The 131,997-nt window shown below is 40.9% G+C and overlaps 5 protein-coding genes across 9 annotated transcripts in view; all 5 read right to left on the bottom strand.

Annotated features, from left to right (window-relative positions):
• Positions 1-253, bottom strand: part of rpz (rapunzel) — an 8,021-nt gene extending 7,768 nt beyond the window's left edge. The window contains exon 1 of the mRNA XM_083906976.1: positions 158-253. Coding sequence (XP_083763102.1) covers positions 158-204 — 47 coding nt within the window. The 5' untranslated portion in view covers positions 205-253. The remainder of the gene's footprint in view (positions 1-157) is intronic.
• A 16,115-nt stretch (positions 254-16,368) lies between these two features.
• On the bottom strand, positions 16,369-29,169 carry LOC310941499 (uncharacterized protein; the record flags this gene model as incomplete). The annotated part of the gene is made up of 10 exons (XM_083906686.1): positions 16,369-17,151; positions 19,803-19,881; positions 21,316-21,400; positions 22,246-22,435; positions 22,519-22,652; positions 23,393-23,586; positions 24,817-24,925; positions 25,074-25,143; positions 29,005-29,057; positions 29,154-29,169. The coding sequence occupies 10 exons, from the start codon at positions 29,167-29,169 to the stop codon at positions 16,369-16,371; spliced, it is 1,713 nt and encodes a 570-aa protein (XP_083762812.1).
• Positions 29,170-54,492: 25,323 nt separating this feature from the next.
• Positions 54,493-69,390, bottom strand: nr2f5 (nuclear receptor subfamily 2, group F, member 5). Of its 5 annotated transcripts, none has more exons than XM_083907408.1 (4): positions 68,776-69,390; positions 57,654-57,934; positions 55,967-56,213; positions 54,493-55,146 (listed from the first exon to the last, which is right to left on the bottom strand). In XM_083907408.1, the coding sequence occupies exons 1-4, from the start codon at positions 69,194-69,196 to the stop codon at positions 54,827-54,829; spliced, it is 1,269 nt and encodes a 422-aa protein (XP_083763534.1). In that variant the 5' UTR covers positions 69,197-69,390; the 3' UTR covers positions 54,493-54,826. The 5 variants fall into 5 exon arrangements, with proteins under 5 accessions (XP_083763534.1, XP_083763535.1, XP_083763536.1 ...); XM_083907409.1 differs by having other exon boundaries at positions 68,797-69,390; XM_083907410.1 differs by having other exon boundaries at positions 68,809-69,390.
• A 39,366-nt stretch (positions 69,391-108,756) lies between these two features.
• On the bottom strand, positions 108,757-110,280 carry bola1 (bolA family member 1). The gene is made up of 2 exons (XM_083907387.1): positions 110,239-110,280; positions 108,757-109,619 (listed from the first exon to the last, which is right to left on the bottom strand). Exon 2 carries the CDS (start codon positions 109,591-109,593, stop codon positions 109,132-109,134), a length of 462 nt encoding a protein of 153 aa, XP_083763513.1. The 5' UTR covers positions 109,594-109,619; positions 110,239-110,280; the 3' UTR covers positions 108,757-109,131.
• A 3,608-nt stretch (positions 110,281-113,888) lies between these two features.
• Positions 113,889-124,937, bottom strand: sv2a (synaptic vesicle glycoprotein 2A; the record flags this gene model as incomplete). The annotated part of the gene is made up of 12 exons (XM_083907260.1): positions 113,889-114,072; positions 114,536-114,695; positions 115,466-115,672; positions 117,105-117,238; positions 117,326-117,490; positions 118,239-118,327; positions 118,473-118,580; positions 119,128-119,217; positions 119,824-119,957; positions 120,507-120,658; positions 121,344-121,524; positions 124,328-124,937. 12 exons carry the CDS (start codon positions 124,935-124,937, stop codon positions 113,889-113,891), a joined length of 2,214 nt encoding a protein of 737 aa, XP_083763386.1.
• Between the last annotated feature and the right edge of the window lie 7,060 nt (positions 124,938-131,997).

Here is a 131,997-nt window from a genome sequence, read left to right as displayed (position 1 = left end):
ACTGCGGCAGCTGCAGTGACGCGTCCTCCTCCTCATCTTCCTCCTCCTCCTCCTCATCTTCCTCCTCCTCCTCCTCCTCTGACCCGTGTTTACAGCACATATACATTATATACAGACACAAACACGCAGGGCGTTATCTTCTCTAACGTGTTCAGACCTGATCCTGCAGCAGGTCACAGACCCCAGATCAGATCTGTGGAACATCCGGCCTCAGGCAGCAGCACGAGAGCAGCAGCACGAGAGCAGCAGTGTCCACAGTCATGGAAACTGCTGAAGAAAAAGAGGAGAAAACGACAAAGCTTTTCTTTATCAGATCAACTGCTGCTGCTTTATTCTAGAAGGATGCACCTCCTCCTCCTCCTCCTCTTCCTCCTCCTGCTCCTATAATAATCCTCACTCCCTCTTTGCGCATGTGTCGCCACAGCAGCTGTCAAACAGCAGCTGTGCTCGTGCTCGTGCTCGTGCTCGTGTGAGTGTTTGTTGTCTCACATTTCACTCACAACAGTGTCACAGTGATGGATGTTCAGGCTCCATAAGATCCTGAACACACTGACCACACTTTGCCTTGTGCAACATCAGCTGTGCGTAATTTTCAGGCTGCGCGCGCGCACACACACACGCACACACACACACACACACACACACACACACACACACACACACACACACACACACACACACACACACACACACACACACACACACACACACACACACACACACACACACACAGCTGTCACAGGGTCTAAAGAATGATGTGTTGTGTTGACGGTTCCAAAGCCTCAGTCATTATAATGAACCCTGAGGCTGAAGTGAACACATAAAGACTCACAGGTTCAATTTGATCATGTTTCTTTCATTCAGACGATTATGACACTCTCTATATATACATATATATATATATATATATATGTTGTTATTATATTATATCTGCTTCTTACTGTTGTAACATCTCTAACTACAGACTGAAGAGAACATCTTTGTTTCTCACACACACACAGATAATTTTAAAACATGTTATTTGAATGTAATTGAGAATAATGATGTCAAAATAATCACAAATCATAAACTAACCATCACAACTGTCAAAATAATCTCTATTAGATATTTACTCAGTATTTCAGTTCAGGAACAAGACAACAATTCCCACTGCAACGTCTTCAGAAATCACCTTCCTTTGCATCATTATTGCTTGTTAATGTGATATATATATGTATATATATATATATGTGTGTGTATATATATATTCAGATGTGTATTTAGACATATTTTCTTGTTTTCTGTCTCTTTCCTCACAGATGATCCTCATCTCAAGACTTACTGCTGTGGTTCTGTGTCGTCTTCACTTCAGTAAACACTGAAACGAGAGAGAACAAAGAGAATCTTGGTCATGTGACACTGTCAACTCCTTCATCATCATCATCATCATCATCATCATTATGTGTTTGTATCTTAAATGCACTGAGAAAAACTGCATTATGTGTTTTATGTTATTGACTCTGAGCTGATTATGTGATTTTTATATTGCATTTTGTATATTGTAAGTAGATTCTTATGTATATTTTATTATTTTGACATATTGAGTATATGCTGTATATGCTTGAATAGATCAATGCTCCAGCTCATATGTGCACTCACTCTATGTGTTTCAGTCTAATTTCAGTGTAAAACTATTTTAAAATAAAGAAATTGAATTGAACAAACAAAACCCTTTTCTGGGAAAGATGATGAATATTTGATGACAATAAAGTGAAAATAAGCAAAGTAACACCAGTGTGTGAAAGTGTTTTTTATTATTTAACATGCTTTAAATACAAAACAACACCAGTAAATCTCTCTTTTATACCAAACCTTAACCTTTAAAGATCCATACGCTTATACCGTCATTCTGACCACTGGAGTTGATTGTAATGGGAAATGTCGTCCTCTAGGGGCGCTGCAACGTAGTACAAAAACATATCGACTAAGAAAATATTTATATATTAAATATTTATGGCAGAATAATTTTGTACAAAGGTCATGAAGAGACAGAGTGACTCTCAGGGAATATTCATCACAAAGATATTTAACGTAATAAATTAGATTCATACACATTTGGATCAAAACACTCAGACAAATCAACATCAGGACAAAACCATCAGCTACTGCAGTGAACTCAAGTATTTATGTGTGATTTTCTACCTCTTCATCCTCCATGAGGGTCACAGATGATGATGCTGATGCTGATGGACGGAGTCACACAGTTTTATTGGTTTCACTTCATCAAAGTCACCCTTTGCTGTAACTGATCTTCATGATGAGCAGAAAACAGGTTTAAACACAGTGTTTACACATAATATTTGCAGATGGTGATGTGGCTTTAAAACACGCCTCAGGCTCAAACTGGCAACAACACATTAAGTGTTTGAGCGTCCTCCAGTTTAAATACTCACTTTTAGATCCATGAATCACACAACATGTCAACTTTGTTGTACCTGCTCAATTCCACAATAACTGAAGAATAGATTTGTCGCTTTACTTTTCCATTACACACCGTTTTCTGAACGGAAATTTAATTTTGTGTCACGTAAACTGCTCTCACTCTCCTGCACCAAAGTCCAGAGAGAAAATCAGTGTTTTTAGTTTCAGGGAACGCAGGAGCTGCTGGTCTACTGCTGCCTATATAGATACACATATCTATATATATATATATAGTGTTGTACTTTATAAAACAAATCCAGAGCCTGGATTGAGACAGTTAATGTGTCATCACAGGGTCTCTGCAGGTTTCAACAAGTCACATTTAAGACTTTTTAAGACTTTTTTTTTAAGACCACAATGAACACAATTTAAGACCCATTACGTACCAAATACATACTGGCAAGTTTTAAGTTTTCTCCGCTGCTAAGCTAAGCTAAGCTGTAACACACTGCGGCGCGCAAACAGCACACTAGCTAGTGGTGCTGGATAAATTGTCCCCGGGCAGCACAGACGGACTACTTTAGTTCCGTGTTGTAGTTATTGTTGTTATCGCATCAAAAAGAGAAACATTTTCAAGACCTTTTATGAGATTTTAGGAGAATTTAAGACATTTAAAGGCCTTAAATTCAAATGATTGGATTTAAGACTTTTTAAGACCTCGCGGACACCCTGCATTAACTCATATAACCAACAACAACAACAACAACAAAAAGTCTTGTCTCCAAACATCACACACATCGATCATCTGCACATGATTCCTTCAGCGTTGCTTCGTGATCCTCCCTCAGATTCCTCTGACTCTGCACACGGCTCTGTGTTGTGGATCAGGTGTCTGAAGTGTGCAGCGTCGGTCTGATGGCGAGACATTTTCCTGGCGTAGTACCTCCTGGACGCCGCCCTCCACGCCTCCCTCTGCATTAGCTGAGACTCTTGTGGTAGATGAGATATCAGCGTCCTCCTCTTATCCACAAAAGAGAGAGACGGCGGATACTGCAGCGCCGGAATGTGAGAGAAGGTGGTGGAATGGGAGGGGTTGACCTGCTGCCGGGCGACTTTGCGGGCGTAGTAGCGCCTGGATGCTGCTCTCCACGCTGCCCTCTTCAGTCTCTGAGCCTCCTCTGGCAGCTCACACATCGGGACACTTTTCTTCTTGTTCCTGAGAAGATGAAGAGGTGACGAAAGAGAGTGAGCTGACTTTGTTCAAATAACAAAAAACATCTCAGAATGACTTGACATTTTACATCATAATAGTCAGCATCACCCTGAACAAGGATCTGTTGAAAATATTTGCAAATCTCTTAAGGAATAATTTTAATGAATATTTGAAAATCAGGAAATGATCCATTTTCTGAGAATATCTCCCCTTTAATGTTTAACATGCACTTTGAGCTGGCTTTAGTCTTAAAACAAAAAGTATCTATGACTTGAAATTGTGCACAGTAATAGTCAACATCGCCCTGAACAAGGATCTGTTGAAAATATTTGCAAATCTCTGAAGGAATAATTTTAATGAATTTTTCAGAATCATGAAATGATCCATTTGCCCTGATGCACTTTGACAGTGAGCTGAGTTTCTTCTCGAAAACAAAAAGCATCTCGGAATGACTTGAAATTGTGCACAGTAATAGTCAATGTTGCCCTGAACAAGGATCCGTTAAAAATATTTGCAAATCTCTTAAGGAATAATTTTCATGAATTTTTGAAAATCATGAAATTATCCATTTGCCCTGATGCACTTTGACAGTGAGCTGAGTTTCTTCTCAAAAACAAAAAGTATCTCGGAATGACTTGAAATTCACCATCATAATAGTCGGCATCGCCCTGAACAAGGATCCATTGAAAATATTCGCAAATCTCTTAAGGCCATTTAGGACACGATATGTTTACTTAAATAATTAAGTAGTCAAAGTAAATAAGAAGATCATGATCAGCAAACTGATAATTTGTCATACATTTGAAAATGGATTTTCCCCTTTTAACAAACAGGTGAGAACCGTGTATAACTGGCACTTCTCCAGTGTTTGTATCATATGTAATAACTCACCTTAAGTGTTGTCCCTCTGTGATTTGGTGTCCGTCTGGGTCGACTGGCAGTTTCCCTCTAAAGTCTCCGTTATCTACAGGGATCAGAAGGAAGTACAAATGCATTTTAACAGAGATGACACAGAGTCAATGACACACTGTTAGCACTGACTGTGCTAACGAAGCATGCCTCCTGCACTGAAAAACATGGCTGCCAGAGGAACAGAACAACAAGGACTAACAGATGTTTGGGACTTAACAAGAGGCTCAGTGACACCAATCTAAGTAAATTGACAATATGAGATTATATTCCCAAAGTTGTTTAACGTTTAAAACTTTAGTTTTGGGGCCATGCACAGCACAGTCAGCACTGACCATGTGTCAACACATACAATTGTTATTGTATACACTACTTAGAAGAAATGATGTATTACTTTTCCCAGTGAGGCTGTCTTCTTCCTGAAACAGGCTTCCTCCTGTGCTCTCCTGGTGCTCCCTGAAACTCTCCTCGCTCATTTCCCACTTGATGAGGACGGCGTCGATGTCACACGGTTCCTCTTTGACCACGAGGCTGCTGGGAGATGAAGGCAGGTGCTGCCTCGCTCGCTCCGACACGCCCGACGTCTCCGAGGACGACTGGGAGGCGGCGGCGGCCTGATCCAGACACATTCTGCTGGGGAACGACGGAGGAGCCGAGTCATGGCTGAGGGAAGAGACGTGAGAGGGTGGTCTCGCAAAAAGTCCTACTGTAGAGAAAGAAGACAAGAAGCAGCGTTTATCGTGGGTGGAAGTGACTCAGAATAAAGACCTGAACTGAACATGCACATATATATATATATACAGTCAGGTCCATAAATATTGGGACATGGACACAATTCTCTTCTTTTTGGCTCTATACACCACTACAATGGATTTGAAATGAAACAAACAAGATATCCTTTAACTGCACACCTTCAGCTTTAATTTGAGGGGATTTAAATCCAAATCAAGTGAACAGTGTAGGAAGGTGCCTCCCACTTTTATTTATTTATACATTAATCACCTTTGATTTCAGATAATACCTGCTTGATTTCTTTGGATTTTTAAATGTTAAATGAAGGATATTTATGTGTGTTAGAAACAACGAAATTATATTATAAAACAATAAACAAGGATCGGTTGAAAAATATTTGCAAACCTCTAAAGGAATTATTTTAGGAGAAATTCAGGAAATTATCAATTTCTTCAAAAAAAAAAATTACGTGAAATTTCCCACAGTAATAGTCAGCATCGCCCTGAACAAGGATCTGTTGAAAATATTTGCCAACCTGTTAAGGAATCATTTTTATTCATTATTTAAATTCAGGAAATGAGCCATTTGCCCTGATGCACTTTGACAGTGAACTGACTTTCTTCTCAAAAACAAAAAGTATCTCGGAATGACTTGAAATTCACCATCATAATAGTCAGCATCACCCTGAACAAGGATCTGTTGAAAATATTTGCAAACTTTTTAGGGAATAATTTTCATGAATTTTTGAAAATCAGGAAATGATCCATTTGCCCTGATGCACTTTGACAGTGAACTGACTTTCTTCAAAAAAACAAAAAGTATCTCAAAAAGACATAAAATTTACCATCATAATAGTCGGCATCGCCCTGAACAAGGATCTGTAGAAAATATTTGCATATCTCTTAAGGAATAATTTTAATGAATTTTTGAAAATCATGAAATTACCCATTTGCCCTGATGCACTTTGACAGTGAACTGAGTTTAATCTCAAAAACAAAAAGTATCTCAGAATGACTTGAAATTCACCATCATAATAGTCAGCATCGCCCTGAACAAGGATCTGTTGAAAATATTTGCAAATCTCTTAAGGAATAATTTTAATGAATTTTTGAAAATCAGGAAACGATCCATTTGTCCTGATGCACTTTGACAGTGAACTGACTTTCTTCAAAAAAACAAAAAGTATCTCAAAAAGACATGAAATTTACCATCATAATAGTCGGCATCACCCTGAACAAGGATCTGTAGAAAATATTTGCAAACCTCTTAAGGAATAATTTTAATGAATTTTTGAAAATCATGAAATGATGCATTTGCCCTGATGCACTTTGACAGTGAACTGAGTTTAGTCTCAAAAACAAAAAGTATCTCGTAATGACTTGAAATTTACCGTCATAATAGTCGGTATCGCCCTGAACAAGGATCCATTGAAAATATTTGCATATCTCTTAAGGAATAATTTTAATGCATTTTTGAAAATCATGAAATGATCCATTTACCCTGATACACTTTGAGCTGACTTTAGTCTTAAAATCAAAAAGTATCTCAGAATGACTTGAAATTCACCATCATAATAGTCGGTATCGCCCTGAACAAGGATCCATTGAACATATTTGCAAATCTCTTAAGGAATAATTTTCATGAATTTTTGAAAATCAGGAAATGATCCGTTTGCACTGATGCACTGTGACAGTTTCTCAGATGATATCTTACCTCATGCTACAATATAATATCCTTATTTCCCAATGTTTTCGCCACACTTAGAAACACAAAACACTTTGTTTTGTATCTGCAGACTTAAGAAAGAGTCATATTTTTAACTTACACGAAATGCTCATCTCACACTCCTGCTGCTCTGCTGCGGTCACCTCAGCGTCCATGCACCCGGGTTCGAACCCGCTCTGCTCCGCCGCCAGCAGGTGTTCGTCAGCCTGTAAAGAGCCCGGCTCCAGGCTGTGGTCGTCAGCGAACAGTTCGCAGGTGCATCCCTGTCTGCGGAGCATCTGCAGCTCCTGCTCGATCCGCTTCAGGCTGCTCTCCAGCCGCCGGATCTCTTTGTCCCGGTCCGCCACCGTCTGCTGGTGCTCCTGGATCCTGGCGCTGTTCACGCCGCACAGCACGTTCATGATCGAGTCGATCGCGAGTCGAATCGCGTTTTCCACCATCACGGTCTCCTCGTCGCGCAGGTTCAGGAGCGAAGTCCTGCTTTTGACCGCGTTCATCTTTGGACGGCGGTTTGTTTTGATGCGGAGAGGCTAACGGTCGAGCTAAGGATGCTAAGCAGCTAACGGAAGTCAGCCGCAGTCTGTGTCCTCGATATCCGTCAACTCAAGTCACTCAAAGCCTCATTTATTCTGTTTAACGTAACAAGAAAACACGACACGGATCGATATGTTCAGAACATGTTAAACTATCTAAACTATCGCTGCCTTTATTCACCGAGCTCACAAGTTTACTTCCTTCCGGCGTCGCTCTCTTCTTCTGCACTGACGTCGGTCAGTGGATGTGGAACTGGTGACAACAGCGCCATCAAGTGGTTCTAAAGGAGAAGTGCAGCACACTTCCCCTTAACATCGACTGTTTGTAAAATGATAAATAAATAATAATAATAATAATATATATATATATATATATATACATTTCATTTTTTACCTATTAAAGTAAAAACATTTTTTTATATACTTTATTTTTTTTTACATACATAAATAAATAAATGCTTTACATGTATTTATTTATTTATTCCTGTATTTATGTATGTATTGATATGTCAGGTCTCGTCCTCCATATTAAAGGTGCATTATGTAATAAATCTAAATCAACTGGCCATAAAATCCTCCAAATATGTCACAGAGACTCAGGAATAATGTTCATATAACATACTGAACAAAAACGGGGTTCAACGCTGGGGGGCGCACTTACTACATACATTCCTTCAAAGCAGAACAAGCAGCAATAGTTTATTTATTGAGATTGTAAACTGTCCCCATGTGGAGGTTAAAGCGGTAGAACATGGATGGATGATTTAATTATTAAAGGTAATAAAGAATGGCTCCTAATTTACAATTGTGCATATGGAATGTTGATTATGATGATGAAATTAATACTTTTTGATTATTAAATGATTAGAATTTTTGTGATTGGGATTTTTTGTGTACTATTTTAAAGCTGATATCAATCTTTTTAGAAAGTAAGTCACAGACATTTTGTCCAAACAATTTCACAAAAGCTTCTTACTTGGATAGTATTTATGATTTAATTTGTTATAAATATAAGTTTCTAAATAAGAGACCATGATTAGATCTGGCGATGGAAAGCAGACATTTTACTTTGTTAATGTCCTAAATAAGACCAAGAAAGAACAATTCAAATAATTTGGTTTAAAAGTGTTATTGTGGCTAAAGCTGCTTTTGCCAAACAGCAGATTCCCTCTGCCTTAGTTATTAAAACCCTGCTTTTTAGAGATTCAGAGCCATTGATTTAACTTCTCTCTAATATGATTTAGAAGTTATTCTCCTTAATATTCCTAAATACATCTTGTCATAGTCAGAGCCAATAATCAGGAGATGATCATAATCACTTGTGATTTAGTCTCTGTATTGACAGCTTCATATTCTCATGGTCACATGTGCTTCATCAGCTCGTCACATGCAGCTTTATCAAGATGAAGATGTCTGATAACGTTTCCCTCTCTGACCACTGACACATCCATCCTGTTTGTGCTGAGTCAGCAACAAAAACAATGTTGAACAAATTTTTATCTGCAAACATGAGATAGTGATTATGTCTCTGGTATATTTCTAGTATGGCTTGTTTTTATTGGGTATATGCTTTATTTATTGTTTATTAATAATAATAATAATAATAATAATAATAATAATAATGATGATGATAATGACCATGTCAACAAAAGTTACACAAATTATAATTATTATTTTTTACCATCATCACAGTTTTTATGCAGCTTTAACTCAATATTACAGAGTATATCTTCAGCTTTTCAGAAGAGCAGCATTTGCTTCCTTTGCAACTGTTAATATTAATGAAACTATACAGTAAGTGGGTGAATTGTTCCTGAAAATGGGGGGAGGGGGAATTTAAAGCTCATGCCAACTGAAACTGGTAATGTTTTACAGTAAATTAATAATAATAAATACATTTAAAAATGCTTCAGATTTCAGGACATCCTTCATTCAACTTATATTTACTCACAGGGAGACGTGTTAAATATAGTGTTAGTCAATAATTGTTTAAATTAAACGAGTGGAAACACAAGGGCATTAATAACCCGCAGATAAAGAAAGTGACGTAAAGAGCTCTGACTTCCTGTGACAAAACCATTAAACCTCAGTTCCATCTCATTCATTATCTCATACATCGACAGCAGCAGAGCAGCCACAAGGTAACGTCACACAGCATTTATCTGTTCTATAATGTTTTATTATCATTAAGTGTATTTGTATTTATATACGCACGTCTTCTTTTAGATAGATAAACCTGATAAATGTCCCATTGCAGTCAGAAATGATAAATATTGGCAGACGTTTAAGAAATCTGTTGAAAGCAGATGTTTTTCCTTGTGTCTCTCAGAGTGTGATCCTCAACAGAGACATGAAGTTTCCTCAGCTCCTGTTGATGTTCTGGAGCTTCAGCATCTTCACAGTGAGCGACTGCATCACAGGTACTGATGAGCTCAGACCTTTTTCATGGTCATCTGTGAAATTCTCTTTGTTTAGAATTTCACTGAGAACACAGTCATTATCTCCTTTAACTTGTGCCACAAACACCCACTGAGTCACTTCTTCCATTTCATGACATTCAACACTTCAAAAAGGGACATTAATATATGTTTTCTGATGTCTCTGGGACAGTACCCTGTAAGGTACACATTTCTACTGTACATCTAGTGGGTAGTTTTATATCTCAGTTTTTTATTTACCTCAATTAACCTCAATATACTTCAATTTACATTTCAAGAGTAACACATTTTTCAACAGTTTACAAATAGATACTGCACCAATCTGCCTGTTGACCTCCCACTCCACAACACCCTGATATACTTTAACTCACTCCCGACCCAGAGATAGCACACTCCACTCTTTCCTGGCTTAGGAGGACCATGGTCTCAGATTTGGATTTGTGCTGATTCTCATTCCAGGACCACATCATCTGCAAAAAGCAGAGATCCAATCCTGAACAGGACTCCATCAACACTCTGGCTACCTAGTTACAAAGCCCTGGCAGAGTCCAACTCTCACTGCAAACTAATCCCTAGTCAGTCCTAGGTCAGCAGCAACCCATCCCCTCTGTACACAGGGCTGATGGTTTCCCCCTCCAGAGGTTGACCAGAATCTCCTTCTTTAATCCATCCAGAGATTGTTTTTAATGGCCTCCCCAAACCAAACCAAACTTTCCTGTCCTGACCTCATGTCTGAGTTGTTGCCTCGGCCTGGTCAGCTGGAGCCAATCAGCTGCCTTCTTCAGCTTGACAGCATCGCATACACCGGAGTCCACCAACAGGTTCAGGGGTTACACAGCTGACCGGCCACATCTCCGGTCAGCTGCCTCAACAATGGAGGCACAAAACATGGCCCGTTCAGACTCAATGTCTACCACATATTGGTCAAATATCAGAGCTGCTTTAAAAAGCCAGACTCCTGGACCATGGACTCAGGTCACATCTACATGGAAACATCATGGAACGTAAACAAAACCAGTTTGTGATTGGTTCCCTTTTTTTAGGTGATTCTGTAGTTACACGCTACACCTTCATCATCGTGAAAAGTGAATAAAAAAACAATAAGACAGAATCATACAGGTGATTAAGGCCAATAACGTGAACACTGTCTCATATCCACTACAGCTGTTAAACTGATATCAGTGTAATAATCTTAACTCTATGTAGAGGTAAATGTTGACTTGTGATATTAAAACAATATTCTCTTCCTGACACAGTTGATGGATCTTCCTGTGTGAGTTCCTACTGGGACACAGTTTCCTGTGTGCTGAACATCACTTTTAATCCCACGGATCAAACCAACAGCCACAGCAGCTACAGCCTGAAGTTCACTGAGATCTGGTAACCGTGGTAACGTCTTTTGCACGATCACGTCAGCGAGTGAAAATGTTGTTTTCCTGACACCGATGCTAATGTTTGCGTCTGCGTTGTTTTCCTCATTCTTTTCATTCTCTGCAGGAACGAAATGAACGAGAGCGACCAGACGTTCACGTGTCCACTCACGCTCAACAGTCACAGTCACATCTGTGTCTGCAAAGTGACCGATGATGAGGAAATGGCCGCTTACAACAACTTCACCATACAAGTGTGTGATGACGCTGGCTGCCAGTGTCTAAGAGAGAGTTTCACACCATCACAGAACAGTAAGGATTTCATACTAATCTACGGTGGCTGACAAGGGCCAAACGCACTGCAAACCCCAAAACACCAGTAAGTAAGAAAACGGAAGTGCTCCAGGTCTGTGGGGGGCGCTGTCGTGCATTTTTTCTACCAACCTGTTGACTTGCAGTGTTGGGCCAAAATTGTTTTTTTTTTAAACTTTATTTAAACTTTTCCAGTACACATATACACATATACAAAACACCTCAAAGGGAATATAAAGTTGCATCTCGAGGGTAAGGATACGTCGATTGTAACCTTACCTTTATTGACTTGTTGTGATTGATTTGTTTTCACTGTTGTATTTATTCTCAACAAAGCCTTGTTGATTTTACTTATTTAACGAGATGCAATGTTATATTCCCTTTGAGGTATTTTGTATATGTGTATATGTGTACTGGAAAAGTTTAAATAAAGTTTTGGCCCAACACTGCGAGTCAGCAGGTCGGTCGAAGACCTGCACGACAGCGCCCCCCACAGACCCAGAGCACTTCCGTGTTGTTATTTTTCTGGTGTTTTGTTATTTGCCGGTGTTTTGTTATTTGCTGGTGTTTTGGGGTTTGCAGTGCGTTAGCCCCTGTAGGCCACCGTACTAATCCCTTCACCTAAAATGATCCATAAACATTTGTTTTTCCTCTGACTTCATCAGTATTGTGTGAACTCATTTTGGTTTTAATGTGATGGACATTGGTTTACATTTAAAACAACATTTCATATCTATAAAACAGTAACAATATCCATTAGGAGGTTATGATATTATCAAAGTACCTATTGATTTGTATGTTGTGTAGATTTTGATAAATGTTGAATGCTTGTGGTCAGTTCAGCTGACCGCTCCACATCAGGTTCAGGTCCATCAGACACCAGAGGTTTTCAACATCTCGTGGCAGAGTGGATATGAAGATCACATCTTCGCCGACATCCTCGTCTACGAGCTGCTGCTTCTCAGATCTCAGAGCAGCTGGAGCAAAGTAAGAACCACAGTCAACGACTGAAAACATCCGTCTGAGATCTGACACGTCATCATCTCCAAATGTTTCCACAGACGCTGAGCTTGACTGAGAAGTTTGGTTCCATTCCAAGATTAAAACTGGAAGCTATTTACTGCACTAAAGTGAGATCGAAAACCTCAGAATCGAGATATTATAAATATCATGGAACTTGGAGTGAATGGAGTCAACAGACGTGTTGGGAAAATGACATGAAAGAAGGTAAAATTACACTTTCATGGCACTATACATGATATATGTAGATACTGTATAGTACTGTATAGATACTGTAACTGATATCTGCAGGAACACATGCTTTTGTGCATTTTGCACCAATTCCTCATATGTCAAGCAGCCAGTGATGTAACTGTCATCTGTGTAGTAAAACTCACCGATTCTGAACTATTTCAATGAAGTTTTCTCAGAACAAGAACACATATTAGTCACTCTCACCAAATACCTGGGCCCCGTGTGTGTGGTTATTGGAGTTGTGCTGTTTGTGTTCTACAGCCCCACCACGAGGTAATGCACCTGAACATGTTCAATGCTACATCAATGCTACATCAATGCTACATCAATGCTACATGATCTGTTCTACATATTGATGAAAACATGTGTTTTTTTGTGACAGAATGAAGATAAAAACGTTGTCTCACACTCCATCACCAGCACCTTTCTTCCAACCACTGTATCAACAACATGACGGAAACCTCCAGGTAACTTTCACTTCTCACACTCATTTATTTCTCAAAGACCATATTTAAATACTTAGTCATTTTAAATTCCTCGAGGTACTTTTGTTTAGTTTCATTTAACTATATTTACATTTTGACAAACAGGATTATGAGGATTCAAATAAAGCACAACACAATCAGTAGAATCAGTAGACCAGATTATTTATATTTGTATATATATATATATATGTATATATATATATGTAGATATTTTTTTACCAGCATCCTGATCCTTTATTTTGAAAAATATGAACTCAAAGTTTCATCATCAATTTGAACTCACTGAAGACATCAGTGAATGGAAACTCTTTCATATTCACAGAGTAACATCTCATCTTTAAACCATACAGTTGCCTTACACTTATATTTATTTATTTATTTATTTATTTATTTATTATTTCAGGACAATGCACATTAATGAACATATACACAAGTGCATATAAATGCACCAGATTATAGCCCAGGGGCTAATCTCCATCTGTAGTCCATATTAGACAAATATATACATAATAAAACTAACTATACAAAACAGCAAGGAACAAAAAAAAGTATGTTATTGGTGATTGCACGTTTGGTTAGTTCTAAGCCACGCTTTAACGTGGCTCTTGAAAGTGGCCAGAGTGGGACATTCCCTTATAGTTGATGGTATTCCATAGTGCACCTTTAATAGATAGTACACTATGGCTGAAGGAGGTTTTCCTAAACCCTAACCCATATAAAAATGGCATTGCTTTATGAATCACAGCTGCTCTTCCTCACTATTGTCACAGGAATGGCTCGGCCCTCGAGCTACATTTGCACTAACATTCTCGCCTGATGAGATCTTGATAGCTGAGGCTTTGACTGTCGCACACAAACCCATCACGAAGGACGCAGAAGAGAACCAGGACCTGACGTTCAGTCAGAGTCAAAGCTCCTACGTTGGCGTTCCTGGAGCTTTCTTCTGTCCAGGTGAAGCTCCTTACACCCAGCTGCCCTGCTCTGTCTGGGGCTTTGCTGCTGAGGACGTTCAGGAGAAGTCGTCTCCACCTGACGATTTCTTAGACACAAGCCATGAAGACTCTGGCTGCAGCTGCAAGGATGTGACGCCGAGCCCAGAGAGCAGTTCACCAAACAGTCCCATGGATGAGCGTCCACCACCGTGTTTCTCTGCTGATTACTGTGTTCTCAACAAAACTGCAGCAGGTGTCGTTCCTGTTTTAGTGAAATGAAAACAGTTCTTCTGTGATTCCATGAACGGTGAAGCCCTGGGTCAGGCTTTCACTGAGAACAGATGTGACAACAACACAACAACACAACAGACAACAATGGAGAATATCCAACTCTATGTTTCCTGCTCAGTTTGAGCTTGTTTGTCTCTATAGCCTCAGCCTCAGCCTGATTGAGAGAGATTCTTATGGACATGTTCTGGTCATCGTCAGATCAATAAAGCTGCAGGAGAAGCTACAGTCATGTTTTGTGAAATGAAGACGATGAATCTCGTGCTGTTTGTACAGAAATCTTCTGCTTCATATCACAACAACATGTTCATTCAGCCTCTGTGAAGTAAAGCTCTTGTCTAAAGCACAAATGAAAAGCTTAATCTGAGGCTTTAGTGTGTGAGATGAAGTGACCCCTTATGTAACAATTGTAGCAAGAGCAGATTTGTTCATAATGTAGCGACTCATTTACATTATAGTTATAATAATGTTTAAACCTGATTTCACACATTATTATTCATGTCCTTTTGATTTAGTTTGATTCTTTTGATGCAAAATGAGCTTGAGATGTCAGATAAAAAAAGACATGTTTACATGATGAGGTTTAACATGTGTCACATGCTCTGACAGTATACAGTATATATACAGTATATATACAGTATATATATGTGTGAATACACATGTTTATTTGACATGGTTCATGATTAGTAAGTGAGTTTGTGGAAAACAGAGCCATGATCTACCTGAGAGACACTTCCCCCACCTCCACTTTGAGTAAGAACAATTCCACCCCCTCAGACACACACACACACACACACACACTGGAGATCTCACTGGATACCAAGAATAGGAGAGACTTCAATAAAAAAATAAGTTTGTACATAGATGTGTTTTTGACGAGAATTTCCCAGTAAAAGGGAAATTATTTCCTTTATTACATGTTTTTACCTGTTGTTTTACATGATTTGTTATTGCACTGTATTGTAAAATAAAAGCATTATTATTTTTTGCATAATGTGCATATGTAGACAGACAGTAGACGTAGTTTTGTGATGCAAAGCAAGGAACATGTTGTTATATGTTGTTAATTGTTAATTATCATTTTAATTCTTTACAATTCAACACACCACAAAGTGTTTTAACGAGTTATTATATTATTTTGTCTTATTTGTCTCCAAACGTGTGCACAGAGCAGCTGCAGACACATGAAACAGATAATGATCGTGGTGTTTGATAAAAACGTGCTCAAACCTGTTTTCTTTCTTCTTTTTTTTACTGACACTGTTACAATAAACGTCTCAACAAGACAACACAACGTTATCACACATCTTGATAAAGCTGCGCATGCAAAGTACAAGCTAATGAAGCTGTGAGACGATGAAGCTGACAACACTGATCTTCACATTCTCTTTTTTCTATTGATGCACAATGTACAAACTTAGACGTTAGAGCAAAGCAGAAAGATAAAAAAGACGAGAAATGTAAAACAGACTGGAAATAACTGATCTGATTAAGGAAAAAATAAATAAAGCATCGTCTCATCTCTACAAACACACTTTTAGGCAGAACAAAACAAAAGGAGTGTTTCCTTATTCCTTGGAGCAGGAAAAAATGATGATGATGATCAAAAAATTCATTTTGCTTAAACTAACTACCAAAACTGAAAAAAATGATCATGGACGTCTACTGACACAAATAAGCTCTATAAAAATACACTTAGCACTAAAAAAAGTCAAAGATTTACAGTACACAGAATAAAGTGCACAGCTTAACGTTCCACATTGTTAAGCACACATGTTCATGTTGACTGAGGTCCACACAGCTGAGTGTTCTCCTCAATAGTGTTACATATCATCCACTGCTTGACGTAGTTAGAGTTTGAGATGTTGTGCTCCTGAAATAAATCAGCATGTGTGTGATCTCCAGTGTCTGAGTCTGAGGCCGCGGGGCTGCCGCACTCCACGAAACCACTGTCGATGGTGTCCAGGTCCACATGAGGGTAACCGTCCTCCGACTGCCCGTTAGAGGCAAACGAGTCCAGAGAAAGTCTCTCCGGCTCGTGGAGCTGTGGATCAGCAGGTACGTGGTTTTCAGGTTCTGCAAACATCAAACTCTGCCTCTCCAGACCGACCTCTGTGGCGTCCTCTTCAAAGGAGACAAAGCTTTCTCCAGCTCGGTAACTCGTGAGGGAGCTCTGTGACATCACTTCCTCCTCCTCGTCCTCAAACTCCTCCCCAGACAGCGTGACCGTGTGGATGGACACATGTCCAACAGAGTGTCCAGTTCCCTGGGAGGCGTCTTCATCCTGGAACGGCTGCAGCCGCTGGCCGCTGTGAGGCTGGATCACACAGAGGAAAGGACCGCCCACTTTGGCCTCGCCCACTTTGGCCTCGCCCTCTTTGGCCTCGCCCTCTTTGGCCACGCCCTCTTTGGCCTCGCCCTCTTTGGCCCCGCCCTCGTCCTCTCTGGAGCTTTTCTTCTCGTCGCTCCACTGAAGGACGTCCTGGTGCTTTTCGCTCATCGTGTGAACACAAGACTTTGTGTAATAATCGTACTCACTGAACACAGGCTTCACCCATTCCTACAACAGAGCAAAAGGGAGACGTTAACCTTTAACACTGGCATATGAATGTTTAAAGGAATAGTGCAACATTTTGTTCATTGTTGCTCAAATGTCTTCTTGAGCGACCAAGTCTATGAGAGTGACAGCAGGGCAGTGTTTCCCTTTAACCCTGGACCTCAGGGAACACTGTTTCAGATCCTGCTCCAAAACACTGATTCAAACGGTCAGATCGTCATCAAGCTCTGCAGAAGCCTGGTTCATCTGAATCAGGTGTGATGGAGCAGAACATCTCAAACATGCAGGACAGTGTTCCCTGAGGACCAGGGTTGGGAAACGCTGCAGTGGGGTATTGATATTTCTGGTACTTTCTGTCGAGTGCATCCAGAGTCAGATCTAAACATTCAAAACATTCGAAGTGCAAGAGAGAGCTGGGATTATGGCGTCATTATTTTCTCAAAGTATCAGTTTATTGATTGTCCACACAAAGATAATGCAAGGCTGGTACGTTATTTTTTAATTATTTCCCAAAACACTGTTTGTGATAAAATGACGATATGATCAAAAGTTGGACCGCCCCTCATACTGTGGGCTATTCTATGGTCCAGTCCAAATTGTTTGCAATATAGCAATAATGCTAATGAAATGAATGTGTGCCTAATTCAATAACGTGAATCATAATAATGGGAGCATGGATGATGGATGGTAGCTTTATTTTTAAACCCTGGGAATAAACCTGTAAAGTGATGTTCTGCAGCCATCTTTATACCAACAGACAGATCAGTGAAGCTGAAGACACCACATCCTGAGTCAAATGTTAGATCATTTCCATCACTGAGTCATCTCTAATCTGCAATGGGAAGGAAGTCAAACAGAAGCCATGTGCGACTTCAGAGACTGATACCACAGACGAGCGACACCACGGATTTCTCTAAGAGTCTGAACTGGTTTGTAAAATAAAAATATAGACTGAGAGAAATCCTGAAATACTACACACTGCAGACGTGTTACTCACACTTTCACTCTTCAGATTCATCATGATGTCAGTGGATCCATCCAGCAACTACATTTACTGACAACATGTTTTGCCCACTTCACTGTCTTCACTTCAATCCTCTGTTTGGATCCATTATTGTGAACCTGACTTCACTGTTGTGGAGGCCAATCTGAGACTCAACACTGAATTTCCTGTTTGATGAATTTTAATTCTGCAATATTCACACAATCCTGGAGAGCAACGTGAATAAACTACTATATATCAATGACTCTTTGCCACTACTTCCTCTTGGCTTTGTGTTTTATTTGTTATTAATGTGTGATTAACATAGTGCAAGTGTTTGAGGATAATGTAAATATGTAGGTGCACATGAAAAAGCCTCAGTGGTGTCAGTGTGAAAATGTATTTTAGGGATGAATTACATTAACCACAAAATATTGGTATCCGTGTTGGATTTACAATTAAAAAGCATAGTATCCATTTCTACTGCAACATTATGCATGATATGTTGTTAATTTCATTAGAGAAGAGACTGAATGACCTCTGCACTTAAGTGCACACTCACTTATATGTTGTTAAATGAACTTTCTCTCTTTAAAACCTCAGTTTTTCATCTCTTCTCAACCACATGTTTGTTTTTACTGCTTCTTTACTTCAGTATAAACTCTGGTCCTCAGGGAACACTGGTCTGTTTTAGCTGCTCCATCACACCTGATTCACATCAACAGCTCGTTCTCAGGCTTCTGCAGAGCTTGATGATGATCTGATCGTCTGAATCAGGTGTGATGGAGCAGCTAAAATAGACCAGTGTTCCCTGAGGACCAGAGTTAAAGGGAAACTGCTTTACTTTATTCATAACTGTCATTTGTAAATCTGTAAATCACCTACTCACTCAAAGGACGCGTCTTATTTGTACTTCCCCTTACACTGTACTGCACTTTCAGATATTTGATCCAATGGCGCCCTCTGCTGAGCAATGTCTGTAACTGCAGTCCCTCAAAACTTATATTGATGAAGCTCCAGCTGAGAGTAACTGCAAAAACTGTCAAAAGCAAACATTTGTTCATGTCCACACATGAGAGTTGGGGCGTTCTCATACAGGAAAAATAGGTGGGACGGGTTCTTCTTTTTTAGTGTGTTTCTGTTGCAGTGTTACAGCGCCACCTACAGGCCTGTTATAACGTACTGTGGAGTTTAGAGGGGGTTTTCTAGAAGATGAAGCTAGTTCTTGTTAACTCAAACAAATGAGATTGTTTAAGTAAAGTACTGTTTCTGTATAAATGAGGCTTACGACGACAGTATAATCAGCTTTCTTTTGAGGGGCCCCTGAGCTCGAGGTCGACTTCCTGCCTTTTACGCCTCTGCAAACACCTGAAGTAAGATTTTACATAAGGGGAAATCAAATGGAGATGGAAAGATTAGACTTTGTAATTATCAATAGACTTATTTTTAGCCTCACACAATGACACAGAAACAGATGCACCCTGGGTATTTTCCACTGGGGCCAAACCACAGCATGGCAGACAAATGAAGCCCCTTCACACTGAGTCACACACACTGTGAATGAAAGGGGAGTTTCCCTCCAACCCTAACCCTAACCCCCAGGTGTGATGAAAGTCCCCACGAGAGCGACACCTGCTGGGCTAATTTAGAATTACAGTTTGTTTTCTCTCACCTTGAAGTTCCCGTTGTAGTCTTGGTAAAGCGGCTCGAAGAACACATTTGCTTTGGGGATGTACGCGACCACGTGTAACCTGAAACAAATGTATATTTGGATGAATATTTGTACGCATTCTGCAAACAACAAGAGCTGCGAAAGAAAAAGTTTAAGTGCAAGATGAAGTGGTACAAGATGTTATTAGTTGAGCCTTTTGGAGGGTTCCACCAAGAACCCTTTTGGAGGGTTCCACCAAGAACCCTTTATTCAGGAAAGGGCTTTTAAAGGGTTCTCTGGATCAAAATGGTTCTTACTGGAACCATTAGTGTCACCAAGAACCCTTGAAAAACCCTTTCTTCAGAAGCAAATGGTTCCAGGTAGAACCTCAGCCCTTGTAGAAGAACCCTTTTGGGGTTAGGGTTAGTACTCTGACTGACCCTGTGTGAAGATTCTAAGAGTTTATGTACAATCAGTCACTTTGCATCCATCCATCCATCCATTATCTACCGCTTCATCCTCCACCAGAGGGTCACGGGGGGTGCTGTGCCTATCTCAGCAGACATTGGGCGATAGGCAGGGTACACCCTGGACAGTTCGCCAGTCCATCACAGGGCCACATATAGACAAACAACCATTCACACACTCACACCTACGGTCAATTTAGAGTGACCAATTCACTTAATCCCCATATCACATGTTTTTGGACTGTGGGAGGAAGCCGGAGAACCCGGAGAAAACCCACGCACACACGGGGAGAACATGCAAACTCCTTGCAGAAAGGCCCTTGTTCCGAAGTTGTTCCAAACGGGGCTCGAACCCAGGAACCCGGGTCTTCTTGCTGCAAAGGCAAGAGTGCTAACCACTACACCAACCGTGGGCCCTCACTTTGCATCCGTCGATATCAAACCCTCGGCTCAAGCAACGCTAACCAAGCATCAGAACCATACTTTAAAAAAGCCTAAAGTATCAGTTACTCAATATAAATGAATACGTCCTGAATAAAGCATTCATTATCAAGCTTTAGAACTGCATTGATACAAGAAAGCATCTCATATGGTTGTTGGGCTTGTGTGTATGTTGTGTATGTTGTGTATGTTGTGTATGTTGTGTATCTTGTGTACATTCAGGTCTCTGTGATGCTCTGCATGACTTCCTATGTGCACTTCAGCCGCCTCAGTGCAGCGTGCACCTCGAGTGCTGCAGTGGTTAGTGAACATGTGGGAGGTGATGCCAGGAAAGTGCAGATCGAAGCTGTGAGAAGACGCTCGTCATTTACTGGAACACATGGTGATGGTGATGGTGATGGTGATGGTGACCTTACGCGTACATTTACTTTCAATTTAGACTCAGTTCATCTGACATTTTTATGGGACAAAACACAATTGGTGATATTGAGTTCATGTGTAAATGTTCTCCCTGTGTTTGTGGACTTTATCATTGAATGATTTGTTTTTGAAAGCAAGTACTTTACTACTACATTAGTGTACAAAGCCAAACAAAGCCCTGAAGTATGTACAGTATGTATACTCACTGATGTTTACAACAAAACGTCAAGACGAACAGGAAGAGGATGATGAACACTGTGATGAAGATGATCCACTCATATCTAATCATTCCTGTAAAAGACAGAGAGAAAACACATGATATAAACATAACACAAACATTCTTTCTGTCACTCATCACTTGTTGAATGAGGGTTTCATCCCAAAAACACAACTAAATATCTCCACGATCTTTGTCTTTGTCGTTTTGAAAAGGTTTTTGCGTAAACATGATATAATAAATGTCGTCATCCACACAAACACAAACCCTAAAAACAGCTCTAAACGCTGCAGTACCTGTGTCAGGCCTGTAGGTGCTACAGCAAAGGAGTAAATGATGCAAAGACGTCGTTTTGAGAGAGTGAGTTACCCTTGAAATATAATTAAAAATGTCCAGTTCATGATGATACGATAGAAATTCACCATCAACAAAATGCAAATGATTTTTATCTTCTATCAATTGTCAATGAGAACTATCTCACCTCTGAAAGTGGAAGTTACACCTGAACATTTACGTTTGTGTGAATTCTGTGATCTCCAGTTTGTGGAAGATCACTCTTTTTGAATCAGTTCAGTTAAAAATCCTGATATATTTTGGAAAAATGAAGGAGAGATTTTTTGCGCTGGCTGTTTGAAGTATTTTGTATCCTATATGACAAGCCATCTTTATTTGTAGTGTGTGTACTTATTTGTATTGGTTTAGTTGTGTTATGTTGGGTTTTGTGTTACGTCACATCATCACATGGTGATCTGGGAATAACTGAGAAATGATTGTAGTGTCTAATAAGACCATGAGGGGGCACCAGGGTGTTTGACACTGGAATAAACAAATCAATCAATCAATCAATCAATCAATCAATCAACACGAGTGAAAAGCCCCAACAAACTCAAAGGTGAAAGAGTGACTTGTGTAAATGTACCTTCACCCTGTAGAGCAGAAGAGCCAGTTCTCCACTCCACCGTCTCACTCCATTCACTCCACGGACCCTGATAGATGTTTTCAGGACACATTTTGGCCTGAACGTCCACAGTGTAGTTGATGTGTGTTTGGAGTTTGCTGTTGTGTACCTGGATGAACTTTGTCTCCATGAAGAGAGAATGAACTGGATCCTGGGTCAGGAAACAGTGGACGACTGAGTCAACAGTGAAATACGTGGTCACGTCCTTCATATCTTTGTTCTCACTCACGTTACCTTGAACAAGGCTTTGCTCTCTCTGACACGAAGTCTGTAGGTGACACAGTCGTTGTGGTTGTTTGTCGCCCAGCTGATGTTGTAGAAGTCGTCACTGAGCTTCACCTGGACGTTGAACGGAGGCTGAGGTTTCACTGCAAACGGGTAAAAGAGAGATATGAAAGAATGAAGAGTTTTAATACCGTTACAATATAAAATACTTCAATTATGTGCAATTAATCGGCAAATATTTCCACAGACTTACAGTCTGTAACTGAAAAAGGAACAGGCTGAAGCCGAGGCTTGTGTTTACTTATCCTGTACAAACCATAAAATAACCCAAAATATCAGTAACACAATGAAGAAGAAAAACTAAAATTTACTCAATTTACACAATTTCACTTCATCACCAAGTCCATTCCATAATTTAACTCCCAAAAATGAAACACATCTATGTTTAGATATGAAAGTGAAAATGCACGTTTGGTATAATGTATGGTATCATCTTCATAGCTTTATTCTCGATTTGAAGAGTGATTCTGGTGATGATGCTGAGGTTCTGCTGCTAAACAACCAGATGACAAAGGAAGGAACAACGATTAACTGAATCCAAACCTGAAGAAACTGTTCTCTGTGATGTCATGTATGGTCATAAGTGAACTACAGCTGTAGGAGATGCTTGCAAACACCTATAAATGTATATATTTTTTTGGGTTATGATAGGGTTTTGTAGGCTAACCCCTAAATTTGAACCCTAACCCTAAAAGTTCTTAGCTTGTACTGGTACTGATGAAAGTAAACTAACATTATGTTTTCTCCGTATGACACTGATGATACGTGGTCAGTGTGTGATCTTCCTATCTCGTCAGATCTTGTTAGCGTTAGCTCAACTTACCCACATCACTCAGAGCCCAGCTGGACGACTCACTGCTCATCATTGTTACTCCGTGGTTCTGGTGAGAGGCTGTAGCTCGACACATGGTCCCGATGGAGGCCACTTCATAGAGGTTCTCCATGTGCATGATGCACCAGGACTGAGGCAGAGTGACCTCACAGCTGCTGTTCACCTCCTCTTCATAATCTTCATTACTGAAACAAAGGAGTGACATCTCTTCACCAACCTTATATCTTATTATCGTCTGTTAATGACATAATTTAGCATATTTTTACAAATAACCAGGAAAATAAAATCTGACACAGCAGCAGTAATTTCCCAGAGAAATGATGTATTCTCACAAACCCATGCTGCAAAAACAGCACAACTAAAAATAAGACATATTTTCTTGAATTGATTTTAATTTTCTTGTTGCAAATTTAACTGGACTTGTTTTCTTAAACGAGTTAATTCTGCAGTTTAAGACTGAAACGTGCGTTAAACTGTAAACAAAGAGGCCAACGCTCAATAAAAGAGGCCAAACATTTAAGGAAATATATTAACTTAAATAGCATAAGTCTATATTTGCACACAGTCATCAGTAATATTGTGATTCAGTTCACTGACCAATTTTACTTTAAGTCTAAGTGGATAAAAATAACTTAAAATCAAACCAATTTCCTCACAAATGTAAAATAAAATTAGTCTTAAATCTGCCACGAGAAGATTTTTCTGAAAATGTGATTATTATTTTTTCCTTTCCAGGGTTATTTCTTTCCTTTTAGACATAATAATAATAATAATAATAATAAAAAATCCCAGATTTCCCAGAAATTAGGCTTTTGTTTGTTACTTTCTTTAAAATCTATGTTTGCAGTTTTATTACTGACGTCAACATATAACACGTTGTAGCATCAACTCAATCATAGGAAATGGAAATCAGTTAGAGTTAGTATTGTGCTGGATAATCAAAAATTAAAAATGATTCAGTCTTTATTTAAAGTAGGAAGTTACAGCTGATATTCTCAGATTCCATTGTTTTTTGTGTCGTACTGTGAACAGATCACAATCATTTCTAATATAATTCCATGTTGCATAGTTTAAAACATCTTACACAGTGATTACCTTAACAAGGTTAGTGAATATGTTGAGATTAGCTCAGCTCACCCTGTGACCCTCAGGATAAAGTGGTAGAAATAATAATCAGCTTGTTTTAGATGATTGCATTAGTTAAGCGTAATTAAAATAATGTAATCTGCAGCTTTAAGTTCAGCACCTTACAGTGTTTATGGGGCTTTAGTCTGTCATCATCATCAATCTAAAACATATACTGTAATTAGTACACCAATAACACAATGAAAATCAACATGAAGATGTACTAACAGTATTACAGTATTACATTAGTACATTAGTACATTAGCAGAGATGTAAAGAACACGTTGTACCTGCAGCTGACGTAGAGTCGGACAGGAAACGTCGGCACTGAGCCTGAACACGAACAGTTGAGTGAGACGTCATAGTCCGTGGAACAGGAGACGTTACAGAAAGATGTGACTGTAGAGGATTTAAAGACAATTGATGAAGTTAATCAAGGTTTATTTATGCAGATTTAATGGATCAGGTAACAAGGAAGTCATGAATAAATGAGCTTAAAGAAAGACAGAGTTCAGTGGAAAAGCAGTTTTCTGATGAGACGACTTACCACGAGGAATCCACAGAGTGAAGCTCCACAATAAAACTAAACACACATGTGTGAGCGTCATGACAGTGACCTGAAACACACACATATTCATGTGTTACAAATGGGTTTTTACATAAAAGGAAAGAGTTCAATACTCAACAATAAAAAGAACATTAACACCATTCTTTAAATACATCCATAAATAAAGCATACATTTTAATTAGTGAATTTAATTAGTCCACTCCTAATCTGTCTAACATTTAAAAATGTATATTCAACCTGTTTTTCTTTTACAAATATTTAAAATGTTTTAAAAAATAATGGTCTTACCTTGATTTAAAAAAATAAAAAAATAAAATAAAAATAATAATAATTGTGCCACTCTTTAAGTCACAGTCGATCTGAGTCACTGATGTGTGTGTGAGAGCGTTTAGAGGAACATGGTTCAGTCCGTGTCACAGTGAAGGCGTCACAGTCACTGTAGTGACTCAGGATGTGGTTTCAGAACCTGTGTGTGTGTGTGTGTGTCTGTGTGTGTGTGTGTGTGTGTGTGTGTGCGCACGTTTCCATCAAACGCACGTCAGCTGCTATGAATTAGAGAGTTAGAGAGAGTGAGACGAGAGGAAAATTAAATGATCATCTCCAAAATAATAGCAATAATAATAGTAAAAGATGGATGAACAGCACTTGTGTTGTATGACAATTTAAAAACAACAAATTAAAAAAATACAACACAAAGAACAAGAGCGCCACAGTTTTGCAGTTAAAATAACACAGTTGACACTGAACCTATTTTTCAGTCATTTCTTAACCTATAGAACACTGTCACTGACGCCGGGTTAGATAATAAATACACCCAATGAAAAGTACTTGTTATCAAAATACATCAAAACATGACAAATTTGAGTCGTGCTCTTTTATTTTAAACTGTGTCATATCTAACAAAATCAAAGAAAAGCATCATGAGGGGACAAATATAAAAATGCTCCAAAATGACTGGAAAAAACAAATAAATAATGAAGATGAAAACTTGGTTTGAATGAAAATCACATATATTTTTTTGGGTGAAAACCACCTGACAATGATATTCTAGGGTTTTTATTGATGTAAAATGATCACAACATGTTTTTAAACTGACTCAAACCTTGACTCCACTTTCATTCCTGAGATGATTGTAAATACTGACATAAAGAAGGTTTTTCTAAGATCTGCAGAAAAAGACCCTGATCACACTTTTATCAGGGCTTTTCTGGAAGTTCCAGCAGAAAATGTTCTGTTTGAAGATGAATGAGTCATCTGTGTGTGTGTGTGTGTGTGTGTGTGTGTGTGTGAAGCCCCTCTCTGCTCATATTTAATCATCTAATTAATTCAACTTCTTCAACATGTAGAAAAAACCAAACTGTTTCCAAAACAACAGACGTCTGACATTAAAAAAAGTCAAAATCCATTCAACATATGAACAATTTCACAGCAGTAAAACACAACAGTATAATGTAGTGAACATGAAAAACATGATGTAGGTAAAAGTTTGTGTGTGAACGTCACTGTGATGGTGTTTGTTAGTCAGAGCTAAAGGTCGAGCTGCACAAATGCAAATTAACTCAGCTTTGAAAGACATTTGATTCACTAACTAAAGCACAAACAGAATAATAATAATCATATATTCAGCGATGACAGTAAAATCACTATATGATTCCATATAAAATATAAAATGACATAAAGAGCCAACACATATTCTTCAGATGTCTGAATATTACTGACTGAAGTCATCGTCTCTGTGACTTTACTGGCAGACCTTGATCCAGTCATAGTGAGCGTCTGTGTTTCAAGGAACTGTGAACTTTTCTCTGTCTGACACACAAACACTGATTAGACTTCAGTGAATTTAACTTCAAATCAGTTTTGTTATTCACAGAATATGCATTAATTTAACTTTAACTTCTAACCGTGCAGCTAATGCTAACCTTTTCTTTGACACGACACAATTATGATCTTTATTTGTTCTGTGATGAAGTTCTGCAGAATCTCCACACAACAACACGTCTAGAAAATCTCACAATGTGACGGAATCATTTGAACTCATAATCAGGTCATTTCAGTAAAAACCTGGATGATTCCACTTCTTACACACGGTACAGTTTAGACTCAGCAGATTTAGAAACGCTCACTCATGCTTCCTCTCAGATATGATGAGGAATCGCTGCGTATGAAATACGCAGCGATTATTAAGAGACAGATCAGGGTTTATATGAGGAACTGAGTTGACACTGACTCCACTGAGTCTGAGATGCAGCTTCAACATGAACCGACTCACTGAAAACATGAAGGAAACAAAAGCCTCATGAAGTAAAGTCTGTGATTTCTCAGGCATTTTATTTCTCCCATTAAACAGCCAAGGTTTAGGGTCATGGTTCCAGTGTTAAAATGCAGCTCAACGGTGGGAAAAGGTAGAGAAAGTCATATCATAGACTTGAGTCTGACTCATATCAGGCACAAACTGCAGATCCTCCTTACATCAGTTACAGAGACGTTTAAGATGCTCCAGTTAAAACAGGCAGATGTTTTTTAATATGAGCCTAAAATCTGCAAAGAAAGAGCTGAGTCATGATTTAACAAAGTCATGACATAACAACATGGCCTAGCATAATGTAATGCTACATAATATAACGTGGCAATGCATAGCCTAACCCTAACCTAACCCAAACCTAACCCAAACCTAACCCTAACCTAACCCTGCATAGCATAACAAGAACATTAAAATGAATGTGGATATTATAACAATCTCTGAGCTACAATTAATTTGCACAAAAATCAACCAAATATTTAATTTGCCTTAAAATATTTGCCTTACAGCTACATATGATATAATAATATAAACAGCTTTAGGGTTTTTCCCCTGATAACAGTGAAGTGGAGGAATGTACTGGAATTTTTTGGGGGTTTAAACCAGGAGAATATGAGTATTAATGTGTGAGCTTTAACACCAAAGTGTGTTGATGTGATGAGCAGTAATGACTGTCACACACACACACACACACACACACACACACACACACACACACACACACACACACACACACACACACACACACACACACACACACACACACACACACACACACACACACACACACACACACACACACACACACTATGCATTATCTCTAACCTTAACTTTACCACAATGCTACACTTATATAAGATATATATATATATATATATATATATATATATATATATATACAAATACAAGTACTGGTACACACAGCCTTATGAACAGGAAACAGGCCTGAATATAAATACACATCACCAGAGTAACTTTAGGGGAACTCTATCTATCTATATATATTTGCTCTTCTTCTTCCTTCACTTTCCGCATCATCGACTGATTTAAAGTCGATTCTGAATCAAATGTCTATTTTTGGGCGAGTTTCTGTTTCTGCACAGAAGAAACAAATCAAAAGTGAAAGAACATCTGGACCAGCTGACGACAGCTTCAGTTCAGACACTCAACAACAAACATGATGTTTTCTGTTTGATGATTAAACCTGGATTTGAATTAAACTACAGAATTAGTTCACATTCACATTTTCACACTCGTATATTTTAATCACCTCACTTTTTTTGAGAAACAAACAACAACAGAAAACAGAAATTCAAATCTGAAATTGAAAACTTTTGATTGAGTTTACTTTTTATTCCAAACTGAGTCAGTGACTAACGTTTAAGAGTAAACATAAGAACACGTGTTAATTATCCTGTAGATCAGTGATGACTGAATCATCTCCTTCTGCAGATGCAGTTCTTCAATGTGATCTGATGTGTAAACACTGAAACACTCACAGTTTGAGGATATGGTCAAAGTAAAGAGAGAAAGACGCTCACACACAAGCTGATGATGGAGGAACTGAGTCCTTATAGAGGATGAAGTTAAAGGTAACACTTCACATACTTTGTAGAAGGTGATGGAGCTGACGTGGTCCAGTGGAACAGCTTCAAAGGTCACTGTTCGTGGGTAAGGAGAGGACACAACACTTCATATTAGATGTGAATCTTAAATTATGATCTTGTGAAATATTGTGGTTAATATCACACGTTTACACTCATGTGTCCTCATGTTATATCACTCAATAATAAAGGTTTATAAAATCAATTTACATCAATATAAAATCCGTCCATTTCAACCTCATTTTTAGAAACATGTACAACAGTTTCAGTGAGTTGCAGTAGCATATTTAGTCCACTGGAGGGCAGTATAAATAGCTTTGCTTCTGGTGCCGTAACTGAACTGTATTTGCACTTCCTGTTTTTTATTGTTTTATCCTCATAAAATAGTTGAATTGTGCAGTGACTACATACACACTACACTACATTTATTCACTTTACATGTGACTGTAAAGCTTTTTAGCCTTTAGTTAATCTACTCTAAACTAAAGGTTTATCATATCACAAAGATATTTATTTGTCCATTGTGGTCCACAGACCTTATATCTTCATCTTATATATGTATATACATATATATATGTATATACATATATATATATATATATATATATATACATATGTATATATATATATATACATATATATGTATATATGTATATATATCACTGTAATCTTACACACTGGTCGTCTTCTGGTCCTGGATTCTGATCAAAACAAACAAAGATGTAAACAGTAAGAACCTGTCATCACTCTACAGCAAAACTCTACAACATGTGTGTATGTGACCTTTGTGGGTGTTCCTGAGGGTATGAGTGTGTGTGTGTGTGTGTGTGTGTGTGTGTGTGTGTGTGTTGAGAGGGTTCCGTCCCTCTGGAGTTTTGCTTCCTCTCGTCGACTTGTTCAGTGAAGTGACCCGAACACTGAAGCAAAGTGCTGGATTAGTCTTCACCATGAGGACAGGGAGGTCACTGGTGTGTGTGTGTGTGTGTGTGTGTATGATCTTGTCTTTCTATGCTTGTGTGGACCACCACCTGAAAAAACACCTTTGTTGTGGGGACATTTTTCCATGTGAGGACATTGGGCCCAGTCCTGAACATGGTCCCCACAATGTGGTAAAGACATGTAAATGTGTGTGTGTGTGTGTGTGTATGACCTTGTCTTTCTATCGCTGTGTGGACCACTGCCTGGCAAAACACCTTTGTTGTGGGGACATTTTCACTTGTGGGGACATTATGCCTGATACAGAACATGATCTCGACAATGTGGTAAAGACACGTGTGTGTGTGTGTGTGTGTGTGTGTTGGGGTGTGTGTGTGTGTGTGATAGAGTTGGGGGAAGGTTGGACTGTGTGTTTTGCAGCTGTGTGTGTGCTTGTCTATGTCTGAGTGAATAAGGGAGAAAAGTGTGTGTGTGTGTGTGTGTGTGGTGATGGGGGGGGGGGGAGGTTGAAAAGTGTTGAAGCATAAAATCCTCTCTCTCTCTCTCTCTCTCTCTCTCTCTCTCTCTCTCTCTCTCTCTCTCTCTCTCTCTCTCTCTCTCTCTCTCTCTCTCTCTCTCTCTCTCTCTCTCTCTCTGTTGCAGGGCCAGACACAGCTACAGCAATTTGTGCGATTTCACAGCTCAGTGGATCCTTAAAAGTCTGACAGCATTGTGTGTGTGTGTGTGTGTGTGTGTGGGTGTGTGTGTGTGTGTGTGTGGGGAGGGGGGGGATGAGGGGGTTGAAGGAATGAGTGCAGAGATGGACGAGTGTAGAGTGTAACAGGGACAGTGCAGGTGTCACCTGAAACAATGAGGTGATACAATTACACAAACTTTATTTGTGTTAGTGTTGTTTGTTTTCTAAAAACAACAATTATGAATAAAGTGAAGCAGTTTCCCTTTAACTCTGGTCTTCAGTGAACACTGGTCTGTTTTAGCTGCTCTAACACACCTGATTCAGACGATCAGATCATCATCAAACTGCAGAAGCCTCATAACGAGCTGTTGATGTGAATCAGGTGTTAGAGCAGGAAAGTGTTCTGAAGACCAGAGTTAAAGGAAAACACTGAAGTTCAAGCCTTAGAAACTAAGATCTTTCTCTTAATCAATGCTTGTCATGTTCAGGTGTTGCAGAGAGAATTAAAGTTAATCCACATATTTAACATATTTAGTTCTATTCTTTTATTGTGTACATAAGTATAAGCATATATAGTATTTTACTTTGTCTTGCATTCTAAATGTAGTCAAAGTATTTAATTATCTTGTATTTAAACACAGACTTGATTATTCTCTAAAAATCTGTCTTTGAAAGTTCTTTCCACCTCATCAGATTTGAATCCACCCTTAAATTAAGCTCCATATTGGGTGGTCATTAGTTTGATGGGCACATGACTTACAACCTTCCCAAAGGGGTCGTGACCTTTGAGGACCACCGGCGACCTCAGACAAACCTCAACGCCGCCTCCATATAAAGTGTTTATTTCCTATTTTGTCATTCAAACTCTCACGTCTTTGTCTGCGTCTCTTGACCTCGTCTCGGTGATTTGAAAACACGGCGACGCAGCGGCGGGAAAGTCGTCTTCTTACCAAGGTCATTCAGGAACGTGACCACATGCTAACGCTGGGACAGACTGTTGTGAAACACCTGAAGACAGAAGAGAAACCTGCACTGCAGCAGATGATAGACCAGAGTGATTCAAAGTGTGTGTGTGAGTGCTCTCGTGACAACAGATTTCACCTGAGTGCTTTGTTTTGGTCGTGGGGTCAAGAGAGAGTCGTCGTAGGAGGGAGTTTTCCTCGGCTGAGGGGGATCAGGACATCTGCACAGGCTTTGAGGAGGTCAGGAACAGGACAGGAACCAGTCTTAATCCTCACTGTTTGGTCTGCAGGAGAGGATTTGGACCTCTGCTCTGTCCCACACACACACACACAGTAGCTAATTGAGCGTATACTTCCATGTAAAAAGCCCTGCATGCTTTCACAGCCTTTGAAGTCTGACCAGGAAATCCCTTTTTACTACAGCTGCTATCATCAGCTATAGCTGCTGTAGGATTATCCACATCCTCCAACATATATGTCGCTTTTTTATCACTTACTGTATAAACTGTGAGGATCAGATGAGCAGAAGAGTTCAAGTGAACGGAAACTCAGTGTGAAGGAACCAGAGGTTATTTAAGTCCTCACATTTACCCGAATTTAATAAAACACAGGACACAACGGTCAGACCTGGCATCCTGTGAGGTTTATCTGCTGCTGCTTTAACGTTTGATCAACTACGACTCACTGAATACTTCTGTACACATTAAAGATCACAGTAGATCCACAGTTTCCATGTTTTAAAGTCTCTTAAATCACTATCTCACTCTTTCTGATGCCCAATGTACAATTCTGCAGTTTGTCTACATGTCTAAATCCATGTGTGTTTGGCTGATTATATGTTTGTGTTAACAAGCAGCTGAACATGTGTACCTAATAATGTGACCTGGAAGAAAATCTAAATGAAATGACATTTAAATATGGTCTGTTTTGACCAAAGCTCCCTTTATACTACAGTTTTTGCCATTCACTCACACACACAGTGCATCTATCATATATATATTTCATGAGCCTAAAACACACCTGTGTTATATTCATGTTTTCTAATCAGCATCTTAATTGGCCACAGCTGTGAGCTGAGCTGGATCATCTCACTAACACAGATTTAGACACATTTGTGAACGATATTTGAGATGAAATGGTTCTATTGTGAATATAGAAAATGCCAACAACAAAACCTGTGTCCATTGCAGAGTCACTTGCGTGAATGGTGAAAAAGATGCTTTTTTTTTCCTGTCGTAATGGCGTGAATGACAAATGTCATGTAAACACAACAGTGATATATTGTCAGTATCAGCATTGAGACGCTCCGACTACATTCTGGTGTGTTGGTTATTTCAAGGACATCAGTTATTACAGACGTGACGTGAGGATGCAGAGGCTGCGGCCTTCAGCGTCCACGTCTTTGTCCCTCCATCAGTGCCCCTCCCCCACCTGTTTGACATTACCATACAGTGTGTGTGTGTGTGTGTGTCCTTGCCCTTCCTTCCTTGCCTCAGCAGTTATGTATAAACCAGCCTATTGGCTGATTGGTCAGACAAATCAAATTTGAAATGAAAACATGAAAACTTTCATCAATTTAATGAATACTGTTTAGAATCTGAGTCCTAGAAACTGTCTGTCAAGTTAATCATTAAGACGTGATATCACACATGTGTTAATGTACAATACAGTTTGATGAAGCTTGATTCTGCAGGAGGACGATGAGCAGCTTCATGTGCACACATCATTAAGACGAGTGCATGAGAACAACAGATGCCTCAAACGTGGATTGAAATTGTGTTCTAGCACAAACTCACAGGACACTGACGTTGGCACTGAGCTTAACGCTTCGTCTCTATCATTTCATTTTCATCCCCTTCCACACCTGTGACCTTGTGCACCACCAGCATTTGGAAAGTAATGATTTATCTGCCAAATAAATTTGTTGGCTCCGTTGGAATGTGTTTAAAGTGTGGGGTCATTCACTAGGTCAGAAATGGCAGCTCGTAAATTGTAGCTAAGCATGTCTTAAATAACAGAAGCGAGATGATAAAGGTTTGAGAAGAAAACAGTGAGATTAATTTGATCTTTTTTAAAACAAGGGGACAAATAAGCTCAGATATGAGGAAACAGAGAAACACATTTAAGATGGATCAAAAGAAGACACCTATAAGGCTCCGTCATGGGACACTTTACCTTGAGTTAGCTTCAGCGCTAAGAACGTATATCAGTCACTTTGACAGTGTGAGGTTAGAGGGCTCATTTAAGGAGTGAAGGCCAGTTTCCCTCAGTGATGTCACCTCACAGAGGCTTTAGTCGCAGCTCACCTGAGCAGAATCTACTTACCTGCCTCTGTTCAAACGTATAAGTCTTGTTGATGCTCGTCTGTTGTGACACTGAGTGTCAGTGGGTGGAACGATGAGTGACTGCCTCCTCCAAACACACCGTAAAGTTACAAAGGAGTGTTTGTCAAACTTTGTTTGTGGAGGAAGTGTTCGAATCCTGCAGAAGTTACACAAAAGTGGTGAATTCTTCTGTGACGAGTAAAGATCTGGATGTTAGTGACACGTCTGCATCGTAGCATGTCTGAGTTCAACATCTATTTATATCACGTGTCACAAAAACGGGACCGTATCTATGTTCCCCGGGTCCTATGTTCCCCGCTTTGTATGAGACCGGGGAACATAGGACCCTTTCTCTAAAAAAGGGTTCTATAGGACCTTCTCTCTGACCCTAACCCTAACCCTTTACCCTGGAGCTCCACACCCAGGCTTCCACAAAGTGGGGAACATAGGACTCTTTTTTTTTTAAAAAAGGTCCGATGCTCCCCGATAGGGGAACATAGGACCCGGGGATCATAGGTACTACCCCACAAAAACAACATGTCTTGTAATTGTTCCTCAGTGAGAGACGGCAACATTTCACTTCTCTGGATCATTTATTTATATATTTATTTTTCCAACAAAGCTTTGTTGTGAGATATTTGGAGGACGGACGACTGAAGAGTCCTGGGATTTACAAACCCGACGTAACACAAAGCAGCTTTGTCTCAACAACAGAGGAGCTGATCTGTGACACAGCATCACATGCTGCACCCGCGCATTACATTGCAAAGCTGCACAGTGTGAAAAAGACACAACTTTATATCGTTGTCATTTACTGAAACAACAGTGACTGAGCTAGCTTGAGTACGTGTAGCACCATATATATATTTTTATTTTCTAGTTGGCCGTGCTCTTATGCACTTGCTCCAAGAACTTTAGATCGTCTAAATGTGCAGCATTAACTAATTTAACTGCATCAGACTTGGTTTTATTCAGATAGTAAAATGCAAACAGAGCTGTTGTGACAGGTTACCATGTGTTACCCGGGATGTGTGTGCAGTACACACATTTCATTGTGTGTCAGCTGCAGAGCTGCTGCTGTGTTTTACATATTTGCATCCAGTGATCCTGCAAACGTTCAGATGTTGCAAATTAGCATCTGCTAAAAACACTGTGGTCCATGCAGTGGACGACTGTTAGCTGCACTGTCAAAGTTTTTGTCTGTCCCATAAAAAATATAAATAAATGAATTGTTCTGAGTTCGTCATGTGGAGGATGAAGTGGTAGAAGATGGATGGATGAAATTAATCCTTGTTACAACTAACATGCTAGCTGTGAAATCAGAACATACATGGGACGACATGACTTCAATAAGACCTGACACATAATCATCTCAAACACAGTGGCCTTTACTCCACACCTTGGTATTTCTCAAGATTCTCGTGTTCCTTCTTCTTGATGTAGCTTGAGATCTATTATCCTCCACTGATCTACTGATCCTGTGCAGCAACGATTAGCACCTCTGTGTTTGTCTTTCAGTCCAGTCTTCTTCTTCAATCATTAATCATTTACCTGTCCTGCCCAGTGTCTTGCAGGTATGCAGCATTAAAGATCTGGATGATTGATAGAAGTGGGCAGATTTACTCTGAAATGGAGGTGTTGTACTACTATTTTGTTCTTCCATGTTTGAGCTTGTGGCTCCTCCTCTCTGCTGAGTTTCAGCTGCCTGAAGCTTTCACTGAGCAGCTCATCACACAGGGTCATCCAACTGAGTAACATCCAAGAATATACCGTATGAAAAGGTATTTGTATGCTGCAAGTCTGTCAAGGCTCTGTCAAGCAATACTATCAGCCCTGACAGAGTTTTACAAGATAAATGATGTCTGAGGTTTGCCCACCTGCAGACATGACTGAGGTAGTTAATACTGGAGCCAAGGGTCAATCCACACAGCTCCAGATCAGACTACATCACCACAGGAGTAGATCTGTGCATGTGGCCGTTCCTCTGAGCAGATGTTGGAGCTCGACGTTAACAAAGGCTAATCGCTAATCAGGGTGGGGTCCTAATTAGCCTCTGCTGACATGAGCCCCAGTGAAAGGTTCACTCTGGCAAAACAAGCCGAGCAGACTGAAAAACAGCTGTAATCATAGAAAAATAATGAGGGAAATACACGGTTGCGGTTGTCCATTAATACGTAAATGCGCTCACATTTGCCATATGCTCATCGAACCCAGTGATATTCACTGAGGGACTAATAAACGGAGGGAAAAGCCAAAGGAAAGAAAACAAAGCTAATGCTCAGCATTGTTGTCTTTGGATGAAGTCATGTTTGCAGTGACTGCTGGTGGTTTGAACTACACACGACCTGTGGGTCAATCTCAGTGTTTGTTTGTGTTGGAATATGACTGACTTTGGTCTGATGATGCATTTGCCCTGTGGACGAAATCAAAAGCAGGAGAAAGAGACGACCAGATGGACGACGGAGATGGATCGGCTGCACTAACAGGCAGATGTTTATGGGCCATTATTTACAAGCTCTTTAATCTGGGCTATTTCCTCGCCCTTGGCAATGGATCGGTCCATGGGTCATGCTGCCTGAACCCCTTCACCAGTGGTCATCCATCTCCTGCTATGAAAGACGCACTGAGGAGGAGGAGAAGGAGGAGGAGGTTGTGAAGAATTAAGAGATTGCTCCTTTTTTGGTGATATTTGAATGTGTTTGCTTTACAGAAATGTGAAACCGTGTCACACTGAGCTTATTCTTTACAGAAAAACGTTATTTCAGACACCTGAAAGTAAAGACCCGTCAAAGACAGAGCTCACTGTAGGGTTTAATGAGCACTTAGCATCTTCTCTAACAATTAACAGACAGTGTTATTTAGTGTTTTAAAGTGTATTTTTCTTCAAATCCCAGACTGGAGTTGAGAAACATTGACCAGCAACAGAAACATGAAGCCTCGATCAACTCGATCTGATCAGAAAAGACGACGACGTTGTCAAATCACCAGAAGTATAGTTTGCTTTGTTCTAATCTGCAGAACAAAATAACCTCCCCCAAAAAACACACACAGACTTATAGTATTGAACATTTGATCAAGTATTTTTCTGGGTGTCAGTGTTGGAATTTGGAAAGGCGAGTATTGTGGGAACTCTCGTGCTGAGAGAAACGACACTGACACCAAGATATTAAGATATTACACAGTAATACATGTTTACCCTGATTTAACAGCTTCAGAGTTGTTGTAATGGTTAAATATCTTGTTGCAGGGAGATCAGGGTCCAGCTCCACGACTAAGAAAGTGATGCATGATGCAGAGAAAGAAAGTTTATCAGCACTCTTTCAGTTTCCTGTGCATACGTTCACTTCACAGATTATGATGCAGTGACCTCCAGGACAACACTGTGTCTTTCCTCTCTCTCCTGCACGCAGACTTTTGCCTAATTTTCCCATCTGCTCGATGGACATTAGCCCACTTGCTGTCCATATCGATTTGTGCTGAGGTTAAAAGCTTGCAAGACCTTGGCTTGGAAATGCGTTGCCTGGCAACTGCTCCGTCGGCCACCCCCTAAAACCCCGCCCTGCTTCAGTGCTCGGTCAGCCTAATGTGGGATCTGCGTGAATGGGGGTGAGGTCTGAGGTGATGGGGGTGGGGGGAGGTGGTATGACCCGGCCTGATAGCAAAAGCCCGGGCCTTGATTTCCAGCCCCATCTGTGATTAAAAGCTCCCCCTTCTGCCTGACACTGTGACCTTAGAGCCCAGACCTCTGTGCTCCAGGGTCACTTAACCTTGAACCCAATTACAAGATAAGGTTACTTAAGTGTGACCCTCGCTGTGCTCCTCACTCAGTTAATAGGACGAGGCCGTGGAAGAAAAGGGCCAGCGCAGCTGATACGCCTCTGGGTTAATTCGCCGGGTTGAAAAAGGTCGTGGGCGGCGGCCGTAAAGAACAGGACAGCGACTTCGATTTCTCATTCAAAGCGAGACTCAGCAATACGATATCAAGGTGGAAGCTAAAGAGCCGAGGCAGCAGAGCTCGTCCTGATAAGATGATTCCATCAGCGTGGCCTAGAGACGCCGCTGCAGCTCAGGACACGTTAATATGCAAAAAGCTGCATGTGCACAGAGCTGAGTGTCAGCATCTGTAATGACTCTGTTCACCTGTGCTCTTGTTAATGTGATGACTGTGCTGTTTGAAGACCCTGCATCAAAAATACATCAATACACATATATATAGTTTGGTATTTGTTGTCTATGCAGATATTTACACATACAAAGATAAATGAAATTGTTCAATTGATTAATTCATCAATTTTTTTTACATTTTTGGCTGATAGTTGCTGCTGTTGTGTTTTTGTCCTTGTTTTTGTCACAGCATGTGAATTTGAATTTGCCTTAAATCTGGTGTTTCAGCTCAGTTTAGATGATTTTATTTTAAGGCCTCACATAAAAAGGCTCTTAAATCACGTCCAAACCCCTCGTTTGTGTCAGATCAGCAGCTGAAACACGTCATTGTTTCCTGTGACGTGACACAGAGAGAACGTGGATTTCTGATTAAAATGTTACAGACGTACGATCGTCAGACTCGAGGCACGCGCTCGCCGTGTCCTCATCAAAATTCCAGTCATAAAAACCAAAACAAAGGCTTTCAAGTTCATTTATATAAAGTGGATAAAGGACCTTAAAAGAAAGGATTAGTCAGTTGAAGCTGACAAAACTTCACTCATGCACTGAAAAAGGACAATTCAAGGGAACAGAAGTATTGAGTGTCATGTTCTATTTGTCATTTCAGTGTGAAAAACCCTCTTATTTTAAAGTTGTCTTCTCTGTGATGAACCCTCACTGTTTCACCTGTGTCTTAATCGTCACAGCTGTTCCTTGTCTCCTTGATTCGTCCTCAGAGGATTTAAGCCACGCCCATTTCCTCGTCTGCTTTTCAAACTCTCTGCACAAACTTTTTGAGCTCTTCTCTTTGTCTTAGGCTGTTTTGTTTGGTCAGTTTTTTTGATTCTTGTGTTGTGTGCTCCTGTGCAGTTTCTGAACTCCAGTCGAGTGTGGAGCGATTATCCCGTTATATTTGAGGATCTTTGTTCCCGTTTGTCCTTGTTGTTGTTTTTTCATGTTAAATAAAGACTGTTACTGCATCTGGGTCCAGTCCTGTTACGTTACAGAGGGAACACAAACATATTGTGTATCAAGTTCATTCTAAAAATATATTTCTATTACTTTTCAGAGCCAGATCTCCTTTATCTCTGTATATATTTGCCTTTTGATGAACAAAAACACTTTTGTTTTTCCGATTCTCTGATGTCAAAATAATACGAGCTGTTGTTTTCCTCTTTTCGTGTCACCTGATTAGCCCACGACTCAGGTCACACAGAGGGGAAAAGATCAGCTGAGAGAAAGTGAGTGAAATAGAGCGATGTGTTAGAGAGAGAGAGAGTGTGATGGTGATGGTGGGGGTGGAGAGAGAGAGAGAGAGACACAGAGACAGAGAGAGAGAGAGAGTGAAGCTGCTCTAACCGTGGCTCGCTGACCGGCAGCTGAACCTCTCGCTCTGAACTGACGATGAACCCTAAACTTGAGGATCTCCGGTCACGGATCTCCCTGAGAGCAACACACACATAATGATGTTCACACGCACACACATGAACACTGACAACGTTACTCACAGCTATTCCCATCACCATCACTGTAGCACACACACACACACACACACACACACACACACACACACACACACACACATGCTCCACACTAATCCACTGGTGGGAAATTCACACACACCCAAATGCACAAAAACACCACACACACACACACACACACACACACACATTGATACTGTGAACATAAATGTTAACCTTTGCCTGTGTGTGTGTGTGTGTGTCGCCCCCCCCCCCCCCCCCCCCCCCTCTATCTGCAACATGCTAATCCACAGAGCTTTGCAATCATGCAGAAACAAGTAACATGTGGAGTGTGAAGGTGTGTGTACACACACACAGACACACACACACAGACACACACAGACATGTCAGAGGTTGCAGCAGCTCTCTAACCACCCCCGCTGTGGCACACTCACACACTCATGAGGGCACAGCAGAATGCACAGTGGGGTCATGGTCAGGTCACAATAACACATAATGATCCTGACTCTGAGTTGTGCTCACCTGACAGACACAGAGACAGACAGACAGACAGACAGACAGACAGGGTAGAGAGGAGGAGGAGGAGGAGGAGGAGGAGGAGGAGGAGGAGGAGGAGGAGGATGAAGAGCAGCAGCGTGACGATAGCTGAGGTTCGAGCAAACATCCAAACAACAGCACATGACTTTTCCTGCACTGAAAATTAATTTTGCTCACGATGATTTTCCAGCTGCAGGAGAAGATTTAGGATATGACTGAATCAAAATCTGATTTACATAATAGATTTGCCCTTCACAACCATTTAAGCCCAATTTATACTGCTGCGTAAAGTGCTCTACGTAGGTTACACAGACCCCTCAACGTCTCCGTAGAGTCTGTCAGAGTCTCTGCGTCTGTCCGTCAAAGGACAACGGAGACGACGAGGGCTGTGATTGGTCCTCAGGCAGAGATAACGCTGCTCTGTGTCGTCCACAGAGGGCGGAGCTGATCACCGCCGACAACGTCGCTGCCAAAACTATAAATATGTCATATCTTAATACACACACACACACATGTTTAGACTCTAAATGGATCATTTCTCACCTCAAATGATCTTAAAACAGCGTTCAGGGACACAGAAAATATTTATTTCAGGTGAGAAACAGCCACTGTTTTAATGTTATTCAGCTGCAACAACAACAACAGTCTTTCTCTCTCGGACGCCATTGCTCACAGAAGCACAACAACCTTGCGTAGCGACCCCTACTGATCGGGCGGGGAAATTGCAGTGCGTATCCGTCACCACGACGGAGAACTATGAAGGCTGGAGGCGTCTCCGTGGTTACGCAGTCTGAGAAGAATAACGTGGTCTTAACTCGCATTCATGCATCCACTGTTGTACATGCAGAGCCTTTTCTCATAGCCATTTTTATGCTGTCATCAGGACCACTTTGCGGTCGTGTGCCTTGCCCAGGGACACGTCGGCATGTAGACTAACGGAGCCGGAGATTAGACCCTCGACATTCCAGTGGAGGACGACCCTTTATACCACTGATCCACAGCTGCCCACAAATCAATTTAAAACTAATGCTGCAGCCAATCATTATGTGTTGGTCTTCAGCGTTAAACTTCTATATTATATATGTCTTAATTAAGGTACTGTTATACTTTAATGCAATACTAGCCCAGTATAGTGCAGCATTAAATAAATACATATATGACATGTATATTTCATGTTCCTGCACTAAAGAGCTGCTGTCGTGTTTCAAGCTGCTTTTGTCAAACAGGTTCCACACATTAAGCAAAAATCCTGGTTCTAGAAAGATAAAAAATGTTTCCTCTTAAAGGTCAACCTTCCTCGACTCTGAGTGATCTGAGCTGTACAGTTTTTCAGCCAGTTGGTGAAACAAAGACTTTCCTCTCATGATTTATTCACTGTACCACGAGTGGGAAATGTGTATTTGTTCAAATGGACCTTAAAAGGAAACACTAAGCTTCATTACTGTTACTGTTCTTTATTATTCTGAGAGCAGCTCTCTTTTTCAGCATCATCATAGCTCACAGTTCACATTCACACATCATCACTGCAGGGACCACGGCCTCTGACTGCAGCTTTTTCACAGCTGCAGGTCAAAGGCATCTCAGCGACAGCAGAGCTGTTACAACACACTTTACACCAACATCATCAGTGGTTATACATGGTTTCTTTAAGGGATTAAAGGCAAACTGACACTCACTGTCAATGAAATCACAATGTAAAACAGATGATCTCTGAAAAAATATCTTCTATTTTAAAATACCAGCCTTTTCCAACTGGAAGTTGAACTTTGAATCATGTCTGAATTATTCATTCTCCTCACACAACAATCCTCACATTTGCAGTTGCAGATCAATGTAAGTCAAGTTGAATACGTTTAAATGTGTTCTATGACTTCAGTGTTTGAAATCTTTCTTTTGTATTTCTTTTCTCCTCGACCACATCTCAAAGACATGATCTGGTCTCTTATTCAGTGCAGTCACAGGTCAACAAGGTCTCAACAGCAGAAACAGTGAAGTGACTAAATCAAACTGACCAGTGCTTCAAAAAAGACCTGACCTTTCTTTGACATCTTCACACATCACCTGCCTCTCACCTCAGGTCGTCCTGCTTCACTTAACTTTCACCGATTGTTTCTAAGCTAAAATTCCAGACTGTGAAACCACAAGAACCCGACGTTTTCACACCCCGACTCTTTCAGACTGTGGTGTTTCTACACGAGTGCTTTAGCTTCAGCGACTCTCCTCACGATGCCTCTCAGAAAAAGGACTCGTCTGTAAGTGTCGAAGATATCAGTTTTTAAACCTGTAGGAGTCACCATGACAGATCCACCTTCAGCAGGTCACAAATCTGCTTCTGTCTGTGGGAGTTGTGGATGATGACGTTCATCAGTTTCCAAGATGAAGAGTTAAATACTGGGAACTCTTTATAGAGACAATTACATTTAAAACTCAAAAATTAAAGACACAGTTTACATCACAGCTTTAACAATTAATCTGTCAATCCATTTGTTTCCCATTTAAGATTTTTAATCCCCAGAGCCCATCCCCCACCCTCCAGACCTGCACCAAATCAAAGGCTGTCATTTTGCACACTTGTTGATAAGGCAATACATGTAGATGGATCTAGCAGGAACAGGAAGAACAGATGTAACAACACTAATAAGAGGTTCATATATAGAGTTAAAAAGCTGTTACCTCAACGACCACAGAACCATGGAGCTCCACTACACTACAGTTTAGTTAAGGCCTCCTGTGAGTTTTATCACCTCTGTAAATGAAGTCATTTTTTATGGGGGTTTTTCCCTCTTCATTTGTGCACATGCATGATTCATAATCAGACGCAGATTTTTCATCAACCCACTTATTGTATAATGTGTAAAGTTAACATGGAGGCCTTCAAGCAAACATTGTTTAAATACAGCATGTTACAGTACACTGTAGTAAAAAGTATTTGTAAAAACAACAGACTGAGTTTGTTAGACATCCTGGTTTCATAGCAAAATATACTTCACACACAGAGCAGCAGCTATTTTATAGATTAGTTGAAGTTTCCTAACACACATGCACGTGTTGTGTTTCATTGAAGCCGATCAATACTTGTGTATAAGTTGTGGATTGGATGTGAAACCAGCAACCAAATCTGATGACAGTTTGGAAGTAATGAATACGTGTGTTGTTTGTGTGTTTAGTAATTAGTAATGCAAAATTAGAAATAAAATAGTTTGCACAACAATATGGGTTTTGCCATTATTGTGTAGTGTGCATAACCCATGTAGTGAACAATGGTGCACATACTGTATATGTGCACACACACACACACACACACACACACACACACACACACACACACACACAGACACATTAGCAACGACCAATTCCCTCAGCTGTGACCTTCCATGTCCGGGTCAGTGATTCCCACAAAATGGACAAAGAGAAACTTGTCGTGGAATCTCAGCTCCCAATTACTCCCCACTGAGCTGCCGGGAGAACAATGCTGCAGGTGAGAAGCAGAATCACAGTCGAGTGCTGTGGCGTCGCCTCAAGCAGCTGCCTGTGCTTTCACAGATGGACAGAACTTTGTATAAAGCAAGGTCTTTAAGTGCATGATGCCTCAGATCAAACATTAGCTCCTTCATCGCTCTACTGTCCAATAGACTCTCTCCATTCTTATACGAACACCAGAGCTTTCTCTCTCCAACGCTCAAAGCTCAGACGTGAGTAGAACGCTCTCCATTCTCCTTCACTCAGCTCTCAGCCCACATCAGGCATTGAGCCAAGTTTACATCAGAGGAGGAGGTTTAGTTCATCACTTCATCGGCCCTTGTTCTCGTAGAACTAGCAGGAAAATGATTGACTGAATGAGCAGTGAACGCTTTATAAGTTGACAATAACCCTATTTCCAGCTTAAGTTGTATCCTGTATAGGTGGCGGCTAGATGTTAGCATGTTGAGTGTCCATTCAGAGTCCATGAACTTTATAAAATATGCACCTCTTATACAGTAGGTGGCAGTCTCATTCTTATCAATCCAAAAAACAAGTATTGTCCTGGATTTGGCCGATGTTTTTCTTGCCCTTGTTTTCTTCTGCTTCTGTTTACTGACTTGTTATTATTAGGGTCAAAGCCTGAGGTCAGGAAGTGTGGAATTTCAGTCAGAATATGTTTACATGGATTTTATTTGGATTGACGTAATTGTTTGTCCACTTATAATCACAGTGGTTCAACTCCAGTTGTCGTTTTCTTAGGGGTTAGTTTTTGTTTCTAATATCATGAAACAAATCATATTTCTATAAAATGAAATAACATAGGGTCAGGTCTATTGTTTCTGGTCTGAAGACATGTTTTCGTACATTTACTATAGCAGCTACAGTTATATTCAGTTTAATTGATAAATCTAACCCTAATTTGATCATGTTGACTTTTGGAATGTACAGATGCTTGATTAAATGATGTGTGTGAGTCTCGGTGGATCCTGGGAGATAAAATGGTTTGTTTAGTGTGTTGCTGGTAGTTTCTTGAGAGTAAGAAAGGTCAGGTTTTCCCCAAGGTCTTGACGTAACTATTTGGAGCTGGTCCAGATCTGATCAGCCATGAGGTTGTGTTGTGTTATTTGTAAGTTCAGTAGGTGTAAATGGTCCTATTGTCATAGTAGTGAAGTCAAAATATTGATCCTGCTGCTCTGACATCATCACCATTTCCAACATATATACAGTCATTAATCAAGTAGAAAAACCTGAAGAGAAGAATCTTGTCAGCACTGATGCTGGAGCAGAGCTGTCTTAAGGAAACACAGTATTATAGAATGGTTAAGGTCAACAACAGAGCCTCGCATTGATTCCTCATATGTGATAAGGTCAAACATTATCACTGGACCTTTGCTCCTGGGTATTTTCCAGTCGTTCTTGCTTCTCATAATCTGTGGGAAACTTGTCTGCTTTTCACAGTTCAATGACCACTCATGTCATCGCTGTCGCAATTCCAATGCCCTCTCTGACCGCTCACTGCCATGTGCACATGATCTAATGTGATTTAGTCCCTTTGTTGCTCTCAGAGCTACTGGATGATTAGAGTCATATTTCATCAACGTAACGGTGAATCCTACAAAATATGCTTCTGATAGACGGACTGGAGGCTTTTTTAGAGCTGTGATGACGTATTAAGAAAGGAAACTCACTGCCTTTCATATTAAAACAACCACTGCAGGTCCTGCAGGTACTGTATGACATTTATAACAGAGCGGTCTGCAAACACAACAGTCGATTGATAAAACCCCAGAGGCCTTGTGGGGATGACTTAGTGGGTCAAATGTAGCCTGAAGATAGTGGGAAAGATGAACTAATGTGCGCCCACACACACACAAAGGCTAATCAGACAGCACTAAAAATAAACCGTCTGAAATATTTAACTTAGTGACCCAGAAAACAACCTCAGCGTAATCATGTTTGCACAAGCAGAGGACGCCACAGCCACAGAGCCATGATATCATTAGTCCTGATGTGTCGTGGCTGTTTCACTGTAGTGATCGCTGTCGTCATGGTAACATATCAAATGCAAATTATATATGTTGTTTTTCTTCTTTAGTGAAAATGATCCAGGTCAAGGTGTCATAAAACCAGGTCAGTTAGCATCACACGATCAAAGGGCATCACATGAACAGCATGGCTAACATTTGAGGCTGAGTATGACTCTGGAAAGAGTGGAGTCACCTTCCACTACCAAGAAGAGTGACTAACAGATAAATGAACATTCAGATGAGATATGCAGAGAGATGGAAAATGTGTCAACATGTGCTTGTTGTAATTGTGTAGAAGTGATGGTTATGTAGTACTGGTGTCTAATGACTGTGGGAGCTCTGTAGACTAAGCCCCTTAAAATGGAAACAACAGCTGAATTGAAAGACTTTGGTGATGTATATAATGTAGATGTTCATCAAAGATAGACATCGGTTCTCCGTCTTTATCAAACCCAGCAAGAACCTGCAAATTCCACACAGAAAGGACCTCAAATATTTATTTGACTGTCATAAAAAAGAGCTGCTAGAAAATGCTTAAAAACTGCTTCAGAACAACATGAACTGAAAGTGTCATAAAAGTTTCATTACGGAATTATTGCACACCTGTAAACATGACACTGGCCTTTATTATTGTGGCAGTGGTGCAAGAAGAAGAAGAAGAAGAAGAAGAAGAGTGATACGGGCCAAGAGTTCAGTTTGTGCACGACTGCAGAGTGAAATCTGTTCTTTAGTCTGAAGGTGCAGCATTTAAATGCCCTGTAGACTCTTCCAGACGATGTAAACACGTAGTGGAACAGATGGACGTTATCTCACAATCCTACAGACTCTGTAGTAACTCTGTACACGACCTCCATGAGAGAATAGGGTGAGTCCAATGATTTCTTTGTGCTGCTTTAACCTCCCACTGGAGAGCTGATCGGTCAGAGCTGAACACTTTTCATACCATGGCTGTGATGTAATGAGTACGAATGCTTTCTACTGAGTAGATATGTTGTCCCTGCTCAGCTTCCTGATGGAGTCAAACTCTAAACTAGTGTTTATGAGCACCTGAAGTCACTGATGATGAGGTTCCTCAGTACTTAATCCCTGGATACTTGTTCCACCTCCTCATTTACTATCCTGAGTGGAAGAAGCTCATCCCCTCGTTGTCTGAAGTCCACGATGTGATCCATGTCTTCTTGATGCCATCTGAGATAAGTCCCACTATTGTTGTATCATCTGCAAAAAGAAAGAGCAGATTGTGTCTCTGAACAACCCTCTTTAAAACCTCTGGTGGTAATAACAACCTCGATATGTATCCAGCCTTCAGAAGCCAAATACCTCAAATGTTTTGAAGCCTCTTGGATGAGAGGTCAAAGGTCGTCAAGCTTAAAAAGTCCAGTTTTCACTTTGACTTTTGATCCAGTCCATTGTTGACCTCATCATGTCAACAGATAATCACTTGATTAACTGGCAGTCGTTGCACTTTACAGATTAAACTGTACAACCCTATACAAAAGTGCCTGCTGACTATAAATACAATTTTTGAAAGTGTTATAAACCATCTTATAACGACTTCCTCACATTTACCCGGGCTTGGCCCCTTCATGGCTGTGGTCAATTCAGAATATCTACTTAACAATGGCCAATGGGGATTGAGTACCCGGCCCTTGACCTGGTGGGGATTTGAAGCAGCAACCCTCTGGTTACGAGCCCAATTCCCTTCCACTTGGCCATGGGCTGTCTGTCTTACAGTATTCCTAAAATGTGACAATTAAACTTGTCGAAGCCCCAGCCACACAAGTGAAGGAACAGCTAACTTTGAGACGGACAAAAAAACATGGTTTCAATGCCAGTGAATTATTAAACATTTGTTGTCTCCATTGAAACCTTGAAAAGCAAAACATGGCTGGAATAGTCATGAGAAAAGTTTAAGATGCCCTAAAAATCACATGAACTTGGAGCTGAAGTTGACTTGGTGACCCCCACACATGTCCTCCATGGTTTGGTCGGGATGACAAAGAGGACACGGTGATTGGCACGGCCCTCTGTCGTGGTTGTAGCTAAACAGCCATGTTCATATTCAGCAGTGATATTGGCCTTTGACCCCTGGTGCAGACACCATTACCATTTTAGAGTTGCACTGAATGTCCAGGCTGCTGCACAACACTATCAATATTAATGTTCTGTGACTGAGGCGGCTTTGGAAGAACTTTCTCCCACATCAATATTGATGGTGTTGCCATACATCGGAGTCGGGGCCCTCTTTAAGGATTTATGAGAGGAACACTGGGGGGGGGGGGGGGTGTTTGTGTGAGAAGGAGGCCAAAGCCATTTTTGGTCGGCACCTCAATGATGTACATTTTCCTGCCTTTCAGAGCAATTTGGTTGGGAGAGGGGTGAGTCCAGCCCCCGACTGATGAGATATGAGTGGAGAGAGCATGTGTGGAGACGGATCCAATTCCCCCGCAATGCTTTGCTGGACATGATAGTTATGGAAAAATGACCGTTTCATTTCAGGGGGATCTGGGAATGCTAAACGGGCGTCTGTTGATTCTGGAGAGGGGGTTATTGCTTTTGGGACATCTTCACAAACACTCCACTGTTGGACCACACATGCAGACACAGCACTAATTCATTATAATATTAGCTTTGGAGACGCATCGATCCATATATCAAGTGTCACAAGGGCGGACTCCCCCCCCCCCCCCCCCCCACCTTGTGTACTCGCATATAAATCATACAAAGAAAAAGAAGAGGAAATTAATGAAAATACAAAATGAACTTTGTCTTTGTCTCATTCTCGTAAAACACCAGCTGAAATCAGCTGCTGTTGTTGTGGCACATCAACTATTATAGGTTATAAAAACCAGTGAAGATAAACAATAATTTGAGTGTTTTGTAATGTAGGGACATCACTGCAGAAAATGTGAAAAAGACAAGTTGACTGAGATCTGGTTCTTCAAATTATTATTACTGTTGTTGTACTATTATTTAAATTGTAATGTAGACACAGTAGTTCTGATACTGTACCTGTGTTTCCTAAACAACAACAATAACCTAGAACAACACAGACTTTTATTTTGTCTTTCTCTCTGTCCAGATTTTTACCGTCTGCTTCTTACAGCTCAATAAACTTCCCTCTGGAAAGGGCGACCAGAACAAGTATGGCAGACAACTCGAGTGTCTTTAAGAGGTTTTATTCTAAACTCAACTTAATAGGTTGTAAACCGGGTTCTGATGATCAGTTACAGATGATGACAAACAAAAAAAGGATTAGCTCTATTCAAGAAGTGCCCTGGTCGTCAAAGCTTTGATGACAATTGCACTTTGATTCCTCACTGCACACTCTGAATAACTGCTAGAAAGTTCTACACCTTCCTTTTCGCTCTGTTATCCTTTGATTCATAAATCTTAAATGTTAAAAACTTACTCACGTTTCTAGTTTGATTAATGGTACGATTCCCACTCACCTTGAACCGTGCACCATGACTTGATTTATCTATTCATTCATTAGTGTTATCTGTCACATCTGGAGTTCTTGTTCCTCATTTCTTTTACTTCACTTTGAAAATGTGTTATTTCATGTTTTACTACATTTGACATGTGTGTAATATGTTCATGAATAAAGGATTGAATAACAACGCTGCAATTTCACATAACATGAGACTCTGTGGTCAGTGTTTAACATTTAGATCGAAGTGAGCAACACTTTGATTACATTGATCCTTAATAAGAACAGACTCAGTGTCAGTGAACGTCTCGTCTCAGGACGACTGAGAAATAACATCTTGCCGAACAGAAATCAGACAAAAGAAGAGTCAACCAAACATGTTCCTCCTTCCCATTTAATACCCCAATCCATTTTGATGCCGACCCATGAGCAGGACCTCTTTGGAGACAAAGAGTGACCTCAATTCAATGTGACATCCCGCCCATCGATCTGGGCGACTGTATCCCCCAGAGAGGGAAGTCTGACTCGCCCTCGTTCTGCCAACACTCACATTTAGCAACAAGATAAAACAGTGTTTTTAATAAACACGATCCCTCCACATATCTCGCCTCATCTGCCCGAGACAGAATTACCCGCCGTGACCTGCGTCGATGAGGCTTCGTCCTCCTGAGCCGTTCGTCTTCGCTCGAGTCCTTTTTACTAAATTGAAAGTGTGTCATAACAAATGAAGAAGGTGTCTGGTGTAGATGTAGGTGGTTTTGAACAGGCAGCTCTGTGACATGGAGCTGAGACAATTACTGTCAGAGAACACAGAGGGTGATGAATCTGCTCTGGACCTCTGTCTGAGACCTGATACAGAGCTACTGCCTTCAGATGAGTCAAATACACTCACTGTTTCTGTCCTACATGTGTGTGTGTGTGTGTGTTGGAGTGAAATGTTGTTGAGGTCAAATTTTCATTGACCTCCACCAAGGAGGTGTATGTTTTCGCCAGTTTGTCTGTTTGTCTAAAAAAACCTGAGCTAGATACAAATGTGTAATATGCTAATGACTAGTATGAGTTGGTTGAGTCATGATTCAAGCGACTCTTTAACGCGTGTCTTTAAATTAACCCATGAGTCACGAGTCACTAGCATCATTAACCCGGATCAGTTGAGTCGTACTACAATTTAATTTAAACAGCGCCACACACAAATTAGAAACTAGCGATTATTAGCGACTCGCGCTAACCAGTCGGTTATGTTGTCATGAGTGAATCTGTTTGCTAGCTAGCAGACGAGAGGTTATTAGGCTATTTCTCCACGAGTCAACAAATCCATAACAAAAGCTATACTTTGACTTCTGAAATAGCATGTTTAAAGGTTATAGGCCTAGGTTTGGTGTATAGATGTAGCATATACAAATAATGTTGGTCGAGTTGTTAAATAGCCCTTATAATAATATTAATAATAATAATAATAATAATAGTGGGTTAATGCTAGACAGACTTTTCTATTGTTAACAAAACAACAACAAAGGATGAATTATTATAATATACTAGGACTGAGTTTTCTTGGCAATTTAGCAAAACTGACTTAAGTGACTCAGAATAACCTGAATCCTTAAAAAGAATTGAGTTTGCCAGGTCTAATGACGAATGACCACACAAAGAAATAATCTTCCATTGCTGCACATGATGCTGAGTGTTGGGGGGGTTTGGTTTGTAAATGCATTCAGCTGCTGAGTCCAGTGTTTGCCGGTGTGCAAAATTGAAGTGCAAAAGTAATTCAGCTCCTGCCATTCAAAGGAGCTGTGTCAGTTTGATTTACCTGTACACATAAACACACACACACACACACACACACACAGCTTTGGGCCACATGTGTGTTCATATTCATATGGTGAAGGAGGAAAAATAAAAAGCTGCACCTCCTCCAAAATGGGGGTTGAGGGGTCAGGGTGTTTGGCCAGGAGTGACAGCTCTGAAATGAACGCATAAGTCAACGCGCTGCTCTTCATATACGAACACAGGCTGCAGTGGGAGGTGAGGGGGGGGGGGGGGTGTTAAGGTCATAAGGTCACCGTGTGTGTGTGTGTGTGTGTGTGTGTGTGTGTGTGTGTGTGTGTAAATGCACAGTCTTTTTCTCTCTCTTTGTCTCTGGTCTATCTCACTCTGAGCTATCAGCAGCTATATTTGCACACACACACAGTGTCACACACACACACACACACAGAAAGTGACACACCTTGAACTCAAAGGTCAAAGGTCGCGTGTGTTCCTGCTCAAGCGCCTTCTGTTTTACACAAACACACACACACACACGCCTGTATCAACAGTATCCCAGTTGAAGCAGGAGAAAACCCCAGGGACACATGTTTAAAACCATCCACAGTATTGATCTGTAAATGTGTGACTTTCTCTGAGTCAAAGTGTTCATATGAAAAGTGAAAAGCTGAAAGTTTGCAGTAGAATCATTTATCCTGAATTTATTCTACGGAAACTCAGGTGGATGTGTTTGCAGTAATGATGTGTGTCATTTGCTGTAATAATAATACTTTTTAAAAAGCCTGCTATTCTGGATTGATGAGCAGATAATAGTATTTGCTCAAGATCACAATAATAATCCAAATATACAGGGTCCTGTATTTGGTCCTGCAACCCACACTGAACTGCCATCTTACAGACAAACACTGTAGATCAGAGCTTCACATGTCCTAAAGTCCAAGGTAGATTATTTTATATGCTTAAAAAGGTTGGAGTTAGGAGTAGAGATGAGTCCATACGATACTCAGTATTGGTATCAGTCCAGTTCTGGTCAAATCACCAGATTGGATAAAGAAGGATAATCCAAAAACCTTTAATAGCTCATCAATGGTTGACTCACTGCAGGAAATAAAAACTACTGACATCATTTTAACTCAGTTAGGTTCTTCAATGATCTTCATGAAATTTGCATCCTTAGATTACTAATGGTTGTGATATCAGTATATTTATCAGATATGAAAATATAACACTGAACCATCCGTAGTGTTGAGAAGTCAATCACATGATATGCAGGTGTTTGTCATTTACCCAGAATCTCCATATAAACACATACAATGTGCAGTGATAGTGGAGACTGGTGTAAGTTGCTAGGAAACCATTAAAAATGAGTATATGACCAAATATTGGGAGGAAAAAATCAGTACATTTCTGCTTTGTGATTTAGTCGATCAAGTTTCATGGGAAATGTGAAAATAGACTGAAATACTTCATTGTACATTGGGTTTATAATAACATGAAAGTGCACCATTATAGCACTGTGGGCTCACAACATCAATATGGTAGCTCTGGAGTAAGTTTAGCCATTTCTGTAAGAGTATGTATCTTGACTACGTAAATCCCTTACAAAGTGCTGCTAACACAGACGATGCAGACCAGCTCAGGCTTTGACAGAAGTGACATTTACAACGTTAAACGTTGATCTAAATATTCTTGGAGACTAGAGATTATTTGAAGGTTGAAATCTGGCTTATTTTTTAGCAGAGGTTGTAAACAATAACACTGAAGCACTAGACTCTGAGATGTAATGATATGGTCGTAAATGAGAGCAGAACAACTCACTGTGAACAACAGGATTTTATTTCAGTTAATGAATAAACTCCATATTTTCAAACAATAGTTGAGGGAAAGGTTTGTGTGAATTGACTCATGGACAGACGGCTCTAAGGTCCCACTTTGACGTAATAACACAGTGTCATGTTGGAAATGTGATGCAGGTTCAAAACAATTGTTTTTATTTAACGGGAATAAAACAAAAAAATAAACGACTTCAAAAAGTCCTAATCTAGGTCACAGTCATTAGTCCAACTGGGATAATATTGTAACATAGACTGAGGTTTTCAGAGGTTAGTGGTACATTTCTATCTTCAGTATCAATGAACTCAAATGACACGAGTCAGAGAGAAAACATCAGGACGTGGAAAAGAACTTAGATGAAGTTTACAAAAAATGAAAGTGCTGATGATGTTAAAGGAAAAAAAAGCCTATTTTCACAGGATTTTCTTTACATTTTACGTTGATGCATCAATGACTTTGAGCACGCGATCACTCTTTTACATCATATGAGTTCATTTCCTCTCCTGACGGGACATAATACCTGTTATAACAGGTAACGAGCGATTATGGCACAGTCATAAGATACAGTAAATGCTCAGTGACAAAATGTTTGTTCTAAGGCAAGTACACCTACGTTTGTAAAAAACACCCTCGTCCCAAACGACTAACAATCGTGACAAAAAGAGTCGCGTCGCTGCTGCGATAACATCGTCACGGGCTTTTTGAATCTAGCAGTGCTGTGATTCTACAGGAGATAATAAGTGTGGCTTCAGATTACAACGCAAGTGCCTCTGCTTTTATTTCTGTATTTATGTTTTTACAAACTCCCCTGAAACAAAGTGTACAATCAACTGATAAACAAACCAAACATTTTCATCACCAACTCTACTGCAAAAAAAAATACAAATAAATCCAAACAAGATGCATTTTCAGCTTTGGCACGAGCTGCTGTTCAATGGAAATTCTGCTGGGGTTTGTGTACTGATATTAGCATCTGTGTGTGTGTGTGTGTGTGTGTGTGTGTGTGTGTTCTTGTACTTGCACCATACTGAGGACCAGTGAGGGTTTTTAACCAACAAAGTGAGGTCATTTTTATGAAGTGAGGACATTTTGACCGTTCCTCACTTTGTTTTTATTGAAATCATTTCCTTAGGTTGCTATAACATGCTATACTCAATTTGTAAAAAAAAAAATTACAATTTTGGACGAAATAGTATAGTATGACGTTTTTGTCAAATTTTGAACCAACAATTTGGGGTAAAAAAAAAAATCTAATTTTGGACGACAGTGTAGTATGACGTTTTTGTCAAATTTTCGACCAAAAATTATAGAAAAAAAATAATAATCAAAAAAGTTTTCCAGTCCTTTTTGCTCTGGGGCTCCACCTGCAGACATTTTATGGTACTGCAACCAGTAGTTCTTTGTAGATCTCATTCATGAAGTAGATATTTGTAATTGTGTTGATTTATAAAGTGGAAATGCTTGTCCTCACTTTGTCAGCAAGTACAAGAACGTGTGTGTGTGTGTGTGTGTGTGTGTGTGTGTGTGTGTGTGTGTGTGTCTGCTCACCCGTTGAACCTGAGCTTTTCCCATTGAAGCCTAATATTCTGCAGATGTCTATGAGTCAATGGTTTGCTGTACATACGTATGGATGGACACGGTCATAAGTATTTCTCTCTCCATATAAACAGTGCTAATACAAACACACAATAAAACACGTCCTCTGCAAAGGTCCAAGACATTTTGGCATTTGTCTTTTTTTTAATGGCTTCTGGGTTTTTCGTCGTCATAAATGAGTAAATACAGAGCGTCCTTGAGCTCCTCGCTGTAGAGTCTGACGAGCCGTCGCTCGGCGTTCACCACACTGTGATGCTCGTGTTCAGCCGCTGTAAACGTCAGCAGAGCAGTGACAGCGCAGCAAATTGTGTGTTTTTGTCCGTCTCTGTTTGCGTGGGTTTGAAGTGTGTCCCACAGAGCTGCTGGTGAAGTGTGCAAAGACCTGTCCGTCTGACGGCATCATGTCAAACGTGGACATGGACACCGTGGTGGTGACGCTCTGCAGTGGACCACCATGTTTGTGTAGAGGCTGCTCTATGTGACAGGGACAGGTCGTACTGTCAGGGTGTTGTTTTTGAGTGGAATGGTGAGGACGACGCTTCCTCTGGGAAAGCTGAGAATGAGGAGGAGATGGCTTTCAGACGAGTATCAGACGGAAGCTCGGTGTGACTTTTTCTCCTTTTTCGCGGCGGCGTCTTCTCCGCCTCGACGATCACGGCCCGTTCTCGTTGTAGTGGAGGGACAGGGGGCGCTCACGCTGCACCGTAGGCATGTAGGGCCAGTTGTAGCTGGAGCCCGACAGCAGCATGTCGCGCAGCAGCGTCTCGATGGGCGTCTTACCCACCAGGCGCACGAAAAACAGCTGCTCGATGACCGGAGAGGAGACGATTCTCAGGGACGGCAGGCGGAGCAGGAGGCGGCCGAATCGGTTGGGTTGACTGGGATACTGGTTTCTGACGTACTCCTCCAGGGCACACTGAGATTTCTCCTGAATGCTCTCCACGTGGGCGACGTCTGATAGGCCCATAGCATCTGGAGGTCGAGAAGAGAGATAAGGATTTATAGTTTTACAGTGTGTTCATGAAAAATATTGGACACTTTGTCCTCATGCAGGCCTTGAAGTAACATCCAGAGAAGTTCAGGGTCAAACAGTCTGACTTGTATGTCTGTATTGGTGTTAAAGTGGACCTAGACCTGAAGTTCTGTTTTTTAGTGTGTATCTGCGTCATTACCTTGTTTATGAAGCCCTGAAGGTTCTAAACAAACAGTTCAGCCACTGCTGAGAACGCTGTGTTTTATTGTAATCTCGGGCTCAGAGAGATCTCTGAAAAAACCCGGTCCGGTTACGTAAACAGCGGTTCTCCTGAACAGCAGATCCTCCTGCTCCGGGCACTAGTCCGGGTACATCCTGTTGCGTACATTGAACCACAGAAGAAGGCTGGGGAACAGCGTCAGAAAAGAGGATTTCTATGGGCTCGTTTACAGCAACTAGGAGGTTTTTGAGCATAAAAACAAGTGAATGTATGTAAGTATTGCCTGAGAATATGGTCTTTTAGAGAGTACAACTGTCTCCAAGTCAGACATCAGAGCTGGTCGTGAAGCCAGAGTATCTAATAATACATGAAGTAAAATGTAAACATGTTGAGCATTAGTGGGACACTCTAGTGTTGCTAGAATCAGCACCAACAGCTATAGACCCAGTTACTATAAGACCCTCATGTGGAGGATAAAGTGGTAGAAGATGAGTGATTCCCTCTGGACCAACGGTCAAACCTTCTGTAACAGAACAGTGTTTCTGTGACAGTGACGTCTGAGAACACTTGTTTAAATCCTGCGCCTGATTCACACTCACCGGATGTGAAGAGCACGATGGACTTGAGACAGGAATATTCAGCTGTGTCGACCTGCAGAGCCTTCAGCTTCTCCACCTGCTCCTGGAAGACGCGGATGTGGTCCATGAAAGCCACCACGCGTTCTGCCGACATGGGCGAGGCGTGCAGGCCGGCTGCCGCCAGCAGGGGCGCCACATGCAGCGGCATCGAGCACTGGGCTGCATTCAGGACAAAGAGCTCGCTCCAGGACATGCGCAGCAGCGCCACCTAGGAGAGACGAGATACGTTAGCAGGCTATCTCAAAACATAACAACTGGATTCAAAGGTCGAGGAGGCAGGATTGTCTTCAGTGACAGACATCGACATTGAGAGCTTTTTAATATAAGCAGAGGTTTTCTCTCTTTTATTGATCACAGTCACACTTGGTATGAACATGAACCAAAGGGTCATTTGATGAGATGAGTCTCGATGTACAAAGACAAAAGATGAACAGTGAACACGCAGTAATCCAAGTCAGATTAGAGATGATCAAACTCAGTTTATTTAAAACTACATTTACTACAGAAACCTCTTTCTTAACTATTTATTTATTCACTGAGAGAAGAAGGAAACACGAGTAAGTTAGTTAGTTAGTTATTGAGTTAGTTACTTTATTAACGCAGTAAAACACCTCAACATCGATTCTGAACACAATCCAACGTCCTTTGTCGGTTTCAAAGGTCATAAACGTTACAAAGTAAGTGAAGATGATTTTGTGCGTCATAAAACTCCTCCTGACAGAAAAGGAAATAAATATCTGTGCAGGACAATGATGACATCAGCACTTTTCAGTGAACACTCAGGACTTTGGTTCAGTTCATAAGTTTTAAAGTTTTAAAGTTTTAAAGAAAGTGATCGATCACAGGCTGGAAAATGAAATACTAATAATATGAAATACTTTATTCATCCCAGAGGGGAAATTGTTTAAATAAATATATATTGAAATAAAGTGCGATTCAACAGGCGACCTAACATGATCTAATCTATGTTACTTTACTCATAGTTAATTACCACAACATTAATGTATTTGCATTGTTTTGTCTACTCTGGATATATTATTTATATATTGATAATATGGTAGCATGATATATTTCTCATGTATGTATATTAGTATTTATAGGCCAAGCAATTTTTTTATGCCATGAATATGGATTTGATATAAATATACATGAACGGTTGTTTCTTCCTTTACTGAATAATAAGTGAACACATCACTGGCCTCAGAAAATACACAGAAATGTAATCTAACCTGTTTGTAAATGAGGGAATTTACTTATTTGCTCCTGAGTTAAATTAGATGACATCTCGACATGGAAACTAAACCAACAGCCAGCAACTGTTTACATTAACTTAGCATAGCAAACTGGAAATAATGGAGAAACTGCTCGCCAGTATCATCTGGTTTGTTATGACTTCAGAGGTCTAATGTCTGTGTTCTTACACTGAGTTTGTTGTAGATATAACCTCAGAAAACCTGTTAGCTGAGCTTCACAGTTTACTCCAGCTTCATTCTCATAATCAGTCCACGTTCTGTTCTTTCTTTACAGCATCAGCTTGTTATTATTGACTTAATCAGATTGAATCAAATCTAAGTATTATTTATAAGTTTGCACGTTCAGTTCTGCTTATTGTACTTGAACAATTCATATTCATATTTCATATTTTTACCTGATCCATAAGCTGCAGATCAGGAAAGAAGGGGATGTTCTTTGCCCACTCCACAGCACTGAACAACAGCCTGGCTGCCAGTTCACAGATGTTCTCGATGCCCATCAGGTTGTTTCCCTGCATGCACTGGGCTCCGTAGCGAGACGTGGGATAGGGCTCAGCGCGCAGCAGCAGGGAGATGAAGCCGGACAGGTAAGGTTGGCTGTTGTACGGGTCAGTGCCGTTGGTCAGGTACTGACCCGGGCTGGTCTGAGAGTTGGATGTGCGTCCTCGTTGTACAGCTGAAAACCACAAGAGGAACAAAGATGAGAATTCAATCATGTGAAAAGATCACGTTATTACTTGAAAAACAGCTTAGTTGTTTTTTGACATACATTTTTATTCTTTTTTAATTTTTTCATCAGCATCTGTAATGTCTTCCTGTCACATGTGCCTTTGCTTTGAGGCCACATTACACTTCTACAACTGCGTAACCACGGAGACGCCGCCAGCCTTCATAGCTCTCCGTCATTGTGACGGATACACACTGCAATTTCCCTCCCGATCAGTAGGGGTCGCTACGCAAAGTTGTTGTGCTTCTGGCTACAGTGAACAATGGCGTCCGAGAGAGAAAGACTGTTGTTGTTGTTGTTGTTGTTGCAGCTGAATAACATTGAAACACAGATACTTTTAATATTGATACTTGGATACTTTCTTATTGGACCGATGAGGGACTAACCCACTTCAGGTACTTCTGAATGTCGGCTGGCAAATTTGATGAACTTCTACGCCGTGTGCTAACTCATATTAATCACCAGGACACCCAGCGGATGCCTCTTGATGCCGCCCAGAGACTAACTGAAGACCAATCACAGTCCTTGCCGCCTTCGTTGTCCCTTGACGGACACTTACTCTCAGGAGTATAAGTTGGGCTTTAGTCCTCCTAAACCTGATTTACATCCAAATCTCCTCAGCGTACACAGAGACAGCTAAAAGCCTGCAGTAGAAACATAAAGATAAGGGTGTAAGAGGGCAAGAGAGTGTATGAAGGGCGACATCCTTCTGCCTCTTAAACATGTCAGCGCTCTTCTTTCAGTGGAGGGAAGAGGCTGAAAGTGTCCGTGCCGAGGTCACGACGAGCAGCAGCTGGTAAAGACATCACGCCTCTTCACACCTATGCGTATATGTACAGTATGTTATGCACCAGCAGACACTTAAATACATACGCTAAGGTTACGTCTCACTCCCTATCACCCCTACCCCCCCCCCCCCCCACCGACACAGCCCCTCCCCCCCCCCTCCCCAACAGCAAATGGCTTCAGCCCGAGGCAGAAAAAAGAGAGAGCACACAGAGGTCAAGCACTCACACACTCACACACATTTGCAGGCGTGTGTGGAGTGATGATGATGATGATGATGCTCAGAGGCCCATTTGGAAAACACCTGTTCAGTCATCCCCCCCCCCCCCACTGTCTGACTAATAACTCCATCTACTGTTACACAGAGAGAGAGAGAGAGAGAGAGAGAGAGAGAGAGAGAGAGAGAGAGAGAGAGAGAGGTGTCACACCTTTACAAAGAGCTGATGTTGTGGTGCAGAACAACAACACAACTGGAACACAACGCAACTCCTGTTGCTGTGGATCGCTTATTTATAAAGTCAAATAATTCATTAAAAATACACGGAAACTGTGATGATAAAAGGGTGAAGTGGTAAGAGATGGTGAGGAATCGGAGAGCGAGAGTGGATCAAAGAGTCAGGCATTAGAGCCGGAGTTCAGTTTCCTCCATGTTGCTTCTTTCACACTGAGGTTAGCAGGTATATCTCTGGGATTTTGAACCTGGGCTTAAAAAGATGTGATTGTGATGCCACAACCCTATAACCCTAACCCAACCCTACCCTGGTTTGGATTGTGCCGGTAACGGCTAACCCTACCCAGGGACTTCTGATTTTATGGTTATATACCCTAACCCATGTCACTTTGACACTAACCCTAACCCTCAGTCTAGTTGGAATGCCTAATCCTACCCTAGTTTGGATAATGGTTCTGACGGTTAACACTACCCTTGGATTTGTGGTCATTGGTTTATATACCTTACCCATGAATGCATAACCCTAAACCTACACTCAGTCTTTTAAATGACAGCTTTATTGGCCGGTGGTTTTTGAATTCGATTTTTGGACTTGGGGTTTAGAATTAGATTTTAGTTCCTAGGGTTGTTTGTTTCCTTTGTCTTCTTGGTTATTTCTTCTTTCTTGGAGGGGGGAGTAACGTTGTTTAACTCTCAAACCTAACCCACATGGATTGATGCTAACAAAAGCCACCAGCGTTTTCCTGACCAGGTTTATCTTTGAGTGTAGCCTGAGACTCCAGATCATGAGTATTGGTTTACAAGAAGAGACAGGTGGAGGCAGGAGGTGCAAAGAAAAGGGGGAGAGGAGGCGTTTGGAAAATGCTTTTAACTCTGCATCACCTGTCACCTCAGCACAGCAGCTGTGTCAATTGAATGCACCGTGGCACGTCTGCAGAAGCAGAGGTCAAATCACTCAGGAGCATTATAAAAATACCTTTAATTTTAGCTCTGTGTGGAGAAGAAGAAGAAGAAGGAAAAAAAAGACTTCTGCACAAAAGGTGTTGACCTCAGACGATTAGTTTTCTTTGTGAACTTGTGTCAACACGTGTTCTCAGAGAAGAATGTGGTCTCCTTAGGCAAACAGTCTGACATGGAGCTGAGGTATGAAGAGGTGTAGCCTGTCACAGTGAGGCCGGTCACTGATTCTCCAGCAGCTCCTGTCTGTCGTCAGATTAACCACACGTGTCTGTCTTTGCTGGATTATACTGACAAAAGGGAAATAATTCAGCTTTCTGAGGGTGAAAGTCGTCCAAGAGCGAAGAGCTGACGTTTCTGCAAAGATCAGCGTTGACTTCAGGTGTTTGGATGATTCATCAGACAACGTATTCATATCTAACTGTCACTTGATCCAAAACTATTACAAATCACTGTTGTGACAACATGGTTGTTAAAGGGATAAGTCAGGTTTATCGAAGCATTGACTTACAAACGTCATACTTTTAACCGTTAGAATAAGTTATGTTTGCACACAGCGCCATAGCCCTCGACCCATCAGAGGATTTGAACCAGCAACTCTCTGGTTACAAGTCCTTTCACTGAAGCTTATATAACTCCTCATTCTTCCACACCAAAGTCCATACAGAGAACTGAAGTGAATCCAATGGAAGGATTTTCTAACGTCTGTGAGCTGTGAAGCAGCAGTGGATCAATAACAAACTGTGGATTTCCCTCCATGGACTTTGTTGTGGGAGATAAATGGTTAACAAAGCAACACAAACTTCACTTTCCAGTTGGGGTTTGGGTTAAAACATACACCTAAAATAGAATAGACTTCAGCTGGTTCTACATTTTATTACATGAGCCTTTTCCAACGTTGTTGAAACCTTGTTTGCCTTGTTTTCAAAAAACCTGAACTATCACTTTAGGTCTGACTGAGTAAACACAAACGATGCTGCTTTAGCTTTAGAGTGAGTCGTCTTTCAACTACAAGTTCATGTAGAGTTAATCTACATGTCAGTGAGTCGTGTCCTCACTGAATATGAACAATGTCTGCTCACACACTTAGTGATGAGCCAATAAATACTCAGCATCAGTACGAGTCTGATACTGATCTAAATAACTGGATCAGATATTGGACAGATGAAAAACGTACATATTGCATTACATTTATACCTGTATCACATTCTTCACTAAGTAAAGACTCATAGTTGAAAAGTCTAAAGTGATCTATAACGTATAACTCCTGTAGAGTGAAGCAGCTTTGAGTGATCGTCAAGATTAAAAAGTGTTATTTAAATACAGACTATTTACCATGTGATGAATAATCAATGCTCGTCTTATAATAGTTTATCATTAATTAAATAATATTAGAAATAGATGATGATCGTAGCCCCTCCCCCTCGGTCATGATGAGTTTTCTGGGATTGGCTGCAGCATCAGCCCTGTGATCCTCATGTGGACGATACAGTGATAGACCATGAATAAATGAATAAATCTCAGAGCTCCTGCTAAAACACAGTCTCCCGACATCGTCCTTTGTCTCACTTTCATGTCACATATATTCGATGCTGAGGGACATTTGAAATGTGTCACAGATTCTTCCCCGAGCGTCTGAATGTAAGTCTGAGCTCTTCTGTGACCCAGAAGTGTCACAGTGTCCACGTTAAACATCCTCCACGAGGGTGAACCACCGGCACATTTCACATTTCACATTCCACATTCCACCACGTGGAAACCTGCTGCTGATTTGAGAATTCACAGCTATTAATCTGCTCTTATATTGATTAACGGATAATCCCACAGATGGTGGCACATGCACTTGATCCTCTTGACTTTTCAAAAGCCTCGTTCACTGTGGGTCACTCGTGGCTGAGAGGCTGAACACTTGAGTTTGTCTGAATCAGACACATTCGCTCACAGGGTTTTTACTTTACTCGCCCACAGCTGACGAGAGAGAGAGAGAGAGAGAGAGAGAGAGAGAGAGAGAGAGAGAGAGAGAGAGAGAGAGAGAGAGAGAGAGAGAGAGAAGGCTGATTATGGAAAGAGACTAATGCAGACGAGAGTAAAGACAGATCTGTTTGTAAGACGACAGACGAGGATAAAGCAGAAGAGACAGAGACGATGGCAGAGAAACAGACGCCTGAGGATAAAAACAAAAAGGAAACCAAGGTCAGAGAGAATGAAGGAGGATGATGATGATGATGATGATGAAGGGAGAATAAAGTCTGGTTTGGGTGTCGACCATAATCTGTTTCAAGCCTCTTCATTTGACCACTGTGGATAACAGCTTAATGTAATTGACTGAGCTTATCATTAGATATTGAGATGTGATTAAACAACCATTTTTATTATTATCTAATTCTATTATATATTATTTATAATTTTTATTATTATGATTCCAAACCAAAGGTAGTAAAAAAAATGCTATATATAGATATATACATATGTATATTTGAAAAATGTAGATGATATTGTAACCCAATTTATGGAATGGTTCACCACTTCTCATTAGGCATCATTTGCTTGTGTTTATTATAATAATTATTATCATTTGTAGCATTATTATTATTGATAATAATGTTATTAATAATAGTAATAATAGTAGAATTGTCATCAATATTAAATTGAATTGATATAAATATACATTTTATTTTTTATGTAAAGTACCTTGAGATAATGTACGGTATGTTATGGATTAGTGCTATAGAAATAAACTGTAATTTAATGTGATATTGTTTGTATAACTGACATTATGATCGTATCACAGTCATGTGACAGATGTTATTACTCTCCTGACTGACCTTAATAAAACTGCTCTACATCTGCTCAGCGTCTCCCTCTCTTTTGTTCTCTCGTTCAAATCAAAATCATTTTTAATATCGTTTCACTTCAGTTTCCCAGTTTTCCCCAAATCTCTTTTTCGACCCCCGGTGTGAAGTTAGGACATGAAACGAGGACACGAGAGCGAGAGGAAGAGCAGCAACACGGACGCTAACAAAGGCACCGAGAGACAGTTTCAGCTCAGACTTTTCAAAAAGCAACTTCAGCAAACGGCAGCTGGCAAAGAGCACGGTTCACTGGCTGCATGGCCTGGATTAGCCTGTGGGTCAGGCTGTTAGTGGAATTACAGCAGATAAATACAATTAAGGCCTATCAACATTTGGACTGAAAGGTCACTCTGCTGGGACAACACACACACACACACACACACACACACATTATACATTCAGATCAGTCCAAGGGTTGAGTTTAATACGGAGATTTTATAATTCTAAAGCTTCTGTCACAGAGACGGACCAATCATAACATTACCCTGAGTGAACCTATGTCTCTGTGTCGTACAGTGTTACTGTAGAGTGTGTGTGTGTGTGTGTGTGTGTGTGTGTGTGTCAGGTATTACTCATGCTGTGGGAACCTAAATCTGTTTACACACTCACATCATGGGGACACAAATCACATCCCCATCATGTATATGATTACATTTGAAGATGAAGACATGTTGTATGTAGGTTGTGGTTAGGTTGTGGTTAGGTTGTGGTTGGGCCAGTCGTTAGAGATGTTAGTGGAGGGTTAAGGTTCAAGTCGATCTCCATGAAATCAATATAAGTCAATGTCACAGAAACCAGACTCTCTCTTTCTGTTTGTGTTTGTTTCTCACACAGATGCTAAGCTAACCACACACACACTGACATAAATACTGAATACATGCTAAATCTACAGTTTATAATATTCTGCTGCTGCACTCTGTGATCCAGCCTCAGTGTGTGTGTGTGTGTGTGTGTGTGTGTGTGTGTGTGTGCGCGCGATGTGACACCGTGCCCGTAGTTTTATTTTGGCCCTGAACTTTGACCTTTGACCTGCAGGTCACTGGTCTGCAGCAGATAGGAGCAGAGATCAGCTAATGTGTAAACCAGGAGAGAGTCAGCGATAAAGAGAGAGAGAGACAAACACTGATAATATGTGGCTGAGAGAAGAATGGTTAGCTTAGCTTAGCTTAGCTTAGCTTAGCTCAAGATAAATAAAGCCGTCGTCCTGTTGACTTTCTGCTGTTTTTGGAATTAGCTTGATATGTAAATATGAGCAAATGTGAATGAGTTCATTGTTCTGTGGTGACACTGATTGACTGATGCTTCTCAAACTGTGGTGCGTGGACCTCTGATGGTACACTGATCAGAAACACTCTGTTTACTGTTTAAACCAGAGTTTACCAGGATTTTATTTACACCACAGTGTTTTAATGTTGGTCATAATGATGTCACTGAGAGAGCAAGATGTTTTCCTGGGTACTTTTCCACCATTACACTATTGTAGTAATAATACTATTATAATAATATGATTATTACTTTAGCTCTACTGAACAGAAGAGCAACAACAGAACACATCTGGTGTGACTGGAACAAAACTATTATATAGTAGGAGAACAAACACACACACATAGATGTGACACTTCCTGAATTAATTAGTTATCCAAATTCAGCCCATTCACTGTAAACTCACACTATCCTTATTTACATTTCCTCTATTTATTTAACGCACAACGACAGGAAGAGGTTTTCTGAGACTGTTGGTTTTAAAGGTTTCTACATTTCTACAGTTGAAAGACGACTCTTTCAGTCATTTACACAACAGTCAGTCACACAACAGTTGAAGCTTCATATGGGTTTTGCCAATGGAAACAATGGCAGATGCAAGAGGATCAAACTCTCAACCTTCTTATAATAAGACGACCGACTCTAACACCTGAACATTGTTGATTCCCAGACTCAGTTTTGACATAAACTATAAAGGCAAAGTTTGTTGCTGCATGTATATTGTGAATACTTGCTAAAAGGCCACAGATGTGCACATGATGTCCAGTGACTGAGGCAGAAATCTCCTGACAGTGACGACTGAACCCTGAGTCTGTGCTGTGACCATGTGTCATCACAACGACAAACAGGTCGAGCTGCTTCATGTGACGCACACAACAGTCCAGTCGTCACTGACAAAGACTGAAGGCACAGAAAAGAAGGTCACGACGTCTCACTGTGGTGATGAAGTCGCTCATAAAGTGAAGAATATCATGAAAAACCATGAAACAAAGCAGACTTGTGTGCCTGTGTGCGTGCGTGTGTGTGTGTGTGTAATATAACTGACTGATATCAGTGTGATGACGTCTTCACTGCAGCACGTTCATGTGTTTGATTTGAGCTAAATGACAGCAATGACAAAGTGTTTCACTGTTAAATAAGGAAGTGGTTTAGGGGTTAAACTCTGACCACATGTCAACATTGTTTTGGAAACAAACAAACAAAAAAATCATCTGAGCTTAAACTCAGAATTATCTTGTTAAAGGGAAAAATCTGAATGACTGTATTAAAATGTGAATTCTGATCTTAATGTCGATATAATAGAGGACACAATTCTGGATTTACGTTAGAATTCTGACTTTCTGTTTTAATGACAGAATTAGGACTAAACTCAGACTTATATTAACTTATATTAACTTAAATATGAACACGAGCTCCTGATCCTGTTGCACAGCATACGTATGGATTAGTCATTACACACGGACGCTCCGTCAGGCTTTAGTGAACCCAGACCTCTGTTTACTCACTGATGGTTTACACATTTGGACTTTGACTTGAGCCTGAGTCTGTGATTAATGTTTGAGTTTAGCTTGACCTACATTAGCCTGTGCTGTGAGTGTAATGTGGGTCAAAGGAGGCAGCAGCTCTCACAGTGTCGTCTGAACACAGCAACAACCGCTGATCCCTGTGCTTTAAATGACTCTTCACTATCACCACACACATGCTAACGCTGTGTGTGTGTGTGTCTGCACACAGCTGCTCATATGTGTGTGTGTGTGTTAAACTACAGTTAGCCACGTTAGCTCACTGTCACAGACTCTTCAACTGAAGCTTGGGTCACTTTTTAAATCAGACATTTTTCACGACAGCACTCAGGAGTTATTGATCCACTGCTGCATCATCACTCACTTCAAATGTCTTATTTAGTGACATCAGTGTTTGAGTCATTTGTTCTTAGTGACACAAACGTGTCCCTGCAAGATAAAAATCATTCTTTGGTGTTTGGAGAGTGAGCACTTTACAAACCTGAGTGTCCACATGTGTGTGTGTGTGTGTGTGTGTGTGTGTGTGTGTGTACCTCACAGCACCACACATGAAGAAATCCTGACTATATCAGTAACTACAGCACAGTGCAGCGAACACCAGAAACAGGCTGATTCTCATTCAAGCAGAACTTCTGAGCTTCTTCTCCTGCTGAGACAATGACTCAGGGGTTTTTAGAGGGTTTGATTCCCACTGAGTCAGCACAGAAATAAGAGTCTCCAGCTAAAAATGATATGATGTTATAGAGAAAGAGGCTGAAACATCTGTGAGGGAGCGGAGAAAGAAAGAGAAAACACAAAACACCTGATGCAGCTAAATGTTAACGTATCAGTGATTTTAAATTCTAACGTCCATGAGATCAGTCTGAATATTTGTAATCACAACAATGTTATTTCAATATGTAAAATTAGATTCAACTGGACATTTTAGTGTTTCAGTCACTTTATATCAGTGGAAAATGGAAATAAAAATCATTCATAAATAGATGCATCTTTTTTTTTCATTTGGATCATAACTGAGCGCTAACATTAAAGGCCTCATGTGAACCTGTTGAATATTAAAATGGAAAAATGACTTATGTATGAGCTGAGAGGGAAATGATCAGGGCTGTTTGCTTTGTACAAGGAAACAGCTGAGGATAAATGAAGCCTAGATGTGAGGATAAATGAAGCCTAGATGTGAGGATTTCAGTCATGACAAAATACGATCAAATACATTTTATTGCACACTTGAGCTCATGCTTTTGTAATAATAATAATAATAATAATAATAATGATAATAATAATAATGACAGTATTTTGAGCTGCTTCTCATTTATCCTCCATTCTATAATATTTGTGTGTCCTGTTGTTGTTGATGTGAACATTAACGTTTAGTCTGTGATTCACACAAAAATCTCCTAAATGCTGATGAATAGAATCCGATGACAAAGAGGATTTAAGTGCTGTTTAATCCCACTGACCTCGAATGCACCACAGAGATCAGTTTAAATTGAGCTGCATCACAATGACTGACTTTTTATGTTTGTAGAAATCAGCTAAATATACATTTAAAATATAATCTCTTCAAAGATTTTTTCTTTCTTGATCTTGAGTTAAATGAACATGTTATATTATATATATATATATATAATTTATACACAACATTAATAATAACATGACAGGAATAATTACTGAGGCTCAAACCTCATGAATACAGAGCAAAAGATTGAATAAAAATAGGTTTATTTTTATAATTCATGATTATTGTATATTTTTTTTCACATATTTTAAACTCTGAATGTCTTTTTTTGTTTGTTTTTTTCGGCACGAGGAGAGGTGTTGTGCTGTAAACACGCTGCGCGAGACATGAGGCACACACACACACACACACACACACACACACACACACACACACACACACACACACACACACACACACACACACACACACACACAGGGACCCAACCATCTCATCATGACCATCATCTCTGACTACATTTACGCACGGACTCCTCGAGGAGGCATTTGTCCTTCAACAACCTGCCAAAGTGTCCTTGAGCAAGGCAGCTCCGTGTGTCCTCTGAGAGGGGAAATATAAAACTGGTATATTCATGAATAACTTTGACTTTTAAGAGAAACTTAAGGACAAAATGCACCTTCTCACCCACACGACTGTCAATCACACGAGTGTGTTCTGGTATGTGTGACCTCTTTAGGACTTTTTCAGGATCAGTAATCCTCATGGAGACCAAAACCTGGTCCCAAACGAGGCCTCATTTATTTTCTGAGGAACTGGATGAATTCAGGTTAAATGTAAGGTCAGGCCTTAAGTGGTTCAGGTTAAGAGTAATGATGAAGCCATGGAGGTGTCTGTGCTGTGGAGCCGTGTGCGCAACGCTCATCACTGCGCTGCCACTGCTACTCTTTTGGCACGAAGTGACCCGTTGTTAATCCAACACAGCACAACAAAATGTAGCGGCATCCTCTTCTCGCAGCTCCGGGTGTCGACGAGCAAACAGCTTCATTAAAGCCCGCGGACAAAGGAGGGATTTGACAGGAAGCAGCAGCAGCAGCAGCAGCAACAGCAGCAGCAGAGGATAATGTTTCAGACTCGGTTAAAACAGTGTGAGAGGAGCAGTGAGCGCTCACAGGTGGTGGCTCAGTGTTTACACACAACAACAGACTGCGCTAAAACAGCAGGCTGCACTAACGTGGCGCGTATTTTACGCACAAACTCTCTCTCTCTTAAATTGTGACACGTGAGAGGAACGTTTGGTAAAATACTTCAAGTTTAACAAAAACGCGTTTAAATCCAAACATTAACAACACTTTCTTCACAGATGAAGGGAATTATTCGCCTTATTTGAAGTGATTTGTTCAAGAATTGAAGTAAAGCTGCGATGACATTAGTGTGGTGACTTAAAGGCGCGTTACGCTTAATCATCAACAACTTTACGCACAGAGTGGCTTTGTAAACACGTGCCAAAGAATAACACACACACACACACACACAGAGAACATGACCGGCCTTACCTTCCCTCCTCATGCCCACTTTGAGGCACTTCTTCAGCCTGCAGTACTGACACTGGTTCCGGTGGTGCTGGTCGATGGGACAGTCCCGGTTCCCCCGGCAGGTGTAGGTCAGGTTCCGTCTCACCGAGCGCTTGAAGAAGCTTTTGCATCCCTCGCAGGTGAACTGACCGTAGTGCTTCCCGCTGGACTTGTCCCCGCACACCATGCAGTCCACGTTGGGGATCTTGTCCCCAGAAAGTGCGTCGTTCCCCGGCGTGGAGCCGTTGGGTGTCCCCGGTGCCCCGCCAGGCTCCTGACCGCAAATCTGGAGCTGAGAGCCCGGATCTGCAGAAATGTTCTCTGGCCACTGGTTTACTACCATTGCCATGCTCTACACAAACACTGTGGATCTGTGTTTAAATCACAGACGGAGAAATGAGCGATAAGAGATCCGTCCTGACGTCTTTGGTGGAATTTCGTTTTTTATTCAAAAAGAGGAAGGGAGAAAGAGGCGCTCCCCACTTCCTCCACAGGTCAGATTATGTCTTTAAACACTTGGTCGATATTACTCTGGATTATCAGAGGAGCATGAAGGTGTCACCATGGCGCGCGCAGCAGAGCAGTTCCCGGTCCTCGTGCGTAAATCCATAAACACGTTGTTCTCCACTGAGTCGAGTCTTGGTGGGAAATTCAGTCCAAAAAAGTCAGTGATAAACAACGACAATACAAACAACACACCGGTGTGTGTGTGTGTGTGTGTGTGTGTGTGGACTCACTCACTCTGGACTCACTCTCTTTAACACGGACCACATTTCCTTTGGTTCCCGGTGAAGAAGGAGCCGCTCTGACCGTTTACAGCGTCGGTGTGAGTGTGAGTGTGAGTCCCGGTGTCAGAGTCACTTCATCCGAACATCGTCACTGCTGATCTGACTCTGGACGATCTGACTCCACTGTCCCGGGGTTTGTCTGCGCGTCAGAGCTGAGCTTTGGTGTGTGTGTGCGCGCGCGTGTGTGTGTGTGTGTGTTGGGGGGGTGTCACTAACAGGCTGATACCTCACACCGCTGAACCCCCCCCCCTCTACCCCCCCCCCCCCCTCCTCCGGTGCTCCATATAAGGTCACCACTGCCAAATTAGGTCATAGCCCGCGCCCTCCCCCCGCCCTCTGCGGGAGAGATGAGGGATGAAGGGCGGCTCCTGATTGGCTCTGAGAGTCTGGTCGACGACAATAATAATAATAATAATAAAAAAGAGTAAAGAGCTTTCTGATTGGACGGCAGCTCGATGAGGACGAGGATGATTGACAGGAGCTGTTGTTGTGACGCAAGTTTACTTCAGTGGGTAAAACAAATAGAATAAAATCACTGTGGAATAAACATTAAAAAATAAATTATATCTATCTATCATATATATACTGCAGGTAAACACACATCACACATGTATACTATGTGTATGTATATTATACATGTGTAATATGTGTATTATACATGTGTAATAAAATCAAACCATTTACTCCAGTTCTCATGGATTAAATTATTTATTCAGCTTTTTTACACAAAGGTAAAATTCTGGTTTTGAGTATAAATGTGGATCTTTGTCATAAAGAGGGAATTAATTTGGAGACTTTACTGTGAAATTTGCGTATAACAAAAAAAATAAAATAAATCATTATAATTATATATCTTATATGTGTGTGTGTATGTGTAAAACTAGGAGATGAGACAGAGAAAACAAAATTTAACATGAATAATGTAACTATTATAATAATAATAATACTATTATTATTATTATTATAATACTATATACAGCAACACAGACAGTAAATATCATGTATGATAAATACTTCATAAATGACTGAGCTGTTGGTTTTGTCCGTCCCTAACGTCAGTGTTTTGGTTTGTTCCACAGTCTTCTCTAAAGGACAAAGTTCACATTTGACGAACCGAACTTTTCCTGATCACTCTCAGCTCAGATGTCCACGTGCACACGTGTGTTTCCAGCACAAATGCAGCAGCAGTTTTTTTTAGAATGAGTTCAAACAAACATAAACAAGATCAACGAAAACAACAGAAGGTAAAAAACAGTCGTGTTTTTGCAGCCGTGGAAGTGTTTGTCTCTGTTGGTGCAGAGTTTACGCGCAGAAAACAGCGGGAAACTGAGCATTTAACCAGATATGAACTCTTCTTCATTTGTCACGTGGACGTCATTTAAATAAAAAATAAACAAAACTAATCCAGTGTGTGTGTGTGATGTGTTACAGAGTCAATGTAGATCATCAGCTTTATAATAAACTGTTTCAGGTAAATATCACTTTATTTTTAAATAAATAAAAGGAGATTTACGGGGTTTTACATAATATAATATACACGTAATACAAGCTGTATTCTCCAATTAAACACAAATACTATTACTACTACTACTAATAATAATAATAGTAATAATTGTATTGCTAAATGTCTGTATGTATATATTAACAAAATACATAAACAGCTAAATAAAGGAATGCAATTTTAGAACTAAAGTGTATATTTAAGGAAAGATCGCGATCTTTCAGGTCATTTACATAATCCCATATTCACTGTAAATTCCCAAACTCCCGCTTTTCCCTTAAAAACGTTTTAAAAAGAGCACAAAGAGCTCAGTAAACTGTGAGTGCAGCAGCGCCAGGGGCCTCGGGGGCCTCAGGGGCCTCAGGGGCCGCAGGGCCTCACATTTGGCCCCGTGCTCCGCTTAATTGCTGTCATATGTAACCTTACCTGTCTCTCAATTAGCCTCGTGACTCGCTATTAGGAGATTCCACGAGCTGGAAGGCCAAGTGACCACCTCAGGGTGTGTGTGTGTGTGTGTGTGTGTGTGTGTGTGTGTGTGTGTGTGTGTGTGTGTGTGTGTGTAATTATAGAGTAATTCTATACAGCCTGCACAGAGGGTTTCATTAAATGAGGATCAACCTGAGGATTAGTCATGTTAGTGATGTCCTCTCATCAGGAGACAGCGCTGACATCTACTGTATATAAAGTTTATAATGTGCTGTTAAACACTTACAACTGGATAGAATGTAACTTAATATATAGATATATATAGAATATAGATTGTGTCCCATATGTGAACTTGATGAACTTGTCTTTCTGCTCTATATGTATATGATTATAAGGCAAAACTTATTTTAATGTCTTTTTCTTCTTCTTCTTTTAATTATTCGCCAAACGACAGTCATGAAAAATTCAGAGCTTTTTATTCTGAGAAGAAAAACCTTTTTTAAACACATTTCTTATATTATATATTATATATATATATATATATATATATATATATATATATATATATATATATATATATATTTAAAGAAAAAAGGTTAGTCAGAAAAACCTGATTTGTCCTGATGAAGATATTGGTCCAGTTTTTGATTTCTTACATAAATTAATTATAGCAGATTATTTGATCAGGCCTGTGAAAGAAGTTATTATTAATCTATTATAATTATTATTATTTAGGCATTTCATTGTTCTAATATGATATTTGCACACAGTAAGTCTTTTACTATTTTATATTTCACTTTTACTGTTGTGTTAGAATTAAATTAAATTGTCCTAATATCAGAATTGTTGTTAAATTGACACTTTTGTGTTACTTTACAAATTGACTGTGTTCACAAAGTGAAAATAAAGATTTGAAGTGAACATCACATTTTAAACAAAGAACAACTTCCAGTTCATTTAAGTTCAGATCAGTTTTGTCCCTCGAGGCAAAGTTAAGTTAAGTTAAGTTAAGTTAAGTTAAGTTAAGTTAAGTTAAGTTAAGTTAAGTTAAGTTTGTACTGAAACAAGAATAAAGTCAAGTGAACACAATAAAGTAGAGAGTGACACACAAACACTGTGACGACACAACTGTTAGTAAAGTGTAATAAAAACATGTCAAAGATAAATTGATAGAGTTGATTGAACATAGAACAAAGTATAATATATATCTCTTAGTTTCTTCTCTTCATCCTGAACTGAACGATCACAAACTCACATAATTGATCTATTTTCTCCTGGAATTGAGTTAAGAGTGAATCATATTTATCATATTTATCTGACTCTTACTTTAAATACATATTTAAATTAGTCCTGTTTCCAAATGAACAATCTTATAATGAACATGCTGCTTTATTCATAGACACTTCATTTATACTGCGGTTTCCACCTTATTATTATTATTATTATAATATTATTACTTATTATATATATATTTATATTATAAATGTGATTTTGTCTCTTATTTATCACTAACCTAGACGATGGTGTTATGTTTTTTTACAACTGCTCTTTGTGCCTTGAATTTTCCCAAAGGGACAAATAAAGTTTTGAAATTGAAAACTGGAAAAATGGAAGATATTGGGCAGTTTTTTCCATTCGTCAGGTGAATGTGTATTTATAATACTTTCATAATACTTTTCCCTTCATCATCAGTGAAACACTGTTGTTTGAAGTCAACCCTCTCCCTCAATTAAGATGTGTTTTGTAGATTCCGCTCCCTGAAAAGCTTCAGAAAGGAAAAGAACATGAACTTGTCCTTTTGTTGTTTTAAAGAAAGTTTCAGTCTCCACTTCAGTTCAAATGTAAGATCATAACCTCGGCTGACGGAGGTCAAACGACACTCGTGAGCTTTGCTTCGTCTCTAACACCAGGATTACGTGGATGTTTGAGGTCAAACGGCTCCGTTAAAGTTTTCTCTCATCGATTATCAGCTGAACCGGAGTCGTCTCATTATGGTGGAGTTTCCCTGTTCAGTGTTAGACGCTCAGTGATGGATGGACGGACCAGCTGGTGCATGAGCCTCTGACACCAGAGTGTGTCAGTGTGTGTGTGTGGGGGACGGGGGGGGGGGGGCCCACATGACCACACCGCAGGGCCGAGGAAATGCAGAGGCCACCGGATTACTTGTTAATTTATGGAGGCTCTGACAACACAAGGGCCCACAATGCAATGCTCGGTACATATGATACCATCAGGTATGTAACGTGAGTGAGACACAGAAATAGACATTCAGTGCTAAGAATGACATGTTTGTTAGGAGGCTCTCGTGTCTCGTGTGACCCCTGAACATGAATGAGTGCTGTGAGGAAAACTGTGGTGAAAACACAAGAGGTTCATCACTGATGCTCACGAACGACCTGCTGATGGACGGACAAACAAGAAGAGGCTTGAATTGATTTAAGTCATTCAAATATGATCGTTTTAAATCGTTTGACATGTGAAACTGAGAAAGTGGGACGGGATCACAGTGACACTTTCTGAGGTCATTGCATGTTTTTCTGTACGTTGATTTCTAACTGTCAAACTCACAGTAAACTCACCAATCACTGTACAAACAATGCTAAGATGTTATAGCATGTTATCATGTGTTATGTTGCTAACATCTGTGTTTTTAATGAACTCAGGGCTGATGTCACTCACAGTTATGTTAACATAATTCTCACTTGAGTTATAATGTCAGTCAACCCTACACTCTTAGAAATAAGGGTTCCAAAAGGGTTCTTCTGCAAGGGCTGAGGTTCTACCTGGAACCATCTTAGTATCACTAATGGAACCATTTTGATCGAGAGAACCCTTTAAAGGGATTTTGGTGGAACCCTCCAAAAGGGTTCCAGGTGGAACCTTTATAAAAAGGTTCCACCTGGAACCAAAAAGGGTTCTCCTATGAGGACAAGCCGAAGAACCTTATGGTTCTACTTGGCACTTTTATGTCTAAGAGTGTAGACATGATGCTAAGCTGTTTGTGTACAAAATAAACATAGAATGTTGTTATCGACTGGTATTGCTAACAAAGGCTAACAAAGGCTAACAATGGCGAGATATGTTTGTGTACATGTTTTTTCTGTTGACTAGAACATGGCAAACTCAGCAGAGACTTTGGAAACAAGGGCACATGTTTCCCATATTATCTTCCTGAAATATAATATTGTAGTATATAAGTATATAAGTATATAAGTATATAAGTATATAAGTAAACAAAGTGATTTTTCTTTCTTTTAGTTTGAATTTTTTTTTTAAATGAAAACGTGAAAGATGCTTGAGAAAAATAAATGAACTTCAAAGTGAAATTATCCCCTGAAATGACTTTTAAAAAATACTGATAATGAACCTCAAGGTTTCTCCTCTTTAGAAAACACTTTGTAATTAAACTCTCATTACCCACACACACACACACACACACACACACACACACACACACACACACACACACACACACACACACACACACACACACACAGTGAGTTTTGAGAGTCAGCGTGGTTTCCTCCGGCCGATTGGGGTTGATTAAGAGGTTAACTGCGGAGAAGCAATGGCGTCTTTAAGGGAGATTTATCTGTTCCTGCTCTGACCCCTCGGGGGAAGCTTCCCTCACCCCCAGTGTCCCCAGGATTTATTTAGTTATTTGTTTATCTGTTGGACGAGGTCAGCCATTTTTCTGCACTCCGTCTCAGCCCTGTTTGTGTATCTCAAAGCCATTTGTCATCTCATTTCTTGTGGGATTACGGCGCTTGGTTCCATCCGCTGACGAAGCAAAGAGGACACCAGCGAAGGCCCCGCTGTGTCTCGTGACCTTTGACCTTTGGCAGCGATACACTCCCAAAATTGGTTATTTTCATTTAACACGTATTTTGCTATCTGTTCAACTTTGGCCTCTGTTTGGAGGAATTATGGTGTTTTCCTAATTGTGTCCTGACAGTTTTAATTCAGCTGTGCCGTGATTTACGGGCTTTTATTTCCTATTTGTGCATTATTTTGTCACGGTGCGTGTGCGTGCTGCACAAAAGGCAGTTCAGTAATAACTCATAATCCTGACAGATGAACCCACTTCATCATTTCACACAGGAAAATATAAGTCTAACCTTTCTGGATATTTCTTTTTGGAAAACATCATCAATACACATCACTAATTTATTACACAGGCCAAGCTCTTGTGTTTATTTACTTTGCATAGATTCATCTCAGTGTGTGAGCTCTTCAACATGGAGCTTGTAGCTTTTAAATGAGAACAAATGTTGAAAAGAGTTCACACACATGCTGTTTGAGAGTCGGGTCATGGGCAGAAAATCAATATTTTGTAAGATGCTTTATTATCTCAAATTTTGGAATGTGTTCACAATGTAAATGTAAATGTAAACCTTCATCATTCAGATGCAGCTCACTGACAATGTACAGATATGACAAATATTTATTTACTTTACTGCCATGAGGAAAATGCAGTGCTGCTCATCTATTATCTGTAAAAACAGATCTTAGGGAGGGAACATCTCAAACCACCATCCTTGTATTTTAATGTTTATAACCAATATGCTACTTTGGGTAAATGTTGATTGTTTTTGTACACAGTGTGGATGCTTTACCTGTTTCGTTACAGTGCCACCCACAGTCCTGGCATATGTACTGCAGCGTTTAGTCATTTTTCTGTGGATGAGACACCTTCCAGAAAACGTTGGTAACAACAACAACAAAGCAAAAGATCACATCGTTAAAGTTTGTGAAAGTGTGCTGCATGTCTGCTGCAAACATTCCAGCGCTGAACTGAAGTGATTGGTTTTAGGTCAAGACAGAGGGCGGCGACAACAAAAACATCGCGCTAGTAAAGCAACATGGCTACAGTCAGGTTAGAGTAGTGTCCATGAAATGTTCCAGAAGTGAATTCTACTGCTCAGAAAAGTCATTCAGTGCTGTGCTGCTGCTGTATGCACACAAATGCTCCCTCATGCAAACAACTTTAGGTGAATCCAGTATTCTGGTAAACACTGGAGTCCCAGTGAGATAAGACCTAGCATCTGCTACAGTGTTTAGGTTCCATCTCCTGAAATGAGGCTGTTTACAGAAAAAAAACATGTTTTAAATACGACAAAGAAGAATATGATAAAGTCATGTAGTGTTTCTGTGTGGATAAGGCCTGAGTTTCATGGCTTCATGTCACCTAGAGACAATTCACTGCTGCACATGATTGTTTTTTTACACCTATGTGAACAGAGGCAACAGCAGCTTTGTGCTGGTTAAGCAAGGTGGAATATGACTGAAGACAAAGTTTCAGATTAGAAGAGAGAAACCCTCCTCATCTCCACCCACCTCTGCATATGCTGCTGCTGTATACACACAAACGCTCCCTCAGTCAGGTCTGATAGTATAATATAGAAAACAAAGCCTGATGCAGAATAGAGATTATGTGACAAACATCAAGATTCACACCACTACTGACCTCTGAAGCTGAAGACACACTTCTTTAGATTGGTTTTTAATTCTGACTAGAGTAGTCCTTCTCTTAGGTGGACTTATTTTACCTGTTTTTAATTGTATGCACTTTCAGAAGGCCTCTAACACCCTGCAGCACTAGTAGCACTTTCTGTTTTTATGTATTATTTTATAGATTTTATGTAAAGCACTTTGGTAACGTCTGGCTATTGTAAAGTGCTATACCAATAAAACTTGATTGAAACTTGATCAAGATACTGCAGCTGTAAAATCTAAACAGTATCACTACGACCAGCTTCAGTGACATAAACTCCTCAAGTGATTGCGAGAACTCACTCTGACTCAAAATGTCACACTCAGCCGCACACACTCTCACACACTCTCACACACTCTCACACACTCTCACACCTCTTGTGTAAGGAAGGTTTTCAGGCCTTTTGCTGGGTGAGGGGGAGGCAGGGTGTGCCGGGCGGTGGGGGCTATACAGGGAATGCTATGTGGCTTGCATGACCTGACATGTCTCTGAAGCTGGAGGGGGTCTCGACCTTTGACCCCGGACTCCAAAACTAGGAAGATGAAAAAAGGGGACGAGGGTGGGAGGGTTTGGCCTCTAAACAAGGGCTTCTGTTTCCACCACTCCAGGAATGTCAGCTCCATAAAAAGATGCCGACAGGGAGAGAAAAAGAGACAGAGGAATAAAGGAAGAAGAGACAGAAAAGGTGATCTATCTATTTAGAAAGACAATACAATCATGACTAATTTACTTATGGCTCAGCACAGACATTCTGTCTTCATTGGTAATTCCAGTTTATAAGGCGTTCACTGTGTGACCGACGCACTTAACCAAGCATCACACTGTCCACGTACTGGGATTCTTCAGCCTTCCTTCTGCTCCACCTTCATAATGCAACATTTACTGGCCTTTTTTCTTTTTTTTACCCTCAAACTGCGGTCATGCGATCAGGCAGTAAATTAACCTCTGGACCTCGGCTGAAGGCTGAGCCCTCGTGACCGAGTCGCCGGTCGAGGCTGAGCTGCAGCAGAACAGTGTCGACGCTGCACTGTTCTGCTGCTTTGAGACAGGAGATAACTCTGTTCTTCACCGTGTGGAGTCGTGTCAATCTGGACACATGTCCAACACGTCCAACATGTCCAACATGTCCCAGTGAGCTGTGACAGATCTGCCATCTTTGATCTGCTCACTCAGGTTGTAATTTGAAGGCAGGTCAAAATGGAAATACACTGAGAAAAGATGCTATTGTGACTATTTGGCTCCAGACTGAGCTGAACAGTGTTCACATCTATGTAGATCAATGAATAAGGACGGATAGAAGTGTGCTTTTATGAGGAACTACTGCTCTGCACTGAGAAACTGCATTGGATGCTCACTGTAAACCTGGTTGCTACACTCTTAGAAATAAGGGTTCTAAAAGGGTTCTTCTACAAGGGTTGAGGTTCTAGCTGGAACAATTTGCTTCTGAAAAACCCTTTCCCGAAGAAATTTTCCAGTAAGAACCATTTTGATCCAGAGAAAAGGGTTCTTGGTGGAACCCTCCAAAAGGGTTCCAGGTGTTTTTAATGTGTTCTTACCAATAAACAGAATGTTCCACCTAGAAACTAAAGTGTCTTCCCCTGCACCAAAGTCCACAAAGTGTTCATTTGTGACTTGCTGTTTGAAATCACTTTGGATTTACATGAGCAAAAGAATCTCCTGTTTCCCACTGAGCTAAAGGAGTTTATTGTCCTCTATGGACTGTTGTTGTTTGGACAGTTGAGCAGTTTACAAAGTTCAGTTTCCAGTTGTAAAAAAGCTGTCAGGTGTGAGATAAAGCAGCAGATGTTTTCTTCACATTTTCTTAGCTGAGCCTTTTGTTAAGTGGCTAAAATCTCGTTTTTCTTGTTTCCTCACTGGCAGCCATGTTTTTCCATGAGAGTGAGTGTAAATGCACTGACAGTTGAGGTCACATGATGAACAGCATGTGTCTGCACGGTTGTTAAAGCTGGTCAGCAAACATCTTAATGGTGATTTTGATGAAAGGTCAGAGGAGCTGACTTGTTCTTACATATTCTATTTGTGGATCATGAATCCCTACTGACGAGCTAATCATGGGCTCGTGTGGGGGTTTCACGCTGGTCTTGGACCGATCACGACCTCTGATTGGATCAGAGCTAATCCTCCAGTGTGACGTCTCTCTGCTAGAATTTGCGCTGGCCTACTGTTCAATGATAATTACACGACCCAGGAGATCTTCAATACCAAAATAAGCAGCGCATGTGACCTGAGGTTATTCTTCACGCTGGTCGGTTGCTGTGCAGCAGCTCCAGTCAACACGCAGCACAATCTCCCCCAAAATCACCAAAGACTAAAGCTGTAAATATTGAAATGACCCTGTGTTGCTCAGGGGCATCACTTCACTTAGCTTCTCCACAGATGCCGGCACATCGGTCGACTCAGAGTCTGAACTGCTGAACGTGTGGAGGGGTGGAAAAAGGCCAAATTCCCCTCCCTGCAGTTAAAATCTCAGACGGTGGTCTTTAACGCATTCTCCCACTCCGGCTCCCTCCCTCCTGCACTTCCAATAAAAACCTCTGACCAACAGTTGACCTTTTGCGTAGCCCCTTCTCCTCGTCTCCTCTCCCCTCGTTCCTCCTCTCTCCTTCCCTCTGTCCATTCCTTCCTTCTCTCCGACACAGCGGTCCAATGAGAGGCAGCTGCAGGGAGAGAGGAGCCATTTTAGGTTGTGTAAAGAGGGGAGTCGGGGTCAAGGGGGGTCACAGTACTGGTAAAGTCATTGCAGGGGCTCCGATGCAGGGGCATCACTTCCCCCATCAAAGGCTGCGCGCTGACGTTCATACAACCCTGGCACCCCTTCTTCTCTAACTCCCTTCTCTAACTCCCTTCTCTAACTCCCTTCTTCTCTAACTCCCTTCTCTAACTCCCTCGCGGCCCCCTTTGGCCCTGCTGTTCTCTGGCTCTCAGGGGTCAAAACAGCCAAGGGTTAATAAAGTGATACCAGGTGTCGGCCAGAGAGAGGCTTTTTTTTTTTTTCCTTCTACCCTTCTTCTCCTTTTACTCCCACCAGCAGCAAAGTGTGGGCCCCTCATTTCACACCACTGAATCCTACAGGGACATGGAGCATGGAGAGTGTGGCTGCTCATGTCAAAGCAAAAACCTCTCAGGGAGTGGACAGGACATGACCACAGTGTGTGTGTGTGCATGTGTGCATGTGCAAGTGTCACCCATTTCCTGAATGTGTGTTCATTTGTTTGCAAAAAAACAAATCCAAGCACTGTCATTTCACAAGGTCAGTGGACACAGAAAAACACAGCGACGGCTGAAGGGCTGAGCAACGACGGCTTCTTCTCCTGACCGCTGAAGAGCTGTGAAGATCAAACCCACTGAAAGAGAGTCATTGTGGTCAGAGCCAATGACCTCCGACAAAGAGCAGAGAACAAACAGAAGGTCGCCGCCATCATTAGCAAATGAGCGCGGACACAGAAATGAAAAAAATTAACGAGAGATTTCTCACACTCGAGTGTGAAAACATGGGAATTTGAGCTTGTGTCGCACAAACACGACGCATGGACGCTCGCAAAAACGCCTCCTGATTAACGCTAATTAACATCAATGACAAGTGGAGGCCATTAGTCGGGCTAATCCCCGTTTACATTCTCCCCTCTTGCAGGAACCCTGCTGGCCGGTCACAGAAAGGACACATTATTAGAGCTGGACCTGATCCCAACAGATTCACATACAGACCATGAGTGGAGGCAAAGCCTCACATTTATGACTGACAGTGAGGCAAAACATGGCAGTCAAGGATCTGATACTTTAAATAACTAACACGCTTTTTCATTTTAATAAAGGACTTACCTAAGGCTACATTTAAAACAAAACAAACAAAAAAAAACCATTGTGTTTAAATAAGAAATAATATTCATCCAGTGTTTCAGAGCGTTTGAGATTCTCTCCTCTATAGTTTACTTTCAGAAAATGTTGTGACAACAATGTGAAATTGAAAATAACACAGCTGTTGTGTTGTGTTGTGTTGTGTTGTGTTGTGTTGTGTTGTGTTGTGTTGTGTTGTGTTGTGGCCAATAAGAACCAATCAGGAAGTGAATGTGTGTAACTGCATCAGAATTTTCAGTGCTCAGTTTGAGCTTGTTTCTATTAAAACATACAGTATAACCTGAGAGAAACCAGCATCAGTGTTTGGGTTTCCCTAAGATCCTGAGGTACAGTGAACACTTGGCCGCTCCATTGCTCTGGATTCTGGCTTCTTGAGTGAGGTGAATGAATTCCCGTATGGGTTTTGTGTACAATATTAGTTTTGTCTGACTTCACTGATTCTTTGACCCGCACCAAAAACCGCAGAACACCAGAGGCATAAATCTACAATCGCTCTATTGTAAAAATGAGAATATAAAGCAAAGCAAGCGTGAACAGTGTCATTTGTCCCATTAAAAACAGCTGACAATGAGCTTTTACTATGAAGTGGTCCTTTACTGCAGTTACACCACCTTCTTATACTTTCATGTAACATTAACATCCTGATCAACTCCATAACTCACTTCTTCTGATTCATTAGATCTTTCTCTGATTGATAAAATAAGATAGTCCTTTATTAGTCCAAAATAAAATATAGAAAATAGAATAACATATGCAATATATGCAGTGAGTAACCTGAATATACAGCACAAGCTTTTTATCTACAGTGTAAAGATTTCACCTTTATGAACAATGAACAGTGGTGTGTTGCTCAACACTTGCAGTGCCACTGGGTCAAGAGAACGTCCCAGGATTGAGCTGACTTTTCTTACCAGTCTGTCAGCAGACTACAAAAAAAAGATGGCTGATGCCACCACAGAGTTAGAGAAGATCCTGAGCATCACTCAGCATCATGGTCAGCTCAGTCCAGGTGCAAGATAGGGACTGTCTTCCTGCAGGAATCCAGGCAAATAATAATAATTAGTTGGTTATCAAGTGTTTGATTCATCTGTGTTGGAGCAGGGAAGCAACTAAAACATTCAGGGCCGTGGGTCATCAGGAGCAAGACTGAAAAACCCCGCTCTTTGTTTTCTGACATGAAAACCCTTCTTTTCTGCTCGAGCAGAGCCTTTATGTCAGTATTAATCCAGGTTTCTTTGTTTGTCCATCAGAGCCTCATCAGTCTAATCCAACCAACTTCTCACTGTGCAGATTACAGCCGGTTGCCTGGTTGTGAACCAGAGGTGTGTTGATCTCTGAGTCTGGGGAGAGGACACGGAGAATACTATTTTATGCCTGGCATAAAAACGGTGCAGTGTTTTGTTGTCTCTGGTGTGACGTCCTGTATGTGAATGTGTGCAGAATGGAGGAGGAAGAAGAGGCATCATTTTAAATCTCCAGAGATCAGGAGGAAACGCGGAGGATGATCAACACTGAGGCTAAACACGACAACGATCTGAACACAAACCGCAAAAGTGGTCGTTGCGTTCCCACGTTTAGACGAGTGTGTGAAATTTGATGTAGTATGCATGCCGGGTGGCTAGGTGGCGCTGTGAAGCACTGCCATACAACAACAGCAGGAGGGAAGATTTCCACTCTGGATGGCGGCTTCATTTTATTGCGTTTTTAAGCCCCAAAAACGCCGTCGCCGTCTAAACGAAAGCAGAGAGGGGAGTGTTCACAGTCATCATGATATGATGGGAGAATCCTCATGATATCATGTAAGGTCTCATGCTAACTTCTAACAGTGTTACAGCACAGTGACTTTATCCAGAAGGATGAAGAGTCTCTGTGAACGTCAGGATGCTGCAGTGCTGTTGTTCCCTCTCGTGTTAGGTCAGAGATGCTAACTCGTTCATCTTCTCTGGGACAGATCTCACATTCCCTGTGACTATGGATGGGAGAAGAGGTCTGTAGCTTCTCCTCTTCCTCCTCTTCCTCCTCCTCCTCCTCTTCACCACATCAGGTCGCTCAGCTGTGTAGTGCAGCACTGACAGCTGATCTCTACTGTAAACAACAGGATCCCCAGACACGACCGAAAATAGACTAAAACACAGAGGAAAAGCACAGTGTTCTTGATGTCCAAAAGGAAAAAGTTGGAAAAGTAAAAAAGACAAAGCTGCTGCAACACGCTGCCACTGGGGCGGCGCCATCTTCATGTCCACTTAATGTGTCCTGTGTATTGGATCAGTGAAGAAATTGTTTTTAGCCTTGGAAGGTAAATACAATAAATTCCAGCACATAAGCAGAGCTAACACAACAGAAGCACAGCTGTGGTCATCAGTCCAGGCTCCCCGGGAGCCACCGGAGTCTCACAGCACATGTTTGTTAATGATAAGTTACAAAGGCCACAATGGGATCTGCCAGTCGCTGAGGTCTGTACTTCTTTGCATGTGAAACCATTTAAAGTGACGGCACCTTGTGTTAAATGTTAAATGTTTAATCCCAGGATGTGTCTCTCTGGATTGATTGCAGTTGAGTTGACAGTTAAAACTCTTGTTAGTTATAAAAGAGACTTCTTCAATCAGTGACTTCTCTAAATGCTGTGTTGTTCTTTAGAAAGACAGCAATTTGAATCTTAATGGGAAAAAGTTACGTCTCAACCACTGAAGAGAGTTTGTCTTCAGCTCATGTGAAAACAAATGTAGGATCAAGCAGATTTTAACCAAGAATCATCAGATACAGTTCAGGTCTGCTTAAGGTTATGATATTTTAATAATATCTCATTGTTAAACAGCCTTTTTTTTACTTACATCTGAAGTGTGTGTGTGACAGTTCAGCCCTGTTGCCTTTGGTCTGAGGTGTGTGTGATTTTGAGAGTGTATACGTTGGCTCTCTGGTCTTGACACACCTCCCATTGTATGGGCAGCTTGTGGCATCTTGGCTGCTGCAGGGTTACTCTCGGTTTGGGTCCTTGCTCTCTCTGCAGGTGCTCAGGATTCTCTGGTGGTAGCGAGCCCCGGGTCGAGGGGGTGTGACCTCTCGGGCTGGTAGGGCCTCGTGCCTGGGTTCTGGAGGGGTTGGGAATCTGATGCTGATGCCTTTTGCTGCAGGAACCCGTTAGGTGGTCGGGGTTAGGGCCAGGGATCCTGGTTGGCCCTCAGGTCTGTTCTGCCCTCAGGTCTGTTCTGTCCTGCAGAGATCACTGGAGGTTCTGTTCTTCTGTGCTGCTTGGACCTCCTTCCCTGGATCGACGTGGTGTTGTTGTGGTGTCTCAGTCTCACTCGTCGGTGCACAAAGTGTCAGACTTACATTCACACATTTTAACCCTTTATTTATGTCCACATGAAGAAAATAGTACAGGGACACAAATATTAAAGATGCAGTACAATTCATACACAAGTTCATGGACCAGTGGCACCAGGTCTTCACATTAATTCAATACTCAGTTGTTAGGGGTTTAGGTAACAACGTCTCCCGATAACAGCAGAAGTGACACAGTACTTAGCTGTTTAGCTCTCTCTCTTTGGCCATCCCAAGTTGTTGTAGCCCTCTCACTACCAGCCTGTGTGTGTGTGTGTGTCCTAGGCTACTAAACATGAACACTACTAGTCTGCACCTACAGCCGAGCTCTGAGATGGTGTTTAGGAGTGGTTGGTATTTAAGTACCTTGGTGTAGAAAGCCTCCTCCGTGCTAGAGTCAAAGGTACAACCTACCTCCAAAATGTACATACTGACACACTGACATACATTCACACATATATACTTACACACTGACATACATTCACACATATATACTTACACACTGACATACATTCTCACTAACATGAACACACACCATAGCTATAGCTACAGATATAAATGACACACAAGTCAACTTTAGGCAGACGTTTGCTGCAGTTTCACATGAATAAAGGTTCATGATGGAGCTGGAAGGTGGATTTAGTTGATTGTGGCTGAATTTGTTTTTGATTAACATCATGTTTTATTAAATTATATTTACAAATAATGTACATATGTAGATGTTAGTATATTCATGTCTGCGTGTTTATATTTGCAGATAGTATGTACATGGGTATATGCTTATATGTATGAATGGATATGTAAATATGTATTGTTGATTGTTTTTTTGGTTGATATTGTTTGTTGTAAAAAAAAATAGTAATAATAATAATAATAGATGAATAAATAAAGCACTACATATATAAGTAGACACCAGTCTGATTGACAGCTGTTGTCGCCCATCGTGAGCCTGGTCACAGACAACATCTGTGGATTTCTTGTAAAAACCTCGTCATTAATCTCAATGTTTTAAAAGGAGAGTTCAGCTTTTTATTGGTGACATCACAACCTGTTGGTCACCAATAACAGCCATGTTGTCCAAAAACTGACCATCATCAAAATACTGCATTATCATTACTATGAAAGTAGAGTCATGTTTGTTTCTGGACTCCAAAATGGTTCTGAAGCATTTTTGGAATAGATATGTGAAAAGTTTAGATGAAGTGACTTTGAGGTCATGGAGTTTAGGAGTTTAAGAGTTTAGGAGTTTAAGAGTTTAAGAGTTTAGGAGTTTAGGAGTTTAAGAGTTTAGGAGTTTAGGAGTTTAAGAGTTTAGGAGTTTAAGAGTTTAGGAGTTTAAGAGTTTAGGAGTTTAGGAGTTTAGGAGTTTAAGAGTTTAAGAGTTTAAGAGTTTAGGAGTTTAAGAGTTTAGGAGTTTAGGAGTTTAAGAGTTTAGGAGTTTAAGAGTTTAGGAGTTTAGGAGTTTAAGAGTTTAAGAGTTTAAGAGTTTAGGAGTTACGGAGTTTAGGAGTTTAAGAGTTTAAGAGTTTAAGAGTTTAGGAGTTTAAGAGTTTAGGAGTTACGGAGTTTAGGAGTTTAAGAGTTTAAGAGTTTAGGAGTTTAAGAGTTTAAGAGTTTAAGAGTTTAGGAGTTTAAGAGTTTAGGAGTTTAAGAGTTTAAGAGTTTAAGAGTTTAGGAGTTTAAGAGTTTAAGAGTTTAAGAGTTTAAGAGTTTAAGAGTTTCGGAGTTTAGGAGTTTAAGAGTTTAGGAGTTTAAGAGTTTAGGAGTTTAAGAGTTTAAGAGTTTAGGAGTTTAGGAGTTTAAGAGTTTAAGAGTTTAAGAGTTTAGGAGTTTAGAAGTTTAAGAGTTTAAGAGTTTAAGAGTATAGGAGTTTAAGAGTTTAGGAGTTTAGGAGTTTAAGAGTTTAGGAGTTTAAGAGTTTAGGAGTTTAGGAGTTTAAGAGTTTAAGAGTTTAGGAGTTTAGGAGTTTAAGAGTTTAAGAGTTTAGGAGTTTAAGAGTTTAAGAGTTTAAGAGTTTAAGAGTTTAGGAGTTTAAGAGTTTAAGAGTTTAGGAGTTTAGGAGTTGAAGAGTTTAGGAGTTTAGGAGTTGAAGAGTTTAGGAGTTTAGGAGTTTAGGAGTTTAAGAGTTTAAGAGTTTAAGAGTTTAGGAGTTTAGGAGTTGAAGAGTTTAGGAGTTTAGGAGTTTAGGAGTTTAAGAGTTTAGGAGTTTAGGAGTTGAAGAGTTTAGGAGTTGAAGAGTTTAGGAGTTTAGGAGTTGAAGAGTTTAGGAGTTTAGGAGTTTAAGAGTTTAGGAGTTTAGGAGTTGAAGAGTTTAGGAGTTTAGGAGTTTAGGAGTTGAAGAGTTTAGGAGTTTAGGAGTTGAAGAGCTTCCTCATGAAGAACAAGTCTCCTCCAAAGCAGTAAACATCAAGAGAAAGTTCCAAACGCTCAGAGAAGATGTTTTTTTTTGCCCGAACAAGCTCACACATAAACACATACGTGCACGTGCAGGCAGAGCACGCACACGTGCACGCTCACTGCATTTATATATATGTACTCGTGCACACGCACACACACACACTCAGTCAGTCACTCGGGCACCTATCCCTCCAGGGCGATCCACAACCCTCCCCCACCCCTGAAACCCGATCTGTCGGCATGCAGCGCGGAATTCTCCAATCGCCCTGACTTTTGACCTCTGGCCTTTTTGGCAGTGCACAGAAGAGAAGATGAAGTGCCCGAGCCTCTCTCTTCCCCAACACAAAAAAATCCCCTGTTCTAGCAGCCCTCCCACATGAATGGGCACGCACACACACAAACACATTAGACACACACACACACACACACACACTGGACTGGACGCCCTGAGGCCAAACACTCTCCGGTTCCCGTGAGGCTCATGATTAAAATGATTATTAATGTGCAGGTAGTAATTATGTACGTGTGCATGTGTACGAGTACATATATATATATATATAAACACTCTATGTGAAAATACTTTGCAATATTCACACAGCAAAGACATCACAGAGCTGTTAAAGCTTTGAGGATCGGGGCAGGATAACATGATAACATGATAACAGGATAACATGATAACAGGATAACAGGATAACGGCCGGTACTTGTTATCATTCTCATCATCATTATCATCATTATTGTCACAATCATCTTCATTGTCCTCATGAACACAGAGAGAAACACCAAAAGAAAATCCCCTTTTTTACAGTAATGATGCTGCATCACTCCAGAGAACGCTCACTCTGCATTTGCGTCTTTATTTTATATATATATATTATTTTACTTTGTAAATTTCAGGCAGATTTCAAAGGCCACAAACAGAAAAGAGTTTTTCTGCATTTGGCCCTGAATCTGTTTCTGTGTATTTTTTATGTATAGTTATATGTTAATGTATATCAAAGTAAACCTGCTTCAAAGTCTTCATGTCATCATGTAAAAGGTTACATTTGGATTGTCAGTTTATTTCCTGTGTTGATCTGCCTTCACTAACTCTTGCAGATCTTGACGTCGACTCTGTAATCACCTGATTCCTCTCACCTGAGTGGCCCCGCCCACTTCCACACCTGGCCCTCATTATCCTCATCAGCTTCTCCTTCAAATACAACACATTCTCATTCAGCCTCTGTCATGTCGTCGTACCTCATGTTCTTCTGCTTTTGCTCTGCCTGATTTTCTTTATTAGAATGTTTTTTTGGGGTCCCTTCTAATATTTATGATTTAAGAAATCAAAATGTCTGGTTTACATACCAAAAACAATCGTTTTTGAGTGTCACAAAAGAGCAAAGACACATATTTACAAAGCTGAAAACCCTAAACCATAAACCATTCAGTGAATAGTGGAGGAGAGAGGAGCTATGACCAATATCACAACAATGCAAGGGTGGAATATTCAGCTTTTCAAGAAATAGCATTTCAGTGTTCCATGTAAAAAGCTGATAACTCAGATTCACAGAACATTGTTTCATAAGAGCTCACAAATGCAGCAAAACACAGAAAATGACTAACAGCCACGTCGGTGTGCAAAAGTCAGCCAGGAATCACAAAGGAACTCTAACCTTCAGCTTCAGTCTGTGTGGACTGAACGAGTCGCCTGCACATGAGATACGATCCACCAGTACCTGTGTACCTGTGTACCTGTGTACCTGTGTACCTGTGTACCTGTGTACCCGTGTACCTGTGTATCTGTGTACCTGTGTATCTGTGTATCTGTGTACAACTTAGCAGTCAATACATGCAGTTATAATATGACCATGGCAGAACATTCAGAGGAAGTGAAGGTTGTTTGTACAAAGTTCTTTTCTTCTTGGTCAAATTGCAATAACTGTGACTTCATAATAGTCACAACTGTAGTAACAGTCGGACAAAAACTGGAAAGACAAAGGAACTCAAACACTGAGACGTTTTCAGTTTGTCCTTGAAGGCATTAAGTGTTTGAATAAACCAAAACCACTGCACTGTTCACTCATTGTGAGGACTGGAAAGATCACTCCACTGATCACTTTCCCTCCTCAGGCACAACTGTTGGATTAAAGGTTTCTGTCAACATGAAGTGATGCTGTTCTTCAAAATGATGAGATTATTTTTAAAAGAATAGTGTTGGAAAATCAATGATAAATCCTTCTTAAGGTTTGTAATTATTCTCAAACATGGATGAATTGGTTCAAAACTGTTAAATCGAGTTTGTTTCCAGTTTCTGAAACAGAGATTTCATCTGCTGAGACGAGACAAAGTATGATCGATATCACAAAGAACACTTGAGTCTTTGACAGTAGAATTAGCAGGTAAATGTACGGTGGCCCTGAGGTGCAAAACACAAAAGAAAAGTTGTGCCAATTCAAAGTGTAATTAAAAAAAAGTGAAAGTGTTAATTAAACAAATTCCCAGTTTTAAGGCTTTGTTCTCAAACCTGAGCATTTAGCAAAGTGAGCTGTTGTATTTAATGATATAACAAAGTGTCTATGTGCCTTTAATGAAGGACAATATGCAGAGAGTTTCCAACTTCTGTCTTTTAAATCCCCAGAGTGTCACCTCTCTGCTCCACCATCTGACCGCTGCCATTTGTGCATTGTGTGTGTCCAGCATGACTGCTCTCGTCATTTTCCCCTTTGATTGGCCTTCACACAATGTGATCAGTGTTGCAGCTGTGTGAAAAGGCCTGTTGTGCAGTATCTGAGCAATGCCGATCGCCCCGATGCGTCCACAACTTTGCTTTTAGTTCCATTCAAGCACTGTGACAAACGGCAAACTGTCTGGTGAGCATGTGTCAAGCCACTTGATTTAGTGCTTTGTTTGACTGCACTGGGTCTTCTCTGAATGTCGCCTCCGTCGTCTATGGCCTCACTGTGTTGGTAAGAATTGCCATGGCCGTAAGCTTGAAATTCTAATGTACAGACAGACTGAAAGAATCGGCCCACTGTATGTGGGAGTCACTTGATGTACTTCCAATGCACAAAAGCTGACTTATTGCTTAATTTTCTGTTTTTTTGTTCATGGATAAAAACGATTAACCAAAGTATCAGAATCATGTCTCGGTAGAAGCAGCAGAAACTCTTAAAGAAAAGAACGTTTTTAAAAGTGGGAGCAGATCCAACTGGGTATGATTCAGAGAACCATGTGGTTTGAGTTATATTGTTAGCAGATGATGTGCTTCTAACTAGGTATAAGTCAGTGTGGTGGAGCCCTAAACTGTGGCCAATCCATTAGAACAAAGCTCTCTTGATCCCTTTCTTTAAATCCTCCACCGTAGCTGATTAAATGTCGCTGATTTTCATGGCTGTGCTGAGGCTCCGCCTCCTCATCACAGAACAGCCGTCACTCACAGAAAGAAGAGTTAAGTGCTGAGAGCTTAGAGCTGTGTGAAGGTATCCTGCTAGCACCTGAAAACCTCTGCAGATGTTTCCCCAGACTCTGTATAATCTATATAATCTATAATCTGTCTCTATGACTCTTTTGGCTCCACAGAGATGTCAGTGTCAATCTGTCGCTCGTTGGACGACGTCTTTGCTGCAGGTCGTGAAGCGTCATCGTGGTTTTTAAAAGGCCACCACTGTGTTTTCATGCAGACGACCAATACTCTACTTTTGTTTGTTCACTTATATAACTTTAGTTTTCTCTTCTTAGTTGACTTTTCCTTCTTCATTCTGTCTCTTTGTATGTGATTGTTAACATTAGAATTTTCACATAACAAAGATGGCGTCGAAAGCAGCTTAACGAGTGCGAAACAAATGAAGTATTTTCTTTGTTAATAGAGATATAAAAATGATCTTAGTTTAGGCCCATATTATGGATTACTGACGTCATTGTTGCCTAACATTTATTTTTATTTGACCATCTTTTGTCAATAGTCGGCCGGTGTGGTTTACTTTTCAATAAGTCGTGGTGTGTGGTAACTGTCAGCTGAATATTTGTATGAGTATCATCTTATAACTAACTGACAACCTAATAACTTGACTGACAAACGGATCAGAATAAATAATCCTGACGTAAATGTCTTCTTCTTCTTCTTCTTCTTTTTTGGAGTTGACAGACTGGACGCAGCTTTCCGCGTTATTCTGCCCCCTACAGTCTGAAGACGTATCTGCATTTAAGGGGTGTCCCATTTCTAAGTGACAAAATAACCCTCAACACTTGGTTTTGAGGCCAGTTAAGATTAAGGGTTAAGATAGGAATTGGAATTGGCCTTTGGTGTATTTCTGTAGCACCAACACAGTGTCACATATACTGTAGGCCTGGTACATGTACTTCAGTGTTTAGAGGTGTTTCTTTGGCCGGGTAACATGTGGGTGAAGACATTTCCTGAAACAATGCTGGGAAAACTTTTTCCGAACGTATCTCAACATGGATCTGAGTAAAATGTTTGCAGCTTTATCTGGACATTAGACAGCTTTTTCCGTCTAAGAAGTTAAGTTGGTGTCATGATGTAAACTGATGTCTCTGCACTAAACCTCACAGAGAAATTGTAAATTCACTGATGCCTCGATCAGTAAGTTCAGATGTTTGAAATCCTCTTTCATTCTTTCTTATCACATATTGTTTTGTAACTCTGTCACATTTCAAAAAGCCTCAACTATATCACTTAACTTTATAAAGATGTGCTAATGGAGATATTAAATGTCTGCATCAGCACAAAACCTATAGTGTTTCCCGTGATCTGATCTTCTTCACCTCCTCAAGTCTTCAGCCACTTTCAAAGGAAAATAACCTAATTACAGACAAGTCCAGTAAATTCCTTCCCCCACATCAGTCCACACAAAGCATAACCTATTCATCACTAAATTCCCAATACGTGACCTTTTTGGACAACAAACTGCCCTTCTTTCTTCTTCCTTCCCCTCCCCCTCTCCTCCGTATGGGTGTTAAAGTCTGTCTCTGCACCCCAGGGAATGCTGGGAAAGGAAGAACCTCCACATCTGTGGCCTGGAGAGAAGGATGGAGAGACCACGGGAAAACATTCCTTCATCCGTCCAGAGAAAGAAAGAAAGAAAGAAGCAGGTGACCAACACAAGTGAAACTCAAAGGAAAGAGCGAAGTTAGAGCTGTTATCAGTGAAACATGACAGAAAATGAAAGGGATTCTGTGAATGAGAGATGGATCTTGTCGTCTTATAAAGCCATCCATCACTCCTTCAATGGCCCAGTGGGAAGAGAGAGGAGGAGAAAGAGAGGAGCAGACACCCGGGGGGAGAGGAGGAGGAGGAGGAGGAGGAGGAGGAGGAGGAGGAGGAGGAGGAGGAGGAGGAGGAGGAGGAGGAGGAGGAGGGAGGCTGTGAAATGCTGTGGAGCTGTGATCTTTACCTCCCTCCCTCTGTCAAGTCAGCAGGGAAAGTGATTATTCCTCTTTTCTCCTCCTCTTTTCTCCTCCTCTTTTCTCCTCCTCCATTACACCCTCACACAGGCTGTAACAGTGACTCAGTGAGGATTTCATCACCTCTTCATACTCTTACACTGTTCGTACCTGAATAAATATCTTCATATTTATTCATATTCATGTTCAGGTCTGAGTGAGAAAACGTTGTATAAACAGCGATTAGCGATGAAACTCTATAACAGATCAGTGAAATCAAATATTAGTTAGAAAAAGAACAAAACTCATGAAAAACACGTGAAAAATAACTTTATTATTGATTATTGAGAACATGTTTTGATGATATTATTATTTTATTTAAAATGAAATCAATCATCAAGGACATTTTGGGGCACAAATATTATGACTATAGTAGTTCTACAAGTAGTAGTAGTAGTAATATGTAAGATTTTATTCAGATTTTCTTCAAAGTGTAAATTTCATAAAATAAAACAATGATCCTGTTTTATAACAACAAATCTGTTTTGATTTAGAGTTTTAATGTTTAATGTGTCATTGACACAAGACCTTACAGTTATTAACACTAACTTTTCAAAGAGCCTCACTTAACCACTGTTTCAAATGTTTTATTAAATAGCAAACAGACACTTCAAACATTTAATCCAAAATCCACATTATCTGTGGAAAGAAAAATAATCATAAAAAAGATCGTCAGCATAAAAGAACCAGGTTTTTCTACAGCTGAACTGCAGCGACTTTTAATTAACGAGGAATCATTTCACCAAATAAATTGACTGGAATTACAGAAACAAATTATATTAATATTTATCAAATCTATTCTATTATCATGTGTTAGATATTCTATCACTTTAGGACAAACACACGACATCTATCCAAAAATTAATAAACAACACAATAAAATAACTAATAGAAAAATCTCTGAAAGGTTAAAGAAAACAAAGAAAAGTTTGCATTTGAGTTAAATTGAAACGTGTGCAGACTATTATGGGTTGTGTTGATTTAGGAATAAGACGTAAACACACATTCACCCCAGGGAGCGACAAGTGTGAGATGTAGTTGACCTCAGTGTGTCCTCTCTCATTCTGCAACGCTCCCTCAACGTCCAGGTCACAACCTAGCGCTTTTATTGGCTCTAAAGTCATCACTGCTTTAGGATTGGATGAAAGGCGTCTAATGGAGTCGGTAATTGGTCCAGTTTATCACTTTATTAGGTTGCTCTGGCTGTGGGAACAGCTTTGGGTTTTTAAAGTAAAGTAAATATACATCATTAGCAACAAAAAACACATGAATGCAGACTTGGGTGAAAGAAAGAACAAGAACTACATTTTACATGTTTGTTGTCAAAAACCAAACTTCATATTTTATCATTCCATAATGCATTAACTCTGATTATTTACAATATAAGTCTTTACATTGAGTATTGAAATGATTAAAGGTGTGGCTTTAAACACAGTAAAATATCTCATTTAGATTAATTTACTATAAAATGTAAAGTGTATAAAAAGTATGTCAGATACTGTAAATTTACTGTGATGTCGTCATTTACTTGGAAATGAACTAGTTGTCAATAACTTATTAGCTTAGCTTATTTTACACTGAAAGATATGAAATAAAAACATTTATTTGAACTTTGATGCTTAAAAAAGTATTCAAGACAAGAGGCAAATTAACACGTGTTAAAAAAACAATCATTAAGTCAGTTTCATTGAAAACACATGAAATAATGATCTATTTCTAAAGTCTAAAAACATTAACCTAAAAAGAACTCCTTTTTCCTGACAATTCCATGCACTCATACTTTTTTTGAACTATTCCTAATCCTTAAAGAGAATCACTTGCAGATTAAATCACCAACTTAAGCTGTCATCTAGATATATTGCGTCCTATTTGTTGACAGGCCGTCAAAGGTTGCGTCCACGACGACCTCCACTAAAGTGGAAAAGCTTTTTTTTGTTGTCGTCTTTGGTCTTTTTCTCTTTTCTCTCTTCTTCCCCATTATCTGTGTGAGCCGTCCCTCTTTAAAACACTTTGGGACGAGTGAAAGGTCTCGACTCTGTGAGCTGAGCTCTGAGCCTTCACCATCATCATCATCATCAGCCACACACACACACACACACACACACACACACACAACTCTGCAGGATAAGGATGGAGACGTTCAGAAAAACCTGCAAAAACACATTAAAAAGATGATGTGAATTATATTTGCATCGTTGTGTTCATGAGGAACCACGGGAACCTGGTTCTGGATCAGCTGTCAACAAAAAAGAGGAAGACAACTGTATAAAGCACACACACACACACACACACTGACCACAGCTCAGATTTGCCCCCTCACCCCAGTGACCCCCCCCCCCACCACCACTGGGCCCTTTCACTCAGTAACAATGGCTGCCAGGGGCTGTGTTATTTGAGGCACTAAAGAGCCGTCCCACCCGCCCGCCCCCAGGACAAAGCCCCCCCTCCCCCCCCCACTGGGAGCTTTCTTCCCCTCACCTCCCTAATGACAGGTTTCATCCTCTCGTCCTGACCCCTGGGAGGGGATGATGGTCCTGGGCACGGCCCAGCGCCTTTCTGCCCGATGACCTGCTGCACCAACAGCTCCGCCTCCCGCTCGCTAATACACACTTACACACTTTCACTGTGTGAGCGACACTGAGGAACTCAGGTTAGACTCTGAAATGATGGAAATGTTCTGTTTTTGATTAGAATCCAAAGTGTGTTTTTAGGATTTCATTTTCGGTTGACGGTGAGGAAGAGCCCCGTCAGCGTTGATGAAGCTCTCTGATGTGTCCTATACTTTTTAAATGTAAAGGTTTGGGAGTAACAGACATTTAATTCTGACTTAAGTCTTGACTTCATACATGTCTTATCTCCCAGACAAGGACAGGGTCTGGATCTTGGGGGAAACCTGCTAGATGGCACTTGAGGTTGCATCTACATCTAACCCTTTTCTGTAAAAACATCTCACAGTCTTACACGACCCAGTTGAACCCAACGTTAGAACATCAGAATCCACCTCTGAAACCTTTCATGGACACTTCTTTTCATGCTCATTTGCACCTGTTTTGTCCACAGATGAAGGTCCTGAATCAGCTGGTGAAGGAGAAGATCTCCTCAGACGTGCTGTGATGGCACATCAGCACTGGTCATCTATTTTGCTGCATCAACTTTGGTTGCTTAGTAACGTCTGACACAGCAGAAGCGCCTAACAACACTCTGGCTTCTTCTATGTGTTTTCTAAGCATTTCAGGACAGATAAGATGTCTTTATGTATAAGTTTGACAATATGGTGAACGTTGTCTTCCTGTGCAGAGCGTTGACTCAGTGTCTCCCTGACAAAGGTTCACCTCATTCAGCCTCAGCTTCACACTCAGTCTGTGGCTGTTGACAGATGAAAAACCAACGCTTTCATTTACAGGTTTCTGGAAATGCTCTAATGCCTCAAAGGGTCATGAACACACTTAACACATCAACGGCCCTGAGAACTTAAACAATTCAAAATTGACTGGTGCATGTTTCTGTGACAGCTGCATTATTCCCTGAGTCCTCACTTATGACGTGTCACTCTCAGGTCCTTCATTATCTTCATCTGCAGTAGTTTTCCCTCAGAGGTAAATCAATCTCTGTGTTCTCACACTGACCATGAATCACTGTCACAGAGCAGCACATATTGGCTGGTGTTGTGTGTGTGAGCTCAATTACCTTAAACCTGTGAAGACAAGTCAGTGTTTCTGTGCTTAATGAATGACTGACTGAACGTTAGAAGGCTTGATATTTTCAATTAGTTTCACTGTGGATGGAGAAACTGTATCAACAACACACTGTTTTACAATGAAATAAAGTCATGATCCTGTTTCTATAGAGATCACAGGAACACGACCATCATCATGTCTGTGTTAGACTAGATTTGCCTTTAGCTCGTTTCTAAACATCAAACATCTCAAGAACAATATTCAATCAACCAAAAACTATTGGACTTAGTGAATGACAGTAGATTGTTCTACTGACATTTCTGTTGATTTACAAAGACTAAGAATATAATCTATTAAAAGACTGAAATATTCTGTCTATGCAAAGTGACACAATAATCGAAATATTCATCCACTCCATGAAGACTCTAACCAGATAAAGACACTAACAATCAGACTTTGGACAAAGAGAAACTCTCTCTATTCTAGAGGACGAGGAGACGATCACTGAAGTGAAGAGAGGGCGAGAAACAGCAGCTTCTGTGCAGCAGTGACGTGAAGGTGACAGGCTGTGACGGGGTGAACCATCACAGAGTGACGGGGTGAACCATCACAGAGTGACGGGGTGAACCATCACAGAGTGACGGGGTGAACCGTCACCATCGCAGTGTGACGGGGTGAACCATCACATCTACGATCACAAAATAATCAGATTGAGACGTCAGATTCTGGACAGGAAGAAGAACAGAATCACAGATAAACCCTCGGTGATGAAAACAGAAGCTTCGTGAAGGACGGAACAAATGAAGTGAAACTAAAACTGTGCTGCAGCTGTAACAGGTTCTGCTCCCTCAGTCTGACACACTGACTTCCTCACATCAAACCTATGTCTTTATTCCAGTCCTGTATAACTGCACACGCCTCAGTCCAGTTATTCTCCCTGTGACGGTGGTGAGAGGGATTTCACGCTCGACCTCCTCCTCACAGATCTGATTCTCCGCCTTGATTCTCTTGACCTACTTGGTCATCGTGGAGGAAGCTACTTATAACACTCACGTCTAACTGAGCAGCAGCTCTCTCTCTCTCTCTCTCTCTCTCTCTCTCTCTCTCTCTCTCTCTCTCTCTCTCTCTCTCTCTGTCCACATCTGTCTGACACATCTGTGCTGATGCTGTGACTGATGCAAACATTCACAGATAAACGCTTGATCCTTTTGTGCCAAATGCTGTTGTTTGGATTTCAATCCAAATCTCTCGTTCTCATCAGTTTGTGAGTGCGTCTTAAAAACACATGCAGTCCTGGCAAAGAGGTCAGGAAATGCAATATCATAGATTCTCCAAACAGTCAGTATATTAACATGTGAACAGTCTCTCTTAGGGGAAGCCACCACAAACTATCATAGACTACTATGTCCCTGGTGTCCTCTGCTGTTCCTCTGTTACTGTCCTCATGTCCATGAACTCTGTTCCTCCTGCAGCTCCATCTTCAGTTGTTTTCAGTGTTCCACATTTTTGATTTGGCAAAGATTTTACGCCGGATTCCGTTCCTGATGCAAACCTGAGCTTTGGACCAGCACGAGGAATTATTCCTCATACTAACAAGTAGAAATGGGCCACAAGTCACACAGACTTCATTCAATGAACTCTTGCCCCGGTATGGACTTGTTTACTGGGACAAGGACAGTATAGAAGTAAAATGAAGTTCTGATACACTGTGAGAGTTAGTTTGGACGGGGTCGTACCAATGTTCCCCGGGTCCTATGTTCCCCGATCGGGAAGCATCGGACCTTTTTTAAAGAAAAGGGTTCTATGTTCCCCACTTTGTGAAAGCCTGGGTGTGGAGGTCCAGGGTAAAAGGTTAGGGTTAGGGTAGGATACGGTTAGGGTTAGGGTCATATGTTCCCGGGTCCTTTTGGGTGAACAGCGGGGAACATAGAACCCTTTTTTAGAGAAAGGGTTCTATGTTCCCCGGTCACATACAAATCGGGGGAACATAGGACCTGGGGAACATAGATACGGTCGCAGTTTGGACCTCAGGAGAAAACCCATGCAAACAAATGGTCTGAACTTCCAAACTCCACTCACAAAGGCCCAAACTGGGATGTGAACTGTTGTCCTTCTTGCTGCGAGGCAACAGTCCTAACCCACACATGTTCCACTGTGTGGCCCAGAATTGGTCATTTGTTATTTTAAACATTCAAAAATGTCAGTGTCAGTCAGTTTTGTTTTCTCCTCTGGTGATTTGATCTGTTTGATCTCCACTGATCACAGTTCAGCCTCTTTTGTGGCAAAGGGATTCCCCTCCTCTTCCTTATACCCCCAGAGGAGGAGGCCGGAGTTCCAGTGGTCTGTTTAAGCTGCTGCCTCCTGCAGCATCAGCATCAGCATCAGCGCGAGTTGAGAACCATTTTCTACTCAGATGAGCACAAACAAAGACCTGCACAGGAGTGAGAAAGAGAGAGAGGAGGTAAGGAGGAGGAGGAGGAGGAGGAGGAGGAGGAGGAGGAGGAGGAGGAGGAGGAGGAGGAGGTGTGTTTGGTAAACAGTGAGGAAGCCGAAGGGAGTTAGAGGAAGAGGGAAGTGAAGGAAAGAGGACTCAACAAAAGGGAATCGTTTGAGTCGGAAAGAGTGGAATAGAGGAAATGACCACGGCTTCCATGTCACCATGCACAGAGGAAGATACACACCTGACACTGAACAAACACAGACACACAACTGGAACTACACACACTGATCTATGTGTGTCAGAGACTGTGATCAGCCTCAGTGTTTATACAGACTCTGGAAACACAGTCCAGAGAAAGTTCCCTGAGCTCTTCACTGTGACCCCGAGCATCAGTGTATTTCAGGGTCAAACCAAAGATGACAAAGTCCTCATATCAAAGCCCTCACACTCCCACATGACCTGACCCTGTTGTTTTATTTCAGTCCTAATAACTCTCCTAATTATAAGCCCTTCCTCTTATTTTCCCCTCCTCTTCCCTGTAAAAGGCCCCGGTTTCAAAGTGCTAGTAAAATAAAGTGGAATGGGGCCCTTTTCCTTTATCTGTGTGTGGGAGAAGAAGGCAGCGATGGTCGGGGGGGAGATGGGAGGACAGAGGTTTAAGGTTCAGAGGGAGGTAAAAGAAAGAGAGGTCACTGGAGACAAAGACTGCTGAGACCCTGAGGTCAAGCTGCCTGGTGTCCACGGTCACCCGGGTCGGCCGCGCTGCAGCGTAAATGCTGCAGCTTGTATAATCGCCGGGGTACGTTTTGTCTGCGCGGCGAAGGATAGAATATATCACGGAGCTGACACTCGAACAATAGCTCACGTTTTGTGGACGTCCGAGTGGAGCCTTCACAGCTCTTTTGAGTGGACGGGTGCATCTGGACGAGCTGAGATTAACCACGCGTTCAGTGGCCTCACGTATTCCTGACCCTTTTGACCGGAACTGCAGCGCAAACAATATCGCGTACGGGTTAATATGAGATGGAAGACGCCCCCTGTAGGCGGAGCGTCAGTGAATCATCCGCTCAGGAGCAAATGGGACACGATCAATACAAGAGCGATGAGTGTTGTTGCAGAGGAAACTTTTTGAAGGGGGAACACGGTGGAGCAGTGGCTGGAACTGTTGCCTTACAGCGAAAAGACCTGGGTTCATGACCCGTTCTGACCAGTACGGAGTTGGTTTCCTCCCACCTCGAAAAACATGCAGAGGTCCAAAGGCCATTGTCTAAATTGACAGTAATGAGAGAGCTAATGCTAATGCTAATGCTAATGCTAACGTTAGCTTTATTTCAGCAGGATTTGGCTCCAGACCACATGACCCTTATGTGGACGATGAATAACTTTTACAGAGCAACAATCTGACTTAAAAGCTGCAGTTTAGGATGAATTCAGGATCATTGAAAAAAACAAAGATGTTTCTCCAGTTTAATCCACAGGTTATTACATTATTCATGGTCTGGGATCACAGCTCTCTGTCCTGAGCTCCTTTTATCAGATAAACATGGACAGATGGGCTGGTTTTATACTCTACAGATGATCTCCATCATGCACTGTTGATACTGAAGTGTTTTAGCATTTTCTGGATCTTTTTTAGACAACTTTTTTGTGTGTTTTTTGCAGTACAGGACAGTATCTGTGTATGAGAAGCACTGTGTATACAGAGTAGTTAGAAGGTAGAACAGCCAACAACGACACTAAAGAGATATTCCGGTTTCATCTGGCTTGTATTTGTCGTTAACACCAAGGAATCAGCTAAAAACAATAAATATTACTCTATACTGTCTTTGCAGCAAGAAGACCTGGGGTTCACTATGATATCACATCACATGTCATTTAGCAGACGCTTGTATCCAAAGTGTCTTACAATAAGTGCATTTCAACATTTGGGTATGAACATCGTCTTAGTCGAAAGAGATGTGTTTTTGGCGGTGTTGTGTGAGAGAACTTTGGTGGGTTTCAGACCAGTCGAGCTGCTGCATTCTGGATGATCTGCAGAGCTTGAACGGCACAAGCAGAACCTGTGACCCGTATCCTCCTGATGTTGTGCATCATGTATCTGCATGAGACGGTGGTCCAGTGTCACAGGTTTATGACGACGAACATGTCAGAGTGTAGATTTATGAGTGAGGCTGCGTCTTTGTGTGGCACATCTAATATAATAAATAATATGATATGCTTCATAGAGCTGTTGTAAGTCACTCAAATTCCACAAAAGAATCTAAACTTGAATAACTTAACACCCTCTCACTGAAAATGTCTCCCCTGTGTAAAACCCAATGGCAGAACCCATCATATCTATAATATGGTGACATGATAATAGCTTCAACCTGTGCATGAGATGTAAACGTGATCATATAGATATAGTGTTGAGTATTTCAGAGCAAGGTTAAAGGAAGTTAATCCTCTTTGAAACATGGAGCTGAAGAGCAGAGGGCAGAGAAAGTCATGTGTCAGGGTTCAGTCTGTGGGAGTGAAGGAGGAACTGTGGGAAGGTTTTTAGAGAATCAGGAGGAAATGTGACGCACGTTCAGCTCAAACACACAAGACGGACTGTTTCAAATGTGTTCAGTGAAAGTGAATAAAGAGAGTTCACAGGAAGTTTATGAACGCAGCGTTCAAACTGGGACAGAAGGCGAGTGGAGGTGGAGAAGGGCCACGGAAATGACAACCATTTTTACATTTAGCTCTAATGAAACATGCCACAACAACATATTCCACCACAATTCTGTTCAAAACACTTTTCTTATCACTCCATCATGGCGTGTGGCAGAGTGTAACTAAAAGTCAGATAAAAGAAGAAAAATAGTTCATGGTTGTTGTGTATTTATAAATGTAGTGGAGTAAAAGTCAAAGTTATTGATCCATGAACTTTGTACTGAAGAACAGTAACAAAGTATTTTATTCTCATGTGAATCCAGAGTGAACTGTGACACATGAGCAGAAACCAGTTTGACTCTGACTGAAGGTAAACAGATGAAGCTCAACTTGTCTTGGTCGGACTTTCCAAATGTAGTTTTAGTGCGTTTTCAGTCGCACAATAATGTGTGTTTTACTCACGTCGTCTAAACATTTTGACTCTAAGTATTGTTTTATGTGATAAACCATGAACTTCATTAAAGTGACAGCACAGGTCTGAAGTGTGGATGTTCTGACACATAATCTGCACCGTTTAAGAAAAGCTTCACCAGAGTCTGTTTGTGTCGACGATCTCTCATGAACACGTTTACTGTTTTATTAGCTCAGCCAATGGCGTCTTTTTATTAGTGACATGTGTCTGTTTGTGAGCAGCATAACTCAGAGTTATGTTTCTCTGGATGTGGGTTATGGCCTCAGGAAGAAGAGAGTAGATGTTGGTCGTGATAAAAGGTTATGTGTGTGTTGACATTGTCGCTTGACGTAGTTTTGCTGTTAGACAGGATTTTCCAACTGAAGTTATGTTAACAAGCTCGGTTTCACAAAACCAGGCAAAGGGAGAAAAACTGCTGGAGTTAAGTGTGAGGTTATATGAGGTGTTTTAAGAATAATGTTATGTCACTTCTCCATTTGTCCTGCTGTCAACTCACACTCTGAGGTGCAGAGTTGTTGTTTCACTGATGCCTCCATCGCTAACTTCAAATGTGGTATTTAACAAACTCTGTGTTGGAAATCCTCTGTTCAGATTTGACACAAATTCACTCAACTACACTCTTAGAAATAAGGGTTCCTAAAGGGTTCTTCGACAAGGGCTGAGGTTCTACCTGGAACCATTTGCTTCTGAAAAACCCTTTCAAGGGTTCTTTCTTGGTAACACTAATTGTTCTAGTAAGAACCATTTTGATTCAGAGAACCCTTTAAAAGCCCTTTCCTGAATAAAGGGTTTTAAAAGAGTTCTTGGTGGAACCCTCCAAAAGGGTTCCAGGTAGAACCTGGAGCCAAAAAGGGTTCTCCTATGAGGACAAGCTGAAGAACAGTATATGGTTCTACTTAGCACTTTTATTTCTAAGCGTGTATGCAGCAGTAGACCAGTAGACCTTGTGTGTCTCAGCAGCTAAAGCTAAAGCTAAAACCACTTATTGAATGAAGTCTTTTGCAAAGTTTTAAATAATCTATTAGAATATTTATTTTCAATATATTAATAAAAAAGCCTGCAGTTTAAAACATAAACAGTGAAATCCTCTCCCTTGTCCAACCGTGCATAAGTGCAAACTGTCTCAGGAATACACATTTTTTAATGTTAACGTTAATATTTTAAAACAGTAAAGTTCAGTTAAAGGGAATCACCTCAGTTTGTGTCTGTTCAGTCTCTTTTGGTTGTGCAGTCGGGGCCCGATATTTCTTTTACGGGGTCCAAAGCGTCTGACAGCGGCCCTGATGGAGGGGGTGTGATTGGAATGAGACACAGTTTCAAAGTGGAGAAGATCAGAGAGGTTGAGAGGGAGTTGAAAGAGGGTAAAGAGGGTAAAGAGGGTAAAGAGGGAGTCTTATCTGTGACCCATCTGTCTTGACATGCACACTCCTCTGGTTAGTGCCCTGAAGGGAAGGGAAGCAGCATGAGAGTCAGTAACAGTGAGTGTTTGTGGCTCCAGGCTCAGGCTCAGGCTCAGGCTCAGGCTCAGGCTCAGGCCTGTGCTGCTGCTCTCTGGTCCACAAACCAGCTTAACCAGACCAGGTCTGAACACCCTCAACACCCTCAGGACAAACTCCCATGACTGACTGCTGTGATCAGGTGATCTTCAGCTTCTGTCAGCTGGTTTGTCACTAACCTCAGAAGAAGAATCTCATCTCTCTTTTTTGGCAGAATAAGCAGATGACGACCATGAGGAGGAAACACATGAGATTATTCACTGACATTAATTATTAATCTGTAGAGCTGCAGAACAAAAGTACAGCAGCTCACCAACATCACAACTTATTTAATTTATTTAATGTTTTTAAATGGAGCGAAATTTAAAGAGATGAGAGATTAAAAGATGACGTCATTATTTTTGCATTTACATCCACGTGTTTTTGTCGTGTGAGTCAGAATGAATTAGTAATAACTGTAATATAGAGACATTTCATTTCATCAGCTCACAATCAATCAAATATTAAGTTATAGATTAAACTTTGGTAAAAAGTCATTTCAGGATGCAGATAATTATTTTAGCATTTACGTCAAAGACACCTGGTCACACAGTTGGTGCAGTGGTTAGAGTTTGCAGCAAGAAGACCCGGGTTCCTTTCTGCATGGAGTTTGAATGTTCTCCCCTTGTGTGTGTGGGTTTTCTCCGGGTTCTCCAGGTTCTCCAGGTTCATCCAACAGTCCAAAAACATCTGGGGATAAGGTGTAAATAAGGTGTAAATAAAGGTGTGAGAGTGTGAATGAAAGGTTGTTTGTCTCTACACTCTTAGAAATAAAAGTGCTAAGTAGAACCATGTAAGGTTCTTCGGCTTGTCCTCAAAGGAGAACCCTTTTTGGCACGAACCCTTTTGGAGGGTTCCACCAAGAACCCTTTTAAAACCCTGGAAAAACCAGGAAAGGGCTTTTTAAGGGTTCTCTGGATCAAAATGGTTCTTACTGGAACCATTAGTGTTACCAAGAACCCAAGAAGCACATGGTTCCAGGTAGAACCTCAGCCCATGTAGAAGAACCCTCTTGGAACCCTTATTTCTAAGTGTATATGTCAGTCAAACTGTATGTGACCATGAAGTCATTGGAAATTTGACTCCAACAAACAATTGAACTTTAACATCTCGACAATCTCACACTGTGTGTGTGTGCGTGTGCGTGTGCGTGTGCGTGTGCGTGTGTGTGTGTGTGTGTGTGTGTGTGTGTGTGTGTGCGTGTGTGTGTGCGTGTGTGTGTGCGTGTGTGTGTGTAGCACCTGGCACATTTACCATAATGAATACCTGATGTGTTGAGGCAGTTAATTCTGCCTATAAAATCACTCCCTTCCTTCTTCCTGTGGCCTCGGCTGTTGTTTATCAAACGAGGTAACGTCCTGTCATGTGACCCCCCCTGCCCCCCCCCCCCCCCCCATAACCCACCTGTGTGGACTTTCCTCTTAATCCCTTTCTACCCCCCTGTCTTTCTGTGCTTTGAATACTTAGACTACTGAGTGTAACTAATTCTTCCACAGAAGGATATTGTCTCCTCTTGTCTCTGCCTTTGTCCTCTCGCTCAATCCTGCTATTCATTGATTTCATTAGTGGGTTCAGTGGTGAGAGATGGTGAAAGTGTTTAGAGGGGGGGGGGGGTGAGGGGGGCAGTTCTTTCCAATTAAAAGGCCTAATAGCCTATTACCATCACCTTAACTTCAACTTTTCTCTTTTTTTAACAACATGAAACCTTTGAAAGATTAATCACCAGAGCAGCATGAGAGCTTTTAAAAGCATCTATGTGGAATTAGGATTGAGGATTTTTAACCACTTTAACGGTTTATCGCTGTCATGAAGTGAAACGTGTAAAACTACGCAAATTAAAATCTCTGGTCCATAACCTTTAAACAGACAAACGTCATCCATCCATGAAGAATATCAGGGTCTTACACTCAGAAATAAAAGTGCTCAGTAGAACCATATAAGGTTCTTCAGCTTGTCCTCATAGGAGAAACCTTTTGGAGGGTTCCACCAAGAACCCTTTGGAAATCCTTTATTCAGGAAAGGGGTTTTAAAGGGTTCTCTGGATCAAAATGGTTCTTACTGGAACCTTTAGTGTTACCAAGAAATGGTGGTGGCAAATGGTTCCAAGTAGAACCTCAGCCCTTGTAGAAGAACCCTTTTTAGAACCCTTACTGCCGGCATGCCCACGCTGCACACAGGAAGTGACTAATTTCATATCAAGACAGACGGAGGCAACTGCAAAACCAGCAGTTTGATGGGATAGATCCTGCTCTGCTGCTGTATACACACAAACGCTCCCTAAATTGTTTCTGTCCATGAAGCAACATCAGCAAAACAAGTACTTTTATTTTGAAATGCGGTGAAATGATCACAGATATCATATTGCCATTTTCTCGTCTTGAGATAATCACTCAAAGCTGCTTTACACTTTCATACAGCGCAGCTCTGTGCAGCCCATGGACACATTGGCATGTAAACTAGCAGAGCCAGGAATTGAACCCTCAACCTTAAACCAACCAGAGTAGACGGTCACGAGATATTTGAGTTTAAAATCCTAGATCCTAGCGTGTTTTAGGCAATTCTGCTTCATATTCTGATGGAAATTATCTTTTAATTGATTTAGTTTTCTAATAAATGAAGTTAAATATAAATTATAAAAGACACTAAAGTCAGTTTCTGCAGCTGCTGAGGGTTTAAATGAAATAACAGTCCACTCGTCCTACACACACATGCTTTACAGACTGTCCAGCTGACCAGAGAACCAGAGAACCAGAGGACCAGAGAACCAGAGAACCAGAGAACCACACCAGTCCCCTGGGAGGACACAACCAGCCTTTCTCAGACACCCATTTGCTGGACTCCATTCCTCCTCCTCCTCCTCCTGATGATGACCCTATAACCAGTAAAGGTCATCTGCAGTGAGGCCGCCTCCTGCAGCTCGGCCCTCTGTCACAGCGGAGTCGCAGCGTAAATCAGCGGCTGTACGTCGCGGGAACGGTGCCCTGTCAGGGGTCCCAGCCCAGCCTGGCACCATCTGTCTCCGGCACTGTGACGCAGAGCTTGGCCTCGCAAAGGTAGGTTCTCACTGACCTGCTGCAGCCTCCAGGTCATCGGGCCTGACCTGGGACTGAAGACAGATCCATCACTGCTGCAGTCTGGACCTCAACCATATACAGTAGATCACAACATGTTAAATGCTAAATGCTAAATGCTAAACGCTGCAACACTAGACAGTCAATACAGTTACATTTGGAAAAATTACCTTAATTTATATGCAGATCTAATCCACTGTGGACGTGAACTCAACACTAGATAATTAGTCTGTTTGTGTCACTGAAGTCAATACAAATAATAGATTTCAAATAATGACGTCACAAAACAACACATTTGAAATGACTGATCATGTTAATATGATGATTTTCTCTATGGACTTTGGTGTGAGGGAGTCACAGGTTTATAAATTAAAAGTCTTCAGATATTGTAGAGCCTTTGATTTTATTAGTTATTAGTGTCCTTGGGCAAGGCACTGATAGCTGTACCAGCAGCTTCTAAATGGGTATAAAAGAACACAGATGCTTGGGTTTAAAGCAGCTTTGAGCGATCGTATATAAATACAAACCTTTTACCAACTCAGAAACTCAACCTCACCAACCCCAACATGGCATTCCAAGATGGCTGCCATCATACAAACACTGCTACTTTCATAGCGTTAGCACAGTTAATAGCATTTGTGTCGTATTAGTTTCACAGTAAATCAGTTGTACACATACCGTTTGTTTGTTTGTTTGTTTGTTGAACGTTTCTAACAACACCTCACTGCAGATGTGTTTGTGTTTGTGACTTTACTGTGATGTCAGGACACAGAAAACCTTCAGTGTGATTGTGGAGAATGACGTTAAAAAGAGAAGGAGATTCTGATCCATCAAACACAACACAGCGTTTTTGTTCTTGAGAAAGTTTTGTCAGCGAGGTCAGAAAAGCACTTTGACTTTAACAGTCATGACTTAATTGCTCTGCTGCAGGCGACGCTCAGATTCTTGCTTTTCTTGCTTTAAGTGTGTGAGTAAACTGTTCTGCATCACTAACATGTGTTTAAGTCAGAGAAACACAACAACTATGAAGAACGCAACTCAATGACAGTGTTTGTGTCTTTTTACCTGTGTTTAAAATGAGTCGTCGTATATTATGGTGACTGCAGCGCTGTATAACTGCCACAGACCAAACAGGTGATAAACCACTGACACATGTAAAACAGTGCGAGACAAGTCCGTGCACTGCACCACATCATGGTGCTGTTCCCTCTCCATCACAGCGCCACCTGGATTCATGACACGTAAATCTTGAGAGCAGAGACAGTCTGTGGGTCCCGAGGCGACTCAACCCTCAGTTATTGCTTTCTCTTTCTCTTTCTCGGCCCTGAAGGCCCAGCAGCTCTTAACAGACGAGCACAGGGTCATAAAGTGCTTGTGTTACTGTTTTCCTTTTTCTAAACCAGTGACACCAGTTGTTGGTCCACTTCACCACAGCCTTTTGTGAAGCCTGACAGGCCGTCAGTCCCAGGACGACATGCGTTACCTTGAGGTGACGCCACATTCCACCACTGAAGGGTCAACAATCACTTTGACTGGCTTTGTACATCTGTCATTCTTCATCTCAACAAATATAATGGAAAAGGATACGGAGAACACTTAACTAACACTAAAAGACTTTAGACAATATTTGTGGACACGTTTGTTGATGAAAGGAAACAAAGTCCTCGATGATTTCTACCTCATCATACAAATATAAATACACACACAGAGTAAAAAGTACATGGTTTTGAGATGAAGCACAAACTACACAACATTTTGTGCTTTTGACCCATCGCTGCAGAACTGACGTACACTGTAAGAGGTAACTGTACAACACAGTGATGCTAATAATGCTAAATGTTTGTTAGGTGACCTCTTCTCACTTTCAGTCGCAAAAATATCTACACGACTGTTCAAAAGTGTTGGGCTCACCTTTAAAATGTGTTGGTGTTTTCCATTAAAAGTCAGACTTTTATTCATCAAAAGAGTTGCAAAATGAATAGAAAATACAGCCAAGACATTGTCAAGATTAGAAATAATATTTTTTATTCAAAATAAAACAGTTTCCAGCTGTGCTAACATCATTGCACAAGATTTTTCAAGGGTTTTCTAATCATCCAACAGCCTTCAAACACAATGTACCATTAGAACACTAGAAATTAGCCCCTGACCAGACATTTTTACCACATTAACAATGTATAGAGTGTATTTATGATTCATTTCATGTTATATTCTTTGAAAAAAAGGGCTTTTCCTTCAAAAATAATAAATATATTTCTAAGTTACCAAAAACATTTGAACGTTATTGTAAAACTCCAAACATTCAGTGAAATTCTGTAGAAAGTTTCTATAGAAAACTCGTCTAAAAGACAATTCATTGGCTTTTTTCCACATAATGACAAAAACTGTCCCATTGTTTTACTTCAAACAGAACTTTATCAGCAATGAATCAATGATCTAAACAGTTTGATTGTTGCAGTGTAACGATTAGTCATGTTCAAATTGTGTTTTTAATTAAATTTTAATGAAAACATCTTGTGTTTTTCGCCAGGTTTTCATTTGTCATAACAGTTGTGCACATACTGCCCCCATGTGGTGAGTCAGTGGTACTAACATTACACTTAGGTTTAGGCTGAGACATCTCATTTAATAACTAGATATAATTAGCTGAATAACTGTTTCATTGTTACATTGAGATGACTGGACTTTTTAACATAACATACTGTATATTTAAAGACAGCTGAAAAACATAATATTGAGTATTTACACTCAACAAATGTCATTGTTGGTGAGGTTTTTAGGTAAAGTTAACAAAACCTAGGGTCCTAGAAATGTAGTCTCAAAAGTGTGGTCTTGACTTATTTTTCAATCTTACATTTGAATGTTTTAACTCATTTGTTTTGTTAAATGAATTAAGTTTATTTGGGATGATGCATATTAAATATGTTGGATTTATCACACTCCTTTTTAAAAAAACCTGTCTGTTTTTCATGTGATGTATTCTAATGTTTGCATTGTGACGACACCAGAATATACCAAAACAAAAAGGACTTGTAGTGGGAAATATGGGGGGATAACTGTGAATAAAACACTGGGGAATAAATTATGCAATTTTATTGAATGACCCAAACAACAGAATCCATCTTTGTATCCTGATCCAGTCTCTGGTAATATCATCATTACATTGTCCACCATCACACGTCACAGCTTCAAACACTGACCATCACTTCATTCTGGTCCAGCCTTCAGTTTCTCCTCCACACTGTGATCTCCTTTTGACCCTCCCATGCAGGGTGGGCTCTTGGCCAGCGTAGGGTTGCTCCCCCACTGCTCAGGAGTCTTGGCCTGTATGGCCAGTGCATGAATACGACAACTCAGCTCATCCTTCAAAGTCTCGTTGACCATACGGTGACGCTGAATCAGCGGCAGACCGTCAAACTGGGAGCTCACCACCAGGACACGGAAGTGGGATTCAGAACCAGGAGGCACGGCGTGCATGTGGCTCTCATTATGAACCTCTAAGTGATCCGGCTTCAGCGCGTCGGTCAGTTTGGTCCTGATCGCCCTCTCGACAGGCCGGCTCGGGTCTGGGGCCATGTGTGGTCTGAAGTGGGCCAGAGGCCGGCTGAAGTGGGCCAGAGGCCGGCTGATGGAGGCGGAGCGAGACAAGTGGACAACGCTGAGCAGCATCGAGGGGCTGTGGCTCCAGTCAGCAACTAAGAAAAGACATGATAATCACTCTATTATTATTATATAGTATAATAATGTAATCTAAAAGAAGACATGACAATCACTCTATTATAGTAATATAATAAAATAATCTGTCAGGCACGCCATCCTTATTCAAGTTACTACTAATGTATACTGTACTGTATAATATGTACTAATAAGTATAATATGGTCAAGGGATATTATTAACAACACATATATTACTAATTATTCAAGTTATTTAAAGAAATAACAATCATAACTTAGTAAACTAGCAAAGTTAACACATATGCTATATTTGAACATCAAAACAAACACACATTAAGGTGATAATAAAGCTCTATAATGAATAAAAGTTCAAATTAAAATGAATATGAGCCTTTCATGAGTACATAAGTTGGTGACATGACTTTTAACCACAGTATAAACACGGTACAGCGTGTTTAACAACCGCGGTCAACGGCGCTTGCTAGCATTAGCAGTTAGCTTTGGTTGTAAACAGCACTAATATGACAAAGTCACACGGTTCTGATCCAACTAACACAACAAAACCGTCCACGTTTAACGGAACATTAACTAAATACAACGACGAGAAGGAAAGTGATGCATGAAATACGAGCTTTTTACCTTCAGAGAGTCAGCGGAGTCAAATCACTGCTGCACAGGAAGTAAACAGGAAGTGAGAGTCCTGTGGTGAGCAAACAACGTCAGCGTGCTCTACCGCCACCATGTGGTGAGGAGTGTGGTGAATAATAAAATAAAATAAAATAAAATAAAAATAAAATAAAATAAAATAAAATAAAATAAAATAAAATAAAATAAAATAAAATAAAATAAAATAAAATAAAATAAAATAAAATAAAATAAAATAAAATAAAATAAAATAAAATAAAATAAAATAAAATATTCAGACAGTTTAATATTTAAAATTAAATTTCAAATTAATGTGCTTTATGTTCAACATAAAAGCCTCCATTAACAAAACAAATCAATAAAAAACAAATACAAATACTGTTATATAAAAACTAATACTTAGGGAAAAAGATAAGACTGACCCAGATTATATTATTATTTTTCCACTTGTTTATTCTTCATAGTTCTTTGTTATCCATTGTGATTCAATGGGTCAATTTCACAATAAAGTGTAAACCCCATCAACAAAATCAACAATGATCAAATATCAGAAAAACAATCTCACACACACACCACACACAGAACGGGTGTCGTCACACTGAAGCTAACTATGATCCATAACTGTATTTAACATTGATGTGTTCACTTATGTTCCATTCTCATTTACAAAAACTCAAAGACAACATACATTATTGTTCATTTACACATTATTTTTAGGACTTTTTTTGTATTCATGGTTCACAAACAGCGTCTATACTTACAAACAGTCGACTACAGTTTCTACGTCACGATACAAAGGTGATCAGAGTCTTTGTTACACTGATTTCATGGCGATGCAATTTCATTGACAAAAGCCTCATGTTGTTTGTTTTGGAGACGACGACTCAGATTCTCATTGGACAAGGCCAGCAGATATATATATATATGTATATATATATGTGTATATATTCATGTGCTCTGAGGAGGAGAGAATAAGAGACAAAATACCCACACACTTATTGCTTTGTTCACTTTTTGCACTCACGATGGACTTTTGTTGTTGCTTCAAACAACAAGGTTAACTCTAGAAAAAGACCCTGTAACATAAGCTGAGATATGTATCTAAGAGAGACCAGGATCTGGACCAGGATCTGGACCAGGATCTGGACCAGGATCTGGACGTGGGTTAGCGTCTCCATGTCGGACAAACACAACAGTTTTCTTGACATCCTTGTTTTTGGATTGAATGGGTGAAGAAGGACAACAACACACAGAGAAAGTAGTGTTTATATTTGTACAGTGAATGTGCTTTTATATCCTGTCACTGTGCTCTTCTAACAGGGATGTGATCGCTGCTCTTCTAACAGGGATGTGATCGCTGCTCTTCTAACAGGGATGTGATCGCTGCTCTTCTAACAGGGATGTGATCGCTGCACATCCACGGCTTCTGAAGCCTTTAGAACTTCAAGTAAAGAAGAAGAAAAAGAACAAACGTGGACTTCAAAAATAAAACATTATAAAACAACTATAATGGCTGTGAACCCAGGGTCAGAAGGTTAGAAGAGCGATATTATTATTATTATTATTATTCCTTACTTTATAGGGTTTTTTATTTTTTATTTATTTACATATATTCATATCTACTACAGATCATGGACGGAGTGATGATTAAACTCAGGCCACACAAAAAAAAACATTTGGCAACTCATGGCACACAAACAGATAAAGGGTCAAAGGTCAAATGAGTGTGTGTGTGTGTGTGTGTGTGTGTGTGTGTGTGTGTGTGTGTGTGTGTGTGTGTGTGTGTGTGTGTGTGTGTGTGTCATGGCAGCTCAAAGCACCTGCAGCTTCACATGTTCATGCACTCATGTTGACAACATTGTGGTTTTGGTAGGTTCTGGTCTTTAGGTCGTTGTGCTGGAGCCTGAACCCTGAACCTGAACCTGAACCTCAGCTGGTTCCTCAGGTGTCAAAGAACAAGACCTTCACAACATCATTGTGCATGTTCTACAGCGTTAGTGCAATGTGTGTCGTTTACTTTGTGTTTCCACTGTCTGTCGATGTATGGCTGCTATCCTACAACATGGCAGTTTGGAAAAAAATCAGTTGCTTTTCTTTTTTCTTTTCCATTTTTATATCAGGGGAAAGAGGCATTTATCCTTACTGCCTTTGTGCTGTTATATATATGTGTGTGTGTGTGTGTGTAGGAGGGGGGGGGGGGTATGTCAGCCCTGTCAGCCCATGGCAGTGAGTTTTCTCAGGTGAATTTCATGTTTCATATTAAAATAAAGAAGCAGAATTATCCATCGATTAATCTCCACCATCCATTTTTTTATATATACTTTAAGGAAAGAGTCAAACTGCTTCAGATCCATATTATCAGCCTGAATATAACTCTCATGGAGCTAATGACACACTGAAAATCAAGATTTTGTTGTTGTAATTTGAGTCACAATAGAAAAGTGGTATTCTCTGAGTATTCTCTGAGTATTCTCTGAGTATTCTCTGAGTATTCTCTGAGTATTCTCTGAGTATTCTCTGAGTATCATCTCCCCATGTTCTGTTGTCACTTATATCAAACATCAGTAAACAGCTGCTTGTCCATGAGGAAAATAGTTAAATTGCCAAATGGAAAATGGTGGAAAACAACAAAAATATCAAATCCATGAATCAGATTTCAATCACACTCATGTCAATATAAACATTCAGGTCACAAACATTTATCTTTTATCTTTTACACACTCTCACACCTTGTGCCGACACTTAAAACCACCCTTTTTATTTTATATATTTTAAAACTTTTGATTGCCTCCAAATACAAATGTGATGATTTATATCTTGTGCCGTCTGCTCAAAGGTAGAGGGAGGAGTTCAACTACAGAACGTCCTGTTTTCATAAAGTCACATTTAAATAAGACAAAGATCTGAGGGAGAATTCAAAGGCAGTGTTTCTAAAATCATATGAAAATGTGAGGGTCGTTCACATTGTTGGATACTGTTGTGCTTTAGGTGAGGATTTCAACTCACAACTCTCTTTTTTCACCAACGTCTGGGAAATGTTAGGATTGAAATCAATGTTCTAAAAAGACTGGATTTATCATATTTATATGTATATATGTGTATATATATATATACAGTATGTGTATATATATAAAATGGCAGTTTGATCATCAACACAAGAGGAAAAACAAGAGAAGCGTGTCCTGTTTTTTAACCTCATAATGTTCAAAATGCTTCAAATCAGGACAAAAACGAGATGTCGATGGAAAAGTTGTCGAAACTTAAAAGTAATTTTCTCTAACAGAACTCTTTCATTTTTATAAGTCTCTAACCCGTGACCTCTAACCCCGTGACCTGACCTCTAACCTGACCTCTAACCTGACCTCTAACCCCGTGTTAGAGCAGATGTGACGTGTCCTTCTCTAATAATAATAATCTGTATTAATTCCAAACACTTATAGATAATTATTCAGGGCTTTTTTAGGCGTTCAAATTATAACATGAATGGATCAATATCCAATAATCACCAATCCTAAATATTTACAGTGTGTGTGTGTGTGTGTGTGTGTGTGTGTGTGTGTGTGTGTGTGTGTGTGTGTGTGTGTGTGTGTGTGTGTGTGTGTGTTAGACGGCCTGACGTGTTGACTCCTGATCAGAATCCACATCTACTGCAGAACTTGACCTCTCGTCTCTGGGAGTTTAAGCGCCAGAAAACTCCCCACAGCCAGAGCTCCGGAGGCGAAGAGGATGGGAACAGCTTTGGTTATTCCCACGAAGGAGGTGAAGATGCTGATGCCCAACACGGCTGCTAACTTACACAGAGCGTTGAGGAAACCAAACGCTGTGGTTCTGAGGAAAAGAGAGTCACAAACATACGTTAAGTCCTTGTTTATCAGAATCACAATCAGGTTCATGAGCCGAGACAAAGACGAAATACATCCTTCATTCAGACTGATTTAAGTGGCAAACATGGTACATGGACTTTGGTACGTGATAATGAGCGGTTTACTGTTGGCACAATGAAGTGAAACAGACTCTCAGGGTATTTGTGACATAAGCTGACACATGTTTGATGATATGAGCCTTTTGGTAAATGGCTAAAATCCACATTCTGTTCCCTGAGACAGAGTCAGTTTATTCCACATGTCTGAACGTCACAGCTCTGGTCAACAGAGTCCTTCATGTTTCAGACGTCGTCCTGATTCACATGAACAGCTCGTCCTCAGACTCCTGCAGAGCTCGATGATGATCTGACCGTCAGGATTCAGTGAAATAAAACACTCAGGAAGTCGTCACTACGTCAGTGTCTCACCTCTTGTCAGAGGGATAGAGCTCCACAGTCAGCACATCCAGAGCGTTCCACGAGGCGATGCTGATTCCTCCGAACAGACAGAGCAGAGCGATCATGGCCGACTCGCTGTTTCCAAACGACAGGAAGAAGCAGCTGATGCAAGAGATGACGCTGGAGCCGGCTGTGGATGAAGAGAGGGAATAAGAACATGTGTAAAGAGAGGAAGGAAATTCTTTTTCCCCTCAGACGACATGAAGAAGAAAAGGCAATGAATCAACTTTGACTGTATTCTCTACTGCAGAACACTCTTTTAGTGATAGTTCAGGGTTCTTGTCGTGTGGTTGTAGTTCATGTTTTCCTGTCTGATACCTCACAAACTCACAAATAAATATTCTTGTCCCATAAAGAAGAAATAAATGACTCTTTTCTACAGCTGTCACTCTGATTTCTGAGTTGAAGAATCTAAAGTTCACAATAACCTCACATTATTCTCAGTTCACGCTCCATCATTTCCATCGTACAGACACTGCTACGTTTAGCACTAATATCACTTCTGTCACATGTGTTTCACAGTCGTTCAGAGACTGTTTTTAACTGTAGACATGTCACTGTCTCTGTGTTCTCATTATACATTATATATGTATTCTGTTTCCAACGACTCAGTCCTCTTTATAATTCATCTCTTAGCATTTTCTCTTTGTCATATTTGTTCTGTCTGACAACTGATTTGACAATGAAGTATTTCATCACTCCAGGTCTGAGTCTGTTTTATTTGACCTAATCTTGCCTGTGTCTAAGAAGACAGCAGATCATTAATCCTCATCCTCACCAGGATATGATCAAACCTCTTCTGGAGGAGGAGACTCTTCATGTTCATGTTCATGTTCTTCACTGACTCTCTGACTATTATTCAGGGAAATGAAAATGATCAAATGCCACCACCAGGTTTACCGAGCATCCTCAAGCGTCCGATCTTGTCCATGAGCAGCGCAGAGACGATGTTGCCGGGCAACACGGCCAAAGTTCCCAGGAAACTGACAAAGTAAACCATGTAAGCGTTGTTGTCGTCGCTGACGTCGCTGAGCAAACAACCTTCTTTGTTGTGGAGGAACGTGCTGTTGATCAGTCTGCTGTTGATCAACCTGTACTTGAAGAGATCTGGAGATGATGGAGGGAGGAGGAGGAGGAAGAGACAGAACAAATGTTGAACAAGAGTTCAGGAAACACAGGAATACAAACGGTTCCTGAGGGTCTGACATTAAACTAGAACAAACCCAACAGCTGATCATGGTCGTTAATAACAGACTAAAGAGCTGTAGTTAGTTTAGATCATTCTTGTAAAGTGAACTCCTCAAATCGTCATCTCTGTGGACTAAACATGAGTTCAGGACAGAAACAGTTAAACACAGTAAATAACAGTCAGTACAGCAGTGACAGACAGTAACAGCAGGATATTTCTGTACATTAATCATATGTAATAATTGTGTGTTACTGCACTTTTCTCCTCTTCTCACTTCCACACTGAGGTATGAATATGAATATTCATATGAATATCATTAAGGTGTTAATTAGCTGTGCATATGTAAACAGTTCATTCTCATTATTATATAAGACAAACTGTGGCAACAACAACAGTCACTCAGACTTAAACTCAGAACAGCAGGTCCAAAGAGAGATTAACCTATAAAAGGCAAAGAAAATACATTTATGATTATTCTCATTATAATGAGTCGCTGAGGTTCTGATAACAGCTGAGTGAGTAAAATAACAGAGGTAAAGTCTGTCTTTTGTCATGAAGCAGCAGATCTGTTAGTGTTTCTGCTTTAGTTAGTTCATGTTAGTTTATGTTTAAAGTTCATGTCTCTATTTGGTTTGATCTTCAGTTCATCTTCACTTCCTCTTCACTTCCTCTTCACTTCCTCTGCTCTGACAAACTTCTCTTAATTCCCTGTGATTGTCTTCACCTGTTGATCCTCAGTAATCACTCACAGCTGTCATTGATTCTCTCTTCTCTATATCAGTGTGTCCTCAGTCCTTCAGTCTGGTTTCACTGTGATGTTTGTTCTTTCAGAGAAAACCTCGTATCTGTCTCACTGTTTTCATCTGTTAGCCAAAGTTTTGTGTTATTTTCTACTTTGAGGGCAAAGTGTTCCTGGGTTTTTGTTTCATTGCGTCAAGAGAGAAGAATAAAGGGTTGAATTTCTTGTGCATTTTAGTCCAAACAGTGTCATCACCTTCTTAACAAAATGTAGAATTTAACTTCAAAAACCCTCTCACTGTAAGAGTTTGTTAGAGTTGGTGACTCCATCCATTCATTCATTCATTCACCAATCACTTCACCAGTGATTTCACAACCAACTCATTTCATTATTTGACCACAGTAATGTGTGTCTGCACAGTCAGAAACACTCATGTCTGCACTGTAATATATGAGGGATTGAGTCTAAAATACGGACAAACAAAAGAGCTTCAGAAACGTCTGATAAAACATCTGCTGGTTAAAGCAGATCCTGCACTAAATGATGCTCCTTGTTCTAACCTGGCTCTGTTTACTGTGATGACAGTGACTCTAAGTGAGTGAGTTTCTCACCTGTGTTGTAGAACAATGTGGCGATGAAGGTGCAGTTCTTGAAGAAGGTGTTGCTGGAGGTGATGTCCTCAAAGTAACACTCTTCAAACAGCGAGTCCTCGAACACCATGGACTTCATCTTCAGGTTCATGAACCTGTGAGTGAGTCATTACAGACACAAGAATCAAGACAAAGATAAAACCAGACTCTAACTGTTAAAGACACAGTGGTTTAGAACTGACTTGTCGTTGAAGTATTGTCCCTGACGATGGACCTGGTTCTCCAGGGTGAAGTTAAAGGTCACGTGTTCCACTCTCTCCTTGACGAAAACCTTGGTGCGTGACGAGTATTCCTGTTTCTGCAGATACTTGATCATGTCGGGGAACCACACGGTCAGACCGTAGTAACTGAAGGACACAGAGACACAGTTATAGAGCTACAGCGTTTAAAGGTTTACAAATGAACGCACTTAAAAAGCAACGTCCAGACCAATGCAGTCATATGGACATTAAGCAAAAGAACATCCTCTAGAGGGCAGTGCTGAGTGCCAAGATGTAGGCATCCATCTTTTTATAAATGTATAAGCAAAAGAGTAAAGATACTTAAGATATTTAATATTTTAACACAACAATGTCATTCATTACACTGAAGAGTAAAATTAAGAGTAAAAGTCTTAATAAAAATGTATTTATTTCTTCTTTACAGGAGCAGAATATCATGGAGAGTTGGTAATAGTTTGAAATGACAGAAACAAATGTGTTGTGTCATAGTTTCAAAGGTCTAGAATAACTGGATCAGACTGGTATTGGTGTCATTACTCAATGGTGTCATATCAACATTGATATGGAACATTCGGTGCATTCCTTATTTTTATTAAATGTGGAGGTGAAGCAGCTTCAGTTCTGATGAAAACGTGAGAATGAAAAGTTGTTTTTGTGTCTAAAATCTCAGACAAACACAGTGAGTTATTTACTGATGAAACTGAAATCAGCTGCATGTAATTTTTTCCATTTGTAGCTCGTCTGACGTGTAAATTCAGATCATCAGAAACATTGACACGATGCTGCTGTGATTTACTCCTGATATAATGTGTAAATCACAATGTGACCCAGATAAAAGGCTGCAGTTGTGCATGATTATTTAAGCAGGTCTGACCTGAAGGACATGGAGAACCAAACCGCCATCATCATGTACGTAGTGCGGCGATATTCAGGAGAGAAAACTGTCTGGAAATTACTCCACACCTGCAGGAGAAAACCCAGAGAAACTCAGAAAAACATCATCAATATGAAGAGAAACATGTTCCTCTACAGTCACTACAAAAATCTTATATATATAATATTAGAAATAAATTCTTAAAGAAGAAAAAGTAGAGCACAAAGAACAAACCTGATGGAACAGCGTAGTGAGCTTTACCCTCCACTTGAGGTGCCAGGAAGCTCCCTCACCCAGATTCACCAGTTCATCCATCTGCTTCACAGTTTTGATGGTTGTCACCTGACAGAGACAGAACAATCTCACAGTCACTCTGACGTTCACATTATCTCATATATTACATATTACTTATGTTACTTGTGTTTAAAGGTAATAAATGAACGACTCCATCATTAAAGTACACGGTTAATGATTGAATGAATCACTGGTGTTGCAGCAAACACTCTGGACCATAGTACAAGTATTTAAATCATGTTTAAATACTCCTCTACTATATTCACCATCTGTGAAAAGCTCTGCGTTCAGGATGTCTTTTATATGATATATATATATATATATACATACATATATATATACATACATATATAATGTCCATACTGAACCCTTTGAAAAGCTACTTCCTCCAGGATTCAAATGGACTTGACCGGATAATAAAAGGCATAATATCTTTCGTCAGCTGTCAGGATCTGACATAAGAGCTTGTGCTACTCAAGTATTTGCATATTGAACCCTCAGCTGATCAGTATGCAAATATATGCAGTAGAGAGCTGCATATGTCTGACATATATGACATATATGAACACGTATAAAACATGTGAGTGTGACTCACAGAGAAGACTCTCTCAGGGTAACCTTTAGCTCTCATGTTGGTGTCATGAACCTGTTTCAGGATCATCCACGCCTCGTCATGTTTCCCATTCTGAAGGAAAAACACAAAAAAAACAGAAGAAAACATGATGTTAGCATCAGAGTTACACCAGCACACACACACACACACACACATGAAGAGGCTAAACAGGGTAATGTAATCGTGTGATCTTTGTCTGTAAATCACTAACTCCTGGGTCTTAAAAAGATAAAAATGTGTATTTTTCTCTGTGGACTTTGGTGAAGGAGCGTGAGTTCTCCAGCCTCAGGCTTCAGCAGGTGTACATGTTATTAGATGATCGTCTGATGAAGTGACAACATTCAGTTTTCCCTCGTGTCGTCACTGACATCCAAGTGTCTTCAAAACTCCTGAACTAACGCTGTAATCATAACATTTGCATTCAATAGAAACAAGTGGGAGTGACTGAAGTGAACAAAACTGTCTCAGCAACATTACAATAGTATATTTAACATCACCTTAACATACTGAAGATATTTATTCATTTATTCAAAACATTCTAGAACATGACGTCTGTTTGGGGTTTCCCTGTTTATGCATTCAACAAGAAACCTGCTGTATTTAAATCAGGTGGTGTGTGTGTGTGCGTGTGTGTGTGTGTGTGTGCGTGCGTGTGTGTGTGAGCGCTGACGTCCTGACCTCCAGGTAGAAGCGAGGGCTCTCAGGCATCGTGGTGAGGGCACAGATGGCTGCGACAGCAGGGAAAGCACACACCAACACAAAGACTCTCCAGCTGTGGAACTGATACGCTGAACCCATCTGGAAACTCCAGCCTATGATGATGGAGAAGAGAAGGAGAAGAGATGAAGAAGAGATGGAGAAGAGATGGAGAAGAGATGAAGAAGAGATGAAGAAGAGATGAAGAAGAGATGGAGAAGAGATGAAGAAGAGGTGGAGAAGAGACGAAGAGGTGATGAGGTCCAAAACAACAGGATTTTAAGTGGCCTTTTAAAACATGTTCGTCTGCCTGAACTTGGACGAACACCCAGATAAAATGATTGGGAGCTGAATTCTTCTTCTTGTCCTTTGGGCTTTTCCCTTTAGGGGGCGCCACAGTGGATCATCTGCCTCCATCTTGCCTTATCCCTTATGCACTACAGAACATTTACAGTGACTCTGGGATCATTTTTCCACTCTTCCTGTGCTCAGGCTTTGACCTAGAAACTATATAAGAAGCCCGTCCACAGAAGAGGAGTCAATAGAACATCTTTGGAACTCCAAAGATGTGACTAAGTTCTAAAGTGGGACAGATTAGACGGAACAGTGGAGGGAGGTTAAGAGATGAATCAGTGTATTAGTATTTTATCAGAGTGTTTCCTCACCATAGTGTGGGATGATGGCCCAGGCCATGGCAGAGGCGTAGATACCTCCGATCATCCAGAACATGCAGAGCCAGCTCAGATGTTCTCCTCGCTTCTCCTGAGCCAGGAACTCAGAATAATAGGAGAAGACGATGGGGATAGAGCCGCCGATTCTGAAGAGAACAGAAGAGACTTTACTGATGTGATGGGTTTTTCTTTGTGTCTGTGTTGGCAGACATGTTTTCACGTCCAGTCGTCTGTGCTTCATATCTTCACACTTCTAAACTAAGACTTCATAATGACTTAAAGACATGTTAAAGTTCTGTATCTGCTGAGCTACAGTGAGCGACGTGTCCTCTGACACCACGACGGCGTCAGTGGACGTCTGACGTGTCCTCTGACACCACGACAGCGTCTGTGGACGTCTGACGTGTCCTCTGACACCACGACGGCGTCAGTGGACGTCTGACGTGACCTCTGACACCACGACGGCGTCAGTGGACGTCTGACGTGGCCTCTGACACCACGACAGCGTCTGTGGACGTCTGAAGTGTCCTCTGACACCACGACAGCGTCTGTGGACGTCTGACGTGGCCTCTGACACCACGACAGCGTCTGTGGACGTCTGACGTGTCCTCTGACACCACGACAGCGTCTGTGGACGTCTGACGTGGCCTCTGACACCACGACAGCGTCTGTGGACGTCTGACGTGTCCTCTGACACCACGACGGCGTCTGTGGACGTCTGACGTGGCCTCTGACACCACGACGGCGTCTGTGGACGTCTGACGTGTCCTCTGACACCATGACAGCATCTGTGGACGTCTGATGTCCAGCCTGAGTGACTGGTCTTCTTACCCCACTCCTGAGGCCAGGCGGCAGAAGAGGAAGGAGCTGTATCCCTGGACGAAGGACGAGAAGAAGGCAAACACGCTGTTGATGGAGAGGGAGATGAGGAGAGTCTGCCGTCGACCGATCCTGTCGGCCAGACCTCCCCACACAAACGCTCCCACCATCATCCCCAGGTAAACTATCAGACCTGCAGAAGAAGAGGAATCAAGAGGAGAATCATTCAGGAGAAGATTGACAAATGAAATCTAACGTGAACGTGAACCTGCTGTAAATGCTGCAGTGGAGAAGGTGACTTTGACTGCTTTGTTTGACTGATTGCAGGGGCTCAGTAGTCCTGCAGCAGCATCAACATACAGACAACCATGTACAGTAAGTAACACATGCACACACACACACACACACACACACACACACACACACTGCTGACAGCAGGATCATTATCTCTCTCCATGTGTCTTCACGTTTGTCTCCACTGACTCTAATCTGACAATAATCTGAATCAATTCCAGCTCTGATGATGTCACAGTTTCTCCTGTTTCCAAAGAGGCAAAATGATTGATTATGAGTCCAACATCAGGACAGAAAGTCTTTAAATTCAATACTGGAGCAGTTTATTGACTTAAATTGATGAAATGTTGACTATAATCCTCTCTGAGAAGTGGTTTGCTCTTCACATTCACAGTCACGTCATCTACTGAGACGTCAGAAGCACAAACAGGACGGAAAACTTTACATAAAACCTTCATCTTCCAGTTTTAACTGGTTATTCACTTCTCACACAGTGAGGATCTGCCTCTCACTATCTCTGCAGAGGTAACTGAGCGTAAAGGATCATTTAGTCCAGTTAACGATGAGTTATTCTTCAAACAAACGCTGCCTGAAAGTAAAGTTATATCCACTTTTTCACTGAGAGTAAAATACATGATTCTAATGTGATAAAAGCAGCAACAAATAACAAAAGGTTTAACGTTGATTTAACAGAGAATTATTCTTTAAGGAAAAAGACATAATAACCTAACCTAGAGTTTGAGATGAGATGATTTTTCAGCATTTTCAATTAGATTGTGCTAGATCATTTGCTGCAGCACTAATTTATTTGAATCTAACTTGACTCTGCCTTAATATTCACTGAATTGTTCTTCAAAATCACTTTCAACTATTAGTTCCTACCCATTCTTTAATAAATAGCGATATGCAATTTCAGACAATGTAAACGCTGTCTTTTATTTCCACAGAGTTTGAGGATGGGTGATCGTCTTTGCAGCAAGAAGACCTGGGTTCCCTGGGTTTGATCCCTGGTTAGAACAAGGTTCTTTCTGCGAGGACTTTGCATGTTCTCCTCGTGTGTGTGTGTGTGTGAGTGTGTGTGGGGGGGGGGGGGGGGGTTTTCTCCAGGTTCTCCAGGTTCCTCCCACAGTCCAAAAACATGCAGATTTGGTGAATTGATCACTCTAGACTCTCTCTCTATATGTGTCCCTGTGATGGACTGGTGAACTGTGACCCACCTATCACCCTACATCAGCTGAGACACGCACAGGAGGATAAAGTGGTAGATAATGGATGGATGGAGTCTGAGGATGAGGATGAGGAAGAGGAAGAGGATGAGGATGAGGAAGAGGAAGAGCAGACAGCTGTTCTCTGGAGAGGAAATGGTGGGAGGGCAAGATGGAGACAGTGTGTGTGTTTGTGTGTGTGTGTGTGTGTGTGTGTGTGTGTGTGTGTGTGCGTGCGTGCGTGCGTGCATGCGTGCGTGCGTGCGTGCGTGCGTGCGTGCGTGCGTGCGTGCGTGCGTGCGTGCGTGCGTGCGTGCGTGCGTGTGTGTGTGTGTGTGTGTGTAGGGGGAAGGGAATAACCACTATTTATAGCTGGTTCTCTTCTTTCTGCCAGAGTGCACAGGTCTTTCTGAATGAGCTGGAGGCTGAAGCTTCACAATACAGCAATGTCTTCTCTGTCAAACAGAGTGTGTGTGTGTGTGGGGGGGGGGGGGGGGTGCATATCTCAGCAGATTATTTATTCAGTAAATGTAGATAATGTGGTAAAAATAGGTAATTGTACGTAACATGCTGTCACGTCCAGTCTCTGGACCTCTGACCATCTGACCTTGAAATTCCATCGTGCAATAATGACAATAAAGATCATTTCCTTCCTCAGTTTTTGATCTTGTTTTCATTCAAAGGTCAAGGAGACACTATGATGAGCAAAGGTTCCTTTAAACCTCAGGGAGGAACCATGATAACAGCTTCACGGTCATAGCGACAATGTGGAGAGAAGCTAACGTACAAGAACGTTTAGATTTCTAACTGAAGAGACTGATCCACATGATGGAGTTCACATGTGTTTATCTCAGCTACTTCTATGGCTTTTCTTACACTGTCATCACAGGTTGCAGATTGTTAGCTGCTCACATGCTATGAACTGTGGGTAATTTGATGTTTTCACACCAGAACAACGTTAAGTTCTGGAGACAGTGAGTGTGTGAGGACAAGATTCAGGTTTTTGTTTTTTTGTTCATAACTGATCTGTGGAACATTTGGATGTGGTTTGAAATGTGATTCAAATCAGATTCTACAGATGCGTCTGAACGCTCAAACTAGACTTCAAATTGTCTTTGCGACTCATGCAGACAGGTCAGTGATAGACGGACACACACATCCAATTTGAACACTTGCAGCCAACAACACTTCTGAAAAGATCTGATGAGGGAAATAAATCCAGTTTGAACACAGAGAGAATCCCATGAGAGACTTGGCTGGAGGTTTGATTGAAAACCCTGCTGCTGTTCAGAGACTGAACGGGCAGTTGAATCTTAAACAGCTGCAGTTCCTCTGCCATCGAGGCTGCTAGAAAAGCAATTACTGGAGCATAAGCTGCAAAAGTGTGTGAACAGAGATGAAGACACAGGAGCAAACAGAGAAAAGAGCTGCTCAGACAAAGTAAAACCACTTATTCAGAGGTGTTTTATACAGGTGAATATGGTGTGTAAATCTTACCCAGCATGCCCTTGTTGGGCTCTGATAGACACATGTCTTTCTCAGCACTGGGCAGCACGAAGCCGACCACAAAGATCTCCACGCCGTCGGCCATCAGAGCCAAGCCCAAGACAAAGTAAAGCGTCCACTGGAACCTCCCGTGACCACACTCCTGCAGGATGGTCTCGTACTGCTGAGCCAGCTCCTCCTGGTCTTTCCTCCTCTCGCTCTCGTAGGCCGACAGATCCCTGAACTGCTGAGCCTGTGCTGCCGTCGCCCCGTCCATGGTGCCGGCCTTTCCCGATTCAGCCCTCGGGATGCCCTGGTACTCGCCTTCGTAAATCTCGTCGTCTTCGTCGTGTCCTTCGGTGGAGTCGCTGTGGCCTTCGTCGTCGTTGGCCCTGCTGTCGTTGCGGTAATATCCACCGTCGTTGCTCGGCGCGGCGGCGTAGTCGTCGTCATCGTCTTCCTCCTCGAATCGCTTATACGAGCGTTTGGTGTACTCGTCGGTCATTTTGTCCACGCCGCGTCCGACCTTCTTGCCCACTTGCTTCTTGGCCACTTTGGCAATGTCCTTGGCGCCGCGGACAAAGTCCTGGCGGCTGTCTCTGTAGCGTCCGTCGTCGTCCATCCTGGGTGTGTTGAGGCGTCGGTCAGTTGATGTCAGAAACGGGAGCTATCAGGAGTGACCCGAGCACATGAGTGTGCAGTGGGGATGAGAGTCAGATGATCACTTCAGCACCACGGACAGCTCCACTGCTCTGGATCCTGAGGAAAAAGCAGAGGAAAAGGTCGCGTTAGCACGGGTTAACACTCTGTAATCATTAGATGTGACAATGTATGACAATGTATTGTGGAAAATGGTCTTTTCTACTACTACTAAAAGCTGCTTTACTTTACATTACATTACATTACATTACATTACTACACTATTATGTAATGAACACTGAGCCACTGAGTAACCACTGCCTTTCTGCCGTTCTTGTTTCACTGCTGTTGGACTCATAGATCATATATAAAAGTGGACAAAGTCTTCTGGATCGGTGGCTGAGGGAAATACAGAAGTAAGGATTAAGTAAATAACAAGTCAGTCAAAAACTCAACAACAATAGAGGAACAATGACCTTCATTTATTAACGCTGGTAAACGTTTTCCTGAGGAACGAATGGTCTCAATCACTAGTTTTAGCTCGTCTTCAATAGAACATGAATTCACTCACGATTATCTTCCGTTTCTCAGTTATTACGGAGATTTCCCAGGTCTCTACCTCGCGTTACGGTTACTGGGGTTAGGGAAAGGGACAGAGTTAGGGAATATAGCACATCGTGTATTACTTTTGGTAGCTTTCAGTACGAATGTTTGATGAGAACAGGCTGACCTGTTAGTACCTGCTCTGTCGAGCTTCCACATGAGCTGAGCCGATAAAAACATCACTGATTTTTTAAGAACTGCTTCGTCTGTCACTAGTTTGTTTATGTTGGGTATGAAACTACCTCACAGCAGTTTTACTGTGCTGTGATCACCTATGATAACCATGAGTAGAGTTGTGTCCAGAAGAATCTGGATACAGCTTTAGGGTTAGGGTTAGTGTTAGACATTTAGTTGTGATGGTTAAAGTAAGGGTCAGGGGTCAGAGGTCAGGGAATACAGGATGTCTATGAGTGTCCTCACAAAGTGTGCATGAGACAACGCCACACACACACACACTGCAGTGATAAGCCCCTCTAAATAACCCTGGGGGAAATTCCTTCAGCACAATGGGATGTCGTTTATCTCACAGCAATTAATATAGAAACACAGAGGACGTTGACATTTATGTGGCTCTGGCACAGAGTTATCTATCTGTCTCAGAAGGAACATCGTGACAGCTTTAAGGAGCGAGGAGCACAGTGTTCACATCGATTGAACAGCACTTATGTCGTAGCACAGCTACAGTCACAGTGTGGTGTTTATGTTGTGTTATAGCAGTGAACCACACAGTAGACAGTGAACCAGAACATGCTGAAACACAGTCGTGTGGAATTAAGTGTGACGTGTGTTTTATGGTGTAAAACAGAGACATCAGTGAGCAGCGCTTGTGTTATTGATCAATGACTCATCAACATGTAAATCTAAAGATCGAGTGCAGTGACTTGTGGTCATTCAAAGAAATGGTGTTAATGGAATGGACAGTTGACTGAATACAAAATAAAACACTGAATGTCTGTAAAATAACTATTAGCATGTGATAAATTCAGTCTCTCAGTTTTGAGGACAATAATCCAACACATTTAACGGAAACAACTATTGAACGATTTTAAAGTAGCTGAGGACCAGACAGACACTGACTCATCTCTCCTCACATTAAACGTCTCATCATGGACATTTAATTAAAATGAGCAGAAAAGCATGTTTTTCCTGTTCGGCCTCAGTCGATTTCATTTACATTGACAACAATGTAAATGAAATGCTGCAGACTCTATGCAGCCTAACATCATTGTCCTGAGATCTAATCTGATTAAATTAACAGTGTTATGTCATCGTTACACGTAGCATTAAATGGATAGTTGTAGGTTTACAGTGTTGTATTATGGTCTGTGCTGAGGATCAGCTCATGTGTGCTCACACACAAGGAAGGAGGAGTTTTAGCCACAACTCATCAAATCTGCACCTGCTTAAATCTGCAATATCTTAATACTCTGACTGGAAACTGGAAACACTCACTCTTTCACACCAAAGTCCTCCAGTTCAGCACATGTGAACAGATCTTAGTTCCTCTGTACGCAAACACATGGACGTCATTCCTGTCCACGATATCAGCTCAATAAAGTCATTTTAATCCCAGTTAGTTTTAAATAATAATAAAATACACCTTGCATTAACATGAGTACTGGCCTTCCTTCCTTCCTTCCTTCCTTCCTTCCTTCCTTCCTTCCTTCCTTGTCCACTCTGTGATTCTGCTGAAGAAAGACAGAAAGTATCTCTGCAGCTCTTTTGTTTCCACAGCTTCTCACTCTGACAGACTCCATCACAGTCATTTGTCATTTTGTGGATCTCATTCTACTTGTTGCTCATTTGTGTTTTTGCTGCCGTTCACTCAGCGATCGCTTCATGGAGATCATGACTCAGCACATTTGGTCCCGTCAGTTATTATTATTATTATAATGACACATTTAAAAAACACTCAAGGTCACCTTACAACACAGCAAATAAATGCAAGGTTTAGTTTTAACATCAGGCTTTGGAGGCCTGTTTGTGGACCACTTTATCAGATGTTAGTTAGGTTTAGTTAATCCACAAACGACCAAGTCTTCTTTCTCTCATGCTACAACAGACCATGTCTGAGGATGTGTTTCTCTGCATGTGGTGAAATTATTATCTGTCATTGAACAAACAGTTATGTTTGCAAAGACTGACCAATGTGAAGTGGTAATCAGTTCTAAAGGAAGATCAACATGCACCATGACGAGGTTGAAGGCCCAGTTTTTAAAGATAAGAATTGGTTTTATTGCTGTTCTGTTTCTATAAAATCTTCTGATAAAAGTCTAATCGAGTAACTTGTGAATATTGTGTCTCACAGCAGAGAGAGAGAGACTGAGAACCACATCAGTGTTAAGATGCTTCTGTCAACAGCAGCAGTTCATGACTCATTTAACATTTACTCTTTAACAAAGTGATTTTGAACATGAAGAGCTGAGCTGATTCAGTGATCGCAGCGTGGCGTTGTGTTTCAGAGAAATCCAAGAATGATTTATCAGTGGAGAGTTTTCTGTCAGGGAAAAGAGAAGAAAACCAATGAACGCTTCATATTCTCATAAACTCATAAACCTGCACTTCGCTGTTTTGTCCTTTTTACCCACAATCCTCCTCGTGTAAACGTGAGCGTAGAAAGAGTGATGTTGCCTCACATGACGCAGACAGAGAGTGAGTGAGAGTGAGGTGAGAATCCACAGATGGCTGCTAATGTCATGCAGAGACACATTCACTTCACATCTTTCATTTACTCACTGTGATCCACAAAACACACATTTTTCCCTCTGACAAAGTCTGACAGCTCATTCATTTGATCCTGACCTAAATGAGCAGCTGACAGTTGAGTCGTGCTGCCTGAAATACTGTTGGAATCTTCATTATTGCAGAAGAAGAAACCATCCTTCATGTCATTGGCTCGTACCATGACAAACACATGTCTATTCTTGTCTCTCAGGCAGCTTCACTGCAGCCAGTCCTCACTGAGAAGGTCAAAGATGGGACACAACAACCTCTATATGTGATCTCCTGAAAACGACTGTATTTACTGCATCATGCTTTCTTGAAAAGAGATCAGTCAGTGTTATATCCTTCATTTCTTTTTTTTTTTACAATGAACCAAACAAAACTTAAACTTAAACCCTGCTGATGCATAAAGAAATGACTCAAATGTGGCTCAGTGTTTACTCTGATGTTGTTGCCTGTGTCCAGTCAGCACAGCCCACTCGTTCACTCTGTTTGAAGATGTTTCCTGAAGAAAACAAACACCTACACTGATGATAATGAAACAGTCTGTTGGCTCAGCTGTGATGGACTCAGATTAGATTCAGCCGTATGTTCATTTAAGATTAAAGAGGTCGTCTTCAAATAAATCAGAGGAGGACGTACGACTGCTGAGCAACAAGAAACACAGCTGAGGACATGTTGTCATTTAGCAAATATTGGTTGGAAAAATATATTCTACCAATATACTTTTTTGCATCATTTAATAATCATCATTCGGCTTTTTTGGCCGAAATGGCCAAAAAGCTAATTTCTTTTGGCTCATTAAGCTGTTTGAGGGAGAATATACTGTAGTATAGTTTTTTAGTACAGAAACACTAGAGGAAGGCTTGTACTCATCATCATCATCATCATCATCATCATCATCATCATCATCCTGCTCCAACCAATGCTATCAATTTTCCCTCCGTTGTCATCCATCATTTTCCCATCAGCTACTCTGGTCTGAGCTTCACGGGGAGTCCTGCTGAGACACAGCCATCAATTATTCATGTCTCGTTTTGGCCACAAGGACAGAAGTGGCAGATTGAGCCGTGATGGATGGATGTTAAGAAAAGAAAAGAAAAGAAAATACCTCCCACACAGAGTCTGAGTCCAGTGTCTGCTCCTCTATAACCAACCAAAGTCACACATCTGCACACACTCATGTATATATATGTATATAAGGACATCACTCTAACATCAGGAGGCTGCTGATGACTCTGTGCTGTACATGCATACATGCGTCTCCTGTGGGAGACGGTGCAGCCTAACATGAGTCAGGCTCTGAGTGAACACCATCACCCAGCAACACCATGTCAAACACACTGACGTCAGCTCTCTGCATCCATTTTGCCTTTGGACTGAGGCGACTGAGGTGCTGTTGGAAACGCACACAGAGAGAGAGAGAGTCTGCACCAGAGCTCATGTTTAGCTCATTAGCATTCACCACATGTTACACTGTATGTGATGATGATGGGAGGTTAAATAAAGTACTGTATATCTTATAAATACGACTACGGTGACATTAACAACAGCAAGAAGCTGCAGTGTGGCTTTATTAAGCTACCTTAAGCTACATGCTAACATGAGCATAGATATGGAAACGGTCTGTATTTAGAGCACATTTCTAGTTTTGGTCGAAATTTTGAATTGGTTATTGAAGCAAATGAACTTTTGCACATCACCTCTAGAAACTAGGACTGTATGATGCTGATGATGATGATGATGACGCAATTATACTGGAATATGTGTGTGTGTGTGTGTGTGTGTGTGTGTGTGTGTGTGTGTGTGTGTGTGTGTGTGTGTGTGTGTGTGTGTGTGTGTGTGTGTGTGTGTGTGTGTGTGTGTGTGTGTGTGTGTGTGTGTGTGTGTCTAATCACTGTATGTCTGTAATTACAAACTAATTGCAGGGAAGACGTTGTTTGAGTCAGTGAATTAAATTCATTAAAGTAATAGTTTGGTATTTTAAAGAATACAATTGTTCATCATCATCATCATCATCATCATTCATCTCTGAGGACAGAGCTCCAATCAGAGGAGGACGAGGCAGGAAATGAGAACATCAAACAGAGCAGCTGCCTTAGCTCCTCCTCTTTTACTGTGTGTCAGACTCAGCTGTTACAGTTATTGATATTATTCTGCATTTTTTGATGCTCGTGAACACACACAACAGAACTCTTCCTCTGTCAGTCAATACCCAACTTAGCTATGGGAGCGTTTGTGTGTATACAGCAGCAGAGCAGGGGTGGGCGGGGACAACAGACCACTTATCCACCATCTCACCCACAATCACATGTAGTGATTTATTATTATGACTTGTTTTATAGACCTCCCTAAAGCTCTGGACCTCCAGTGGTCCACACACCACACCACTGCACACAGTATCCTGCACTGATCTCCTCACTGCTCACAGCACACACTGTCTTATTGCTGCAGCAATGGCCGCCACAGTGTGAAGACATCACATATTTATGTTGAAAAACCTCTGAACACCAGGACCTCTGCGCACCAGCACCTCTAAACACCTGAACCTCTGAACACCAGGACCTCTGAACACCAAGACCTCTGAACACCAGGACCTCTGAACACCAAGACCTCTGAACACCAGGACCTCTGAACACCAGGACCTCTGAACACCAGGACCTCTGAACACCAAGACCTCTGAACACCAGGACCTCTGAGCACCAGGACCTCTGAGCACCAGGACCTCTGAACACCAGGACATCTGAACACCAGGACCTCTGAACACCAGGACCTCTGAACACCAGGACATCTGAACACCAGGACCTCTGAACACCAGGACCTCTGAACACCAGGACATCTAAACACCTGAACCTCTGAACACCAGGACCTCTGAGCACCAGTACCTCTAAACACCTGAACCTCTGAACACCAGGACCTCTGAACACCAGGACCTCTGAACACCAGGACCTCTGAACACCAGGACCTCTGAACACCAGGACCTCTGAACACCAGGACCTCTGAACACCAGGACCTCTGAACACCAGAACCTCTGAACACCAGGACCTCTGAACACCAGGACCTCTGAACACCAGGACCTATGAACATCGGGACCTCTGAACATCAGGACCTCTGAACACCAGAACTGAACATAAAATACATGTTCTATGCTTTTATGCTGGCCCAGACTAAAGAAAACATTTACAGCTGAATTAACAAACTTAATTCAGCTGTAAAGTTCAGAGCAGAATTGAAATCATCCAAATGAACATGAACATTGAATAAAACAAACAGCACTGACACAAAAGTCTCAGAACTGTTGTTTATATTAACGATGGGAATCTTTAGTGAAGGGTTACATTTAATGTAATCACTGTCATAGTTATATCATGGCTTTAGAATGGTTGACTAAATGTTAGTCAATGTTTCCTGTGTTTCTACATGTGTTCCAGTAAAGTGACTGATGTGTGATAAAACAACAGTACTGTCTGGAGTGTAGTACTTGTACTTCTTCAATGTATTATTTTAAATACCATGCAGCTCTTTCATTAGCGTAGCCTCAAATAACTCTGTTCAGGTTATGGCCCGTTATTTTTTCATAATGATGGTCATTTTTAATATGGACTAAATATTTAAATACATCACTAACACTAACTTCTAATGTATTTCATTTACTGAAGAAAATTCATTATATATACACATATATCTATATATATATGTATATATAGATATATGTA

Source organism: Microchirus variegatus (genome assembly GCF_963457635.1).
Source record: "Microchirus variegatus genome assembly, chromosome: 20".
Lineage (NCBI taxonomy): Eukaryota > Metazoa > Chordata > Actinopteri > Pleuronectiformes > Soleidae > Microchirus > Microchirus variegatus.
Note: the sequence above shows the minus strand (reverse complement) of the source record. Positions and strands in the feature narration are given on the sequence as shown.

What these genes read in the sequence shown, in the direction of transcription:
- nr2f5 (XM_083907408.1), bottom strand. Translation starts at nt 69,196, where the DNA reads ATGGCAATGGTAGTAAACCAGTGGCCAGAGAACATTTCTGCAGATCCG. An exon ending in ATCTGCAGCTTATGGATCAG is followed by an intron (nt 56,214 to 57,653) that starts GTAAAAATATGA and finishes CGTCTCTCCTAG; the next exon opens with GTGGCGCTGCTGCGCATGTC. An exon ending in CATCGTGCTCTTCACATCCG is followed by an intron (nt 55,147 to 55,966) that starts GTGAGTGTGAAT and finishes CTCGACCTCCAG; the next exon opens with ATGCTATGGGCCTATCAGAC.
- bola1 (XM_083907387.1), bottom strand. Translation starts at nt 109,593, where the DNA reads ATGCTGCTCAGCGTTGTCCACTTGTCTCGCTCCGCCTCCATCAGCCGG.